Below are 144,179 nucleotides of genomic sequence, written 5' to 3' on the forward strand. Positions count from 1 at the left end.
CAATCATAGATAACATTGTGTCTGATCTCACTCGGTTTTATACCATGGACACAGAGATCCCCGAAGGCCCTGGCCCAGGCCTGCCCAAAGAGAAGCCTGGGATGCTCGGCTGCCAGGGGACAGCGCCACCACATCGCCCTGACGGTCTGTCCCCAGAGCACTGGCTGGGAGGACTGGTTTTGTGCTGCTGGAGACAGGCCAGAGAAAGCAATAATATGCTGCCACTTTGATTCTCAGGCTTTGACTCTCCCTGGCAGCCAGGTCCAGATGGGGATGGGCGCTGCACCTCCCAAGGGCAGGAGCGTGCAGTGGGCGGCTCTGAGGACTCAGTGTCTGCTTTTTTCCTTTGAAAGGATGCAGACTACAACCGAGGTTTGGGATCAGTGGAAGAAAATCAAAGAATGGATGGGATTGTGCCCCAGGGGATTTTTTTAAAGGCAAGATTTAGAGAAAGCATGACTCAATTAACAGAGGAAATTTTATTTTGTTTCATTGAAGATATTACAAAGCTAAAATAAAAACATAATAATAATTGGTGTTGGACATATAGCATACATACATGCAAAAAAGTTAATCTAGACCACCAACTTACACCATACACAAGTATAAACTGGAAATGAATAAAAGACTTAAACATAAGTGGGTAACCATGAAAATCTTAGAAGAATCCATAGGCAGCAAAATAGCAGGCATCTGTCTCAGCAATACCTTTACTGATACAGCTCCTAGGGCAATGGAAACTGAGGAGAAAAGAAACAAATGGGATGAAGTCAAATTAAAACACTTCTGCAGAGAAGAAGAAGCCAACAAATACAAGAACAACAACAACAACAAAACAAGGAAGTCCACTGCCTGGGAGAAGATATTTGCCAATGTTATATCCGATGAGGACCTATTCTCCAAAATTCATACTGAACTCATCCAATTAAACAAAAGCAAGATCAACATCCCAGTAAAAAAATGGGCACCACCAGCACGAAGGCCCCCTCTGACTTATGGTGGTCCAGTCCCTGTGATGATTATTACAGCCACACAAGAGATGGATATGATGGGGGCACGGCAATTACTCCAGCAGCTGACGAGACACTCCTGTAAGAGGTTCTGAGTGTGGTGCTGGCGGCGATCACAGGATACACCATGTACGCAAGAGAGAGTGATTCATGCAGTACAGTAGCTCACCTGATTGGGCACTTGGGGAGCCAGGGGGGAAGCCCCTGTGACAGAAGAATTAGAGACTGAAATTAAAAATGATAAGGTACCGACAAAATTTTATTGTAAAGAATGTGGCTTCTGTTATTTAAGGTGACTAAAAGGAAATGGTAGGTTTGGGGGAAGCATCAAGAATTCTAGTTACCATTATGAAGTTTCAGGATTGGAGGCAAGTTTTGAATTATACCAGGTTGTTTCATAAGTGCTGATTTAAATTACAATATACTTAAATGTTTAAATTTTACATATTGTATTGTTAAAATATTCAGAATATAAGCACAACCAACAGACCAACAGAGGAAAGACACTGGGAGTGGGTGACGAGAACAAGTGACTAGGAATAGGGGAGGCCAGGGGGAGGTCAGTAGAAAAAAAGAAAGAGACATATATATTACTTTTTGTAAAACCTTAAACACTAACATTACAAAAAATTTTCAGAAGAAAGTGTTCTGCAAATGGGATTTCTTGTCTGATTTTATGACAAACACATAAAAGCAATCTGTTTGGATGGTGAGTTATATTCATGGCCCTAAATTTCCCAGGGTGTCTATGACCATATGTGCATAAAGTCTATGAAGTGAACTGTATACAAAATGAAGCAGTGTGTTATTTCGTCATGGCATGCTGCCCTGTTTTCCAGTTAGGGAGGGTAAACAAATGAGGTATTCTCCTTGGAAAACCTAAATGGATAAAGGGATTGAAGAACCTCTGACAAGGCTGCAAAACAAGGATTCCTCCAGCTCTGTGGCCCACACTTTGCCCCCTAAGATACTGATAAGGAGCAGGCCGATCCCAGTGGCCCCAGGAGGAAGAGGAGACCTTGGGGAAATAGGAGATGGTGGTGAGCAGCAATAGGGCAATGTGGCGTGGCAGCGCAGCAGCCTAGGCCTCAGCATGAGGAAGATTCACAGACACCTGTGGAAAGGAGTATAGGAAGAACATGTCATGGCAGCCCCTGTTGAGGGGCAGGTGGAAAGGCCTGAAGGTGCTGTGGGTGGCCTAGAGGGAGAGTTCAGAGGAGGGGCTGAGGTAATCTGCTTTGACTCTGAGTGACAGTGGACATGCACACTCTCTCCGCCTGCCTAAGCCCCCCTGCCTGAGCTGGAATTGCACTGCCCTTGTTGTACTGGTAGTTCCTGTCACAGGCACACACCCTACAGCCCTGGTGTTACAGGCTGTTTCCCTCCCAGCATCCAGGTGTCCCTGTGAGAGAAAACTAATGGCCCAGGAACCTGGCAGCACACCAGGGGAGAGCCCAGGCAGCCCCTCCTCACCCGCCCTGTCCACTCTGGGGACCATCTTCCTCTCATAGTTCTCCAGGGGATTGAGCCACAGGTCCTTGCTGATGATCTGGTAGGGCAAACAGGAGACCATAGGGACCTGAATAGAATTGCAAGCACCAGGTGGACACAGGAAGCTGCATGCTGGCATGGCCAGTGACATCCCACCTCAGCAATCCTGCCAGATCCTGCCACGCTGTTGTCAGAGAACCAGTAGAAGAAGCTGGCGCTGTTGTCCTGGAGCCTGAGGCTGTAGGCTTCTCATTCACAATGCTGGTACCACTGAATTGGAGTGGCACTGGACACCCTGTATCCTGCAGGAGAGGGGTATGTGAAGCTGGGCACATGGCCTTCCATCCCTGCCCACCACCAGCTGCAGCCCATACAGGGAGTCTCCTGTTACTTGTGAGAGTGATGAGATCCTCCTTCACAATCACATGGTTGTGGAAGTAGGGGTTGCTGCGGAAGTACAGGCTAATGGTGCAGCAACCCCAGGGATGCCTGACTTCCCTCACCTGCAGAAGGAAAGTGGATCCAGGGAGTGAAATCGCTGCCCAGGGCTCCAGCCTGTAGCTGTTTTCAGAGAAAGGCCACTTCCCCACCTGCCCTCCACCACTCCCTGGAGCAGGTGGACTGACCTTCAAATTGATCATGTGACCAAGGATGTTTTCACCTTGGACCCTGATCATTGCCGACAACTCTGGGTGGTTGACAAACTGCTGTGGGTCAAGCAACCTGCACCTTGGGAGCTGGGCATGGACCAGCTAGAAAGAGCAGCCTGGCCTGGCCTCTCCTTCCCTTAAGGCCACTCCTTCTCCATCAAGGGCAGAAAGGGGCACAGCACCACTCTGTTTCCTGACAGACCCTGATGCCCACCAGACTGTGTTGTGCTGAGGGTTTGACAGGTTACACATCACACATTCATGCTTCTGACTGAGGAACTGGACATACAGATGGCCTGTAGGGCACTGTTAGTCCCAGAAGAGCCCGTGCAACCCAGCCCTGTCTGTGGGCATCAGCCTCTGGTGTATGCGTGCCTCTGCCTTGGAGCTCTGCCCCTGGACACCCTGGTAATGCTTCTATGGTGCCTGTATAAGACAGAGGGTGTCTCCAGGATCCTGGGCCAGACCGGGGCGCACTGCCCCTAGCTTGTCCTCAATGTTCTTTTCTAGGGGAACCATCCCCGCTTACACGGTTCTCCTGCACTGTCCCATGTTCCTTGTGATCCTGCTCCTCTACCCTCAAGGATACAGCTGTGAGCCAGAACCCAGGGATGCGCCGGATATTGAGGCTTCTCCGTTTGAAATAGGGCTTGAGCCTCTGCCGAGTCCTGCACCTGAGCCGAGAGAAGGCCCTGCTGGCTTGCTCGTTCATGGGCTCCATCTCCAATTGAAGGGCCTGGAGCACCTCCAGAGGGGACCAGGTTAACTTGGCCCTGGGCCCTGACTGGGCCTGCTCCTGCTGCACTGGCTGCTCTTCTTCTGGCTTTGCTTTGGGCTTGGACTGAGGCTCCACCTCTCCCACCTGTTCCACTCCCTTCATGGTGCCCTCCACTCCCCCTGCAGGAAAAACTGCTCTCCTGCAATTAATTGCTCCTCCATCCACCCGTCCTCCAGGTGGTCACTCCCTTGCGGGTCACCTGGAACCTGTGCCTCCAGCCTCAGCTCTTCACTCACCACCTCCTCCTGCCTCCCCCCGCTGCAGATCTGGGAAATCCTCCTTCCCTGCCCACTTGGCCTGCCATGGCACCACCTGCAAAAGGCCCTCTGTCCACAGGATAAACTGAGCCTGTGCCTGGAACACCTCCCCCAGGCCCTCCTTGTCTTCCCCTTGCTCCTCACTCTGGGTTCCCTGCTGCACCTCACTCTCCTCTCCCTGCACACACTGCTCTTCAGACACCCAGTCCTCCTCTTTCCTGCACTGAAGATCAAGCCCAACATCCTGGCCTGTGTCCAACCTCCGCTCCAGGGTCTCAGCCTCCCCCACCTGCATGAAGTCCTCCCACTACAGCCCCAAAGCTGTCCTCTGAACCTCCTGTGCCCTTGTGTCCTGGGTATCAACACTTTCCTGCACCGAGGTGAAGCTAAAAGCCTCCTGGATCATCCTCCTTGCCCTGTCCTTCCTGGTGCAAAGGCCCTGGGGAGCCCTGTGAATCTTCAGGCGCCCTGCAGCTGAAGGCCCCCTAGTGGAACTGAGAGGAAGCGCGCTGCCCCCAGGAGCCCCTCAGTCTCCCAACACAGCCTGACTCTGGATGCCCCCTGGCTCTGAGACTGGTGCTGTGAAGGAGCAGGTGGTGCAGAGCCTGCTGAGTCCAGGCAAGGTGCTTGCTCACTGGTGCATGCAACCAGGCCCTGGTGTGCTGAGTGGGGGCACAGTGGGCTCATGCACAGGCGCTGGTCATGTGAGCATGTGGTACAGAAGGCACCTAGCCAGGCCCAGCCTGCTGTTTCTGGGTGGGCTCCACAAAAGCCTCCTCTAATCACAGATGGGGCAGTGGGCGTCACCCTGCGAAGCCCTGCCACTTACTCAAAGCTCTGGTGTAGATAGTTGGTAGACTCAGAGGTATCCTATTATTAGCCTGAAAGCTGAGATTTTGCAAGCTTAGAAACTTGACCTGACTGAAAAGAAGGAAGAAATGGTGGAACTTGAAAATGACTTCAGGTTTTCTCACTGTGCAGAATAAAGTCAAACATTGCTTCAGTTAAATATTTTAGCCGTTGTTCTCCCCACATGAACTACAATAATAATGTGCTTTGTGTTGATATTTACTGCTGTGTTGCTGACAATTACCTGGAGGAGAAGTTAAGGTGATTCAATGGCTTGAAAAAAGTTTAGCTAAATCTGATTGCAGGTCTAATTAAGCAAGTTTATTCCATATATATATATATATATATATATATATATATATATATATATGGCTAAGTTGACTCGTGCATGTGTGATACATATGAAGCTCTTACTGGCGCCAATTGCATGAGTGTGTTTCAATTTGTCATTGTCAATCTGCATTTGATTGACACTGCTATTATAGAGAAAGGGCAAATAGCAGTATTAAGGTATTTCTTCTAATTAATTTCCTTTCAACATGCACGAATCCATGCACCTGGCTACTGGTATTCTAATAGTGGCAAGATATCATCCGTGAATGGTAATATTCTATTGGGCAGGACATGCCAAATTGGTTGCACATATCTATCCTATCTAATAAAAGAGAAATATGGTAATTGGCGTACGACCGCTACCCTTCCCATTGGCTAATCAGGGCGATATGCAAATTAACTGCCAGCCAAGTTGGAGGTTAACTGCCAACAAAGATGGCAGTTAATTTGCATACATATGTGCAATGCTAGGAGGCGAAAGGGGAAGGAGGGAAGAAGCCGCCTGCCCTGACTGCAATTGGAAACCCAGTGGCAGCCAAGAGCCAGAGAACCGAGCTGCTTTTGCTCAGAGAAGCCAGGCTGCCTTTGCTGGCTTCTGTGATAGGAGGACCTGGCCACCTTTGCTGGCCCTGGGCCAGTAATCGGAGAAGCTGGATGGGGCAGGGAAGAGGCAGATGTCTGCCTCTTCCCTGCCCAGCGTGGCTTCTCAGATCACTGATCACCAGTGATGGGAGAACACCCAGAGGCGGGGCCAGAGGCCAGGCTGCATAGCTGCCTGGGGACACCATTTGGACCCCAGGGGCGAAGCAGCCAGGCCCCAGCAAGAGACCCAGAAGGCGACCCGGGTGCTGGGGCTACATCGCTGCTGGGTCAGAAATCCGGTGCCCAGGCTGAGGAGACCCAGGACCCAGAGCTGCGTTGCAGCTGGGGCACAGGATCCGGTGCCCAGGCTGAGGAGACCCAGGGCCCGGGGCTGTGTAGCAGCTGGGGCACGCCATCCGGTTCGGGGGCGATGCAGCCAGGCCCGAGAAGGAGACCCAGAAGGAGACCCAGGGGCCTCCCAAGAGGAGAGTCTCCATGGCCAGATGGCGTGGTGTCGGGGCAGGAATAAAGACCCGAGGTGACTCAGATGCCTGGCCACAGGGTTAGTCCAGCCAGCAGGGCCTTTCAGTTGGGACTGGGGTGGGGGTGGGGCAGGGAGGCAAGCTGGAAATAGAGAACTACAACTCACAGGAGGCTTAGCAGCCGGGCCTGGGTGCCTGGCTGTGAAATCCAATGGGCTGTAGTTTTGCAAGCCACTTTAAACTAGAGGCTTGCAAGGTTGGAAGTTCTGCGCCTGGAGCCAGGGAGAAACGGAGCTGGAGCAGAGAGAGGGGTCCATGGCAGCCGTGGGCTTTGAGGAGTTCTCAGCACCTCCTGGCTGGGAGCTGGCGCTGCCTCCGCTGAAGGTGGTCACATCCTGGAGAGCGAGCTTGAGACCGAAGTGGAGTTCCTGTCTGGGGGTCTGGGCAGCTCCAGCCTCCAGGAGCTAGAGGAAGAGGAGGAGGCAGCCTGAGGCTGGCAACAGCGGCGCCAAAGGGAACTTAATCGCAGGAAGTACCAGGCGCTGCAGGGAGACTGAGCAGGCGAAGGAGTGGGTCCTGAACAGGCTCCATCAGATATAGAGGATAACATGGAGACTCCAGCAGGAGAGGAGGTTCCTCATGAAGGTGCTGGACTCCTACGGTGACAACTACTGGGCCAGCCAGTTCACCATCTTACTGGAGGATGAGGGCAGCCAGGGCACAGATGCCCCCACCCCAGGCAACGCTGAGAACCAGCCTCCAGAGAAAGAGGGGCTGTCCCCGCCCAGGAGGACGCCAGCGCCTGCAGAAGCCAGCAGCCTGGCCCCTGGCGAGGGGCCCAGGGGTTGGAAGAGGCGGCGAGTGCCACCGGAAGGGGGCCAGGCGTGAGTCCCGCTGACTCTGGAGCTGGCCCCCATGCAGATAAAGGTGGAGGAAGACTTTGGCTTCAAAGCGGTCGAGGCTTTGGACTCAAGTTGGGTTTCTGGGGGCCAGACAAGTAGCTGCCCTACCCCACCCTAGCCAGCTCCCCCTTTGACTGACCCCCCAATAAACAGACCCCATGCTCTCCTTGGCAAAAAAAAAAGCTTATAGAGGCATGCTTTTAGGATCAAATAGTATAAATATAGATGTAACAGGACAATAAAAAGAGAACCTGGATATGATGATCACCTGAATGCTGCCTCTGTGTCATTCCTTCGTTGCCGACTCCATCCACACCTTTGGGAACCCCCGGACCTACTGAGGCAGGGCCCCAACATTCCTCTTCTTATAAGGACTTCAGTGAGATGGGCTAAGGGTCCCACTAGAACTGCCTCAATTTAATCTAATCCCCTCTTTAAAGATCTTATCTCTATACACAGGTACATTCTGAGGTTCTGGAGATTAGGATTCTAACATACATTTTGTTGATTACCCAAATCAGCCCTTAACAACCAACATGTTTCAGAAAGGAGATTCCTACAGGGTTATTTACCAAACATTCAGAAGTATTTTTAAAAGAGCTAAGTCCCTAGCCCACTGTGCACGCCCCTCCTGGCGAAGAGGGAAGGCCTGGGTTCCAGGCGCCGGAAGAAAACTGGTGCCAGCAGCCAGGGGAAGGGGCCCTCAAGGGGCCCCAGATTGCGAGAGGGCACAGGGCAGGCTGAGGGACCCACCCGAGTGCACAAATTTTTGTGCACCGGGCCTCTAGTGTGTATATATATATATATATATATATATATATATATATATAAGCATAAGCAACATTATGAGTGGTTGGTACGATGCACACCGACCACCAGGACGCAGACGCTCAACACAGGAGCTTCCCCCTGGTGGTCAAGACTCTCCCACAGCGAGAGCATCACTCAGCCAGAAGCCGGGCTAAAGGCTGGAAAGTGCAGCTGTGACAGCCTGAGCCTCTGCTGCCTATGTGACAAGGCTACGAACCAGTGGTGGCAGGTGGAGTGGGGCCTGGATGAGCGGGAACACAGCACCTGGCTCCAGCTTGGGCTCCTGCCCGGCTGCCTGCCGTTTTGTGCACCGCTACATCCCTCAGGAGGTGTCAGACCTAACCTGGCAGTCCCACATCTCCCAAGGGGTCCCAGATTGCGTGAGGGCGCAGGCCAGGCTGTGGGACGCCACCAGCGCTTGAATTTCGTTCACCGGGCCTCTAGTCATTTTATTATTTATCACCGATTTAGCATGGTTCTCTTCTAATGCTGAATAATTTAAAGGTATAACCTGAATTTTGGTAATGATGGCCATATAGATTTTACTGCTCTTTAGTGGTATTATTTAATGGCTTATATGAAGGGCACTAATCTCCTTCAAAATATGAGAAATATTACATCTCCCACAAACAGTACTATGTTTCAGTGCTAATTCTTTCCACTAATGCCACTAAATGAGCCTTTCACTAATTTTCTTTGCTCACTAGCTCATCCAAAATTGAAATGGGCAGGCTGCTTGTCTATATTCAAGTGCAGAGGCATATTCTTCTTAACTACACTGATGCTATCAATACTTTCAATTTTCCAACATAAATTATAGTGAGGGTCTCAGTGTTAGATTTTAAAACATCTCTTTACTAATATGAATAAGTCACTTTTACCTTATTTCTTCACAACGATGTGCACGCTCTGATTTGGAACTTGCAATGCCTGACTCTTTGAAGTGTGCCTTCCCAACCTTGTTTTCATTAAAAACAGACCATCTGAATCCACATTGGTCACTTTTCAGCCTGTTGAGATAATGTAGACATTGCTTGGGTTATGTTGGACTCAAAGTACATAGGTTCTGGATACGTCTCCATACCCCATTTATTTATTTTTTAAAAAAGTTTGATCATTTCTACGTATGTACATATATGCTTCATGGTTTTTTTTATTATTATTATTATTCTTCATTTACCACAAGTAAAGGTCAGGAATTGTTATCTTTCTTTTAATTTTTTTTTTTTTTTTTTTTTTTTTTTTACTGTTTCACGCCATTACTGCTGTGTATGTGTACTCCATGTGAGTGACATACGTGCTTATGTAGGTGGGTTCTGACTTACGCGAATATTGCATTACATCCCACTTCAGGAACGTGTCAACAATGTAATGTGAGGAACTACAGTAATTGCATCCTATTGATTCAGTTGTAGTTATTTGGTCTCCACATTTCCTCAATACGTATATGATTGTTGGAAGCACAAAGTATATCTTTATATACTTATTAGAGGCCCGGTGCACAAAAATTTGTGCACTCAGGCCGGGGGGGGGGGGCCTCAGCCTGGCCTGTGCCCTCTCACAGTCTGGGACCCCTTGGGAGATAACGACCTGCTGGCTTAGGCCTGCTCCCGGGTGGCAGAGGGCAGGCCCAATCTCTCGGTGCAGCCCCTGGTTGGGCTCAGAGCAGGGCCCACTGGGATTTGGGGCACCACCCCCTGTCATGCACAGAGCAGGGCGGACTGGGAGGTTGCGATGCCACCCTCAGTCATGCTCAGAGTAGGGCCAATTGGGGGGTTGGGGCACCGTCCCCTGTCACACTCAAGGCAGGGTCGATGGGGAGGTGGTGGCACCAACCCTTGTCATGCACAGAGCAGGGCCGATCAGAGGGTTGGGGCACTGTCCCCTGTCACGCACAGAGCAGGGCTGATCAGGGGGTTGGGGAGCTCGCCCCCCCCCCCACCTGTCATGCACAGAGCAGGGCCCATCAGGGGGTTGGGGAGCATCACCCTGTCACTAAAAGAGTAGGGCCGATAGGGGAGTTGGCACAACACCCCCTGTCACACACAGAGCAGGGCGGATCAGGGGATTGGGGCGCCACTCTCTATCACCCACAGAGCAGGGCCGATCAGGGGGGTTGGGGCGCCACCACTGTCACACTCAGGGCAGGGCCGATGGGGAGGTTATGACTCTACCCCATCACACACAGAGCAGGGCCCAGTGGGGTTGGGGCGCCGCCCTCTATCACCCACAGAGAAGGGCAATCAGGGGGTTTGGGCGCTGCCCCCTGTCATGCTGATCCTGGTGCTGGGAGGCATATTATCCTTTTACTATATAGAATAGAGAACTGGTTCATGGGTGGGGCTGGCTGGTTTGCCCTGAAGAGTGTTCTGGATCAGGGTGGGGGTCTCCACTGGGGTGCCTGGCCAGCCTGGATGAGGGGATGTTTGCAGCTGGTCACACACCCATCAGGGTGGGGGTCCCCACTGGGGTGCCTGGCCAGTCTGGGTGAGGGGCTGAGGGCTGTTTTCAGGCTGGGACTGAAGCTCCCAACTGCTCCTTTTTTCTTTTCCTAATTCTGGGCCAGCTTTAGCTCTGAGGCTCCAGCTCTTAGGCCTCTGCTCCTGAAAGCAGGTATCTGGTTTGTTTTAGTTCTCAAAACTCTGTATCAACCCCAGCTCTGAGATCCCAGCTGGCTGAGGTTTTGTTTAGCGTCTATATTTGTTACAATGTTTGAAACTGCAGGCTCAGAGGCCTGCAGCAGCCGGCGGGGAACGTTGGAGTCCTCCGTCACTGAAGCAAGCAAGCCTCATGTTAGGTTCAAGCTGCCTGGCTGCCGGCCGCCATCTTGGCTGATAGTTAATTTGCATATTGCCCTGATTAGCCAATGGGAAGGGTAGCGGTCGTACGCCAATTACCATGTTTATCTTTTATTAGATTAGATGTGTTTCTTAGAATTATCATTCAATAAAAATAAATGCCTTGTCCTTATAAAAAGATCTGGCCTTATAATTGAATGGCCTAATACATTTTAGAATAGGGCACCATTACCAAAGTTTCTCAGAAGAACACGTGTTGAAATGAAGAGTATATCCTGCCAAACCCTACTTGAAACAAGAGCCTTAGTTGGGATCCATCATGATCCAAACAGAGACAGAAACAGTAAGAGACATGGCAGGTTTATGTTACTATATGCCTACTGAGCATGCCTCAATGCACATTTCCTGATGGTGCTATTGATCAGAATGTGCACTCACAGGACATTAGGGCCTTCATGCACAACTCCATCCTGAAACCACATGAAAGAGAAGCCTATTGGACAAGAATGTTAGCAGGGACTTTACAATGCAGAGGGATTCTGAAGAAGATTGAAAAAGGTGGCAGAACCCTAGCGAATTTGGAACAGTGGACAGATCACTGGCCTTCAGACTGAAGGGCCCAGATTTGATTCAGGTCAAGGGCACTTACCTGGGAGTGGAATAAATCACCAGTCTGGGGCATGCAAGAGGAAGCTGATCAATGAATCTCTCTCATCACTGATGTTTCTAACTCTCACTTGCTCTCCGTTTCTCTCTGAGATAAATAAAAATATTTTTAAAAAGAATGGTGGCAGAATAAGTGTATGCTGCAAGGACATGCTCCCAGGAACAAACTGATATTCCAACTAAAATACAGAACAACTTCCTGAATAATCAATGGAAAACTCACAGGAGAGAACCCTGACACCCGAGGACCGAAGGTGGAGGCCACTTAGACACTGGTAGGAGGAGAGGAGGCTGGAAGGGGGCGGGCCTGACACCCACAGACAGCAACTGAAGTCTCGGAGAGATATCTCAGCTGTGGAGGACTGCCACTGAGAACTCTGGGTCTAATCCCCAAGCTGCGCCTCCTAGCAGAGAGCACCAGAACTGAGGAGGGTACACATATAACCTGTGGATGTGAATAGCAGCAGGGCACTGTCTGCCAGGGAGAGACAACTGGAAATTCAGGCATCCTCTTAAAGGGCCAACACACAAACTTCCCTGTGGAGCCACACACCTTGTGCCCTGGCAAAGGGAGGGTGAAGCGGACTGGAGCTGTGAGGGAAAAAGCCAGAACTGGGAGTCAAGGTTACCAGCTCAGAAGACAAACACTTCAAGTTCCTGGGAGAAGTCATTTCCTCATGCAGCAGAGAAAATCTCTCCCATGCAGACATTTGCTTTTCCTGGAGGGGACACAATTAACACACACTACTGGTAAACACCGTGCCCTGAGGGCAGTTAAGAGATTATAAATAACAATTAACCTCCAGGCAGAGGCAACTGCCCCACCCTGTTGAAACAAACTCTTGTCACAGCTGATGACCATTGCCTTGGAGGCAAGTGAAGTTGGAATCCTATCAGTCTATAGACAGAGGAGATCTCTGGAGTCTTTGAGTCTTTGCCTGACCGAATTAGTCAGAAACATACTTTAACAATGTCCTGCACTAGAGACTGAGAGGCATATAGGATCCACCTAGCTCCTCACCACAAACCCAGACAGAAAGACAGAAAGAGGAAACAAAGAAACAACCCCCAATAACAGAACTAGAGAATTCTTCAGATATAGAGATAGATGAAGCACAGAGCAGACATTTATCTGAATCTGACTTCAGAGTTATGAGGGTAAAAGAGCTCAAGAGCATGAAAAAAGATATAGTGACTATGAAAAGAACAGTCCTTGATATAAAATGACATAACACAAATAAAGAACACATTGGAAGGAATAGGCAGATATTAGGGAAAGCTGAGGATCAATCACTGAATTAGAACAAAGTTAAAAATATCACCCAATAAAAAAAAAGACAGAAAAAATAAGATTTAAAAAAAAAAAACAAACAGGAGGACCACTTACCTAACAGTATTAGAATAGCGAGAGTGACAAAAGAGGCAGAGGAGAGAAAGGCATAGAGGTCTTTGAAGAAACAATGGCAGAACACTTACCTAACCTGATAAAGGAAAATCCCACACAAGATCAAGAGCCAAAGAGAACCCCAAAGAAGAAGTACCCAAACAAACCCGTGCCCAGACACATCATAATTTAAATGCCAAAAATTAAAGACAAAGAGAGAATCTTCAAGGCAGCAAGACAAAACTGTTAGCTATGAAGGAGTTCCCATAAGGCTGACTCCTGATCTCTCATCAGAAACTCTACAGGCCAGAAGAAGATGGCATGAAGTACTCAAGTTAATGGAAAGTAAGGATCTGAGGCCAAGATTACTATATCCAGCAATTCTTTCAATCAAAATAGACGGTCAAATACAGAGCTTCCTAGACCGAAAAAGGCTGAAGGAGTACATCATCTCCAAGCCAGCTTTACAAGAAATGCTAAAGAGATTGCTGTAATGAGAAGGAGAAACAGAGTCAGAAAGTTAGCCACACAGAAATGAAATGGAAAGAAATAAATACCTATCAATAATAACCCTAAATGTAAATAGGTCAATGCTCCAATCTAAAGGTGTATTGGAGCAAAATGGATACAAAAACATGATGCAAGTATATGCTTTCTACAGGAACACCACCTCAAAATAAAAGACACACACAGGATGAGAGTGAAGGAATGGGAAACATTTCCATGCAAATGGAAATGAAAAAAATAAACAAGGCTGAAGTAACAATATGGGTATCAGACAAAATAGACTTTAAAATAAAGGCCATCACAAGAGACAGAAAGGTCACTGCATGATACTAAAGGGACCAACCAACAAGACAATATAACCCTAGTAAACATATATTCACCCAACAGAGGAGCACCTCAATATATATATCTCAAACAAACAAACAAAAAATCAAAACTAACAAAAATTCTAGAAGACTTTTACAGAGAGTGTGACAACAGGACAGTCACAGTAAGGACTTTTATCACCCCTCTGACTTCTCTGGATAGATCTTCCATATGGAAAAATAACAAGGATGCAGAGCCTCTAAAGGACACACTGGATCCATTAGATTTAATTGACATTTTAGAATAGCGGTTCTCAACCCGTGGGTTGCGACCCCTTTGTGGGTCAAATGGCCCTTTCACCGGAGTCACCTAAGTAAAGGGTGTCCTAAAATTCACGCGTGAAGTAATTTTGATAGAAAACAAGGTTTATAATTAAAAACTGTACATTTTTATTGACTCATAAAGAAAGTAAAAGAACTGCACTTGGAAAACTACAGGCCATTGAAATGGAGATAAACATATCAACCAATGGACTAATATACCATGTTGATGGGTTGGTAGAATTAACATCATTAACATGTCCATACTCCCGAAAGCAATCTATAGATTAATTGTAATCTCCATTAATATAGCAACAAAATATATCACAGACACAGAAAAAAATCCTCCAAAAATTGAAATGGAGTAAAAATAGCCTGAGCAATCTGAGGAAGAAGAAAAAAGTTGGCGGGCACACAATACCAGATATTAAGCTATAATATAAAGCCACCATTCTCAAAACTGCCTGCTACTGCCACTAGAAAAGACATATACTCCACTGAAACAGAACAGAGTACCCCGAAGTGGACCCAAGTCATTATGCTCTATTATTAATTTACAAAGGAGGCAAGACCATACAATGGAGTCAAGATATTCTCTTCAATAAATGTTAGGAAAATTAGAAAGATACATGCAGAATAATGAAACTGGACCACCAACTTACACCATCCACAAAAATAAACTCAAAGTGGATAAAGGACTTAAACATCAGATGAGAATCTATAAAAAATCTTACAAGATTGCATATGTAGCAAAATATCAGATATGTCTCCGCAATATCTTTACCGATACAGCTTCAAAGGCAATGCACACAAAGGGGAAAATAAACAAATTGACTACATCAAAATAAAAATCTTTTGCACAGCAAACAAAATCCTGAACAAAACAATAAGAAAGCCCACAGCATAGGAGAACATATTTCCCAATGGTATCTCGGATAAGTGTTGAATATCCAAAGATTTCAGGGAACTCACACAAATTAACAATAGGAAGATAAACAATCCAATCAAAACAAAGGACCTAAATTAACACTTTTCAAAAGGGGACCTACAAAAGGCCAAGAGACATACAAAAAAAATGCTCAAAGGCACGAACAGTTCAAGAGATGCAAATCAAAACGACAATGAGTTACCAATCCACACCTGTCAGAATAGCTGTCAGAAAAAAATCAACAAACCACAAGTGCTGGTGAGGATGCAGAGAAAAAGCAACAATACCCACATCAGACAAAATAGACTTTAAAATAAAGGCATGCTTAATGCAGTAACAATAAACAACAAAGACAGGTATAATAATAAAATATAATATTAAAAAATAATAAAAATATCAAAAGGTACTCTCTGAACTCAGGCTCAAGGAAAACAAGTGACCTTGTCATCTTGAACTATGTGTGCTCTTATTCGAACTGCATTATGCCTAATTCGTATTGGGGATCAAATGTCTGTAATACCTAAGGCCCTGGATCCAAGAAAACAGCCACACAAAAAAGAATCCATGTGCACTGCTAGTGGGAATGCAGACTGATGCAAGCACTGTGGAAAACCGTGTAGAGTTTTCTCAAAAAATTAAAAATGGAGCTCCCATTTGACCCAGTATTCTCTCTTCTAGGCATATATATCCCAAGAAATGAGATAGACCAATCAGGAAAGATATATGCAACTGTATGTTCATACCAGCCCAATTTACAATAGCTAAGATTTGGAAACTGTCTCAGTGCCCATTAGCAGATGCACGGATGAATAAACTGTGATACATCTATACAATGGAATACTCTACTGCTGTAACAAAGAATGAACTCTTATAATTTGAAAGAGCATGGATGGACTTGGAGAGCATTACACTAAGCAAATTAAGCCACTCAGAGAATGATAAATATCACATTCTCACTCATTTGTGGAATATAATGAACAACATTAACTGATGAACAACAAGACATCTAGACACAAAGAAGCACTGATCACACTGTCAAACCTCAGAGTTAAGTGCTGGAGATAAAGACCAACAGTAGTATGTGTCTGTGTGTATGTGTGTGTGTGTGTGTGTGTGTATAGATGTATGTGTGTGTGTGTGTGTGTGTGTGTATATATATATATATATATATATATATATATATATATATATACCTATATATGTATATATATATACTATCTAATAATAGATAAACATGGGAATTAACCATAACTTCACTACCCTTCCCATTGGCTAATCAGCGAGATATGCAAATTAACTCCCAATCAAGATGCCTGCCGGAAGCCACGCAGCTGAAGTGAACATGAGGCTTGGTTGCTCCAGTGACGGAGGAAGCCAAGTTTCCCCACCTGCGGCAGCCCTGCTCTGAGCTCCAGATGCAACAATGTTGCAATTATAGAAGCTAAACAAACCCAGATACCTGCTTTCAGCCAGCCATAGCCTCAAGCTGCAGCCGGCTCTCAGCTCCAGTGACAGCAATAGAAGGTAAATAAATCCCAGAATAAAAAATAAAAAGAAGAGGCTGGGAGCTTCAGTCGCCTGCCATCCTGAAAACGGCCCTTAGCCCCTCACCCAGACTGGTCAGGAACCCCAGTGGGGACCCCTACTCTGAAGAGTGTGTGACCAGCTGCAAACAGCCATCAGCCCCTCACCCAGGCTGGCCAGGAACCACAGTGGGGACCCCACCCTGATCTGGAACACACTTCAGGGAAAACCAGCCGGCCCCCTCCAATGCACCAGGCTTCTATCCTATATAGTAAAAGAGTAATATGCAAACTGACCCTAACAGCAGAAAGACTGAGGATGACTGGTCACTATGACACACACTGACCACCAGGGGGCAGACGCTCAATGCAGGTGCTGCCCTCTGGTAGTCAGGTCGCTCTCACATGGGAGGAGCTCTGCTCAGCCACAAGCCAGGCTGATGGCTGCCATTACAGCAGTGGTGGAGGGAGGCTCTCCAGACTCGTCAGCAGTGCTAAGGATGTCTGACTGAAGCTTAGGTCTTCTCCCCGCTGGCAAGTGGTCATCTCCCGAGGGCTGCCAGGCTGCCAGAGGAATGTCTGATTGCCATCTTCGGCCCAATTCCCCAGGGAGCAGGCCTAAGCCAGAAGGTGGTCATCCCCTGAGGGGTCCCAGACTGCGAGAGGGCACAGGCTGGGCTGAGGGACCCCCTCTCCCCTGAGTGCACAAATTTTTGTGCACTGGGCCTGTAAAATATACATATATATATATATATATATATATATATATATATATATATTTTATTTTTTTTTGATACAGGGCTAATGAACTTTGATAAACAGCAGGGCTGAAAATCCGCATTATATTACCCTGCTGTTGGCAAAATGGCTGAAGGCAATCTGCTAACCTGATAATTAAAGTAACTAATCATCGGAGAGATGCAAATCAAAATAACAATGAGGTACCATCTCACACCTGTCAGACTGGCTATCTTCAACAAATCAACGAACGACAAGTGCTGGAGAGGATGTGGAGAGAAAGGAACACTCGTGCACTGCTGGTGGGAATGCAGACTGGTGCAGCCACGATGGAAGACAGTCTGGACCTTCCTCAAAAAACTAAAAATGGAACTCCCATTTGATGCTATGGTCTCACTTCTAGGAATATATCTCAAGAAATCAGAAACACCAATCAGAAAGGATATATGCACCCATATGTTCATAGCAGCACAATTCAACATAGCTAAGATCTGGAAACAGTCCAAGTGTCCATTAGTAGATGAATGGATTAGAGAACTGTGGTACATCACATGATGGAATACTATGCTGCTGTAAAAAAGAAGGAACTCTTACCATTTGCAATGGCATGGATGGAACTGGAGAGCATTATGCTAAGTGAAATAAGCCAGTCAATGAAGAAAAAACAGCACATGATCTCACTCACTCATGGATAATAAAGACTATTATAAACTTAAAAAAAATAAGAAGACTATTGGCTCATGAAAGAGTGCACTCATTCATTCTTTAAAAAACATACTTAGATCTTAATGTTTCCAAATAATACATATATTTATTAAAAAAGAAAGAGAACTGTGCTCGTTTCGGCACCACATGTACTAAAATTGGAACGATATAGAGAAGATTAGCATGGCCCCTGCACAAGGATGACATGCAAATTCGTGAAGCATTCCATATTATTTTATATGAAATGCCGAAAGGTATTCTTTAAGAAGAGGAAGAAGTAAAGGTAAAGATAAAAATTATGAACAACAAATACATGTCTATCAACAAGTGAATCTAAAAATCAAGTGAGTAAAAAATCTGATCAGAGTAAACTGGTGAATATAATATAAAATTGGGCATAGAGAGGGGGTGGACTGAAAATTCTTGCGGGGGAAAGGGATGTGGGGGGTGTGGGGAGCGTGGGAGGAGACTGGACAAAAATCATACACCTATGGATGAGGACAGTGTCGGGGTAAGGGCAGAAGGTGGGGTGGGAACTGGGTGGAGGGGAGCTATGGAGGAAAAAGAGGAACAACTGTAATAATCTGAACAATAATGATAAAAAAAAATAAATGAAGCAGCGTGTTACTTCTTCATGGCATGCTGCCCTGTTTCCAGTTAGGGAGGGTAAACAATTTACATATTTTCCTTGGAAAACCTAAATGGAAAAAAGGATTGGGGAACCTCCACCAAGGCTGCAAAACAATTCTTGACCTCCTTCCTGTGACATTTTGTATGTCCTCAACCTTGAAAGGAATAGTAGAAATAGGGAAATATTGCATACGGAATGATATACAAGTTTGAAGAAGTCTAAATGTGGGCATCCTTTTGCTTACTTAAGTGACATCAGCACTTTCTGAAGTGGTTATACTAAGATTGAAACAGAGATTACCACTTAAATGGAACCAGTTAGCTTCCTGACTATACTTCTGAACGGAGTGAACAAAAGTGCCCCTAGATTGTGATATGTATTTTATTGGAGAACTATTCAGGCACTTTCTCTGCAACTATTTGACATTTAATGTACCACAAAGGGTATGATCACTCAAACTCTGAGTTATCTTGAATCCTCAGTATTTTTATTAGTGAATATAAACAAACATCATGAATGGGAAAGGTTTTTAAAAACTCACCTCTTGGACTGTTGAGTGTATAGTTATCAACAAGCCTTCCAACTTCAATTTTAAAAATTACCCCAATAATGTGTGGTTTTTTTAACATTATTTTATTGAAATAGTGTATGTGAAATTAGTTGAAAATTTTGGAAGCTGGGACCTCAACTTTTTAAGGATTTTAAAATCTAGCCTGTCAGATCGCACGTTGTGGGGTGGAACAAACCATGAATGGCATGGCTCAGTGAGCCCATTTTTCATTGCCAGCTGGCATGCACCTGGATTGGTGAAATACTTAGTAAAGCCATTTGGATGCCAAATTTACTCAGCCTAATTTTTCCACTGTAGGTTTGTATTAATAACGTATTATGGTACAGAGAAATACAACAAGACAAACAATACAAAACGTCCCAGCATGAAATAGATCACTTTATATACTATCCCATGGGGAAGTGGACTAGAAAGGAACATTAAAGGGGAAGAAGGAACAGCATATAAATCCTGACCATGACAAAAGGCTCTCTTGTATTTCTAAATGGATATTCAGGGTATCAAAACCCTAAACTATGTACATACTTTAAGATATATATATTTTTTTTTATTGATTTCACAGAGGAAGGGAGAGGGAGAAAGAGTTAGAACCATCAATGGTGAGAGAGAATCATTTATTGGCTGCCTCCTACAAGACATCAACTGGGCTAAGAGCCCACGACATGGGCATGTCCCGGCCTGGGAATTGAACCCTGACCTCCTGGTTCACAGGTCAAAACTCATCCAATGAGCCAAGCATGTCAGGCTTTGGCTCTTCTTTATTCAGAGTCTTCCCTTTGACATTCGTGTGCTCCAGCTGCCCTGTATCCAGCCTGCCTGACTGCGGTGCAGATTGGTGGACTCTAGGGTACATTCTAGTAGTAAGGAACCTATTATGTGTGCCTTACTCTCCCTGCTTGCTTTCTGATGCGCTAGAGACCCTGCCCAAGGGCCTTCATGTACAAGATGCCTGTGCACCAGCAGTAACCTCCTATCCAGGCCCCTTCTATGCCCAACTTCACAGATGTAGTCTCTATCTAAGCTTTCTCAGCCTCATTGCCTTAATACTATGCTTTTCTGAATATTTTATAGAATAATCCGGATTCCAATAAAGAATTTTGCTAGATTTCTCACTGTGGTCTCCAGAACAAATAAAGAGTCAAGTGCAGGACACTTGGTTTTAGAGGCAACATGCAGCAATGAGTTTTCTTTTGTTGTGTTTTAATATGGTGGGATTTTAAAATTAATTCTTTAGAGAGAGGTAAATGGAGACAGACAGACACAGAAGCATGCATTCCTGTGAGAGAGAAACAATGTTGGATGCCTGGGGACTGAATCTGCAACCTGGACATGTGCCCTGGCCAGAAATCAAATCAGTAAACTTTCTGGTGCACAGGAAAATGCCCAGACACACTGGCCAGTGTGCACTGTCTTTCATTTTCTTCCTTATCTTGCATCTGGTGGATAATAAATACCATCAATGCTAATAACAGTGGGCAATTCTAGAGGAGGACATGCTGACAAGAGCTTTACATAAGTTGGCCCCACAGGTGAATCTCCACACAAGGTAATGGGCACGATCTCTTTGTGCAGAGGAATTAACACCCAGACCACAGGATGTTTTGCCTATGTCCTTCCTCCCTAAGAACCTGCCCATTTGTATACTTTTCCCCAAATTCCAGAGGTTCTGATTCCCATTATGGACACTATTTCCTGTTAAGGTGGGGATGGGAAGACAAGGTGCATGTCAGACAGAGGGACAGGGAGAGGGAGATGGAATAGGAGAGGGAGAGGAAGAGAAAGAGAGCGTTTGCTGTAAGAGATACACATTTTCTGAGCCTTGTTCTCTTATCCTCTTTTTGGGGGGAGTGGGGAGCTCACAGACTGTTACAGAGACTTCAGCATTTTCTCTTCCCACTAGAAGAAGCAGAGTGTGATGGCCAGTGTGGCTCAGTAGGCCTATGAACCAAGAGGACATGGTTCAATTATCAATTGGAGGAGGGGCCGGAGTTTATGTTTGGATCCCCAGGTGGATGTGCAGGAGAAAGCCAACCAATGATTTTGTCTCATTATTGGTGTTTTATCCATCTCTCCTTCTCCCTTCCTCTCTGAAATCAATAAAAAATGTACTTAAGAAACGGGAAAATGAGCTCCTACGCTGATGGGCCCAAGCTAGAAGACTGGAAGGTAGAAGACAAAGACAGGAAGAGCAATAAAAAGAGAACGAAGGGCCAGGTGCTGTATGTGACAAGCTATGAACTGCTGAAACCCAGCAGAGAGCAGCAAGCACATGAGTGCCTGGCACTGAATGAGGAGCAGAAGTAGAAAACGCAGGACTGACTTCCTCACAATTAGGGAGACATACAGGCAAATGGAGTCCTGCCCCTGGGCCTGGATGTGTGGCCTTCTCCCTAGGTGCTCCTCTGGCAGGCCACACAGTGAGCAAACTGAGACAGCCTAGGGCCAGAATGCAGTGGCAGGTGGGCAGGGAGCCTGTTCCTTGCTGGCCAGCTAACTGTCCATTGACTGTGGGATCCAACAGCACACTAGGACATCTCCCTTTCACTTGGTTGTATTGACCCTCAGGGTGGCCCTCCATACCCCTATCTCCCCGGTGTGACCTTCACCTGTGTCCACTTAAATGCTCTCTGGGAACTGGCTTGGGGTTGTCCACTCTTCAGACCCAGGGCCTGTCACTGGCTGAGAGTTGCTTTACCACCTCCTTGATTGATGGGAAGGAGGATCATGAGGGATAGTCTTCGAACATTAGACCATCCTCTACAAAAGGATGTCCTATTCTAGGGCAGGACACAGAACAAAGCAGAGGTTTATGCCAGCTTAATATTTTGCTGAAAAGAATGTAAATGTGTTTCCAGGCCACAGGAACTTGAGTTCAAGTAGGGCCTTGATCCAGGGGAATAACAGGCATGGACTGGTGAGGCCAGGGCTCTGGGTTCCTGACAGGCTTATGTCCCTTTCAGTATTGGGGGCCTGACTTGTGTACAGGGAAGCCCTACCATGGAGCCACCACAGGCAATTGGGGAGGAGTGTTGGAGACCAGGGCCTGGACTAGTTACCGGTGACAGCCCCAGAGAAGTTGTACCTCGGTGGTGCTCACTGGAAACCACTTGTTCCAGTCCCTATGGATGCGCGTTGTGTGTGCTGACCCAGTACAAAGAGACAGAGAGGCCCAGATTTTCTGTAGGCTCTTCTGTACCCCCTGCATTGTGATGCCCCAACAACTCTCATATTCCAGGCAGAGGGACCACATGACAGATTAGCACAGTGGTGTTGACCAGAAAATTTCAGACTGGCTGTTTAGGTTTCTGGAAGAGGTGCAAACTGTAATGAGTTCAGCAGTTGAGCCTAGACTTGGTATCATGGGATTTTAGCCTGAGGGTGCCACCTGGAGGCTGAGATTTTCTCTTTAACACAGACATTACATGCACCAGGCAGAAACTGGAAAATTATAGGAGCCCAAGCTCAGGCTGCCTCTATGAGATCCCAGTGTCCAGGAGATACAGGGAGGCAGGATGGACCACTTAGAATGACCTAGAAACAAAATCTGAGCACAACATGCCTTCTTCATGAGCAAGAAACACTCCTCTATCCACGCCCCCCATGCGGAGCCAGCTTTACCCAGGGCATGTGCTATGGCACTGTGGGCAGGAGAACTTCCTGCCCAGTAATGGACAGGCCCTGCCGACTCCCAGCACCCACACATGAATTTGGGGGATGTTTTCACCACATCCTGGTCACCTGCCACCTGCTCTCATCATAGCCCTCACTTACGTACAGAACACAGTAGCCTCTGAGCCCACGAATAGGGCCGTCCTTTGCAACCTGCTCCAGTCACAAAATTCCTACTGCGATCCCAGGTCATCTGCCCTTGTGACCTTTTTTGGAAGAAAGGGGGTCCTTAGAATGTGCTCCAAGTCTGGGACCCTCTTTATGCATCCCTGGAATGTCAGTCAGCCCATCAGGAATCTCATGCTGGGGACACCCACTGATAACAGAAATCAGGAGTTCTCCCCAATTCTTCTGAGCTGTTTTGGAGAACGTGACAAGCTACAGTGTACAGAGGAAAATCAACATCCCAACTGCCTTTCTGGATCCAAAGAGGCACCAAAGAGGCAGGAGGATGCCCTTCCTGGGTTCCACAGCAAGCCCTGCCTCTATGGGCCTTCAGAGGCCCTGGGGACCAGTCCCCATGCATGGGCTTTCCCATCGTCCGCTCTCTTAACCCAGCCTTCGAGCAGACAGCCTTCCACCTGGCTTCTTTCCCTCTGCAGTCAGACCTCTTCCTACCCTGACATATTTTGTCCTCTGTGCCTTTTTCAGACTCACAAGTCTCTGCTGGCACTACCTGCCCTGCCCGTGCCCAACAAGACCTGGTTCCAATGACATCTAGACCTAAACAAGGGATTGCCCCTCTTTTTTGCTCCCCAAGGAGAACATGCCTCATATCCAAGACATGCCTGGCTCTAGCCATTTAATGCCAAGGGCAGTGCTTCTAGAGGCACAAGGGAGGTGCATGAGGAAGAGCACTCACTCTGGGCTAGAGGGACAGGGCAGAAAATGGCCCAGAGAATCCCATAAGGAACCCAGCATGAGGCACAAAAGTGAAATGGCAGCAGAGCATGGGCCAGTCTTGCTGAATCTGTGATCTGCATCCCTTAAATATCAGAGACATAATCTACCAGATTATGCAGACAGCGGTGGTGTTGGGGAGGGGTTGGGGTGCAGGGTTGGCCTGGCGTAGATGAAGTGCCAGTGACATTCCCAGATCCCAACCCCAAAGGCACTGGGTCATTCCAATAGAGAGTGCAGGGCAAGGTGGGGAGAATGGCACACACCGATCCTGGACACAAAGAAGACGAGAGGTCGAGAGGGAAAGGGAGGGCCCAACCATGGCATTCAGGCCTGCAGAGGGATGCTTCTGGTGAAGATTGCACTTCTGCCTCATCAGATGGTAAGAATTATGCTTCTGACCAGAGAAGGAGAGAATGGTTCCTGCTACTGCATCCCTGTCATCCACTGACCCTAAATCTCCAACGCGAAGCCAGAGGAAGACTATTGTGGCTGAGAGGAAAACCAGATGCTATAGGCTGTACAGCCCGTTCTACTGCTGATTGTTCCCCTGGAGACGGTTCCATAAGACTCATGGCCACAAAAGTTCTGTATCCATACTTGACAGGAAATCCCTCTATGCCCTATGTGAGGGCTGGCAGGAGGCACTGGCACAGAGTGGACATCTTCTCAGGGATGTCCACGGGTCAGCTGATCCTCACCTGCCAAAGCCAGACACCTCTCCTCGCTCTTCAATCCTTGATTTACTCCAAAAAATTTACTGAGTGCCTAAGGGTACATCCACTGCTATTCTGGGTGATCAGCTCGGACACCTCATGAGACGTTCATGATCTTCCTCAGGGTATCTCTGAGCCATCAACCCTCACTAGATTGAGGAGACCAACAAACAAACAAAACAAATGAAATGCAAAATGAGTAAATCACAGACTAGTCTTGCTTTGCACTGTAGAGCAACCCACATAGAATAGTACCTCCAGCTAATACCCTGCCCAGCAATCCTAATAACCATAGGAAAAGTTGTTATTTTTCAATGGCTATTACAGAGTTATGTCACAACATTAAAAAACTGTTATAAACATACCATACATGTAAATAAATAAAGTAGTAAAATCACTAGTTAGCACCCTGTGATTTTAAATATTTGAGAATTAAACACTGACATGCGCCTTTGCAAACTATTTCAAGAGTAGTTTAAACATGGCTTGAGGGTCTTCTGCTCATACAATTTTCCACACAGAGTGAGAGTCTTTTCCATGCCCTGGTGAACTGTCACATTGCTTACTAGTTTTGGATAAGCTTCCAAGGTCCCATCCTTCCTGCTGCCTACGTGGGCACCTGTATCTGGGAGAGATCCTTTAGTGTGAAGCTCTTTGGCCTCATGGCTTTCCCTGGGACCTCTCCATCCTTTTTTTGGTCACAACCATGTTGCTCATTTACACTTGTCTGATAGCTGGCCATTGTGAACCTGAAGCTGGATTCTGAGTCAAGATGATGAGTAAAAGTAATTCCTCATGTTCGGCAGAATTTAAGAAATTACAGAAGCATTCCACTTTCCAAGTCTCATTACTTCTCTCTCCAGACAAGAGACCTTGGAAGGGGCCATCAATTGACTTCCTTCTCCATGTTCAGTATCTGAGGCCTGAATCAGTCGCCTGCACTCGTATCTCTGAGTGGGTCATGGGACGGTGACACAAGAACAAGGCACTGGTTCCTGATGTAAGGCTCCCATGTCCATCACCTGGGCCAGCCTGATGGGAGTGTGCCTAGAGAAGTCACCGGAGAATGGGAACATGCCACTCTATGTGTGGCAGCGGTGGACATGATCAGGGTCATGGGCAAACATCAGGAGTGTACATTTAGGTGACAATCACTCACCGCAATCCAGGTTCTAAGCAGGTCTGTGCTCAGTCTTGGTCTATAGACCCAGCCAGTTCTTCCAGTCAGATGGGGGAGGGGAAAACATGTTGGAAGAAATAACGACAGAAAACTTCCCTGATACAGGCCAGAAAATAACTATGCAAGTCCAAGAACCACACAGAGTCACAAATAAGATGAACCCAAAAAGACCAACACCAAGCCACATCATAATTAAACATCAATGCAAAAGTAAGAATCATAAAGGTTGACAGACAGAGACAGAAAGTTACCTACAAGGCATCTCCCATTAGAATATCAACAGATTTCTCAACAGAAACACACCAGGCCTGAAGGGAATGGAATGAAATATACAAAGTGATGTAAAACAAGGGGCTGAATCCATACCCAGCAAGGCTATAATTCAAAATTGAAGAACTAATAAGGAAATTTACAGACAAAAAAGGGCTATGAGTGTTTATTACCACCAAGTCAGCAATGCAAGAAATGCTAGAGGGATGGAAGTAAAAAGAAGAAACAGAAAGGCAAGGAGAAGCACACACATGAAGAATAAATATGACAAACAAGTACTTACAATAATAACATTAAAGGTAAATGGATTCAGTGCTCCAATCAAGACATGAGGCAGCTGAATGGATAAGGAAACAAAACCCATATTTTGCAGTCTGCAAGAGACTCACCTCAGAGCAAAGGATTCACACAGATAGTGAAAGAGGGAAAAATAAATTTTCAACAAATGGAAATGAGAAAAAAGCTGGGGTGGCAATGCTTATATCTGAACAAAATAGAACTCTAATGAAGGTCATAGCAAGGGATAAGGAAGGCCACTACACAATACTAAAAGGAGCAAATCAACAAGAGGATATAACTATGGTAAACATATATGCACCCAGTACAGGAGTGCCCAAATACAAAAAACAACTTCTGGAAGGTATCAAGGGATAGATAGATAGCAATAGTATCAATGTAGGGTACTTCAATACCTCACTGACACCACTGGATAAATCCTCTAAACAAAAAACCTCCAAACAAACAGCAATCCTAAATGACTCTCCAGTTCAGATGGACTTGACATCTCCAGAACATTTCATCCGAAAGCTACCAAATATACATTCTTCTCCAGTGCACACGGGACATTTTCAAAGATAGGCCACATATTAGGACACAGGCAAAGTCTCTTCAAATTCAGGAGGATAGAAAACGTAATAAGCATCTTCTCAGGTCACAATGGCATAAAACTAGAAATCAAGTGCAATAAAAACAATGAAAAAAATCAAACACTTGGAGGCTAAATAGCATGCTATTAAACTATGGTTGGGTTACCAAAGAGATCAGAGAAGAAATGAAAAGCATCCTGGAAACAAATGACAATGAAAACACACAATCCTAAAATCTATGGGACACAATGAAAGCAGTCCTGCAAGGGAAGGTCACAACTATACAGGCCTACCTTAGAAAACAGGAAAAGAATGGTAATAAATTAAGTAATCTTCAACTTAAATAATTAGAAAGAGTGCAACAATAAAAGCCCATATTACCAAAAAAGAAAGAGATAATAAAGATCAGAGCAGAAATAAAAGCCATAGAGACCAAAAAAATAATACAAAAGATCATGAAAGCAAGAGCTGGTTCTTTGAAAAAAAGAAAAAAAAATTGATGAACCTCTAGGGAGGCTCACCAAGAAACTAAGAAAGGGGACCCAAATAAACAAAATCAGAAATGGAAGAGTTGAAGTAACAAATAACCCGGCAGATATACAAAGGATTGTAAAAACTATAAGAACTCTACTCCAACAAATGGAAAACCTGGACAAAATGGACACATTTCTAGACAAATACAAGCTTCCAATACTCAATCAGAAAGAAGCAAAAACCTGAACAGGCCGATAACTACTGATAAAATTGAAACAGTAATCAAAAAGCTTCCGAAAACAAAATCCCTGGACCAGATGACTTCACAAGGGAGTTTTTCCAAACATTCAAAGAAGAACTAAAACCAATCTTTTTCACACTATTTCAAATAATTCAAGAGGACGGCATACTTCCAAGCTCTTTTCATGAAGCCAGCATTACCATAATCCCAAAACCAGAAAAAGACACCACAAAGAAAGTGATTTACAGGCCAATATTCCAGATGAACATTGATGCTGCAATCCTCACCTAAATTCTACAACCCGGATACAACATTACATTAGAAAGATCATACACCATGACCAAGTGGATTTATTACAGGGATTCAAGGATGGTACAATATCCACAAATCAATGCACATGAAACATCACATAAACAAATTGAGAGAGAAAAACCACACAATCATATCATCTGGTGCAGAAAAAGCATTTGACCAAGTGCAACAGCCTTTTCTGATAAAAACACTCAGCAAAGTAGGAATAGAAGGATCATCCTTCCACATAATAAAAGCCTTATATGACAAACCTACAGCCAACATCATACTCAATGGGCAAAAACTAAAACCATTTCCCTCTAGAACAGGAACAAGAGAGGGACACCCACTTTCACCACTCCTGTTCAACACAGTACTGGAAGTCCTAGTCACAGTGATCACACAAGAAAAGTAAATAAATGGTTCCCAAATTGGAAAAGAAGAAGTAAATTGTCATTATTTGAAGATGACATGATACTGTACATAGAAAACCACAAACAGTCCTTCAAAAATTTAGTAAACTTAATAAATGAATTCGGCAATTTAGCAGACTACAAAATTAACGCCAAGAAATATATGGCATTTTTATACACCAATAGTGAACTTACAGAAAAGGAGATTAAAAAAAGAATCCCATTCATCATCCCACCAGAAAAAATAAGATAACTGGGAATAAACTTAGCTAAGGAGGTAAAAGACCTCCAATCAGAACACTAGAAGATGTTGAAAAAAGAGATAGAGGAAGACATAAACAGATGGAAGAACATACCTTGTTCATGGATTGGTAGAAACAACATCATTAAAATGGCTATACTACCCAAAGCAATCTATACATTCAATGCACTCCGCATTAAAATACCAACAGCATATTTCACAGACCTAGAATGAACTCTCCAAAAATCCATCTGGAATAAAAAAAAAAGATCACGAATAGTGGCAGCAATCTTGAGTAAGAAGAACAAAGTAGGAGGGATCTCAATACCAGATATCAAGCTGTATTACAAAGCTACTGTGTACAAAACTGCTTGACACTGGCACAAGAATAGACATATAGGCCAATGGAATTGAATAGAGAACCCAGAAACCAATTCAAACAACCAAGCTCAATTAATATTTGACAAAGGAAGCAAAAACATACAATGGGGATAAGACAGTCTCTTCAATAAATGGTGCTGGGAAATTTGGTCAGACAAATGCAAAAATGAAACTAGGCCACAAACTGACACCATGCATATAAATAAGCTCAAAATGGATAAATAACTTGAACATAAAGCTGGAAACCATAAAAATAATAGAGGTATCCATAGGCAGCAGAGTCTCAGATATATACGGAAGCAATCTCTTCACAGACACAGCTCCTGGGGCAATAGAAAATAAACTTAAAATAAACAAATGGGAAGACATCAAAATAAAAAGCTTCTTCAGAGCAAAAGAAACCATCAACAAGGCAACAACAAAGCCCATTGCATGGGAGAACATATTTGCCAATGTTCTCTCTGATAAGGGTTTCATCTCCAACATTTATAGGGAACACATACTACTTAACAAAAGGAAGATAAACAACCCAATCACAAAAATGGGCAATGGACCTAAATAGATACTTTTCCAGAGAGGACAAAAGGAAGGCCAAGGGACACATGAAAACATGCTCAGAGTCACTAATCATCTGACAGATACAAATCAAAAGGACAATGAGATACCACCTAACAGCTGTCAGAATGGCTATCATCAACAAAGGGCAAGTGCTGGTGAGGATGGGGAGAAAAAGGAACCCTCCTTCACTGGTGGTGGGAATGCAGACTGGTGCAGCCACTATGGAGAAGAGTATGGAGTTTCCTCAAAAAACTAAAAACGGAACTCCCATTTGACGCACTGATCCCACTTCTAGGAATATATCCCAGGAACCTAGAATTACCAATCTGAAAGGATGCATGCACCTCTATGTTCACTGCAGCACAATTTACAATAGCTAAGATTTGGAAACAGCCTAAGTGCTGGTCAGCAGATGAGTGGGTTAAAAAGCTCTGGTATATCTACATAGTGGAATAGTATGCTACATCAGAGCAAAAGCTGGCCCAGTATAAAACAAAAAGGAGCGGTTGGGAGCTTCAGTCACCCGCCAGCCTGAACACAACCCTCAGCCCCTCACCCAGACTGGCCAGGAACCCCAGTGGGGACCCCCACCCTGAAGGGTGTGTGACCAGCTGCAAACAGCCATCATCCCTTCACCCAGGCTGGCCAGGCACCCCAGTGGGGATCCCCACCCTGATCCAGGACAGCCTTCAGGGAAAACCAGCCGGCCCCCACCCGGGCACCAGGCCGCTATCCTATATAGCAAAAGGGTAATATGCCTCCCAGCACTGGGATCAGCGTGACAGGGCAGAGCGCCCAAACCCCCTGATCACCCAGCAGCTCTTTGTGTGACAGGGGGCGTGGCCACAACCTCCCTATCTGCCCTGCTCTGTTCATGACAGTGGAAGGCGCCCCAACCCCCTGATCAACCCTGCTCTGTGCCTGATAGGGGGGAGCTCCCCAACCCCCTGATCGCCCTGCGGCTCTGTGTGTGACAGGGTGCGGCGCCCCAACCCCCTGATTGGCCCTGCTCTGTGTGTGACAGGGTATGGAGCCCCATATGGAGCCCCTCTGTGTGGGGTGCAGCACTCCAACCCCCCTTCTCTGTGTGTGATGGGGTAGAGCCATAACTTCCTATTGACTCTGCCATGAGTGTGACAGGATGTGGTGCCCCAACCCCCTAATCCGCCCTGCTCTGTGTGTGACAGGGGGCGGTGCCCCAACTCCCCTATCTGCCCTACTCTGTGAGTGACAGCGGGGAGCTCCTCAAACCCCTGATTGGCCCTGTTCTGTGCATGACAGGGGGGAGCTTTCCAAACCCCTGATGGGCCCTGCTCTGTGCGTGACATGGGGTGACTCCGCAACCTCCCCATCGACGCTGCCTTGAGTGTGACAGGGGGCGGTGCCCCAACCCCCCAATCGGCCATACGCTGAGCATGACTGAGGGTGGTATCGCAACCTCGCAATCCACCCTGCTCTGTGCATGACAGGGTGCGGCGCCCCAACTCCCCAATCAGCCTTGCTCTGAGCCCGACCAGGGGCTGCACCTAGCTAGGGATTGGGCCTGCCCTCTGCCACCCGGGAGCAGGCCTAAGCCTGAAGGTCATTATCTCCCAAGGGGTCCCAGACAGTGAGAGGTCACAAGCCAGGCTGAGGGACCAGCCACCCCCCCCCCAGTGCACAAATTTTTGTGCACTGGGCCTCTAGTTCAAGTATAAGGGGCTTTCAAAGTTGCGGAGGGAGGTATGAGAGGAAATCAGGGGGAGATGTGACTTCAGTAGAGTCACAAGATGCAATATTCCTGGCTTTTAATGATGAAGGAAGCGGTCACCAGTCACAGAATATGGGTGGTCTCCAGAAGCTGGAAAGAAAGTCTCCCCAAGAGCCTCCAGAAGAGAATGCAGCCTCCTGATACCTGGATTGCAGCCTGGTGAGCCCCACACCAGACTTCTGTGCTAATAACTGTAACACATTTGCATTGTTTCAGGCCACTAAATTTGTGATAATTTTTTACGGCAGCAGTAGATAACTAACACACATGTCAAAGCTTAAAAAAACCTTGCAGGCATGAGGAAAAAATATTTAAAGAAGTGTCAGCAAAAAGGTAAAAGAAAGTGAGGATAGAGGGAGTTCATTTACTATGGCACATGGATTGTAACACTTTGTCAGAAAGGTTGGTCTGAGCACAATGCTGCATCAAGGTGGAGCTACTTACAGCAATATGGAGAAAGAGTATGGAAAAGAACAGCGTTGTGTTTTTTTTCCAGCCTGATTCCCTAACACTGAGACCAGGATATAATAAGTGCTCAATGTTTGCAGAATGCAGCTGCAAGGAGGGGACTGTAATTTAGACAGTATAAGATGACCCTGAGATTAGGGCAGAGGTAATGCTGGCATGAAAGGCAGGGTGGGATTGACTAGCTCAGTTGAGGACCTTTGAGGGCATGGAGGAAAGGGGTGGTCTCAGGCCTGAGAGCTGAAGTCTGTGTTTGAACAATTATCACCACCTTTTTGAGAACCGGCTGAAGTTGTTAAGGTCCTTACATAAAGCAATCCTCATTACAAGGGACAGGGCCTGTTGCCTAAAGGTAGGGGAGCCCTGACTGGCTCCTGTGGGGAAGATAGCATCTGTCTCGAGTAGCTAGGGTGACTTTGTTAGGGGCAGAAATAGAACATTCAAGACTAGCTATCCTATATAATAAAAGGTTAATATGCAAATCAACGAAAAGGTGGAACAACAAGTTGCTATGACATGCACTGACCCCAGGGAGCAAATGCTCAATGCAGGAGCTGCTCTCTGGGGGTCAGTGCACTCCCACAGAGGGAGCACTGCTTGGCCAGAAGCCGGGCTCATGGCTGGCAAGTGCAGTGGCAGTGGCGGGAGCCTCTCCTGACTCCATGGCAGTGCTAAGGATGTCTGACTGATGGTTTAGGTCCACTCCCCAAGGGCTCCCGGACTGTGAGCGGGTGCAGGCCAGGCTGAGGGACCCCTCACCCCTGAGTGCCCAAATTTCGTGCACCAGACCTCTAGTTAATTATAAAAAACATTAGTCATGTTCTGCTCACTGTGATTGTTTTGTCCTGATTAAAGAAGGCACATTCTAACCTGGCTGGGAGTTGCAAGCAGGACCTAGGACCTCCCTTGGAAAGACGGCCCATCCTCCACATCCAGTGATGCCTTCCCCAGGATATAAGTGACACATTTTCCCATGGAACTCTGAATTAGTACCTTTCCCTCTAACTTTCTTCAAATTAAGAGAATCTATGGAGTTCCCTATACTGAACAGTTTTAATGAAAGAAAATAAGACTTTCTAAGAGCATCAAATACATGTTTTTTTTTTATTTATAAACATATATACTCCTCTCCCTCTCTCTCTCTCTCTCTCTCTCTCTCTCTCTCTCTCTCACTATCTCTCTCTCTCTCTCTCTCTCTCTCTCTCTCTCTCTCTCTCTCTCTCTCTTTCTCTTTAAAATATATTCTTACTGATTCAGAGAGGAAGGGAGAGGGAGGGAGATAAAAACATCAATGATGAGAGAGAATCGTTGGTCGGCTGCCTCCTACACACCCCGTACTAGGGATCAGGCCAAAACCTAGACATGTGGCCTGACCTGGAAACAAACTGTGACTTCCTGGTTCATAGGTTGATGTTAACCCACTGAGTCACACTGGCCGGGCTCAATTCTTATTTATAAATTCATTCCAAGGACATATACAGCTTGAAAAGCTTTGAAAGCAGTTTAAAAAAAACAACAACTAGCTTTTAAGTAGCAAGAAAACAGTTATAGAAGAAAGTTTAAATTAAAAGAAAAAATAATTGTTTTACTTTATTCAAGAGTGGGAACATCCTCCATGAAAATGTGTACCTTGACTGAGGATGGCTGGGTGGCCTTATCACACCTTAGGAAATCAAATGCTTTTTACAATGACAAGAAAGAGAGTTTCATCTAATTTCTCTCCCAGGGTAGATGTCTGTCAACAGAAGGTGGACATGAATAAAAGGAGGGGCTTGCACAATCAATCCAGAAAATCAGCAATCTATGAGTAATCCAGAACCCAGTATTTATCTCCTCTGCCACACACCCTCCCTCCCAGCCAGTGAGCAAGACAATTACTCTCAAGTCAAGCTAAGTGACCCCCCACTCACAGTGGCCCAATGCTGACATACAAAGCATACAAATAATTCTCACTCTGGCATAAAAGTGACAACTTTCTTGGAAGAAAAGCAGATACTGTAAATTTCTCAAAGTCTTCCTGAAACATTTTCTAAAGTAATTTTTACTTCTTTAGAAAAAATGCATACCTGGCAAACCATCTGTAATAAAAGGCCCATTCTATAAAACCTTACCTGGTCCTACTCATATCTGCAATCATAATCATATTTACAGACAAATATATCTATACTAAGAAAAGAGCAATATGCTAATTAGACTGGGAGACCTTCCAGGAGACCTTCCAGATGTTCTTCTGGACAAAGCCATGGTGGTGGGGCTAAGGTAGAGGCGGTTAGAGGCCAAGAGGGGAGGGCAGTTGTGGGTGATCAGGCTGGTGGGGGGCGGGGCTGTTGGGGTAAGCAGATCAGCAGGGGGGCCAGTTGGGGGCAAGCAGGCCATCAGTGGGGGTCAGTTGGAGGTGATCAGGATAGCGGGGGTGGGGGGCAGTTTGGAGTGAGCAGGCCAGCAGGGGGACGTTGGGGATGAGCAGGCCAGTGGGGAGGGAAGGGAGGGACAAGCAGGCCAGCAGGGGTGGAAGTTTGTGGTGATCAGGCTCGTGGGGGGTTGGGGGGGCATGTGGGTGCAAGCAGGCCAGCAGCGGGGGGGGGGTGTCAGCTGGGGTCGAGCAGGCCGGCAGGCAGTGTGGTTAGAGGCAATGAGGCAGGCAGGCAGGCAGGTGAGCGGTTAGGAGCCAGCAGTCCCAGATTGCGAGAGGGATGTGTGACTGCTGTAAACTGGCAGTAGGACATCCTTCGAGGGGTCCCAAATTGGAGAGGGTGCAGGCCAGGCTGAGGAACACACTGTCCCCCGTGCATGAATTTCATGCACCGGGCCACTAGTAAAAATATAAACAAACAGAAAAAAACAAAGATAACATGCTAAAGACCACAAATTTATTATATGGCAAAAGTCAAGATTCAAAAATATCTCCCCTACTAGCAGAATTAGGTGGGGAATTAACAAAGTAGAATTTAATAGGATGCAAAATAAAGTCTCGTACTAGGGCTTAAAAAAAAAAAAACCTGCACAACAGGATAACCTAGTTTAAGACCAGTGCATCTACAAAAACACATTTTCGTTTATTGCAAGCTCAACAAGAGGCAGCAGTCTGAAACAGTGGTCCCAAAAAGCTAATGCAATTAGCTTTAATGCAATTCTAAGTTGCATTAACAGAAGATAATGTCCTCTTCACAAATAATATCATCCTGGGGACCATACTCAGTTCTGGGAATCACATTTTAAAAGAATCAATAACTGAACTGTGTGATGGGAGAAGGGTGGGATCTAGCCTAGGGAATATTCTGCACTAAAGCTAGTGAAGGAACTGGGGATGTTTAAACTGTTTTATTTTGTTTTTCATCTCATCTGTAAAGAGGATATGCTGCATAATGGAAAAGGGAGTGGACTAGGAATGGCAAATGGGTTTCCTTTCCTGAGCCAGTTCTAATCAACTGGTAGTGACTCCCAGGACCTGGTGCTGAGAAAGATTCTGAGAGTAGAAAGGAGGGAGTGAGGGCAGAGAGAGAGAGACATCAACTGGTTGCCTCCCACATTATCCCAATCTGGGGATTAGGGGAGTAGAGGAGCAAACTGCAACCAAAGTAGGTACCTCTGACTGGGAATTGAACCCAGGACCCTTGGGTATGCTGCAATTCTCTAACCACTGAACAACACCCGCAAGGCTTCAGTGCATCTTAGTTCTTATACCATTCTCTGGCTATGTTTTTATTACCATGTTAACATAAGAAACATTCAAACCTGTAAAGAATTTTGTGTTTATTTGAGCAAACTGTCGACAAGTGCCTGGAAGCAGTACCTCAATGGATTGGGAAAGTGCTCTGGAGAGTGGCGGGTTTTCTTCTATTTTTATACATTACAACCAAAGGAGGAGACATAGGTAGGTTACAAGAAATTCATTGGTGATAGATTAGAGAGGCGAGAGAAACCAAAGGGGGCTTGGGGGTGAGGGAGAGAACCTGTGGGACTGGATAAAAAATAAAATGATAGACACATACTTAGAAGGGTGTAGGATAGCCAACAGTCAACAATTAACATGAGAACAATGAAGGAATTAGTGGTAACTGTCCGGGAGCCCAAGCACATTAGGTTGTGCCACAAGGGGCCCAGAAAAAGGGAAGTTACAAGTTACCCAGATATTTCAAGGTTATCCTAGCTAATAAAAGACAAAAGGGTAATTAACCGTACCTCCGCTATGCTTCCCATTGGCTAATCAGGGCGATATGCAAATTAACTGCCAACAAAGATGGCGGTTAATTTGCATACATAGGCACAATGATGGGAGGCGAAAGGGGAAGGACAGAGGAAGCTGCCTGACACTGACAGTGATCGGAAACCCAGGCAGCAGGCAAGAGCCGGGTGGCAGGGCAAAGGTGGAGAACCTGGGCCGCCTTTGCCCTGCATGAACTATGCAGCTGGGAGAGGGGTTTGCGGCCGCTGGGAGCAGGGCGGGAACTTCCCGGGGTTTGCATCAGGCAGCAGGGAGAGGGGCGAGAACTATGCAGCCAGGACAGGGGCACCAGGTAGCTGGGAGCAGGGCGGGAACTTCCCTGGGTTTGCAGCAGGCAGCTGGGAGCGGGGCGGGAACTTCTGCCGCATTGTCATGGCAATGTGCTAGAAGTTCCCGCCTCGTAGCTGCTTGCTCATTCACTTACTCGCTCATTCATTCACTCATTCACTCACCCATTATTCACTCACTCACTCACTCACTCAGCAAACCCTCTCAGGTCCCTGGCACCAGGCCAGGCACTGAAGTTGAAGCAGGATAAGACAGAGCAATGTCCTCAAGATGTTAGTAATTCAGTAGGGCGAAGCAGGCACATGAACAAGGCAGTTGTACGCACAGATGCAGTGTACTGGGTTCAGTGAGAGCAGTAACTAATGCCGACTTTGTTCTCTTAATACAATGGGGCCTCGGGAGCCAGGCCGCCCCAAGCCTGTAGGCCTGTGCCTAGGCCAGGAGTGGCTGGGGTCCAGGAACATGACAGAAGGCGCAGGTCGGGCTGAGGGGTCTGACCCCACCCCTCACCCTCACCCCCGAGTGCACAAATTTTTGTGCACCGGGCTACTAGTCTATCTATATAAAAGACTAATATGCTAAGTGTCCTGCTGTCAGGGTAATACGTTATGTCGCAATGCCCAGCTTCCTCTCCCTAGCGACTAGCCTCCTAGAAGTTTCTTCAGCCCAGGAACACAAGTTGCTTTATAGCCAGGTAGAAACATTCACAGTTAACCAAATGTCTGTGAAGTATTTTCCTGTGCCTCATCTCATTTGATCCTCACACAAGTCGTGGAGTAGGTAGATCGGAGACTTGGTAGAATCCTATTTTCTTTTCATTAAACAGAAAATGAAGATTTAGAAAGTTTAGAAACTCGACCCAACTGAAAAGAATTGAGAAATGGTGGGCCCCCACCCCCCCCTTCCCCCGCTCAAAAAGAAATAAAGAAAAGAAATGGTGGACCTTAAAAATGACTTCAGGTTTTTTCACTGCACAAAATATAGTCAAACACTGCTGCAAATTAAATATTTTACCCTTTGTTCTCCCTGCGTGATCTACAATAATGATGTGCTTCTTCGTGTTGATATTTACTTCTGTGTTGCTGACAATTACCTGAAAAGAAGTTGGAGTGCTTCACTGGGCTGAAAAAAGTTTAGCTAAATCAGAAAGCAGCTCTAATTAACAAGTTTGTTTTATATCTATAAAAGGCTAAGTTGACTCGCACATGGGTGATACATATAAAGCTCTCATTGGCAGCAATCACATGCATTTCAATCTGTCATTGTCGATCATGAATTTGGTTGACACTTCTATTATTGAGAAAGGGTGAACAGGGATATTAAAATATTTCCTCTAATTAATTTCCTTTCAATGTGCACAAATTCATGCACTAGGCCTCTAGTGTTATTATAGATGCAAAAAGACAGATAGGCTCAGTGAAGATACTGTCCTAGAATGTAACTACCCACTATTACTGCTTTTGGTTAAAGTTTAATTTCAGATTGTCCTTTGTGGTTACTTCAGGTCTTTGAGTTTGCAAGACCATCATACAGGCCTTCCCTGAGCTTGTCAGGTTACCATGTGGCCCCTTTCACCCACAGCATCTTGGTAAGCCAGCTTACCTTTATCTTCCTCGGTATGCACAAGAGTGGGTACTTGCCATGGCCTGTGTTGCTCGGTGGTTAGAGCATCAACCTGAGCAGCAGAGTCACCTATTGGATTCCTGGCCAAGGGCACATACCTGGGTTGCAAGTCCAAGCCCACAGTGGAGTGGAATGGGGTGCTGCAGGAGGCAACCTATAGATGTCTCTTTCACATTGGTGTTTTTCTGACTCCCCCCCCCTCTGCTACCCCCCCTTCCTTCCAGTCTCTAAAATCAATGGAAAATATGTCCTTACTCCTTGGGAGAGGTACAAAGAAAACCAAAAACCAAAAAACGATAAAAAGGTAGATACTTAAAGTTTAGCTCACTGATTTTCAACCAGTGACTTTTGCCTCTCCAAGAACATCAGGCAATGTCTGAGACATTCAGTAAGGTCAGAACTGGTAAGAGGCGCTGCATTTAGTGGGCAGAGAGGCCAGGGATGCTGCTAATCACCCGGCGGTGCACAAGACGGAGCCCCCTAGAAAGGGTTTTCGGGTCCCAAAAGGCAACAGTGCCGCGGTTACTGAGTGACTTAATGAAAGGCAAAATAAGCAAAGCCCGAGCTGGGGGAGCTCGCTGGGTGCAATGCCTGGGCTGTGATGGGACCAGCTGGCCAGGGGATAGCCAGGTTGGGTCCAGCGCCCTAGGCCGCAACAGGAGGAAGACACAGGGTTAACACCCAGATCCCGCAGGCCCCGGATGTGGTGCAGAGCACATGGCTTCTCCTCCAATCCCCGCTCTAGCCCAGGGGTCCTCGTGGGACTCGGAGGCCAAGCTCTCGCGAGAAGTGGGCGGAGCTTCCGGCGGTTGTTGGCATTGACTTGGCTGTAAAGCTCTGGGTTCCCGGATTCCCGGATTCCCGTGCTGGGCTGGCTGGGTCTCGGGGAGAGGGCGGGATCGGCTGTGAGGCCCCCACCCGCCGCGAGGTGCCTCCACTTCCAGGGCCGCGGGTTTCACAGCCTCGCTCCGTATCTCTACTCTCCAGCCGCTGGTGAGAGTCGCGCCCGGTACACAACCCGCTCACCGTGGCAAGCCGAGGGGAGGAAATGTGTTTATCCGCCATTTCCTAGTTCGAGTGGGCGGGAGAGCCTTGAGGTATACCCGTTCCTCTTGATTCCCGGCCCGCGGTTGGGCTCTGAGGACAGGTGAGGAAAAAGTACCGGGAGCACACGTGAGGAGATGTAGCATCTTGTTTGTTTCCGTTAAAGCACCAACCCGGTGCGCGGGTGAGGAGGCGAACCTTCTTGCTTGTTGTCGTGCAAGCGCCGTCCCCGCTGGGCTTTCGTGCTTTCCCGCTTTCCCGCAGGTCAGCCACTGTTCCGTCTTCAGAAATTCCCGTGCCCGCTGCCTGCCTGGTAACCGTTGGCATCTTCTCTTCCAGCTCACCGTGCCCCCCAAATATGACGTGTTGAGTCAAGACGAACTACGCACAAAGCTGTCCCAGACCTTCAAGCGCCGAGGTATCCTGGACTCCCTCAAGGTGTCGGCTTGAGGCATATCTGTTCTGTAACTTTTACAAGTGGAAGCGGTGACAGGGAGTCCGCATTTAAACCCACTGGGTCTTGGTTTTAAAAATAATATGATATGCAGGTGGTATTGGGGAGTGACGCTTTTATGTTTTGTAGAACTCGTTATCCTGGAAAGCATTCTCAAACGGTTGAGAGTTTGCCCGGTCTTCATATTCAAATAGATTTATTGACTGACATTCAGGTAGGAGCGAGTAGCTGTATAAAATGAAAACATTTTAGCAACAAGGCAAGTTTTGTGAAACTGGTTTGTAGGTTCTTGAATTAATACGTGGTTTTGTAATAGTCATGTTTGGATGAAGGATATTGAGACAATATAATAAGCATTGTGTGCTGCTTACAGTACAATAGTCTGGAGAATGACAGCTTTTTTCTTTAAAATATAATGAAAGCTCTGAAGGTTTCACTTGGGCAGCACATACGTATTAGTATGAATTAACAGCAAGGAGTAGGGTTACCTCAAGTGTGTTTTCATTACTATATACAGTTAGATGTGTATTTTACACTTATCAGGGGAAATACTGAGTTTTTCCTTCTCCCCCATTGTTTTCGTAACTTAAAAAACAAAACAGAACACTTTATACCTATCTGAAAAACCCATAAAAACATAGAGGAAGAGAGTCTTTTCTGATTCAGCTATTATTGGCACAGTGGTGTGTGTGTGTATTCTTAGTTCACTGTTGTATAGTGAGCATTTTCCTGTGACCCGAAAAGTTCCTTGAAACCCTCCATTTAAGTGTCCCATGATTGGATGTATGGGTAATTTATGTAGAAGTCCCTGGTGAATGTTTAATCTTGGCAGAGAATAATTTACTAATACACTTTACATGTAAAGTAACATCAGGAATAGAATTGGTTTAAATGTGTTTTCATTACTACATATATTTCAGAAGTATATCTGAAATATAAATGCTGAATAGGTTATAACCAGGTCTGTGCATCCTTCAGTTGCATTTCTCATTTTTGCCTAGGTTACGTGGCATTCTTACATTCTTGTATGACTTTGTCTATATAGAAAAGGCTAATATGCAAAGTGTTTCCTTGGAGGTTAGCCCGGGAGACCGGGAATTCGATTGCTCACTATGATGTGGGCTGACCATCGGGGGGTCGCACAGAAAATTGCAGGCAGCGAGCTGGTGTTGGCGGGGTACTGAGGGAGCAAGGAAAGGGGGAAGCAGGAACAGGGGAGGGGGGAACCGCGTGGTGGTGGTGCATGAGGGAGCAGGAAAGCAGGGAACCTGATCAGCCGTGATTGCCAGCCAGGCCTAGGGACCCTACCTATGCACTAATTTCTTGCATCAGGCCTTTAGTCCTGGAAAATAAAAGGCCATAAGCATTTTTTTAAAAATACATTTTATTGATTTTTTAAAGAGAGGAAGGAAGAAGGGTAGAGAGTCAGAAACATCGATAAGAGAGAAACATCGATAAGAGAGAAACATCGACCAGCTGCCTTCCGCACACCCCCTACCCAGGTACATGCCCTTGACCAGAATCGAACCTGGGACCTTTCAGTTCTCAGGCTGATGCTCTATCCACTGAGCCAAACCGGTTAGGGCCGTGGTCGCCAAACTGTGGCTCGCGAGCCACATGCGGCTCTTTGGCCCCTTGAGTGTGGCTCTTCCTAAGCCTTAGGAGTATCCTAATCTACACTAATAAAAGAGAACAATGGTAATTGGCATACGGCGATACCGTTTTTATTGGCTAATCAGGGCCATATGCAAATTAACTGTCAACAAGATGGCGGCTAACTTGCATATGTAGGCACAATGCAGGGAGGCGAAAGGGAAAGCAGGAAGAAGCCCCCTGCCACTGACAGTGATCGGAAACCCACGGGGGAACTAAGAGCTGAGGGGCAGCCCTTTGCCCTGCCTCCCAGCCATGATCGGAGAATCAGGCGCCTTTGCCGCCCTGGCCAGTGATAGCAGGAAGTAGGGGTGGAGCCAGCGATGGGAGCTGGGCATGGTCAAAGCTGGTAGTCCCGGGAGCTAGGGGTCCCTTGCTTGGGCCTAAAGCGAAGCCCATGATCGCGGCGCCCCCCGCTGCCACTGCAGGTCCCCGCTGCCCGGGACAGACACCTAGGCCAGAGGCATTAGGCCTGGGCAGGGGCGGAGCCTGCAACCGTGGGGTGCTGGGGTTCCCCTTCCGAGGCCTGACACCTCTGCCGGAGGCCTCAGGCCTGGTCAAGGGGCCGATCCGGTGATTTGTGATCGGAGGGTGATGAGGGTCAACTCCTCTGGCTGAGGTGTCAGGCCTGGGCGGGGGGTGGAGCAAGCGATCAGAGGGAGATGGGGGTCCCCTGTCCAGGCATGATTCCTGGGCCAGAGGCCTCAGGCCTGGGCAGGGGCCAGAGCCAGTGATCGGGGGGCAATAGGGGTCAACGCCTGAGGGCTCCCAGTATGTGAGAGGGAGCTGGCTGGGCTGAGGGACACTCTCCCCCCACACACACACACCCAGAGCACGAATTTCGTGCACCGGGCCCCTAGTTACGTTAATAACAATGTACCTACCTATATAGTTTAAGTTTAAAAAGTTTGGCTCTCAAAAGAAACTTCAATCGTTGTACTGTTGATATTTGGCTCTGTTGACTAATGAGTTTGCTGACCACTGGGTTAGGGCAAAGCACTTTTTTTTAAGGCTCTTTGGCAGAGCATGTGTATTCTTCTCAGTATAAATGTCTTTTGTACTATAGGATTTTTGATGTATAAGTACTGTTCTGAACTTGTAGTTATATACTCTTGTTCTTTTCAGGTGTAGGATAGAAGATAGAGGTATAGCAACTCTATTTGTTTCCTGCTTGTATAGTATTGATATGAATACGTTGCGTGGATATAGGCAACATAGTCTTGAGCTCTGCTCAGTTAATATGTTTCCAGATTATATGCAAAGTAGATTAGGACAATATTCAGTAGTTCAGTTAATTTAGAGGTTTTCTTAAAACTCAAAGGAAAACTAACACATTATAACCTTGAAGAAAATTACCCACTTTGAACCTAAGTTTTCATATTTGTAAAATGTGGGAAAATTACTGTATTTCACAGTGTCTTGAGATGTAAATAATATATATGGAAGTGCATTTTTAAAAATATATTTTTATTGATTTCAGAGAGGAAGGGAGAGGGAGAGAGAGATAGAAAAATGAATGATGAGAGAGAATCATTGATCAGCTGCCTCCTGCACACCCTCAACTGGAGGTGGAGTCCTGCAACCTGGACATGTGCCCTTGACCAGAATTGAAACCAGCACCCAATATTTCTTCCAATATTATTTTCATATTCTTCATCAATCCACAGAGAGTTGAGGAAGCAACAGAATTTTCTCTTACACATGCTATCTGAATCAAAGACTGCTGAAATGGACTCATGGGGAAGATAGTTAGAGTCTTCATGTGTTCTGACTAACCAGCAATTCACTTGGAAGCAGGTGAGAACAGCTTCTCTGGCCAGAATCCATGGGCTGCTTATCTCATAGAGTAAGACAAAGTGTGCAGCAGAGTAGTACTAACTTTTGGCCATGGATCTAAAACAACTCCCCCATCAGACCTGCCTTGAGTGTGACGGGGGGCGGTGCCCCAACCCCCCAATCAGCCCTACCCTGAGCGTGACTGAGGGTGGCATCACAACCTCCCAATCCACCCTGCTTTGTGCATGACAGGGGGCGGCACCCCAACTCCCAAATCAGCCCTGCTCTTAGCCGGACCAGGGACTGCACCTAGGGATTGGGCCTGCCCTCTGCCACCGGGGAGCAGGCCTAAATAAAACAATTCTAATAAAACGATTCTAATTTGTGTGGCAAATCTGTGTATTCCTAGTGCAGCAAACCTGAAAGTTTGTTCCCATTTGTTGTTTTTTTTTTCTTTTTTGTCATTGAGCTAGACACAACTGAGAAAGCAGGTCATTCACGAATTGATGCACCCTGTATTGAGTGGAAGTCCTCCACCATTTCAGTGGAAGGGAGTGCCCTCTTCTTTTTAAAACATATTTTTATTGATTTCAGAGAGGAAGGGAGAGGGAGAGAGAGAGAGAAATATCAATGATGAGAGAGAATCATTGATTGGCTGCTTCCCGCATGCCCCCCCACTGTGGATTGAGCCCACAACTTGGGCATGTGCCCTTGACTGGAATCGAACCCGGACCCGTCAGTCCCCAGGCCAACGCTCTATTCACTGAGCCAAGCCAGCCAGGGCAGGAGCGCCCTCTTAATAGGCAGGTATACCTGTGTCCCACATGAGAAACCAGAGTCTGCAGAAGTGGGTAATTTGCTTAATGTCACAGGATTTCAAGATGGCAACACAGGGCAGTAAATCTAGATCTCTAAAATGTGCTCTTTAGATAAGAGAAATAAAGAATACATTAATTTTTTTGAAACCTGTTTTAATCCTCAAGTATTAAAACATATGTTTACCACTTCTTAATTATTTTAACTATATTCCTACACCATTGCCTTTGAACATATTAGTTACATTTTATCTTAAAGGCAGATATAGCAAACTTTCCATATATTTTTTAAATTGACTTAATATTTTAGAGCAGCTTCATAGCAAAATTGAACAGAACGGAGAGTTTCTGTATGTCTCCTCCTCCTTCATGCACAGCCTTCCCCATGATCAACATTTTTACAGTCAATGAGCCTACATGGTGTCATCATTGTCACCTAAAATCCATAATTAACATTAGGGTGCACTCTTTATGTTGTCCCTATGTTTTAATTCTCTTTCTATTAGCTGTAGTTGTCCAAAAGTTTCTTATTCAGAAGTTTTAAGAAATCTTGAACAGTGTTAGTATTTGAAAAACTTGAAACTTAAATATGCTGTATTTAAGTTTGCCTGAGCAATAGTCAATTACATAGTTACTAGAGGCCGGATGCACAAAAATTTGTGCACTGGCGGGGGTGGGGGGTGCCCCTCAGCCCCACTTGTGTCCTCTCACAGTCTGGGACCCCTCGGGAGATTACGACCTGCTGGCTTAGGCCCACTCCCGGGTGGCAGAGGGCAGGCCCAATCCCTAGATGCCTTCACCGCAGCTCCTGGTCGGGCTCAGAGCAGGGCAGACAGGGGAGTTGGGGTGCCGCCCCCTGTCATGCACAGAGCAGGGCAGATCAGAAAGTTGTGATGCCACCTCCAGTCACGCTCAGGGTAGGGCCGATTGGGGGGTTGGGGCACTGCCCCCTGTCACGCTCAGAGCAGGGCCCATCAGGGGGGTTGGGGCTCCGTACCCTGTCAACACACAGAGCAGGGCCCATCAGGGGGTTAGGGAGCTCCCCCCTGTCATGCACAGAGCAGGGCCGATCGGGGGGTTGGGGAGCTCCCCCCATCATACACAGAGCAGGGCCGATCAGGGGGTTGTGATGCCACCCTAAGTAACGCTCAGGGTAGGGCCGATTGGGGGGTTGGGGTGCTGCCCCCTGTCACACTCAGGGCAGGGCTGATGGAGAGGTTGCGGCTCCACCCCGTCACACACAGAGCAGGGCCCATGTGGGGGTTGGGGCGCTGCCACTGTCACACTCAGGGCAGGGCCAATGGGGAGGTTATGGCTCTACCCTGTCACACACAGATTAGGGCCCTGCTCTGTGCGTGACAGTGGGCAGCGCCCAAACCCCCTGATTGTCCCGGCTCTGTGTGTGACGGGGTGGCGCCGCAACTTCCCCATCAGACCTGCCTTGAGTGTGACGGGGGGCGGTGCCCCAACCCCCCAATCGGCCCTGCTCTGAGCAGGACCAGGGACTGCACCTAGGGATTGGGCCTGCCCTCTGCCACCCGGGAGCAGGCCTAAGCCAGCAGGTTGTTATTTCCCGAGGGGTCCCAGACTGCGAGAGGGCACAGGCTGGGCTGAGGCATCCCCTCTTCCCCCCCTCCCCCGAGTGCAGAAATTTTTGTGCACCGGGCCTCTAGTACTAATATAAGGGTAATACTCTAATCAGACTGGATGTCTTCCAGACATCCTTCTGGACAAAGCCATGTTGGTGAGGGCCGAGGCAGAGGCAATTAGGGGCAATCAGGCAAGCAGGGGAGAGCAGTTGGGGCAATCAGGCAGGCAGGTGAGCGGATAGGAGCCAGCGGTTCCAGATTGGGAGATGGATATTGGACTGCCGGTTTAGACCCATTCCTGGCAGTTGGACATTCCCCGAGGGGTCCTGATTTGGAGAGGGTGCAGGCCAGGCTGAGGGATCCTCCCTCCCCACTCCCTTACCCCACTCTTTCCCCCTACCCCGTGCATGAATTTTGTGCACCGGGCCTCTAGTATTATATATTTAAATGAATTAATCGTGAAGAACATAGTTAATTAAGCACCTGTTGATTGAGATTTTGTTGTTTTATTGTTTGGGTTTTGCCATTAGAAGCGGTGTGCAGTGTACACTCTTTGTTTCCCTGTGAAAGTGTAGCTGTGTGAATTCCTAGAGGTGAAAAGACTAGGTTAAAGAACACATGTCTTTTTGAATACACAAACACTAACAAATTTCCCTCCTGAGTGATTGAACCTGCCGACTTCCCTGCTTTCTTGCCAGCACTTCACGTATGATCAGAGTTTTAATCTTAGCAGTCTTATTGGGAAAATAGGACCCCTTTGTTTTAGTATTAACTTGCATTTTCTTAGGATTTTGTTTATCGACATTAAATTGTCTTACTGATTTATTAGATCTCTTTAATATTATGAAAGTTAGTGTGCTTTCTCCTCATTATAGCAAATATTTTCTTCCAGTGTGTCATTTGTCTTTTGACTTTATTTCATGCCATATATAAGTTCTTAATTTTTATGTTATTAAATATTTCTCTTTATCACTTCTAGATTTTTGTATCATGCTTGGGAAGGACTTCCTTCAGAAATTATTCTTAAGAGATACATAACGTACAACAGGATAATGTCATAAATCCAAAATTTATAAAGTGACTGAGTAATGGTTGAATGAAAGTTGTGAGACAAAACTGTACATTGTGTTCTTTAGGTTTTCTCGTGGAGTTTTTAAAAGAAATGGCAGAATATCATCAGGCTAAAGAGACTTGTGACATGGACCCTCAGACAAGTGCAATTTTGCCTAGCAAAGACTCTCTTGGTAATTTCAGGCTTTTTTCCTGATTCCAGGTTTCTATTTTCTTTTTGAATGAAGAAAAAGATCTGCTTTCCTATGTTGTGTGTGTTCCTAAACTGTGTGCAGGTGGAGTGCTCATTTCCCATTGTGTCAGCACAGTCCTATCTTCAGTGCTGCCCCTCCCTCTGTGATCACCAGGTGGATGCAAAGGCCCATGTTCTTGTTTGTTGGGTCAACCCCTCAACTGGGAGGCTCTTCCCTGTGACTCATCTAACTTTATCGTATAGCCATTAACGTGAGAAGATCCTAGACTATTTGCATTGCGGAAAACTAGAGAAGTCAGTGGCCCGTCACTTCATGTTATAGTTGAGGAAACCAAGGTCACCAGATGAAGGAAAAGTGATACTGGAGTCCAAGTTTTCTGGTCCATGATCCAGATCCTTTTCCATGGGACAGCCTTTCTACATACAGTACCATCCTGCCTTTAGGCGTATGCTCAGAAGGGAAACAGGTGGCTAAAATGCTGTGATTAATCCTGGCTCCTCCTTACTCATTAAAAGCAATAACTTGTTAGACAATAAATTCAAATATCTTAATCTGATTCTGCCAGTCTTTTTTTCCTGTGCATACTTTTTAGTGGGCACTGGTGTTTACATGATTGAGATTGCACTCTCGTGTGGGTTTTGCACTCTGTTAATGTTTGATTCTAATCCACATTTGGTTTGAGGGCTTCGGGTCTGCTGCAGAGAGCACTGGAATGAGAGAAATAGCAGACCTGGCTTTTGTCCCAGTTATGCCATTGTGTAGTTGCTAAGCCCTCTGGGAGTCACCTACACTGTGTGGGCACCTGTGTCTCTGTAAAATGGAAGACTTAAAACTAATAATCTCTGATTCATTTTAAGATCAGTGTTTTGAACATGTGACTCAGCTTTCACCAAAGACCATAAAAGAACTCTTTGGCACTTGGAGACTGGAAAAAGATGCCATTGTTTTCTGACCTACCTTTTGCTTTCTTTTCCCCTGACTTTTATGATGGAAATTTTCCAGCATTCAAAAAAGTTGAAAGTTTTACAGTTCACCAGTAAGTTTGTATTATGTTTGCTTGATCACTTTCTGTTCATCCAGTAATCTATCTCAATTTTTTGAATTGGTTCAGAGTAAATTGCAGATGCCCCCTGTCCGTATCCCTGTACTCTTTGCTTTTGAACAGACTTCTTGCTCACCTACCCTGAGTCCTCTGCCCTGTTTGTGTTTTTTTAATAGCTGAGAAGCTTCAACATATTGATGATCAGTTTTCAGGTGCTTACCCTCAGCATCCAACATTAGGAACTTTAGAAATAAAGTTAAATGAATATAAGAGAGAACTAGAACAGCAGCTTCAGGCAGAAATGCATGAAAGTGTAAGTTTATCTTGTTGCTGTTAACAAAAGTGGTATTTTTGCTTATCTTTTCATTCTTAATCTTAGGTATATAGGAAAATATCTAGAATCTTTAATAAACTAGAGGCCCAGTGCATGTGTAGGTTCCCTAGTAGCTACCTGCTGGTGGGGCCTCCCTTTCCCTGGCCACCTGCTGCCAGGTGGGGCTGGTCTCAGGGGACAGGCTGCAGGTGGTTGGCCAGCCCCGCCCCTGCTTGAACTCCCGGTGAAGGGGACAATTTGCATATATGGCTTTTATTATATAGTTAATATGATATATACTCTTGTGCATGTTATGATTTTTCTTTCCACTTGCTGTTGTTTCTTTTTGCCTTTTGAATGAGTTTTACAGAAACAGTTAATGAGACCAAAGATGAATTAAACTATAAATATAGGGTGTCCCAAAAATATATAAACACACCTTGAATAATTATAAAGGCAGTGTATATTAAACAACATTTTCACAATTGAGCTATCGGCTGTTAGAGTGTGTATACATTTTGGGGGGGATACCCTGTATAATTAATGAATATTGAACTTAAACATGGAGAATTTGTTACTAATTGTTTAGTATTATTATTTACAATGATTTGTAGTCAATTTGCAGTTGAAGCATTTTAAAAATACTGAAGTAGTACAAATTAAAATGGAAGAGAAAGGAAAGTCTGAGGAGTTAGTGGTTTGGGAATGTTGTTGGAGAGCTTGTCAAGCAAGATCGGAAGCCTTCTTGGGAAAAGATGTTCCTTGAGAGAATTCAAAAGCACCAGAAGGCAATATTTTAAAATCATTTACTGGATGGCTCCTTCCTGCAGCTGCTTGTAGATTTGCTAAAAGTCCAGGGGTGAGATGAGACATTTGCTGGAACAGTTGAGGACCTAGAGCAGTGATGGTGAACGTTTTGAGCTTGGCGTGTCAAAAATTTTGAAAAACCCTAACTTAACTCTGGTGCCATGTCACATATAGAAATATTCATATATTTTTTTTGATATTTGCAACCATAATAAAAAAAGATTTATATTTTTGATATTTATTTTATATATTTAAATGCCATTTAACAAAGAAAAATCAACCAAAAAATATGTATAAAATGAACAAAAACAGAAAAACAATGTACATTTAAGAAAAAATAATAATAAAAACAATGATAATCATTACCATTTGCAACGTCATGGATGGAACTGGAGAGCATTATGCTAAGTGAAATAAGCCAGTCAATATAGGAAAAATACCACATGATCTCACTCATTCATGGATAATAGAGACCATTATAAACTTTTGAACAATAATAGATACAGAGGCAGGCCTGCCTCAAACAGATTGTCAAACTGCAGCGGGAAGGCCGGGGAGGGTTGGGGGGCAGGAGGTAGGGGGGTAAGAGATCAACTAAAGGACTTGTATGCATGCATATAAGCATAACCAGTGGACATAAGACATTGGGGGATAGGGGAGGCTAGGGGACTATCTAGGGCGGGGGAATAAAGTGGACACATATGTAATACCCTTTGTAATACTTTAAGCAATAAATTAAAATAAATAAATTAAAATAAATAAATAAATAAATAAATAAAAAATTAAAAATAAAACAATGATAATCAAATGGTACGAAAACTAGAAATTAGTGACTTTTTTGGTGCTGAAGTTTGTCTGCTATTTCTTCGATTGCAGGTTCATACTTGGTGCACTTCAAAGCCAAGCAAGCCCCACTAACATCATGTTAGCCGGTTCCTTTTGTTCATTTTAATATTATTTAATGCTGAGAACAAAGTCTCACAAAAATATGTTGATGAAAAAATTGTTAGCAAAGCCATCGCTAGGTTTTTTATATTGCTAAAAGTGTCAGGAACTCTGTTCCAAGCACTCAAAATTTCTTCTTCATAGTTGCACTCTTCATGTTTCAAACGATTTCGTTCCAGATTTTCAAGTTTCGACCTTAAGTCAGCAAACACGAGTCCAAATGCTACCTTGAAAATCTGCAAGTTGCATCTCTAAATCATCAATTTGCATCCATTGGAAATTATTCAATTCCAAAGTACTGTAAACTACATCCAGATACTTAATTATTTTAATGGTCTGTTCTAGGCTTCTAAATTGGTTGAATCTTTCACTGAACTGTTCAAAGAAAGTGTTTACTATATTCTGGTACATAAGTATAGACTCCATTACACTTGTAGTAGCCTTCTCGAAATACTTTTTCATCTGAGGAAAATACGAGTTTTAGTTTCAATATCTCGCTTGAAAATTTTAAGTTTACTTTCAAAAGATTTGATGTATCCAAACATAACGTCAATATTTTTGCCAAAACCTTGTAATTTTAAGTTCAGTTCATTCATATTAACAGAGAGATCTGTAAAAAACATCAAATTGCTGACCCACTTATGATCATTGATCTGAGGAAAGTTTGCCAGATCCTTATTCTCAATAAATACCATAATTTCTTGAAAGCACTCTACAAATCGCTCAAGTAGTTTTCCTCGACTTAGCCATCTCACACGATTGAACATCAGTAGTCCACTGTAGGTTGAATCAACTTCCTGTAAAAGTACAGAAAATTCTCGCTTGTGAAGGGGTCGAGAAGCTATAAAATTCACAATTTTTGTTACAGCTGACATTAAATCATTCAATTCAGAGAATCCCGATTTGGCACACAACACCTCCTGATGGATAATGCAATGAAAAGGTGCAAGTGGATGTCTAATAGCTTCCATAAACAATTTCAGGAATCCCACTTTTTTCCCACCATCTTTGGTGCCCCGTCTGTCGTGACTGACACAATTTTAGAGATATCAATGTTTAGGACACTGAATGTTTTTATAACAACTTTACCTATTTGGTTTCCTGATGTACTCATTGGCTCTTATTCTAACTTTATCAACTCTTCTCTCATAGTGAGACCATCAGAATATCTAGCAATAATGGCTAACTGAGCATATGATGTGACATCAGTAGTTTCATCAAGAGAAATCAAAAAATATTTACAACTATTTAAGTCTTTTTTTAATTGACTTTGTACGTTTTTGTCAAGATCTGTTATTCTACCTTTTTTTTTTAAATTAAATCTTTATTGTTCAGATTATTACAGTTGTTCCCCTATTTTCCCCCCATAGCTCCCTCCACCCAGTTCCCACCCCACCCTCTGCCCTTACCCCCACCCCCTACTGTCCTCACCCATAGGTGTATGATTTTTTTTCTATGTCCCTGAGTCTATTATGATCACCAGATTATTTATTCACTTGATTCTTAGATTCACTTGTTGATAGATGCATGTTTGTTGTTCATAATTTGTATCTTTACCTTTTTCTTCTTCTTCCTCTTCTTAAAGGATACCTTTCAGCATTTCATATAATCCTGATTTGGTGGTGATGAACTCCTTTAGCTTTTCCTTATCTGTGAAGCTCTTTATCTGACCTTCAGTTCTGAATGATAGCTTTGCTGGATAAAGTAATCTTGGTTGTAGGTTCTTGGTATTCATCACTTTGAGTATTTCTTGCCACTCCCTTCTGGCCTGCAAAGTTTCTGTTGAGAAATGAGCTGACAGTCGTATGGGTATTCCCTTGTAGGTAACTGAGTTTCTTTCTCTTGCTGCTTTTAAGATTCTCTCTTTGTCTTTTGCTCTTGGGATTTTAATTATGATGTGTGTTGGTGTGGTCCCCTTTGGATTCCTTTTGTTTGGGGTTCTCTGCGCTTCCTGGACCTGTAAGATTATTTCTTTCACCAGGTGGGGGAAGTTTTCTGTCATTATTTCTTCAAATAGGTTTTCAATATCTTGCGCTCTCTCATCTTCTGGCACCCCTATAATTCTGATGTTGGTACACTTGAAGCTGTCCCAGAGGCTCCTTACACTATCTTCGTATTTTCGGATTCTTTTTTCTTTTTGCTTTTCCAGTTGGGTGTTCTTTGCTTCTTCGCATTTCGAATCTTTGACTTGATTCTTGCGCTCCTCTGGTCTGCTGTTGGGTGTCTGTATAGTATTCTTTATTTCAGTCAGTGTATGCTTAATTTCTAGTTGGTTCTTTATCACAACATCGAGGGTCTCATTAGATTTCTTTAGGATCTCACTACATTTATCGGCGGTCTCACCAGTCTTTCCGAGGGCCTTACTAAGTTTATCGGCAGCTTCTAGACAGTTCTTGAGAGACCTTAAAAGTGTGGTTTTGAGCTCTATATCTTCCATTTCTGACATTTGCGTCCTATTTCTTTGTCTCCGCATTTTTTTATCTTTTCTTGGTGCATCCCCTAGTGGTCTTTGTGTGCAGTCTTGTTGTAGTTACGCCTTGATTGTTGTCGGCAATACTGGGGGTGATTTGGCCTCCAGGCTAACTGGCTATGAGAGCTATTCTGCCTTTGATAGTATTTCTACTGAGTGGTAACTTAGAAATTCTTTTAATAACATCATCTTTTTTTTCATATCGTGAAATAGAGCTGGTGCACCTCTTAGAAATGTTTCCTTACTAAATTCTCCGTCACTGAGGGCTTTTTCCATGCTGAGCTATGGAGAGAGCAATATAGTAACTTGCTGATATTAAATTTGTAGAGCATCTTACAAATTTAATGATGGAATTTGATTGACTTTTATAGAGGTGTAGCTGCCTAGAAATGCATTCCTTCCTCTCATCAATACTTTTTTTCAAGAACTGACAATGATTAGTTTCAAAATGTCTCTTTACATTCCACGTTCTGCTTACTACTGTTTCATTAAACAGTATGCACAATGAATTGTTGTTTCTGTTGACAATCCCGTACATCTCGGTGCATATGTCTTGAAAGGGTCGGCTACTGCTACTTCCACTTCCCTTATCATTCAATCTTGCTTTTTTATTTTTTTGATTCTCCATCACAAGGCTGCAAAAATGAATATAAATGACGGCATTTTTTACAAAAGGTTGATAGTTTTCTTACCTGTTAACTTTTTGCAGTGTTGTTGCACTGACTCCTGGTGCAAAACAATTCAAAAATAGTATGTATAACCAACAAATATATGGTGCTGTAATCAATTATCTGACACGCAGAATGTCTCGTCGAGCACTGTTGCACTGTATATCTTTTTCTTTTCTTTTTCTTTTTTTTATTAGTTAAGGTATTACAAATGTGTCCTCTTCCCCCCCATTAACCCCCAACCTCCCCAACCTCCCTGCACACTCGTGCTCCCATCCCCCTGTTGTCCATGTCCATTGGTTTGGCTTATATACATGTATACAAGTCCTTCGGTTGATCTCTTCACCTTACCCCCGCCCTCCCCTACTTTCCTTCTGGGGATTGATAGCCTGATTGCTGTTTCTCAGTCTTTGGATCTGTCCCTTTTCATCAGTCTATGTTGTTCTCTATAATCCACAAATGAGTGAGATCATGTGGTATTTATCTTTCTCTGACTGACTTATTTCACTTAGCATAATGCTCTCCAGTTCCACCCATGCTGTTGCAAAAGGCAAGAGTTCCTTCTTTTTTACCGCAGCATAGTTTTCCATTGTATATATGTACCACAGTTTTCTAATCCACTCATCTGCTGATGGGCTCTTAGGCTGTTTCCAAATCTTAGCTATGGTGAATTGTGCTGCTATGAACATAGGGGTGCATATATCCTTTCTGATTGGTGTTTCTGGTTTCTTGGGATATATTCCTACTAGTGGGATCACTGGGTCAAATGGGAGTTCCATTTTTAGTTTTTTGAGGTGGCTACATACTGTTCTCCACAGTGGCTGCACCAGTCTGTATTCCCACCAGCAGTGCAGAAGGGTTCCTTTTTCTCCACATCCTCTCCAACACTTGTTTGTTGATTTTTTGATGATAGCCATTCTGACAGGTGTGAGATGATAACGCGTTGTCGTTTTGATTTGTATCTCTCCTATAATTAGTGACTTTGAGCATGTTTTCATATGTCTTTCGGCCTTCTGTATGTCCTCTTTCGAAAAGTGTCTATCTAGGTCCGTTGCCCATTTTTTTATTGGATTGTTTATCTTCCTTTTGTTAAGTTTCATGAGACCCCTGTAAATGTTGGAAATTAAACCCCTGTCGGTGGTATCATTGGCAAATATGTTCTCCCATACAGTGGGTCTTCTTGTTGTTTTGTTGATGGTTTCCGTTGCTGTGCAAAAGCTTTTTATTTTGATGTAGTCCCATTTGTTTATTTCCTCTTTAGTTTCCATTGCCCTAGGAGCATTATCAGAGAGGAAATTCCTTGGGCATATGTTTGCAATTTCGCTGCCTGTGGATTCCTCTAGTATTTTTATGGTTTCCCATCTTACATTGAAGTTTTTATCCATTTTGAGTTTAATTTTGTGTATGGTGTGAGTTGGTGGTCTAGTTTCATCTTTTTGCATGTATCTGTCTAATTTTCCCAACAGCATTTATTGAAGAGACTGTCTTGACTCCATTGTATGCTCTTGCCTCCTTTGTCGAATATTAATTGGGCATAGTGGTTTGTGTCGATTTCTGGGGTCTCTATTCTATTCCATTGACCTATATGTCTGTTCTTGTGCCAGTACCAAGCTGTTTTAAGAACAGTGGCTTTAGCCGAAACCGGTTTGGCTCAGTGGATAGAGCGGCGGCCTGCGGACTGAAGGGTCCCAGGTTCGATTCCGGTCAAGGGCATGTACCTGGGTTGCGGGCACATCCCCAGTGGGAAATGTGCAGGAGGCAGCTGATCGATGTTTCTCTCTCATCGATGTTTCTAACTCTCTATCTCTCTCCCTTCCTCTCTGTAAAAAATCAATAAAATATATTTAAAAAAAAAAAAAGGAACAGTGGCTTTGTAATGCAGTTTGATATCTGGTATTGAGATCCCACCTACTTTGTTCTCCTTTTTTTAAAAAATATATTTTATTGATTTTTTTACAGAGAGTAAGGGAGAGAGATAGAGAGTTAGAAACATCCATTAGAGAGAAACATCGATCAGCTGCCTCCTGCACATCTCCTACTGGGGATATGCCCGCAACCCAGGTACATGCCCTTGACCGGAATCGAACCTGGGACCTTTCAGTCCGCAGGCCGACGCTCTGTCCACTGAGCCATACCGGTTTTGGCTACTTTGTTCTTCTTTATCGGGATTGCTGCAGCTATTCGGGATCTTTTTTTTTTTTTTTTATTCCAGATGAATTTTTGGAACGTTCGTTCTAGATTTGTGAAATATGCCATTGGTAATTTAATGGGGATTGCATTGAATATATAGATTTCTTTGGGTAGTATGGACATTTTGATGATGTTGATTCTACCAATCCATGAACACGGTATGTTCTTCCATCTGTTTCTGTCTTCCTCTACCTCTGTTTTCAGTGTCCTGTAGTTTTTTTGCATATAAGTCTTTTACCTCCTTAGTTAAGTTTATTCCTAGGAATTTTAATTTTTTTGGTTCAATGGTAAATGGGATTGCTTTTGTAGTTTCACTCTCAGTAAGTTCACTTTTGGTGTAAAGAAATGCCATGGATTTCTTAGCATTAATTTTGTATCCTGCTACATTGCTGAATTCATTTATTAAGTCTAATAATTTTTTGATGGAGTCTTTTGGGTTCTGTATGTACAGTATCATGTCATCTGCAAATAAGGACAGTTTTACTTCTTCTTTTCCAATCTGGATGCCTCTTATTTCATCTTGTCTGATCGCAATGGCTAGTACTTCCAGTACTGTATTGAACTGGAGTGGTGAGAGGGGGCATCCCTGTCTTGTTCCTGATTTTAAGGGGAATGATTTTAGTTCTTGCCCATTGATTATGATGTTGGCTATTGGTTTGTCATATATGGCTTTTATTATGTTGAGGTATGATCCCTCAATTCCTATCTTGCTGAGAGTTTTTATCAAGAAAGAGTGTTGGATTTAGTCAAATGCTTTTTCCGCATCAATTGATATGATTATACGTTTTTTTTCTCTCAATTTGTTTACGTGATGTATCACATTTATTGATTTGCGGATATTGTACCATCCTTGCATCCCTGGGATAAATCCTACTTAGTCATGGTGTATGATCTTTTTGATGTACTGCTGGATCTGATTTGCTAGGATTTTGTTGAGGATCTTGGCATCTATGTTCATGAGGGATATTGGCCTATAATTCTCTTTCATTGTGTTGTCTTTATCTGGTTTTGGTGTTAGGGTGATGCTGGCTTCATAGAATGAGATGGGAAGTGTTCCTTCCTCTTGGATCTTTTGACATAGTCTGAGGAGGATAGGTTTTAGGTCTTCCTTGAATGCTTGGTAAAACTCCCCTGTGAAGCCGTCTGTCCCCGGGCTTTTGTTTGCTGGAAGCTTTTTGATTACTGCTTCGATTTCCTCCATAGTTATTGGCCTATTGAAATTTTTAGATTCTTCCTGATTAAGTTTTGGAATGTTGTATTTTTCTAGGAATATGTCCATTTCCTCCAGGTTGTCTAGTGTGTTGGAGTAGAGTTCATAGTATTTTCTAACAATCCTTTGTATTTCTATGGGGTCTGTTGTTATTTCTCCTATTTCATTCCTGATTTTGTTTACTTGGGTCCTCTCTCTTTGTTTCTTGGTGAGCCTGGCTAGAGGTGTATCAATCTTGTTTATCCTTTCAAAGAACCAGATCTTGGTTTTGTTGATCTTTTGTATTGTTTTTTTGGTCTCTGTGTTGTTTATCTCCGCTCTGATCTTTGTTATTTCCTTCCTTCTGCTTAGAGTGGGCTTTTTTTGTTGCTCTCTTTCTAACTCTTTGCGTTGTAGAGTTAGGTCATTTATTCTCATTGTTTCTTGTTTCTTGCAGTAGGCTTGTAGAGCTGTGAACTTCCCTCTCAAGAGTGCTTTCACTGTGTCCCATAGGTTTTGGATTGTTGTGTTTTCATTTTTGTTTGTTGCCATGATGTTTTTTATTTCTTCTTTGATCTCTCTGGTAACCCAGTCGTTGCTTAATAGCATGCTATTTAGTCTCCATGTGTTTGATTTTCTTGGATTGTTTTTGTTGTAGTTGATTTCCAGTTTTATGCCTTTGTGGTCTGAGAAGATGCTGGATATGATTTCAATTTTCTTGAATTTGAAGAGACTTCATCTGTGACCCAGTACATGCTCTATCTTTGAAGATGACAAATGTGCAGTTGAGGAGAATGTATATTCTGTGGCTTTGGGGTGAAATGTTCTGAAGATGTCAATTAATTCCATCTGATCTAGTGAGTCATTTAGGATTGATGTTTCTTTGCTGAGTTTTTGTTTAGAGGATTTGTCCAATGGTGATAATGGGGTGTTAAGGTCCCCTACTATGATTGTATTGCTGTCAATCTCTCCCTTGATCTCCTCCAGAAGTTTTCTTACGTATTTGGGTGTTCCTATATTGGATGCATATGTATTTACCAGAGTTATTTCTTCTTGTTGGACTCCTCCGTTTAGTATTATGAAGTGGCCTTCTTTATCTCTTTTTATGTCCTTCACTTTGAGATCTAATTTGTTAGATATAAGTATTGCTACCCCGGCTTTTTTTTCACTTCCATTGGCCTAAAAAACCTTTTTCCATTACTTCACCATCAGTCTGTGGGCGTCTTTTTTTCTGAGGTGGGTTTCCTGTAGACAGCAGATATATGGGTCATGTTTTCTTATCCACTCATTTACCCTATGCATTTTTACTGGGGCATTTAATCCATTTACATTTAAAGTTATTATTTATAGAAACTTGTTAGTCACCATTTTTGATCATTACCGCTGCATTCCTTCTTTGTTTCCTATTTTTTCTTTTTTCAGCAGACCCTTTAGCATTTCTTGCATTGCTGGTTCGGTTGTAATAAACTCCCGTAGACCGTTTTTGTCTGTGAAGCTCCTGATTTGACCCTCAATTTTGATTGATAGCCTCGCTGGGTACAGTATTCTTGGATTCAGACCCTTCCTTTGCATGACTTTGTATATTTCATTCCATTCCTTTCTTGCCTGATGTGTTTCTGTTGAGAAATCGGTCTCTAGTCTGATGGAGGATCCTTTGTAGGTAACTTTCTATCTCTCTCTGGCTGCTTTTAATATTCTTGCTTTGTCGGTGTTTGCCAATTTAATTATTATGTGCCTTGGTGTCGGTCTTTTTGGGTTCATTTTGTTTGGGACTCTGTGAGCTTCTTGGATTTGTGTGAGTTTTTTCCTTCCCTATCTCAGGGAAATTTTCCCTTATTATTTTTTCAAACAGGTTTTCTATTCCTTGCTCAGTTTCCTCTCCTTCTGGGACCCCTGTTATTCGGATGTTGTTTCGTTTAGTGTTGTCCCAGAGTTCTCTTAGGCTCTCCTCATGCTTTTTAATTATTTTTTCTAGAAGCTGTTCTGTTTTGGTATTTTTTCCTACCTTGTCTTCTAGCTCACTGATGTGGTCCTCTGCTTCTTCTAGTCTACTGTTGATGCTTTCTATTGAGTTCTTTATAGCAGTGATGTCATTTTTCATTTCTTCTTGGTTTTTCTTCATTTCCTCTTGGTTCCTACACATATTGGTGAATTTGTCTTCCATTCTTTTCATCCACCTTATGGCCATTTCTCTGAATTCTTTCTTTGACAGGTTGCTTTCCTCCATTGCCTCCATTTCGTTTACTTCCTTTTCTGATGATGCCTGTTTTTCTTTCATATGTGGGTTGGTTCTTTTTTCACCATGATCTCTCTTCTCCAGGTGTTTGGTTATGTAGTTCTCTTTCTGATGCGTTGATTTAAAGGCACAAAATACAACACAAAAAGGCACAACATACAAGGCACTGAAAACAAATGTATTTACGATATTAATAACCCCAAATAAAGGTGACCACTGAGTGAAGAGAATTAGGGGATAAAGAAGAAAAAAGAGAAAAAGATTAAAGAGAAAAAGAAAAAAACAAAAAGGAATGCCGAAATGAGATTGGGAAAAGGGAGAGAAGAAAGAAGAAAAAAAAGTGAGAGAATGAATTAGAGGTGGGGAAGAGGCTATTTGTATTGGGAGAAAACTCTAATAGAACCACAAATAATCCCAATGAATTCCAGCAGCAGATCCCTGGAGATTAATGCAAACTACAATCAACCACTAATATCAAGCGAGGCAAGGGAAAACAGAAGCACAAAAATAACCAGAGAAAGAAAAAGCAAAACAGAAAAATAAAAATGTAAAACAAAACAATCTCCCAAACAAGCATAAAAAAAAATATACTCAAAATCAAGCAAACACTAGCAAAACGACAGAGAAAAAAAATTGGATAGTGAAGAACGATAAGAGAGAGGTGTATATGGATTTAGAGCAAGGGATTGGAAATTAGGTATATCAGTAGGGTGAAATTTAGACAGTGGGTAAAAAGAATGAATAGGGAAAATCTAAAGCAGGAATAGGGTAATAGAAACAGGACAACAAAAGGGGAAAAGTGAGGAAGAGTTATGGCTTAAGGGTAAAGGTGAGTTAGAGAGAAATGATGCTAAAGGAACGATGAAAATAGAGTGTAGAACACTAATTCCAAAATAAAATAATGAAAAAAAAAATAAAATGACACTTGAAAAAATGGTAAAATGATAGCAATAATACTGGTTAAAAAATGTAATTACAAAGGTAAAATCAGGTGATGAAAAAAAATAATAATAGGTTCTTTATGAAATGGTGAAAAAAGAATTAAAAAGAAAAAAAGTTAAAAATGTACAGTAGTGAAGGTGCTTCAGATCTTCTACTCTTCTTTTTTTCACGCCTTAGTCCTGCCAGGCATTTAGGAGAGTGTTGAATTTCCCTGCGATACACTGTTCCTCTGTGCTGTAAACCACAGTCCTGATTTTAAGGCAGGTTGTATTTGTTTACCAGACTGCCTTTATTTGTATTTACAGAAGAGACAGTTCGTGGCTCTGCCTCTGGGTGGCAGTGTGTCTGGATTGACCTCCGAGGCTATAAGTCCTCTCTATCCAGTAGTTAGGGTTTATTTTCTCTATGTTACTTGAAACTGGTTTGGGAAAGTCCACTGCCCAGAGCTGGTTCTTTAATCATTACTCCCCGCTCTCTTTCCCAGGCTCCCCAAAAAGATCTTTCCCCTACAGGCTCTGTGAATGACCCCACCTGGGGAATCCCATCCACTGGGTTTAATAATCAAACACACGGATCTAAGGGGAACTGTAACAACAAGAGCCTGAGAAGTTGTGTGAATTTGCAAGCCTCCACCTTCCAGATCTGCGCACAGTCTCCACACACCCACTCGCCCCTGGCACCAAGCACCCGGCAGACTGGGAGAATCCGAGGCTGATTTTTTGCATCCAGTCTAGCTATGTGCTTATTTTTATCGTTCCCTTCTGCCAGCTGCTCTGTGGGGCCCCTTCGCCACTTGAGGGTCACGCTGGTCCCAAGGGCCACGGACTCTGTGGGGCGCAGATTTCGCCCCTCGCGGTTCTCTCTCCAACCTGAATTGCAAACCGCACCTTTAGGGGAAGTCTAACCTTTCTGTGAGAAGAAGCAGTGCTCGTCTGAGTTCACGCAGTCACGCTGCTTGAGATCCCTTGTTTCCATGTTAGTAGCTGATCTCTGGTTGTCTGTAACAGCCACTCAAGATGGCACAGTCTCCGCTGCTGAGCCGGCACACAGGGAGATGTTTCAGCCGCAGTCTCCAACCGTCCTTTTTTTTCTGGGAGTTCTCTGTCTTTCCCAGCTGCAGACTGACTCTCAGCTGAATATCCTCTGCCTATTCGGGCTGTATGTTACCCGTTTCAGCTGCTCACCCTTATCTGCTCCAGGACAAGGCACAGGACACGTCCGTTTATACCTCCGCCATTTTTCTCCCCTTATATCTTTTTCTTCTAACCCTCCCACTCCTGTCCCCTAATGAACATGGCGATCAAGTGCGTCCGTTTGCCGAATGCACCCAAACGCACAGGAAGCTTACCCGAGGCACATGTTGACAATAATGAGGCCGTTTCCAGAATTGGGCGTTTTGTCACTCGAGTAAAAATAAAGTGTCTTGAGTAAAGATTAATCTCTTTATAGTGCAATTCTTAACCTTTTTATATTAATGCCAATATTGGAACAGTGTATCTTGGATGTTTTCACAATGTATCTTTGCTACGCAACACTGATGTACATGCTTACATCTGGTTTTAGAATTGTGTAATTGATCATGAGTAACATGAGTAATAATATTACTCGAGTGATGCCCAGCTCTGGCCATTGCGAGAGACAAATATATGAATACGCAATTTTTTGTCTCTGTCGATGCGTGTCACCCAAAATGGTACGCGTGTCATAGGTTCGCCATCACTGGCCTAGAGGACTAGTAGGGACTGCGGTCAAGAATACACCTGGAAGAATCAGCTTTGAAAAGGATACTAAGACTTCTTTTTTCGAGATTACTGGAAGGAAGAGTGGAAGTGAATGTCCGAGTCAGGGGCATGAGACAACCTCACTAAAATTGCAGCAGATGTGAGAATTAAGTGATAAGTGACCTTTGAGGAGAGGACCAGAGGTAAGGAATGGCCACTGGGTGGCGGGGGGTTGCAGAAGGAGCAGAGCAGCTCTCTGAAGCTGACAGGATTCTCGAGCTGTTTTGAGGGTACTGCTGAAGTGGGCAACCTGGAATTGAAGTAGACCAGACCAAGTGCATGTAGGTCAAGAATTTCAAACACTAACACGAACCAAGTTTATGTGGGCTGCAAAACAAAAGCTTCAATTTTCATAGAAAGGTTTATTTCGATAAAGACATGTTGAATACAAAGGGCTGAAATAAATGAGTAATCGTTAACAAAAAATAATAGAACGTTTTAATAAAAATCAGTATTTTGCATTGAACATTAACTTCCCAGACACTGAATAACTGGACAGATTAATAAGCACAATGCAAATAAACCTACTTTTCTCATTCTCCAAAAGCAAAGTATTTCCTGTTGCACATACCAAACAAGTCAGTACAAGACTAATGATGTGGCCATCGGGTGCTAAAATATTGTCTGCTAGTATTAATGGAGAGAAATGGCACGCCTGCGCATAAGGCACATAAGGGAAATGAATGCAACACAATTATAATCAGTCATTAGCAAATGTAGTTAGTAATTAATAATTATGTAAAACAGGTTATTGTAAAAATCAGGTTATGAAATTTTTATTAAAACGCTACATACTGTTATATTCGCTGAGCCACAAAAATATTCATTGTGGGCCACGTGCGGCCTGTGGGCCATGCGTTTGACATGCTTGTTGTAGGTGATTGTTCTGTTGCAGCTCTTGGGAGGATTTGGAAGGTCAATGAGGGCAGAAAAATGGTCGTAGTTGAGTGTAGCTTTATAGAGCTGAATTTATTTCATTTGAGAAAGGCAGCCTGTTTAGTTGAAGACATTGGGGTTCAGCATGATGGTGAGCGGAACCAGAGCAGAGTGTGGATGACTAATAATCCAGGAGAGAAGGGAGAGCTACGTGGCAGTCTCAGACATCAAGGAGTAAGTCTGGGGATACAGACAGATGGAAGAATAAGGGTGGACCAACAGGACAGAGTTGCAGGTTGGGGTTCTAGGTGAAGTTGGAAACCAAATGCAATGTGCTTCCATCTGAGCAAAGGCAAAGGTCCCTGCAGTAGAAGGGTCTGGGGCTTATAAGTGTCATCCAGTGGCCATTTGATCTTGTCACCCAGAAAATGACTTTACAGGACATGAAGAGGTTGAGGAATGGTGGGGAGTGCATGCCAGCAAAAGAGATTGGATTGTTTCTTTTGGAAAAACAGTTCCTTTCCCAAGGGTTGTCAGACCTAACTAGGTTGGGGTCATGGTTTCCTCAGCCAGGACTACTGATACCAGGAGATGGTTGAAGTTAAAAGGCTTCCTCCCAGTGTCAACCTTTCTTGGAGCTTCTCAGTAAAACCCAGTTATTAATGATGACCACACCCCCTCTCCAATTTTTTCTGGCATTTCTGGGAATTGGGTTAATTTTAGCTATAAAAATAAATGGAAGCACTGGTCTTTGAGATGATGGGTTGTGTTCAGACTAACACTTTGAACCTTAAAATGAGTGAGTGACTAGATCAGATCAACCAGTTGACAGCCTGTCTCCATTCAGTCAGATTCTCTGAAGGCACTGGAGAAGCTTGGCATCCTCATAAAAGGCACCATACTTTTACTCTGCCACCCGACTGTTCACCCCCTTCTCTCCCTGATAAAACTGTCCTGTCCTTCAAACTTTAGCTTCAATGATGCTTCCTGGTGACGCCTTCCCTGAATCCCATTGATAGACTCATTTAGGCATCATTCCTGCCGTGGAGACTGGACTCTGGTTGTGAAATTATCACATTGTAGTATTATTTCTCTCTCCCTCAGTAAATTGTGAATTTTTTAAAAGATGGGGACTGTAGCTGTTCATCTTTTCATATCCAGCTCACTGTGCTTTTTGACATGATATTCAGTAAATCCTTGCTCAGTGAACACACAAATGTAAGTGTGATCTATTTTTCACAGTTTCATTCCAGCTTGTTCATTCTGAGTCAGAACCGCCCATGAATTGAAACTTTCAGACGACTATTGAACCATGGGGATTCTACTTTGTTAAGTTCCCCCATTTTGTTTTTTGTGTTTTTTTTTCTGGAGAACTTACAAAAATGTTAAGGAAGTGTCAGGATATTCTGCACAAGGGATATTAGGGTAATATAGCGTAACAGTCATTGGGCTAGGGAAGCCATGGGCAAACTACGGCCCGCGGGCCGGATCCGGCCCGTTTGAAATGAATAAAACTAAAAGAAAAAAAGACCGTACGCTTTTATGTAATAATGTTTACTTTGAATTTATATTAGTTCACACACACACTCCATCCATGCTTTTGTTCCGGCCCTCCGGACCAGTTTAAGAACCCATTGTGGCCCTCGCGTCCAAAAGTTTGCCCACCCCTGGACTAGGAGGTAAGTTCTTGTGTAACTAGAATAGGCAAAATGCATACCTTGAGATGGAATGTTTTAAAAGTGAAATTGTTCCTCTAAATGTCTGTACTTTGTTCTCTGGAATGTAGGAAGCAGTCCATTAGTTCAAACCTGTCTTATTTTCCTCAGCTTGCTTGCTACAATTAATGCTTTCCTCTACAGATGGAAACAAAAGAACTTTATGCTCAAATACAGCTTCTACTGAAAGATACCGATTTCCTAAGAGGCAGAGAAGCAGAACTGAAGCAAAGAATTGAAGCTTTTGATTTGTAAGTAATGTTTTCATTTTGACTATTGAGAGACTGTGAGTTTAAAACAAATACTACTAATTATTCTAATGCTAATTGCCAAGTAGAGTTCTTGCTTGTAAAGGTACATTCGGCTAGTTTTAAAAGGCATAAGTTGAGAGAAACAAAGACTAGGATTTTGCTTTTGAAATATTAGTTATTGGGATGAAAAGCAGTGAGACACCATCATCAGGCTACATTAAAACCAGACCAGTACTTTGAAGAAGCTCACAACTGTTAACAAATTATGTTCAGTCACACACTTATGTTTAGTCATTGAGATCTAACGGTTCCATGTGCATGTAGTAACTCAATGCAGTGGCTCTGACTTGATTTGTACTGGGTGATGGATGTGTGTGTACTAAGTGCTCACCACTATTTCATTCTTCACATTGTACCTGCCATTAATGGCAAGCTCACCAGTCTAGTTTATGAAACAGGTTTCATTTCCATTAGGTTCTACTGTTAGTTGACTCTTACTTCCTTAGTGGATTTGCCCTGGTCTTCATTAATGTGGTTAGATCATTTATATAGGCTTTAATTCATTTTATTTTTCATCTCTGCTACATTACTCTGTTCTAAGCAGTACTGAAGTGGTAAATTGATCATGACAGAAAAGGAAAGTGACAAATAAGCCATCGATTTTCAACTGGTGTGCTGCAAGAATATATAAAACATGACATACCTGACTGTAGTCAAGGGCATTAACCTCTTTTTCCTTAGATTTTCAAATAAAAAAAAAAAAGACAACAGTCAACACAAAATAGCGGTTCATTGTGAACGATTCAAAAATATACCTGTTGTGTTTTTTATAAATGGGCAAATATATTTTTGGCATGCTGCAGAATTTTAGTAGTTTATGTGTGTCAGAGATAAATAAGGTTGAAAATCGCTGATATCTTACGTAATAAAAGCCTAATATGCAAATTATTCCCTCTACTGGAGTTCCACTGTGAGTTTGACCACTGGATCAGTCGATCAGTCACTATGACGTGCACTGACCACCAGGGGGCAGACGCTCGGACCAGTAGGTTAGCTTGCTGTGGGCACTGGTGGGCTGGACTGGAAAGTGAGATGTGAGGTGAGAGCTGTCAGGAAGTTCCTGGGGTTTGTCTTGAGCCCTGGGCAGAGGCAGGTGGGGGCGGGAGCCAGCAGGGACCGGGTGGCTGGGGAGGCTTCTATGCTGAGAGCCTGGACTATGCAGCCCTCCGCAGCCTGTGGCCTTCTCAGTGCTCAATTTATAATCTTCAGAGCTGCTTATATTTATTTAAGTTTCACTAACTACTCCAGGAGAGTGGGTAACACCATTATAGGGGGCAGGCCAGGCATAGCTGCCCAAAGCCAACGTGCAGCCTCAGGCTCCTGGAACGCAGCTGAGACGGGGGTGGGGCTGAGTCAAAGAAACTGAGTCCAAAACTTGAGGCGGAGGCAGCAAGAGGTGGAGGATGATAGCTGTGCAGGGGCCTAGAAAAGCTGCTGTGTGGGGACAGCCCAGGAACCCAGTGCCTCTCCCACGGGACAAGGTCTACATCCCTCCCTCCTCCTCCTGGTGACCTGTCACCCCAGCTCTTCTCCAAAGGTTGGACTTGGCCCACAGAGCTCTCCACCACTGCACACCCTGTACTGCCTTGTCTGCCCCACCCCACTCTGCACAGCCCACTCCATTCCCACACAGCCTTTGGAGAGCTCTGCCCCCAGAGGAGAAAGTGGGAGGCTGCGGACAGGAGGTCACATGAGGAGTGGGCAGAGCAGGGCCCACCAAGTTAGATGGAGGGGAAGGAGGGAGAAACCACACAGGACTGGGGGCAAAGACAGTCGGGGAAGGAGGTCCATGTGGAAGCTTTGCCCTTGGTTGAAGTAGAAATCCTGACCCCATTTTACAGACCGCAGCAGAGTGTGTGTGTGGGGAGGGTCAAAGACAAAAGAGGGTTTGAGGGGACTGGATGGAGAGCAGCAACGTTTGATTAATGGCCTACTTACTATTTTTATTGATTTCAGAGAGGAAGGCAGAGTGAAAGAGAGAGAGAGAAACATCAATGATGAGAGAGAATCCATCGCCTCCTGCATGTGCTCCATACTGGGGATTAAGCCCGCAATCCAGGAATGTGTCTTTGACCGGAACCAAACCTAGGACCCTTTAGTTCGCAGGCTGCGGCTGTACCTACTCTACCAAACCATCTGGGGCGACCCATGGCCTGTTTAAAAACCACTGCAGTAGGCTGAGCAGGGGTCTTACCATGATGGTGTTACCTGATAATGAGGGTGTCTGTCTTTATGTTGGAGTAATTGGAACTGCAACGAAGTAAAGACACAGCAATGGAGCCTACAAAGGGTTTCCACGCACACAATGCAATTTACTTCATGTGGCAGCTGAATTTGGTGAGCAGAGCCTTAGAAGAACATGCGGTCTCCAAGACCAGGGGCAGGGGAAAGTTCATGCTGAACATTCTGTGCTGTGAGTTACAACCTATATATATAAAGGCATGATATGCTAAGTGTCTGACCGAGTGGTCAACTGACTGGTCGCTACGACTTGCACTGACCACCCGGGGGCAGATGTTCCAACCAGTAAGTTGCTTGCTGCTGGGGTGGGGCCCATCAGGACCAGGCAAGACAGGACCAGACTTGCCCTGGAGCCCTCCTGTGATCCCACCCCAGCCCCAATTGGGACTGGGTGAGAAGATCAGGACTGTGTGAGACCACCGTGATCAGCCAGGTGGAGGGACCCCTGCCATTCATGAATTTGTGCACCAGGCATCTAGTAAGCTAATAAGTATTGTTTACTGCTCCTTTGCTTTACATGTTAGTCAGCAGAGGGTGCTAACACATAGAGCTTTTATCCTTTGCTTGGAATGGTCAGCATTCCCTAGCACTTACCTGGCTCGATCCAAGGGAAGACCATTCCATTCTTCAGTATTTGGAAGTTCTGATTGACCTATCTATCTTTTTCTATTGTTCAGCACTCTTCAGTATTCAATCACTAGATTATTAAATATCAGAAACAAATCTTTTGTCTTTCATACCTATGGGCTGATCAGTTAAACCTCACAGAAATAATCTTACTGAAGAAATAAGTACTAAAGCAAAAGTACACTAACTTAAGTTTGGTATGTAGCTTTTCTCTGAATTTATTATGGCCATTTATTACCTGCAATCATTTTTTAAGTGTTCATCATCTTCTATGAAAAGCACTTTGGTCTTGAAACTTGCACACTCCCTGCAGCCTGGTGCACCATGCTGCTCCATCTGCTACTTCAGATCCCACATAACTTGGTCAGTTCATAAAATAGATGGAGAACTCCAGCTCTTTCCAGTTACTTCCCAGCAGTGACAGTCACATAACAGTTTTAGCTTGTGGAGCTAAAATTATGTTATTTTTTTCTCCTAAAGTCTTTACTTCAGCAATTACAGTTTTATTTTTTTTTGCTTTTTATATTTTTGCTAATATCAGAGGCTACAGAAGAAAATCATAAAAGTGTGGCTGATGCACTTAGGAGACAGGATCCTGAATATAAAGAGCATGGAGGAGACCTGTGACCAAAAGCTCAAGAATGAAATTCTAAAGAAATTGTTTGGTGTTCTTAAACAAGTAATAGATTTGGAATAAGTTGATGGAAACACAGCAATACTAGTGAAGTAGATAAGACTTAACATTTTGTGGTGATAGTGTTTAAAAAAAAATACGGGTTTTTTATTGACAGTCAAGCCTTTCCCATGAATATTTAAGATAATTTTACAGAGTTACAGTATAGGGAATAGCATCCTCTGCTCTTTCTTACTCATAGCTTTTCTAACATGTATTGAGGGTCTGTGATTTGCTTTCATTTTATGGCACATTGTGAGTTGCTCAGCTCACATTGTAGATAAACTATAAAAGTGGTTGATCTAAGGCAGTTGTTCTCAACCTTCTGACCTTTTAAATACGGTTTCTCATGTTGTGACCCAACCATAAAATTATGTTCGTTGCTACTGCATAACTGTAATGTTGCTACTGTTATGAATCGTAATGTAAATAGCTGTTATGCAGGATGGTCTTAGGCGACCCCTGTGAAAGGGTCGTTCAACCACCAAAGGGGTCGCGACCCACAGGTTGATCAACTTTTTAAAAATTCACTTTTTTAAAAAAAAAAATAATTTTAGGGAGGAAAGGAGAGAGACAGGTAAAAATCAGCATGAGAGAGAAATATTGATCTGTTGCCTCCTGTATGTGCCCTGATCAGGAATTGATCCCATGACCTTCCAATGCACTGGACAGTGCTTCAACCATCTGAATCAGGCTGACCAGGGCGGGAATTATAATCCCTTTTAGTTCTCTTTTCCTCTCCCGCCTCATACTTGCCACTACGATGGAGGTATCTATCAATTTATAAATTATTCTGCCTAGTGGTTTTAGTGCTTATCAGGTAACATGTGCCCTGTATTCCTTCAAGATTCTGCAAAGCCAGAATCAAAAGAAATAAATGGAAATTAACAATGGAGCAAAAAAATTATACAGGAAAAGGAAAATATGATAACTATGGTTACTATGACTTCCCTATAATCTGAGTTTTAATGTGTTGCAGTGATTAACTACTCAGTGCAGACATCAAGCCCATATGGTAACTTTTCTCTACAGTGCTCAGTGTAGTGTCTAGCACACAGGTGTTCATATAATATTCATTGAGTAAATGAATTTGTGGTGAAGAGATGACTCAACTAACTTTTGGTATGTCTTAATAAGTGGTCTCTTTTTACTGCCTTGCCCGTAATTTGTCATGAGATTACATTACATAGTACTTACATTACATAGTACTGAGCTTATTCTTTAAAAGAATTCTAATTAAAATATAGTACCTTTCCATGTATAGATTTTGAAATGATGACATACATATAGTATGTCAGCTTCTCGAGTGTAATAGCAAGTGCTGACATGTCTGTAGTTGTTAAACCCTTAGGAATAAATGAATGAGTAAATGTGTATGTTAATTTTCCCACTGCTTCGCAGATCATGTACTGTTTGATGTTGTCTGGTTTGGGTATCCTCTATGACTTGAGCAAGGGTGGGAATTCACAGGATACTCACCATCTCTCTCAACTGAAACGTCTGCTAGTGGCAGTTGGTGGAGATAAGTAAAACTTGAAAGTGTGCTTTTGGTATTGCTAACCCAGATATGAGGGTGGTCGAAGTTGGCCCCGAACCCTATGCCCAGCCCTTGAGGGCAAAAGTTCTTTGGGGTGGGGATGGGGTGCAAGGCAAGGCAGGTGGATGTGACTGACTTCTTGTTCTTGGGATTTAGAGTCAGTTGTACCAGTGTAAATTGAACTTAATTTACTTTTGTGTGCCAATCCAGACCACCATGGAATAATTGTTCTCAATAACCTCACGATAACGAGTTTTGGGGACCAAATTAAAGGATTGTAGCAGGTTTTATATTCAGAATTTGCATCTCTGGGCTTTGGTACTGATAGTCCTTGAAGTTATGCATGGCCATGTTCATGCCCTTAGGTGCCCGGGTGCCACAGAAACCCATACATTGATAGGAATCTGTTCTGGAAAGTGACAAGAAAATCATTTTGGTCATTCTAATTCTCAGGTATCAACTTGAGCTAAAGGATGACTACATCGATAGATCTAACAGACTGGGTGAAGAGGACAGGAAGAATAAAGGTGATTCTTGTGGAGAAGAAAGCTGCATTTGTAAATTTCTGGTATAGGTTATTAGCTTCCTAAATTGGGCCTGTTCTAAATTTATATGTGTGTGTGTAGCTTACATTTTACTTTTACTACAAAATTAATCATTATTTTGTTCTTTTAATTTTACGTATCAAAAATGACCTTAACCTGAGAGAGGTAGGGTATTCAGGAGGTTATTCTTCCCCCATCTACTTTCCTCCCTCCCCTTTGACCACCACTTGCTTGTTATCAATATTTATGGGCCTGTCTGTTTTGTTTTGTTTATTTTTATTTCTTAAGATTCCACATGTAAGTTAAATCATAAGGTATTTGTTTTTCTCTGTAACTTATTTCATCATAATATCCTTTAGATTCATCCATGTTGTCACAGGTGGCAAGATTTTATTCATTTCAGTGGCTGAGTAATATATCACATCTTCTGTATCCACACATTCATTTATTGATGGTAGTCTAGGTTGCTTCCAAATCTTGTCTGTTACTAGTAATGCTGCAGTGAACATGTGGGTGCACATGTATGTCTTTTCAAATTGGCATGTTGTTGTTTTTTACATATACTGAGAAGTAGAATTATTAGAACATATGGCCGTTCTTATTATTATTTTTTTGGGGGGGGTGGGGGTGGGGAGAGTGACTTCACACCGTTTTTCCATAGTGGCTGCACCAATCTGCATTCCCACCAACAGTGTATGAGGGTTCTCTTTTTTCCACATCTTGGCCAGCACTTGTTATTTATTCATTTATTGATGATAGCTGTTCTAACAGGTGGGAGGTGATATCTCATTGTGGTTTTAAGCATGAGAGACTTCATTTTTTACTTATGGAAAATTTTAACTTCTCCATTCCCTGTGACCTGTTTCCTTATTTCTTTTACTTGTAACATATGTTTATGCCTCATGATATTTTTACCTGACATATAACTTCCTAAACTGTTTTATAACTAACCCAGGAGTAGGAAAGTTGAATAATTTTTCAATCTCTTGATATTTTATGTCTCAGTATATTTGTAGAAACTTGTCTATGAAAAGAAGTGAACTTAAGTAGAAATTTCAAAGGAACGAGAGCTGCGTACTTGATAAGGACCCATAAGGTCACCCAGTGTGTGGCTGCTCCTCTGTGACTATCTTGTGAAAACTAGACTAATACTTCTTAGGAATTAGTACCATCATGTAGTCAGCTAATTTTTTTTTAATGATATATCTGCATAGACTCATATTGAATGAAGTGAAAATGATGAAATAGACACTAAAATCATAAGACAAATCTTTGTATTTAAGGAAATTCAGATCTTTGGGTATGAGGGCTCTGAGCAGCTGGTGCAACTGGTTGGTATGTGTAGTGGAAGAAAGTTCACAATATATGTGACCATTAAGACTTCCCATCACCTGTTGGGTAATAGGACTTATTTCTTACTTTCCCTACTGATTTTTGACTCTGACACCTGCTATTTTAGATGATGAAATAATCGTCATTAGGTCTGACATTGTACATAAATTATTAAATGAGTTTTTATTCACTAGAAAAACATCTTTAATTGGTTGGCTTTCTCTTTCAGTAAAACCTATTCTTTTGCAAGAGCAGTCCATGGCTACCAATTCAAACAGGAAGAAGAATGCAATCATTCTGCAACTCGTGTGAAAGAACTTGAGGTAATTGCTAAGCCTATTGTTTTTTGAAGTCGATAAAACTTCAAGGCAGTAGATGAAATTTTAGTTTCAGCCATACATTATTTAGCTTGATGTGTTTAGACTGTTTATTTTATGACTAAGAAGGCCCAACTTAAGTTAATTTAGTAGTTCTTCCTTTTAGTCCTTCCTGCTTGTTGCCTGGAACAAGTTCCTTAATCATTGGGGTGGTTGAGGTTCCGTGGTGAGCTGACCTATGTGCCTAGCCCATAGCAGGTGGCCAGTGCTTTTAGTTTCTGCCTTAGCCTCTCCTTCCTTCCCATCAGCAGAAGGTGAACATTCCTGTCATTACATTGGGATCTTACAGGATAAAACAGAATGAGATGTGTTTTTCACATGCCATTTATTTTCTTGCTGTTCATCACGTGTGCTCTCTGAAGGACAGAGCTGGAACTTGATGTACCTGGATATATCCTGCACATAAAATGTATTTTTGCAGCTGTAATGATCTATTTATTTGAGAACATTGTAGACTTTTGTATGTAAACATGAAATGTATAAAAAAAGGAAAGCACCACAGCATGTTTGTGATAGCTCAGCTTTTCATTTTTATAAACATTGCTGCAGTCTGTGATTGCTATTGGGACCTTAGTTGTATCTGGAAAATGGGCAACAAACTTAATCTGAAGCACTTGCTTTGTAGGCCAGGGTTCTGCATAAGTATAAGGTTGGATGAACTTCCCCCGCCCCTTCTAGGGAAAAGATGAGCTTCCATGTTGGAATCAGGTTCTTCTTACTGCAGAGAATGAGTCCTCTGTCCAGTGACCTTACTTACTATGACACCCAGTTTATAGCAGCCTGCCAGTTTTTGCATAAGAAGTACTGCAGTAACTGTTCAAATGCAAGTTTTTTTTCAATTCCAGCTTGAACTCGAATCTCTCAAGGCCCAGTTCTTGGCAATAACCAAGCAAAACCACCTGCTGAATGAAGAGATGAAAGAGATGAGTGGCTATTCGCTTCTAAAAGAAGAGAAATTAGAGCTTCAGGCTCAAAATAAATTACTTAAACAACAACTGGAAGAGAGCAGAAATGAAAACTTGCATCTTTTTAACCGTATGTCTTTTTCCTGATTTGCATGTCTTTGTAATTCATATTAGCTTAATATTATGACACTATGCTTTGTATCTGTAAGGAAGGCTTCAATCAGGAAAATTTTTGTAAAATTAAGATTCTCAATTTGAAGTTACTTCCTTTTTTGCTTGCTATTACTATAGTATATTATTAGTGTCACTAAGAAGTATCTTTAAACTACAAATCTGCCTTCTGGGTTGTACAAATCTCCCCTCACTTTCTGCTGCTCAGATTTGGCCATTGAGAAGGAGGAATGAGAGTGAGGTTGAGGTTATTATTCCCTCTCCACCATTGCATCCTCACCCCCACTGTATATATTGGCTGTGGGCTGGCCCTGTGCCTCTCAGCAAGGCAAGATCCAGTGCTTACAGGATGACCTCTCACCATTGCTCTGTGCCTGTGCCAGATCTTTCTCTCCCAATTCTGGGAATTCTTCCCTCCCTGATGGTTTAGGCCAAGTGTGGAGACTGTCCTGCCCACAGGCTATAGAAGACCCATAAAATCTTTTGATCTGGCCCTGCCAAGGCATTAGGGGTGAGTTAATTAAATGTTTGACCAAATATAGGAGGCTAATTAAGTTGATAATTTTGTATGACCTGCAAATGATGTTATAAATATCCATGTCAAAACCGGTTTGGCTCAGTGGATGGAGCGTCGGCCTGCAGACTGAAGGGTCCCAGGTTCGATTCCGGTCAAGGGCATGTGCCTGGGTTGCGGGCATATCCCCAATGGGGGATGTGCAGGAGGCAGCTGATCGATGTTTCTCTCTCATCGATGTTTCTGGCTCTCTATCTCTCTCCCTTCCCCTCTGTAAAAAATCAATAAAATATATTTAAAAATAAATAACTAACTAAAAATAAATATCCCAATGGCCCTTGGCAGAAGAAAGTTTCCCCACTCCTACTTTGGGCCCACGGAGTTAACAGCATGGCCCGATTACTAGGCCAGAGAACAATACCACCCTTAGTGGCTAACCTACATGAATCACCCTTTAGTGGTTCTTCAGTGACTGAAATGGTGGAACTCCATCTGATGTCTGCTTGAACCCTGAGTGTTGCTGACTGGTGCACAGATCAGATTAGACCTAGGGGTACTTAACAGGTTTTGATGGAGAACTCCTTTTATGCCTCCTGTGTGTGATAGAGGAAAGAGGTGGGCTTTCAGGTTAGTTAAAGGATTTGAAAGAATTTCTTTCATTTGCATTAGAAAAGAGTAGTGAAGTTTGCCTCTGCATGCATTAAACTCTTCTGAAATTTGTGCTCTTAGTCCATTCCATAGAATTAATATGGTATTAACTACATGTGTACAAAGAAAAGAAAGAACAATTTAAAATATCTTTAGCTGCTTTTGCTAAGTGAGATGGGAAAACTTACTGTTGATAATCACCAGGCTTTTTTACCTTCTTAGTTATAGCTCAACCACCTCCTGAACTGGTAAATTTGCAGAAACAGTTGAAGGAAGCAGGAGCTGCTTTCGTGTTAAGGCATAAGAAGTTTGAAACTCACAAGGAGGCTCTGCAGAGACAGCTGCAAAGTGAAGTGAGTACTGATCTTTATTTGGTCGGGTGTTAGTCTGATCCACTGTGTACACATGTAAGCTTGGTGTGTGTCACACCAGTGTAAATCAGATTGGTTTTAACATCAAAAATTATCCCCCACTATTCTAAGGTAACCTTCTCACCTGAGAAATTCTTGGGTGATGATATAACTATATTTATAACAGTAATAAAATCCCAAGGAAAGCGCACTCATAAACAGAAATTGTCCCAGTCTCGGTTGTGCCCTCTAGTAATGTCTCTTGATTCTTGCCCTGTGACTTAGAATTGTTGACACTCTGGTGTCTGCCTCCTACCTTATAGAACTGTTCTTAGAGATGAGTGCAAATGGAGGTGGCAAACTTGTTTGTGTGCTCTATTGTTTTCTAGGGACCTGTGGACCACAGGCATGAAGCTGCTCAGAATGGGCAAAATGGAAAAGAGAATAAGCCCTATAAAAGACTTGTTCCTTTTGAAGTGAACTGGGATTTCTTTTACATTGATTTCTTCCCTTCTTTAAATCTTTTCAGACTGAGCATTCTGCAAAGCTGAAGGCCCGGATATTAAATTATGATGCTTCTGTAAGGAGGTTAACTATGCAGGTGGCTGATTTAAAATTGCAACTGAAGCAGATTGAGACAGGTTAGAGAGATTTTTAACTTACAAATGTGTATGTGTAAAACTTCCAGTATATATGGAAATGTAATGATCACTACTGAAGTTTCAGTAATTCTCATAGTAGGGGAAAAGCCATAGAAATATGTCATCTTAGAAGTAAAAACTCTGTCCATTTCAGGAATACCAACCAGTCAGTCATCAGCTAACGTGACTTGCTTTTATAGGTTCCTTTGGCTTGGAAGAGCCTTGTACCCCAAATAAGAAAGGTGTAATGGCACAGAGGTTCCCAAATTCATGGACCTTGGTTTTTCTTTTATATTTGTTACCTTGATAATAAGATCAATCTGACCCTTCAGGGTTTTTACGTGTTCCTTGAGAGATGAGTAAAATATGTGAGAAGCAGGGTGACTTATGTCACTCTAGAGGCCTGGTGCATGAATTTGTGCATGGGTGGGGTCCCTCAGTGTGGCCTGTGGGGATTGTGCTGAAACTGGCAGTCCAGCGCCACCTGCTGCTACTGCCTACCACTCTCGCTCATCCTGATCCTGCTGCACCTGCTGCAGGCTCACGCCCAGTCAGTCCTGATCAGGAGAAGCTCGTCTGCTGCAGTGGCGCTTGCCTGCATCTGGCGCCTGTCCCAAAGGGTATGGGATGGAGGGGCGGTGGGGGGAGAACGCAATCTGCCCTTTGGGCAGGTGGTGGGATGCCCTTGCCTGCCCAGGATCCAGATCTGTCCCTGACGTTCGCAGGGATTGTCAAGATTTCTTCCTTGCAGAGTGTCTAGGGAGGGGAAGCAGCTGCGGTGCCTGAGGCCAACTTTCAGGAGGCTAGTGGCCCTGTGCTAGTGGTACTGGTCTGTTGGTGCCTGGCCTGTTCTCTAGAGATTGGACCTGCAGGACTACTGAGGGAGTGAGTGGCTACTGCTGCTGGCTGGTGGGCCTCCAGGAACAGGTCAGTCAGCAGAGCGGCACTCCCCCTGTGGGAGCGCACTCACCACCAGGGGGCAGCTCCTGCGTTGAGTGTCTGCCCCCTGGTATGAGTACATGTCAGAGTGACTGGTGGACCTGTCATTCAGTTGCTTTAGATAGAGGTTAGTATATATCACATTGATTATATACAGTGTTTATGTTTTTGCACCTCAATTTTGAAGTTACTGATTAACCTTGGTTGGACACATTTAACTTCTTTGCGATAACCATTATAATAACCTGGTTATTAACAGGGAAGGAGTAAAAGGAAGATTAGGTAATAGAGACATGCCATTTATACAGCTTTGCCAGGGAATTGCAGTTAATAGTCTCCAAGTTTATTACCTAAAGATCACTGTGGGAAGGCACTAGACAATGGACCCATGCCCAGTGAGGTCTGCATGACGTGGGATGTTGCTTATCTGTTAGTCAGTCACACCAGGGAATAAGTCAGTAGCCAGAAATAGGCATGCCACCGCAAGTACAGGAATATTTAATTTTTAAGCTCCTGAACAAAGAAGCCCCTCTCTCTCGCTGCTCACCTCAGATTCCCAGCTTATGGTGTTCTTACCTCCCTCTACTCATCCTGTGACCCACAGCCATGTAGACTTCACACAGTGTACTGATGTACTAAATGTAGCCTGACACTAAATCATGCCCTGCTCCACCATGGAATGGACACTCTGGATACTGGCCCTACTCTTTGATTCTGCTGGAGCCCCGTCTGCACTCTTTTCAGGACTAGGCTAAGGGACATTGAACCCTGCAGACCAGAAAATATAATTACACACCAATAAAATACATTCATTCTCCCATGGGAGTCTTAGAAAAGTCTTTTTCTAAAGATACTGCAAGAGCCACCCACTACCACTAAAGTCGGAAAAATTTGACCCAGTGATTTCTCCAGCTACAGTTGGACCTCAGTTTCCTCATTTGCAATGGGGATATGAATATCTACTTTGCCATGGTGAAGAAGGCAAAATGAGATGGCTCTCAGTTGAGTGCCTGCAACACATCAGATACTCAGAAGGATTACTGCTATCATGTTACTGCATGTTTGCCCTGAGGATGCATACTGCCTGCCTCTTCTTCATAACAGGTGTACTGAAGCTGAGATACAAAGCTCAAAAAGAAAGTTTCTGTGTGTTAGCAGTTGAACTGGTTTCCACATTTCCTGGCCTGGAGCCTTCCTCAGTTCCTATTTGTACTCACTCCTCCTCAGTTCCTTTTCCCATCTTCCACGCTAGTTTCATTTTTATCTCGACTCCTTCCCTGTTCCTTATTTTCTCTCAAGCCTATTTGCTAAACTGCCCACAGCTGAAATCACAGTGATCTCGAAAGATGAATAGTTTGAGGATGGAACCTTTTCAAACACATGCATTGCCCTGGAGGCATTGCTGGAGAGTAGCGGCCACAAGACTGGCTATGCATGTTCAGGTTTTGCTTAGGGAGTCCCAGCATCTGTACACCTCCCTACCTGTATGACCTAGCCTTAGCTCCCCAGGTGTAATGTGGGAGGAGCAGAGTTGTTAGTCTTGTTGTGGCTGCAGGTCCTCATATCCTTATCTGAAAACTAGAGGCCTGATGCATGAAATTTGTGCACTCACCTTCGGTGGCTCGCCTCGGACCTCGCAGCTGTGGCTTTGTCTGGAAGGTTGTCCAGAAGGATGTCTGGAAGGTCATTCGGCTGTCCGGTCTAATTAGCACATTATGTTTTTATTATCGACTAGAGGCCTGGTGCACAAAATTCCTGCAGTCAGGCGGAAGGGGCCCCCCAGCCTGGCCTGTGCCCTCTCAGTTCTGGAGCCCCACGATAGATCGCCCCAAAGATGTAGGCTCTTGGATGAATTGCCCCAAAGAGGTAGGCTGGAGTAGGGTCCCTGCCTGCAGGCATGTAAAGCCTCGGGACCCCCAGTGCTAGAAGCTAAGACCAGCAGGTCATAATAAATGCGAGAAATTCACCAGAAGGCTGATGGGCTTCGATATTCAGCAGGGCTGAAAATCTGCAAATTATTACCTGCTGCTAGAGGAAAGGCCAAAAGCAGTTCCTCTAACCTGATAATTTTTTCCTGTTTATCAAACCTGACCTTTGATATGTGTGTTTATTTTGCTAAAGGGCAAAATGTGTAAATAAAAAGCCATGGGTCCAGAAATTCGGCAAGCCACTCCACTAGAGAGCTGGTTTCCGCCTGGCTTTCCCCCATGCCTTCCAAATTTATACTTCTTGTCCAGTGTATCCATTTATGTGTCAGCCCCTTCTCCAAATTCCTGAACCCTTGATGCAAAAAGACTGCGGCACCCCAGGCCACGCCATGTGGAGCTAGCTGCCAGGCCCCACCTCCGTGCACACAGCATCAAGTCTGCGCCCACCTGTGCACGCAGCCTCCTGATGATGGATGTGATGGGCATGAGGGCATTGCGGCGTGAGGGCTTAACAACCACATAAACTTATATTAGCATAGATAGATTGGGCCCTATAGTGGTTTTGCCATAGCCCTGGGAGTTCTGGGGCAGCATCCTTTAGTGAACCATGTTTGCAGTCAAATATGTGACTATCCATGCTGGGTAGAATAAATAAAGGTAATGAATGGATTTGCATCAGTTCAGGTAAAGTTTATCAACAGTGAATTCAGGTCTGCTTAGGCTTTGTTACCAAATTTATGAATATGATTGTGGATCGTGGGTTGTGAGATAATATCATGCATTAAGAAGGAAGGCCTAGCTCTGGCTAATTTTGTTCAGTGGTTAGAGCGATGGCTTGCAGACCAAAAGATGGTGGGTTCCATTCCTGTCAACCACATATACCTCAGTTGTGGGTTTTCTCACCATCTTTGGTTGGGGGTGCATGTGGGAGGCCAAGTTGAGGTGTCTCTCACATCAGTGTTTCTCTTCTCTCTCCCTATTCCTCTACTCTTCCCTTTCACTCTTCAATGGAAAATACATCTTTAAATGAGGACTAAAAAAAAGGCCTAAAAACAAGGTCTGTGAAGTTATAACTGGTACATAAAGCTCTCAAAAAATGCTAATAAATAAGAATTGGCTTCAGAAATTGTTTAGTGTGCATATTTGTTCTTATTAATACCTCTCTCTTCATTTAAAAAAAAATATCAAGCATATTTGAATTTTTTTTCCTGCTCATTGGTCACATTATTTTCATTTAGCCCCCAGCCAAAGCCATCTCTGTTTCATCATTCTGCCAGCAGATTTATGGTGTCTCCTACTGGTGAAACAAGCAGGGATTTCTTGAAAAAAAAAATCATCTCAAACAGGAAAAGCTGATGGGAGAGACAGTTACACCAAGGATCATAAATCATCCAAATACAAGCACAGTTGTTTGCTCCCACATTTCTGATCTTTAGTTTGTAATCACACCAAGGCAAGAATGAAAGAGCTAGAGCAAGAGATTGATTGCTTAGAAAAAGCTTTCTTCGGTATTCTGTTGCTAGAAGCCCACTAGCATCTAAGAGTCTGCCTCCACTCATTTAGGTAAGCTTCTGCAGAAAGGGTTTCAGGACTTTCATGGTCCTTTTATCTGAGTACGAGTGAGTGAGCTGTAGAGAGCAAGAAGGAGGAGAAGTCTATGCTTGCTGTACCTGGGAAATCTTTAGCCTGAGTAGCTTCATCCTCACTGCACCTATGGTTGCCTGCTTACCAGAGACTTCTCCCCTGTGACATAACATTGTGGGAGGCAACGGGTTAGAGCAAGTTCAGCATTTTGCTTGACATGCAGACGTGTTCAGAGAATGGTAATCAATGGCTTTTCCCTTACTGCTGATTAGTTTTATTATTAATACTGAATCCTTAATAATGTGGGTCAGTTATACGTCATACTCAACTATTTGCAAGGATAATAGAATTTCTTTTCAAATTAAACTCCTTGGGAACCATGTTGCTGTTTTCACTGTGTAATTTGTAATACTCTTGTCCTGATACCTTTTGCCCTTTAGGTCTGGACCAATCCCAGTCCTTTGCTTTTCCCAGTCCTTGTCCTGAAAGAATGCTCCCGCCTTCAGCAACTGAATCTAGGCACAGCCTTTCCATCCATTCACTCTCAAGCCTTCTGGAGCAGAAAGCCAAGTAAGTTCCACATTCTGATTGGCCCAGCCAAGTCTGGTTAGCTGAATGGCCCTGACTTTGCGTTGTTTTAAAGTGACGCTCAAGACCATGTGGAGTGTAGAATCAGATTGTAAGATGATGTGTAATCTTCAAGAATCATCTGAATTATTTGGGGAAAATTCCTTTTAGCAAATAATTAATTTTTCCTTGTTTGCTAAACCTGATGTGTACACAGTGCACTATGGTAGCAGTAAGCATTTTCATAGTTCTATGAATAGACTTGGTTTATAGAAATAAAAAAGCAACATACAAAATCTACAGAAGCAAATTCAGTTTATTTTTAAACTTGAAGTAGTTTCACACATTTTAATTTTAAAGTCCTTCAAAAAAAATAAGTCAGTTAAAAAATATTTGGGCATTTAGTCCAAACAAAAGTCTAATTTGTCTATTGAGATAAATACTGAATTGGTAGTGGGTTGTAGGGTCTGATTGCTGAAGTAGAATGGCGTATGTAGAAGTTGGGTGGCGGGTCACCCAGGCTGGGATTGAGGCGCATAGGAGACTCCTGTCTGTGCTTGATCCATATGGACGGCACTCTGACTCCTTAGTTCTGGGCTCCAGGCTGGACATCTGTCTGCATATTTTGATTCACTCCCAGTGTACAGAGTTGAAAACTGCCACATGTGTCCATCATGGTCCTAATGCGTGTAATGTGCATTTATTTATATTGCTTTCTCATGATAAAGCCAAGAGGAGAAACAGCACACCCATGTGGGAGTTAGGGCACTTGGATGCACATGGGGCTTGTAGTTTTGCATCTTCAGCTGACTCATACTGATGCTGTGCAGAATTTGTTCTTTTCAAAAACGTTTTGTGGTTCTTGAAAATATAAAAGCATTGAGAGTGCCACATTATTTCTTGTCAGCAATATAATACCTGCCTCACAGTGTAAGGTGGTTCTGCAGAGTGCCCAAGCTAATGTCTTGATTACTTGGAATGATGCCAGTTGCATGGAGCGTGCCCAGTGCAGGACAGCTTTCATTTTCACAGAGCACAGTTCATTCTCTAGAGCAGCGGTTCTCAACCTGTGGGTCGAGACCCCTTGGGGGTCAAATGACCCTTTCACAGGGGTCGCCTAAGACCATCGGAAAACATATATATAATTACATATTGTTTTTGTGATTAATCACTATGCTTTAATTATGTTCAATTTGTAACAATGAAAATACATCCTGCATATCAGATATTTACATGACGATTCTCAACAGTAGCAAAATTACAGTTATGAAGTAGCAACGAAAATAATTTTATGGTTGGGGGTCACCACAACATGAGGAACTGTATTAAAGGGTCGCGGCATTAGGAAGGTTGAGAACCACTGCTCTAGAGCCTTTTCCAGAGTCACAAAGGCTTTTCTTAGCCCTGTGCTCTTGGTTTTACCTTATTACAACTTCACACTCATGAATTTTATTCTTTCAACCCAGTCTTTATCAAAGACAAACTGGAGTTCAAGACAGACATGAATTTTCAAATGTGGATGAACTATCTTTTGAGGATAATGAGGAATTTGGATCATCTTTTGAACGTAAGTTTAAATGTAAGTACCAGTTTTTAACAGTTGAAAATGTAGAAAGCTAAGTCTTGGTGAAATATATCCATTGTTAAGTCAAAGGCCTTAAAAATTACAACATTTGTATTTTGTGATAAAAACATGGATACAGATATATTACCTTTTTTATATCACAGATTTTGATGGGTCTATTTGAGTGTTACTTTTTTTAATTTTCAAGATAACCAATAATTTCAAAGTTGGAGCTAAGCTCACAAGTGAACCCTTAACTTAATTTACCAAGTTTGGGATTGCCTCAGATTAAAATACCTGATTTTTAATTTTTTTTCTTTTTATGGAATATGAAGATGCTAAGTTATTTAAGTTATACAGATTCAGATGACTGCATCAGATGTAGAAACCTCATTCTTAGTGAATGAATGGAGGTGAAAGTATATTAGCTTCCTTATCTGAAAACTGGAGGCCTGGCTCTGGCTCTGCCTTAGATTGTTCTCTGGGAGAATACTGCTTATGTATAAAATTAGGATATAGAATCAGTCAGCTCTCAGGTTCTCTCTAGCCTAGGAAATCTTTATATTTGCATATAATCTGTAGTTTTGCATTGTGAGCTTCATTGTCAAATCTGAAAGTACTCTACTTTGAACAGTTAAATGAAAGAGCTTAGTAAAATTGGTAAATTCTTTGCAACTAACTTTTTAACAATTTTGTTAAGGCTTTACTATCTAAATGGAGTTCATATAATGATCAGCAAGTCAGGTGAATTCTGTCACTTTCCTGTTGGGTTATAAATCTAGTTTTGGAAACAAATCTAATTCTTTTAAGTGTAATAACACTTTGAGAAGCAAATAGATTGTCAAGTGGTATGCTGAAAGTCTTAGGATTAATTCTGTAGGAAAAGATCTGGCTTGGTTGCTTTGGCTGAGACTTGAGCGCAGCCAAAGTTACCCCCATACTGCCCTGCCTTCTTTTGCTGTTGTTAAGGACTCCTGGGACACTCATTTGTACCTATTATAGATGCAGCAGACATGCCGATACAGTTTGAAGTGAATGGCCTCCATCCTGCTGGTGACATGCCTCCCTTGGGAACTGCCTTGGGTGCTCCTCCTGCCAGACCTATCTCCTCTCATTACCCAAGTAAGTTTTCCTTGGTTGTAACTACAGATAGTATGATAGCTACTAAATGCCAGCCTGTTCCTAGTGAGTTATTTCATTTATTGAGGGAGGACCTTTATAAGCATAAATTATTCAAAGTCTTAGAGTTGAGTATTGCCATTGTTAATACATTTCTGAAATAAATTTGAACATGTAAAGAGGAGAAAATTAAAGGAGTTGCTTCTCATTAATCTTCCCCAACAGTGGCTTTTTTAAAAAAAAATCTTTATTGTTGAAACTATTACAGAAGTCCCCTTCTTTCCCCCATTGACCTCTTCCAGCCTGCTCCTGGCACACGCCCGCCCCCCCCTCCCACACACACACACAGGCCCTCACCATCCCATTATTTGTGTTCACTCATTATGCATATATGCATACAAGTTCAATGATTGAGCTCTTCCTACCCACCTCCCCTCCCCTGACTTCCCTCTGAGGTTTCACAGTCTGTTCCATGCTTTTATGTCTCTGGGTCTATTTTTGTTCATCAGTTTATTTTGTTCATTAGATTCTACACATGAGGGAGATCATGTGATACTTATCTTTCTTTGACTGGCTTACTTCACTTAGCATAATGTTCTCCAGGTCCATCCATGCTGTTGCAAATGGTAAGAGTTCTTTCTTTTTTACTGCCACACAGTATTCCATTGTGTAAGTGTACTATAGTTTTTTTTTTATCTACTCATCTGCTGATGAGCACTTAAGGCTCATTCCAAATCTCAGCTACTGTAAATTGTGCTGCTGTGAACATAGGGGTGCAATTATTCTTTCTAATGAGTGCATTTGGTTTCTTAGAATATATTTCTAGAAGTGGGATCACTGGGTCAAATGGGAGTTCCATTTTGAATTTTTTGAGGAAACTATACTGTTTTCCACAGTAGCTACACCAGTCTGCATTCCCACCAGCAGTGTACTTTTCTCCACATCCTCGCCAACAGCTGTCATTTGATTTCTTGATGATAGCCACTCTGACAGGTGTGAGCTGGTACCTTATTGTTGTTTTGATTTGCATTTCCCAGATGATTAGTTACTCTGAGAATTTTTTCATATGTCTCTTGGCTTTCTGTATGTCCTCTTTGGAGAAGTGTCTATTTATGTCCTTTGCCCATTTTTTAATTGGACTGTTTACCTTGTTTTTGTTAAATTGTATGAGTTCTCAATATATTTTGGAAACTGACTCCTTATTGGATGTATCATTGGCAAATATGTTCTCCCATGCAGGAGACTCTCTTGTTATTTTCTTTTTAAAAAAATACTTTTATTGATTTTTTACAGAGAGGAAGGGAGAGGGATAGAGAGTTAGAAACATCGATGAGAGAGAAACACCGATCAGCTGCCTCCTGCACACCCCGCACTGGGGATGTGCCTGTAACCAAGGTACATGCCCTTGACCAGAATCGAACCTAGGACCCTTCAGTCCACATGTCAACGCTCTATCCACTGAGCCAAACCAGTCAGGGCTCTTGTTATTTTCTTGATGGTTTCTTTTGCTGTGCAGCTGCTTTTTATTTTGATGTAGCCCCATTTTTCTATTTTCTTCTTAGTTTCCTTTGCCCTAGGCATTGTATCCATAAACATGTTGCTGTGTAAGATGGCTGAGATTTTGGTGCCCGTGATTTCTTCTAGGATTTTTATGGTTTCCCAACTTAAATTTAAGTCTTTTATCCATTTTGAGTTTATTTTGTGTATGGTGTAAGTTGGTCTTATTTCATGTTTTTGCATATATCTGTCTAATTATCCCAACACCATTTCTTGAAGAGACTGCCTCTGCTCCATTGTATGCTCTTGCCTCCTTTGTCAAATACTAGTTTAGTATAGTGGTGTGGGTCAATTTCTGGGTTCTTAGTTCTGTTCCATTGCTCTGTATGCGATACTTGTACCAGTACCAGGCTATTTTGATTACAGTGGCTTTCTAGTATAACTTGATATCTAGTATTGTTATTCCTCCAACTTTTCTCTTTCTCAAGCTTGCTGCAGCTTTTGAGGTCTTTTTTGGTATAATTTTTAGAGTATTTTTCTAAGTCTGTGAAATATGCCATTGGTATTTTAATAGGTATGCATTGAACCTAAAGATTGCTTTGGGTAGTATGGACATTTTGATGATATTTATTTCTGCCAATCTATGAACATGGTATATTCTTCCTCTGGTTTATATCTTCTTCTACCTCTTTTTTCAATGTGCTATGGTTTTCTGAGTATAGGTATTTTACCACTTTGGTTAAGTTTATTCATAAGTCTCAATTTGTTGTTGTTGTTGCAGTGCTAATTGGGATTGTTCTTTTATTTCTCTTTCTGAGCGTTCAATATTGGTATATAAAAATGCCATAGTTTACTGGGTGTTAATTTTATATCCTGTTATGTTGCATCCCTGGCTTCCTATTCTTAGGGAAAATGGTTTTAGTTTTTAGCCATTGAGTATGATATTGGCTGTAGGTTTGTAATATATGGCTTTTTAATATGTTGAGGTATGATCTATTTCTACTTTACTGAAAGTTTTTATCAAAAAAGGGTGTTGGATTTTGTCATGCTTTTTCTGCATTGATTGAAATGATCATGTGATTTTTGAGTGTTACAGTCTGTTAATGTGATATATCACATTTATTGATTTGTGGATATTGTACCAGCCTTGCATTCCTAGAATAAATGCCATTTGGTCATGATGTATGGTCTTTTTAATGTATTGCTGGATCTCATTTGCTAAAATTATGTTGAAGATTTTAGGGTCTGTATTCATCGGGGATAATTCTCTTTCTTTGTAGTGGCTTTATCTGGATTTGGGATTAGGGTAATGCTGTCCTCATAGAAAGTGTTCCTTTCCCTTGGATATTTGGAATAGTTGAGGAGATTAGGTATTAGTTTTTCTTTGAATGTTTGATAAAACTTCCCTATGAAGCCATCTGGACCAGGACTTCTGTTTGCTGGAAGTTATCTAATTACTGCTTCAATTCCATCAGTACTTACTGGCTTATTCAGGTTTTCTGATTTTTCCTGATTGAGTTTTGGAAGATTGTATTTTTCTTATTTGTCCATAGTCTGACAAAGCAGTTACCTTTTTGCTTAAGACAGTTCTTCAGAAACCATTCCATTTTGGGAAATCATAGTATAAAATTGAAATGGCGGTTAATACCCATATACATCTTCAATGTGATTGTAGTATGTTAATAATTCTTTGTTTCCTTCATGTCTTTAAAAAAAAAATAAGGACAGAAGAACCTTTATATTTCAGTTTTCAGAAGAGCTGATGACATTGGAGGAAAACTCGTCATCAAACTTGTCTGGCCCACTTTCTCTTTCTTCTTACTGTCTCTAATTTACACACTTCCCTCCCCTGTGTGGAATCAGGGAGGAAAGCTTTAGGGGGAGATTAGAGCTTTGTCTCATACTCCAGCCAGATCTTTTTCTCCTTGAACTAAAGAGTTTAAGCCGCAAGCTTGAAAGGAGATTTCTTAAGTAAAACCACCTCTTGTTTTTCCAGTGTTTGGATGGGACTATCATGTTCAACGCCTCTTGTAAGTAGTTTCTTGGTTTAAGTCAGCATACTCAGGGAGATGAGGAATTGCCAAACGAAACAAGAGACTTTGAAAGGATTGTTCTCACTGATTCCAGGGTACACCATCCTGTAAAGCACTCATTCAGCGAGACTTCATTGAGAACCTTCACTTCATATATGAAAACTCTATCACCCAATATCACCTCATTGATTTAATTGTGAAAAAAGAAAAACAAACACCTCCTGTGTACTGGGTGCTGGGCATACTGCAGTGGGACAACCCAAGCCCTTTCTTCATGGAGCTTCTAGTGGGAAAGTCAGCAGTCAGCTAGCCATCACCAAGACCTCTGATGGGATAGGTACTGAGTAGGGGCAGTGGCCACCCAAGAGTGGCTGTGATAGGTTGTTTCGCAGAGACCTGGGTGAGTAGGAAATAAAAATAATACAATAAAGGAAACCAACTGAGTTCATAGGTGTTCTATCTCAGAGATAGAATGAAAATTATAACAATGGCTTTTAAAATTATTCTTAAGTAATGTTTACATTGATCATTGAAAAATTCTCATATAATCATCATTTCCCCTCTTCGTTTGGATTCAAAGGGAAGTGAAAAAATCCAAAACTTGTTATCTTTGAGATGTCCAGTGGAAATACTAATTAGGTAGCTACAAAGTACAGTCATGCACCATTTTACAGCAGGTATATATTCTAAGAAACGTGTCCTTCGGGAATTCATTGTTGTGTGAACATCAGAGTGCACTTTTGTAAATCTAGGTGGTACAGCCTCCTGTACATCCAGGTAGCCTATTGCCCCTCCGGTACAAGCACATACAGCATGTTACTGTACAAAACAAGATTAAATCAAGCACAGGAGAAAATGACGCCATCGAGAGATGTAATAAACATGAGGTATATGAAGTTGCTGCCCATATAACATGGGATGCTGTTTCACAGCACACTTTTCTTTATCATTCGAAAAAAAAAAACAACCACTATCAAACAGTGATTAAAAGGGTAGTGTAGTAAATACATAAACCAGTGACATGGTCCTTTATTATATTTATTAAGTATTAGGTACTAGACGTAGTTGTATGTGCTGTACTTTTATATGACTGGCAGCACAGTGGGTTGGTTTACATTAGCATCTCCATAGACACAGGAGTAATGCATTGTATTACATTACCATGTGGTGATAGCCACACCACTTAGACAGTAGTGATTTTTCAGCTCCATTATAATCTTACCAGAGGCCTGGTGCATGATTTTGGGGGGTCCCTTGGCCTGGCTGGTGAACAGGGCCATCTTGTCCACTCCTGATCGGGGCCTACTGGCAGGGGTGGGGTCGCGGGAGCAACCATGGGAAGTTGTCTGGTCATGGGAGCTTGGCTGTGGGAGCACACTGACCACCAGGGAGCAGATTCTGCCTTGAGCATCTGCCCTCTGGTGGTCAGTGCACATCATAGCTACCGGCCAGTCTTAACCGTTGCTTGGACTTTTATATAGAGAGAAGATGGGACCACTGTCATATATGTGGTCTCTTGAATGAAATGTTGTTATGCAATGCACAGCAAAGATATAGTCCTTTTTTCTTCTTTATTGTTTAAAGTCAGCAACCAAACAGCATTTCTATTTTGAGATTGCTATTCCATGTGATAAAGTGATGGCATTTAGGTCTGCAAGCAAGAAGAAGATCGCATTTCTGCCTGTGAAAATGATCAACTGCCTCCTCTGGTATTTGAATTTCATGACCAGGAGTATGAGTCCGAAATGACTGTGCTGTTTCTGTCCTGTTAGCAAAGACCTTCAAAATCCTTTGGTGAACCTATGAATTTGTCTCTTAGCATTGCTGGGGGGAAAGTGTAGCCTACAAAAGTTTAGGCTCTTCCAGAGCCAGAGGAGAAAGGCAAGCATAGCCATCTGTGGGATTGACATTGAGTTAAACCTGTGACAGGTGAGGACTTTTGCTTTGAGCTACAGGGAATAGACAAATAAAGCCTGGAACAATAGATGTAGAACAAACAGATTCATGTGGTTGTGAGAAGGCAGGTACAAAATACTGTGTAAATGTGGTGGTGGAGAGGTGTCACTTTAGGAATACTGTTTTTCTTAGTGGCTGTATCTTGTATTCCTTAGCCAGAAGTGTGCTAAGGTTCCTTCTTATCCACAACCTCACCAGCACTTATTGTATGACTTATTAATGGTTGCTATTCTGGCTGTTTTGCAGTGGCACCTCATTGTCATTTTAATTTGCATCTCTCTAATAATTAGTGACATTGAGCCTATCTTCATGTCTCTTGCCATTTGTATGTTGTCTTTGGAGAAGTATCTATTTAGATTTTCTGTCCACATTTAATGGGGTTGTTTTTCTTTTGGTGGATTATAGGAGTACTTTATGTGTTTTGGAAATTAACCCCTTACCATATGTATTATTGGCAAATATGTGCTCCAATACAGTGGATTCCCTTTTCATTTTGATGCTGATTTTTTTTTTGCTTTGCAGAAGTTTTTTTTAGTTCAATGTAGTCTCATTTGTTCCTGTTTCTCAAGAATGTTGTGGCTAGGGGACCCTACCCCCCTCCCTATGTGGGAGTCTGTTCTGTGGTACTCTTTCCCCCTCCCCACTTTGGAGTCTGTACTTGTTCTTTAACAAATCTCCGCCTTTGCTATACCAAAAAAAAAAAAAAAAAAAAAAAAAAAAGAATGTTGTGGCTATTTTGGGTTCTTTTTCAGTGTTCTGTATCTCATTTGAATGTTCAGAACATTCAAATTCATATGCAAATATAAATTTTTTGCATATTTCTAGATTTGTGAAATATGCACTTGGCATTTTAATAGGGATTGCATTGAATCTAAGGATTGCTTTGGATAGTAGGCACATTTTAATGATATTAATTCTACCAGTCCATGAACATGGTATATTCTTCTGTTCGTTTATCTCTTTTTTCAGGGTCCTGGGCGCTTGCTCAGTGGTGGGGTTGTGTGGGAGAGGTGGGAGGAAGTGAGTATTAGGTTAGGGAGAGATTGAAAGCAAAGCACAGAGCAAGGGAGGCACAAATATACCCAGGTAGCATGAGTCTGCTGCTGGAGGTGCAGTGTTCCCAGTGCAGAAGTAGTGTACTATTTCAGGTCAGTCCGGAAAGAAGGTGTGGACACCACCAGAGCAGAGACAGCAACAGAAATCCAGGTCTTATTTTCAGGAAATGAAGGGTGCTGCTGATGGTGGTTGCTTGAAGGCAGAGAGACTGATGTCAGGGTGAGCACATTGATTAGGTTATTTCAGCTCAGCTGTCCAGGTAAAAGGTGAGAGGTAGTCTTATTGCAGTATCTGGGGGAGTTAGAGCCTGTAAGCCCTGGTGGATGAGTGAATGTAGTGTAGAAAGGCATGATAAAAAGGGACAGGAATGATAACTTCAGGTCTGAAGCTGATGCTGTGGGATTTCCAAGTGTTGATGGTAGGGAACTGGCCAGAAATGCGGATGAGACTCGGGGAGAGATCTGTGCTAGAGAAAAAGATGTGGGAATGATCAGGGCAGAGCTAATAGCTAAAACTCCAGGAAGGGATCGGCCCAGGGCAAGTGGGAAATGTTGGTAAGATGACTAGGGGGGTTCAGGGGCGGGGTGCTGGTTTTGTACTAATTTTGTACTGTTCTGGGCGGTAGAGGCTCGATTGCTTTTGTGGGAGTTAGGGGAAGAGTTATACAACTGCTGTATAAATACAGACTAATGTTTAAGTTAGAATCCTAAATAGAGAGTTACAACTGAGGATAGAGGCAGAAATGCAAGGCTTGCGAAGGGCAGAGTACAGAAGAAGGGGTGAGGAAGATAAGGAAATGTGTTGTGGCGGGAGGACAGTTGAAGTTGTTCATGGCAAGGGTGACTTGTTTTCATCGAAGTAAAGTAAAAGGCAGATGCTGTGCCAGGTGTGGGGCTGGAGGCTGCGAGACCATGAAGATGGATCAGCAGGCCAACACAATCAACTGAGAGTCGAGCAGTCTCCCTGGGCCTCTGCTCTTTATTTTCTGTCTCTTTAGGTGCAGATGAGAAAGAAGTTAGAGAAGAGAGTGAAGAAGCAAGAATATGGAACCTGCTGAAAGAACAGAAGCTGAGAGAAGAAAGAAGGCAGAATGAACAGAAAGCTTTGGAAAGAGAACGGAGAAAACTAGAAAAACTGGATCGAGAAAAGGTATAATAAGCATAGCTCAGTTCTCCATGCTAGTAGGTAACTTTTAAAAAGCTTGCTGCAGGCATCCCAATCCTCTCCTGTGCTTAAGCCCACTGAAAAGGGCTGTACATGGGCATAATAGGAGTCTCATAGGAAAAGGGAGCTTTGCAAGTCTGTGAGCATGCATTCTCATGTTCCTGAAAACACACTCGGAAAGGAGATGGACTCTGCTTTGCTGTAGAACTTCCCTGTGTAAGGGATTTCAAGGTCAGCTGGCTAGGACCAGAAGAAACTGGGGGAGGTGGCTGCCAATCTGGTGGCTTCCTCAGGCTGCCCTGCCCTCCTCCCTCCTCATTGTCTTTGACTTCCTATGTCCTGATTCTGGTCCCAGGCAGATGGATTACCATGCTACTTCTCATGCCTGCTGGACCTTACGTAGATTAATCTTCTGTATCATGTTCCTTGAATTCCTGGCTCATTTGATCTGGAACACAGACACTTTAGGCACAGTAATTCCTATTCTTCATTACATGATATATTTGTGCCACTTTGATAGTCGCAACGAATGAAACAGTTTTCTGTCATGCACATGTCACATAAAGAAAGTTATAGTACTATGTGTTTTTAAAATGTATATGTGTATCTCCTATTTTGCTGGTCATCTATTTACAGCAGATTATTGAAGAGTCTTTCAAGACGGAAATGGAGAAAGAATTAGAAGTGAGTGCTCAGGAAATGAAAGACAAATCTGTTTGTGGTGAATATGCTTTAAAGAAATACATGCATATCACCCAAAAGGACCAAGACCTGAAGAAGGTGGATAAGGTACTGATGCTATGGACCAGTGGTCTGTATGTGAGGATGTGAGGGCTTCTGTGGTTTGTTAGAAAACCTTGGGACAGGAGTTGGAGACAAAAGGTAACAGCAGAGGAAATCCAAAATTCAAATGGAGCCTCAAGTCGTATGTATATTACACTTCTGACAAAATTTTGTCTCCTTTGCTTGGGCCAAAGAGTGAACAGATCTTGATTGGTAAGTTTTGTAAAATTGGAGCTATCTCATTATTTTCAGAACAAGAATGAAAGTGCTATCAATGAAAAACAAATGGATTGGTACTATCTGAGACATGAATTCTATATAATAAAATCCTAATATGCAAATGGTTGAACCGCAGAATGACCAGTCATTATGATGGGCACTGACCACCAGGGACAGATGCTCAATACAGAAGCTGCACCCTGGTGATCAGTACGCTCCCATAGGGCTCATGGCTGGCGAGCGCAGCGGTGGTGGTGGGAGCCTCTCCCACCTCTGTGGCAGCGCGAAGGCCATCAGTGGGACATCCCCCGAGGGCTCCCAGAATGTGAGAGGGTTCTGGCCGGGCTGAGGGACCCCCTGAGTGCACGAACTTCATGCACTGGGCCTCTAATATATTACATAAGTCTAGAATACTATGGCTATTGAGAATGCGCACAGGACAGTTAGAGTGCTTGCTAAATTTCACATCTAAAAGTCAGCGTTTTGGACTCAAATTATATTTAGGCCGTCCTCGGGTTACGTTGAACTCGATGTATGTTGTTTTGTGGTTACATCACTATCTCCCATTTACAGTATTAATAAAAAAAGTTCCATCATTTCAACATATGTACATATGTGCTTTGTTTTTTATTATCTGCCACAAGTAAAGGTCAGGAATTGTTATCTTGCTTTATTTTTTTTTTTTACTCTTTCACTTCATTACTGCTGTGTATGTGCTCCATGTGAGTGTTGTAGGTGCTTCTATAAGTGGGTTCCAACTAAACGGGGAAAATCGCATTATGTCGCGATATAACCTGAGGACCTACTGTATATTTCAAAAAGTTTTCAGCCCAACCAGCATGGCTCAGTGATTGAGTGTTGACCTATGAATCAGAAGGTCACAGTTTGATTCCTGGTCTGGACACATAACCCAGGTTGCTGGCTCGATCCCCAGTGAGGGATGTACAGGAGGCAGCCAATCAATCATTCTCATTGTTGATGTTTCTATCTCTCCCTCTCCATTCCTCTCTGATATTTTATTTTATTTTATTTTTTATTTCAGTATTTTTTATTGTTTTATTGCTTAAAGTATTATAAAGAGTATTACATATGTCTCCTTTTTTTCCCCGCCCTTGACAATCCCCTGGCCTCGCTTACCCCCAGTGTCTTATGTCCATTGGTTATGCTTATATGCATGCATACAAATCCTTCAGTTGATCTCTTATCACCCCCCTCCAGCCACCCAGCCCTCCCCGGCTTTCCCGCTGTAGTTTGACAGTTTGTTTGAGGCAGCTCTGCCTCTGTATCTATTTTTGTTCATAAGTTTATAATGGTCTTTATTATCCACAAATGAGTGAGATCATGTGGTATTTTTCCTTCATTGACCGGCTTATTTCACTTAGCATAATGCTCTCCAGTTCCATCCATTCTGTTGCAAATGGTAAGAGTTCCTTCTTTTTTACAGCAGCATAGTATTCCATCATGTAGATGTACCACAGTTTTTTAACCCATTCATCTACTGATGGGCACTTAGGCTGTTTCCAGATCTTACCTATGGTGAATTGTGCTGCTGTGAACATAGGAGTGCATATATCCTTTCTGATTGGTGTTTCTGGTTTCTTGGGATATATTCCTAGAAGTGGGATCACAGGGTCAAATGGGAGTTCCATTTGTAGTTTTTTGAGAAACTCCATACTGTCTTCCATAGTGGCTACCCCAGTCTGCATTCTCACCAGCAGTGCACGAGTGATCCTTTTTCTCCACATCCACTCCAGCACTTGTGTTTTGTGGATTTGTTGATGATAGCCATTCTGACAGGTGTGAGATGGTACCTCATTGTTGTTTTGATTGGCATCACTCGGATGATTTTAGTGACTTTGAGCATGTTTTCATATGTCTCTTGGCTTTCTGAATGTCCTCTTTTGAAAGGTGTCTATTTAGGTCCTTTGCCAATTTTTTGATTGGATTATCTCCCTTTTATTAAGTTGTATGAGTTCCCTAGTTGGAGATTAAACCCTTATCGGTGATAACATTGGCAAATATGTTCTCCCATGCAGTGGGTTTTCTTGTTGTTTTGTTGATAGTTTCTTTGCTGTGCAGAAGCTTTTTATTTTGATGTAGTCCCATTTGTTTATTTTCTGTTTAGTTTCCAATGCCATAGGAACTGTATCGGTGAAGAAATTGCTTTGGCATATGTCTGAGATTTTGTTGCCTTTGGATTCTTCTAATATTCTAATGGTTTCTGGTCGTATATTTAAGTCCTTTATCCATGTTGAGTTTATTTTTGTGTATGGTGTAAGTTGGCGGTCTAGTTTCATTTTCTTGCATGTATCTGTCCAATTGTCCAACACCATTTATTGAAGGGATTATCTTGACTCCATTGTATGTTCTTGCCTCCTTTGTCAAATATTAATTGAGAATATTGGTTTGGGCCCGTTTCTGGGCTTTCTGTTCTATTCCATTAATCTATATGTCTGTTCTTGTGCCAGTACCAGGCAGTTTTGAGAACAGTGGCTTTGTAATACAGCTTGATACCTGGTATTGAGATCCCACCTACATTGTTCTTTCTCAGGATCGCTGGAGCTATTTGGGGTCTTTTTTTATTCCAGATGAATTTTTTGAGAGTTCGTTCTAGGTCTGTGAAATATGCCATTGGTATTTTAATGGAAAGTGCCTTGAATTTATACATTTCCTTGGGTATTATGGACATTTTAATGATGTTGATTCTACCAATCCAAGAACATGAATATTTTCTGAATAGAGGTCTTTTACCTCTTTAGTTAATTTTATTTCTAGGTAGCTTAGTATTTTTTGGTGCGATGGTAAATGGGATTGCTTTTTTAGTCTCTCTTTCGGTAAGTTCACTATTGGTGCATAGAAATGCCATAGACTTCTTGGCAGTAATTTTGTATCCTGCTACATTGCCAGATTCATTTATTAAGTCTAATAGTTTTTTGATGGAGTATTTAGGTTTTTTTATGTATAATATCATATCATCTGCAAATAAAGACAGTTTCACTTCTTCTTTTCCAATTTGGATGCCTTTTATTTCTTCTTCTTGTCTAATTGCAATGGCTAATACTTCCAGTACACTGTCAAACAGGAGTGGTGAGAGTGGGCATCCCTGTCTTGTTCCTGTTCTTAGGGGAAATGGTTTTAGTTTTTGCCCATTGAGTATGCTGTTGGCTGTGGGTTTGTCATATATGGCTTCTATTATGTTGAGGTATGATCCTTCTATTCCTACCTTGCTGAGAGGTTTTATCAAAAATGGGTGTTGAATTTTGTCAAATGCTTTTTCTGAAGAAATATTAAATGAATGGTAAACCAGTGAACTGGGACTTGTCACTGATGGTGGATTGTGAAAAGGGCTGGACGTGGCCTAACTTCTCTTTCCTTGGTACCCCTGAAATGTCTGAGGGTACTTCTGGCCTTGGTTTTCCAATGTGTTAAATCTGTTGATTTTTTTGTTTCGCCGAAATCCTCTTGAAGGACATTGAATGGTTCTTTCCTTCCTCTTTAACTTTTGGGGGATTGTGTGAATGGATTACTGATGTAGATTATCAAGAATCTCTAAGGTACTTGTCATGTATCTGGAGGAATGGCTTCTAGATGGTATTCACCGTCTCTGGGACTTCCGGAGGGAAGTCAAAGCTCGGACTGGCTAAGGGTTCGAATCTTTTAAAAAGGTAGAAAAGAAGCATTCCTAGGCAGTTTTCTACTGCCCCTGTTCTGTATCTCGACACAACTGAAACTGATTTGTTGGTATTTTGGGGTATAAATGTGGCATGCACCTCGAAGTTCGTAATGGGGAATGTATCTAGTTATCGTGTCTATTTAGTCTTGATTTCCTTGTTCAATATGAGTACCGTTTCTATCTGGATGAGACATAGGTCAAGAATCCTGTCCTGGGATGTGGGAAAGGGAGGCCCCCACATCTGTTCCTGTCAGGCCCCCATCAGGGGACTTGGGCGGTGTTCCTGTTATCTGCTCAAGATCCCAAGACTGTAAAGGTACTTGTTCACTGAAAGGGTATAAGTGTAAATGTTTATTTGATGTTTGTATGTCTACTTGGGTATAATTATTTGTTCATGTAAGTGTGGAAGTATATTCTGTGCTAGGTTGGGATTTTGGAATTCTGGGGTAGATTTAAAAGGTATTTGTGGCTTTTCTAGTCTGATTGGGACATTTAAGGGTGGGGCTCACAGTTCCTCAGGGCATAGATTCCATGGGCCCTTCCCCCTGCCTGTGCTGAATTAAATAATACAGGCCAGTGTCATTTGGCTTGCTGGTTAAAGGAAGACAATGGGCCTTAGAATCTGTAAAGGTGAGCGGGAATGAAGCTGGTCAAATGTACTGAAAGGGTTTGGTACCTGTTGCTGCTGTAACTGATAAACAGGGTTACCTAGAAGCCATCAGGACTTTGAAGTTCTCCAAGAGAGGAGGAATCTGTCTGACTCGGAGACTGGCGAGGACTGGGTGGCTTTTCTTTAACAATCTCTTTCCTTGAGAGGGCTCCAGAGGGCGCACAAGGACATTTGGCCGCGCCTCCGCGCCATCTATGAGACCAGCCCAACCCCACCTCCTCATCAGCACAGACCAGGAGATTGGGTCTACATCAAAAGGCACCGCCGGGAGACCCTAGGGCCACTTTGGAAGGGTCCCTACATTGTGGTGCTGACGACCCCCACCGCTCTCAAGGTAGACGGCGTCGCGACCTGGGTCCATCCGGAAAGACTTCATCACCAAATGGAGCATCGATCCAGATCAACGCACCCCGCTCAAGCTCAAGCTACGGCGTGCTCGACCTGCCTGATGCCGGTAACATAACTTGCGATCACTCCTGTCACCAGGAGCCCCCACAATACTATGTAATACATTTAGATAATGCCGGCATCTTCATGGACATGGCTCCAAAGAGACAAGGACAATTTATAGGATCACATGTTTGGTAGCAGAAGATTTGGCTGCCTGAAGCGGCCATGATGCCAATATTATGTTTCATTGTATTGATATGTTATATTAACCTTTGATTCTTTTGCAGGTTTGAATGTATGTTGGCTGTCCTGGAAGGCAGCTGTGTGGGGTGACCCCCAAAAGTAAAGGGTGCCTAGCTGCCAAGAGGGCAGGTGCCCAGCTGGGCAGGGAAGGGTGCCCATCAGGTTTTGGTCTCTTTTGAGAGACAGCTAACAGTTGGCAGCCTGTAATACTGTCTTGCAGGCCTGAGTCACCATGCCATGTCAGGGGTAGTAAAGCTGGAAAAAGCCTGTTTAGAATAGAAGGTATGCCAACAGTTACTGTTTTGTTTTAAATCCATGAAAAGGAATTAGCAAGGAAAGTCAGAAAATCTTAGAGTAGATCAGTATGTTTTTCTCCTTATGTAATTCCTCCGAAATCTGGCAATGCTAAATAAGTACGTTTCTTTGCATAGATTCAGTAAGACTGGTTCCTAATAGTGGTTTTATTAACGGAAAACTTTGACTGGAGTATCATGTTTTAAAGAGCCCTGTCCGAGCTCTAAAGACTTGAAGCCACTAAGAATGCCACGAAGAAAGCCTGGTATCCTGCTTGAGAGCCCTGAAGATGGCTGGCGCTGGAGTGTCAGGCCCATGCCCTACCATCACTGGCGGTTGGTAAGAGTAGAAGGGGAGCAGTAAAGATGCCTCTGCATCCCTGCGGAACCCCCACACACTCTGGGCCGCAACGAGTAGGAGGGCTACTGAGATGGGCCTTAAAGCCTGGAGTGTGGGCTCAGGTGGAGTTGCTACAGGTGAGGGATTCACCTAACTCAGCAGATACTGCAGGCAGGCCTGATGGCAGCTGGATGGCTTGGCTTCCTGGCCCTACGGGGCACATTAAGGTTCAACCATGAAATTCCAGCAAAGGTAGTCAGTTACCATTCTTGTTGTGTTTATGCAAACATCAGGAATCTTGATTTGGCTTTTTGATAGCCATGGAGGAATTTTAAGAAGAAAAATCCTGTTTCAATAGAAGTTGTTGTTTCCCTTCCACCGGGCCATTTGTTAAGCTTATAGGGATAGTTCAGTTGATAGTTCTGTGTGCCCAGTATGGGCCTCTAGCAATGGTGGAATAGAAATGCAGTTCGTCTCATGATTGAGCCGGAAGTTCCAAGACAAGGGGGGAATGAAAGGGCGAGGACTACGCCCTCCACCTTGCCCCAGGGTAAGGGCTACGCCCTCCACCTTACCCCAGGGTAAGAGCTACGTCCTCCACCTTGCCCCAGGGTAAGGGCTATGCCCTTCATCTTAACTTGGCCATGTGCTCAGCAAGCTTCTTCCCGGAAGATAGTCAAGGGAAGTGCACGCCATCACTATGACCACATCCTGTGTAATGAGACACCGACTAGTGCCTGGCCAATCGGCAGGGCCCACAGTCCTTTCTCCTCCCCTTACCCCAACCCCCTATAAAACCTCTCTCCGCACAGAGTTCTCTCTCTCTCGGCCACTGGAGCTTACCGTTGCATCGGTGAGTGTGGCAGGGGAGCCAAACCTAGGTTTGAAATGAATGACTCTTTGCTTTTGCATCGGACTCGCTGGCTCCCTGTGGGGGTTCTTGGGAATCTTGAAATCTGGGCACAACAGTGGCAAGATGGCTAATCAGATGCAGCTTGGTTCCTCTTAGACTCTGGCTCCTTGGTATATTCCAGTCATTCCAAAACAGGAGCTGAATGCCTTGGCCATGTCATCGAGCTCAGGAACACCAACATTCTTTCTGTAGCTCCAGGACAGGCTCTCCCTGTTCTCCCATTTCCAGAGACCAGGGATGCATTCACTATTTCACTGGACAAGTTATTTTTGGAAAGCAAGACTTATTAAAGGTTCTTTCTGGTACCCTAAACAAACAAAAACAAAAAAACAAAAAAAAATGCTTTTTCTGTATCAATTGATATGACTGTGTGGTTTTTTTCTTTCAATTTGTTTATGTGGTATATCATGTTTACTGATTTGCGGATATTTTACCATCCTTGCATCCCTGGGTTACATCCTACTTGGTCATGGTGTATGATCTCTCTTATGTACTGCTGGATCTGATTTGCCAAGATTTTGTTGAGGATTTTGGCATCTATGTTCATGAGGGATATTGGCCTGTAATTCTCTTTCATTGTGTTGTCTTTACCTGGTTTTGGAATTAGGGTGATGTTGCCTTCATAAAATGAGCTTGGAAGTGTTCCTTCCTCTTTAATTTTTTGTAGTAGTCTGAGGAGGATAGGTTTTAGTTCTTCCTTGAATGTTTGGTAAAACTCCCCTGTGAAGCCGTGTGGTCCTGGGCTTTTGTTTGCTGGAAGCTTTTTGATGACCTCTTCAATTTCTTCCATAGTTATTGGCCTGTTGAGATTTTTAGATTCTTCCTGATTGAGTTTTGGAATGTTGTATGTTTCTAGGAATATGTCCTTTTCCTCCAGGTTGTCTAGTTTGTTGGAGTGGAGTTGTCCATAGTATTTTTTAACAATCATTTGTATTTCTCTGGGGTCTGTTGTTATTTCGCCATTATCATTTCTGATTTTGTTTATTTGGGTCCTCTCTCTTTATTTCTTGGTGAGCCTGACTAGAGGTTCAACAATCTTGTTTATCCTTTCAAAGAACCAGCTCTTGGTTTCATTGATTTTCTGTATTGTTTTTTTTGTCTCTATGTCATGTATTTCTGCTCTAATCTTTATTATCTCCTTCCTTTTGCTCCTTCTGGGCTTTCCTTGTTGCTCTCTTTCTTATTCTTTGAGAGGTAGTTTTAGATGATTTACTACCATTTTTTCTTGTTTGTTGAGATAGACCTGTAGAGCTATAAAGTTCCCTCTCAGGACTGCTTTCATTGTGTGCCATAGGTTTTGGATTGTTGTGTTTTCATTGTCAGTAGTTTCCAGGATGTTTTTAATTTCTTCTTTGATCTCATTGGTAACCCAATCAATATTTAATAACATGCTATTCAGCTCCTAAGTGTTTTTATTTCTAAGTGTTTGAAAATGTTGAGTTGTTTTTATTCTAGTTTATTTCTAATATTATGCCCTTGTGGTCTGAGGAAATGCTTGGTATGATTTCAATCTTCTTGATTTTGGGGAGACTTTGGTTGTGACCCAATATGTGGTCTGTTTTTGAATATGTCCGATGAGCACTTGAGAAGAATGTATATTCGGTGGCTTTGGGGTGAAATGTTCTGAAGATGTCAATTAAGTCCATCTGATCTAGTGAGTCATTTAGGATTGCTGTTTCTTTACCATTTTTTTTTTGTGTGTGTAGAGGATTTATCCAGTGATGTCAGTGGTGTATTAAATTCCCCTACTATGATTGTATTGTTGTCAGTCTCTCCCTTGATATCTTCCAGGAGTTTTTTTATGTATTTGGGTGCTTCTGTATTGAGTGCATATATGTTTATCAGGGTTAAATCCTCTGTATATTGAATCCTTTAGTATTATGAAGTGGCCTCCCTTATCTCTTATTATGGCCTTCACTTTGAGGTCTATTTTGTCAGATGTAAGTATTGCTACCCCAGCTATATTTTCATTTCCAGTTGCCTGAAAGATATTTTTCCATCCCTTCACTTTCAGTCTGTGTGAGTCCCTGATTCTGAGGTCAGTCTCTTGTGGACAGCAAATGTATGGGTCATTTTTTTTTTTTTTTTTTTTTTTTTTTTATCCATTCAGCCACTCGATGTCTTTTGGTTGGAGCATTTAGTCCATTTACCTTTGAAGTTATTATTGAAAGGTACTTGTTTGTAGCCATTTCTATTTTTTCTGTGTGTTTTCTTTCTGAGCTTTTTATTTCTTCTTTTTACACTGGTCCCTTTAGCATTTCTTGCATTGCTGGCTTGGTATTGATAAACTCCCTTAGCCTTATTTTGTCTGTGAACCTTCTTATTTCCCCTTCAATTTTGAATGATAGTCTTGCTGGATAGAGTATTCTTGGATTCATTGCTTTGCTTTGCATCACTGTGTAAATTTCCGTCCATTCTTTTCTGGCCTGATGTGTTTGGTTGAGAAATCATATGATAATCTAATGGGAGATCCCTTGTATGTAATTTTCCGTCTCTCTCTTGCAGCCTTTAAGATTCTCTCTTTGTCCTGAACATTTGCCATGGTAATTATGATGTGTGTTGATGTGGGTCTTTTAAGGTCACCTTGTTTGGGACTCTCTGTGCTTGTGTGCCTTTTTTTTCTTCCCCACCTCAGGGAAGTTTTCTGATATTATTTCTTCCAATAGGTTTTCTAAGTCTTGTTCCTCTTTCTGTTGTTCTGGCACCCCTATTATTCGCATGTTGTTTCGTTTCATGTTGTTCCATAGCTCCCTTAGTCTCTCCTCCTGTCTTTTAATTTTTTTTTTGCCAATTGCAATTCAGTTTGGGAGTTTTGCTTCCCTGTCTTCTAATTCGCTAATTTGGTCCTCTGCTTCTCCTAGTCTACTGTTGAAACTTTCAATGGTGTTTTTTATTGCAGCTATATCACTCTTCATTTCTTCTTGGTTCTTACATAATTTATTGATTTTTTCTCATCTGTTTCTTCTTGCTTCTTGCATAAGTTGTTGAGTTTTTCCTTCATCCGGTTTATGCACTCTAGGACCCTTAATCTGAATTCTTTTTCTGTCATGCATGCCTCGGTTTCACTTAGCTGCTTTTCTGGCGAGTCCTCCTTCTCTTTCCTTTGGGGGTTTCTTTGTGTACCCATGTTTGATCTCACCGACATATCTAGATGTTGAGTCATTCAGCGACTGCTCCTTGGGTGGCAGTGGCTCCTCACGCTGTGGTTGCTCCTCTGGCGGTTATTGTAGCAGCTGCTCCTTAGTTGGCAGGAGCTCCCTTGATGGGTGCTGGTCACCGCTGTGGTGGCTTCTCTGGCTGGTGGGGGGAGGCTTCACACACACAATCTGTTCCTGAGACAGAGGATGTGCTGATCACGAAGCTGCTGTTCCTTGGTTGGGGCTGGTTACACACGCAGCTGCTACTCCTTGACCTGGGGTGGACTGCTCACGTGGCTGCTGAACCTTGACTGGGGGCTGGCTGCATGCTGCTGTTGTTCCTCTGTGGTGGGCTGCTTGTGGGGCTACTGCTCCTAGTATCGGCTGATGCTCATCGGACAGGTGCAGGCTGTTGTGGCTCTGCTCCTCCGGTGCATGCTGTGTAGAGCTGCCACTCACCAGATGTGGCCGGTCTGCTCATGCGGTTGCTGTTTCTTGGACCGGGTTGGGCTGCCGCTGCTCCTCGAATGGGGCCGGGCCACTTGCAGAACTGCTGCTCCTCGGATGGGCACACAGCTGCTGTTCCTTGGATTGGGCAGGCTGCTTGTGCGGCTGCTGCTGCTTGGACAAGGGCAAGATGCTTGTTCAGCTGCTGCTCCTCAGACAGGTCAGACTGCTCATGTGGTTGCTGCTCTTCGGACAGGGAAGTGGGCTGCTCACACAGCTGCTGCTCCTTGGATAGGGGCAGGCCACATGAGGCTGCCTCTCTTTGGCTCGACGCAGGCTGTTCACGGGGCTAAAGCTCCCTGGACAAGAGTGCACCGCTCACATGTCTTTTGCTCACGTGGTTGAAAAAATAATGTGTACAGAAGTAGGAAATAAAGGAACAAACAAAAAAAAAAGAAGAACAAAGAAAGAAGAAAAAATAAAAGGAACAAACAAAAAAAGGGGGGGAGGAACAAAAAAGAAAAACAAAAGCTAACAAAATAATAAAATTGAAAAATTGAAATGTCATTCCTTTGGCTGGCTTAAGATCCCAGTTTTCTGGAATGTCTGTGATCTTCTGATATTTTCAAAATCATTTTTTGAAGAGTTTCAGAGAATTCAAAATCTACACTAATAAAAGAGAAAAATGGTAATTGGCGTACGGCGCTACCCTTTTCATTGGCTAATCAGGGCTATATGCAAATTAACTGCCAACTGAGATTGCAGTTAACTGCCAACAAATATGGCGGCTAATTTGCATATGTAGGCACAATGCAGGGAGGCGAAAGGGGAAGCAGGAAGAAGCCCACTGACAGTGATCGGAAACCCAGGGGGGAGCTAAGAGCTGGGGGACAGGGCAAAGGTGCCCCCCAGCCATGATCTGAAAATCAGGCGCCTTTGCCACCCTGGCCAGTGATAGCAGGAAGTAGGGGTGGAGCCAGGGATGGGAGCTGGGCACGGTCGAAGATGGCAGTCCCGAGAGCTAGGGGTCCCTTGCCTGTGCCTAAAGCGGAGCCCACGATCGCGGGGCCACTGCAGCTGCGGGTCCCCGCTACCCGAGCCGGATGCCTCTGCCAGAGGCGTCCTGCAGGGGCAGGGGCGGAGCCCGCGCGAAGGCGGCGCCCCCCACTGCCACTGTGGGTCCCCACTGCCGGGGCCGGACGCCTAGGCCAGGGGCGTTAGGCCTGGGCAGGGGCGGAGCCTGCAACCACTGGGAGCTGGGGGTCCCCTGCCCAGGCCTAATGCTTCGGCCGGAGTTGTTAGGCCTGGGCAGGGGCAGAGCGAGAGATCACGGCGCTGCTGCCGCTGCAGGTCCCCGCTGCCCAGGCCGGACGCCTCGGCTAGAGGCATCAGGCCTGGGTGGGGGGCGGAGCCAGGGATTTGGGGGATATGATGGTCCCCTTGCCCAGGACTGAAGCCTGGGCAGAGGCGTCAGGCTTGGGCGGGGGGTGGAGCAAGCGATCAGAGTGAGATGGGGGTCCCCTGCCCAGGCATGATTCCTGGGTCAGAGGCCTCAGGCCTGGGCGGGGGTCAGAGCCAGTGATCGGGGGGAGATGGGGGTCCCTTGTCCAAGTCTGACATCTCTGGCGGAGGCTTCAGGCCTGGGAAAGAGGCTGATCAGGCGATCGGAGGGTGATGGGAGTCTACATCTCTGGCCGAGGCATCAGGACTGGGCAAGGGGCAGAGCCAGCAATCGGAGGGGTCTGGGGGTCCCCTGCCCAGGACTGACGCCTGGGCCAGAGGCATCAGGCCTGGGCTGGGGGCAGAACCAGTGATGGGGGGAAATGTGGGTCCCTTGCCCAGGACTGACGCCTCTGACAGAGGCGTCAGTCCTGGGCAAGGGGCCGATCCTGTGATTGGAGGGTGTTGGGTTTCAACGCCTGAGGGCTCCCAGTATGTGAGAGGGGGCAGGCTGGGCTGAGCGTCACTCCCCCCCACACACACACCCGGTGCACGAATTTCGTGCACCGGGCCCCTAGTTGTTTAATAAAATTAGTACATTAATACACCTCTAATTTCAAAATTATTCTTTCTTCTCTTTTCAGAGCTCAATAAAGAGTGTCAAAGAAGACTCACAAGTGGACAAGCTGCTCCCTAGTGATAAAGATTAAAGGTATGCTTTCCCCAACATTGTGTTCTTATGCAAATCATTTATCATATTGCTGACTTTGTTAGCATAAGGGCACTGTTCATATGTTGAGGTCTGCCTCTAAGAAACTATTGAATTAATCAAAATTACTGACTGCCAAAAGAATCTTTTACCTTTTGAAGTTATGATATGGCTACTGATTAGGAAAGGAATGAGAACATTAGAAAGGTCCCCTAATGAACTGACAAGAATTTAACAAATTTTTAAAATTTTGTCTTTCTCTAATTTAGTTTCACAGGGCTGTCTCATGAAACCAGATGACTTCTGGTAACCACCTGTGTTGCCCAGCTTTTTTCTCATGTAACACAATGTAATAAATACAGTTCTCAATAAAAAAATGTTTGTTTAATACAGGGTGGTTTCTTTTTCATCATTTCATTTGGTACTCTAGTGTATAAAATTAAAAATAATCAGAATTTCTCATACTTAGACCTTTCATTACACTAGAATGAGCTGTTACGTGTTTTTTTCCTCCATTTTTGTGTTAGATATTTCTTTGAAAATCATGTTATTGGTCAAATTTCCGGACTGCATTTTGGTCGTTTCTTCAGTGTTCCTTGCTCTCCAGAGTTGGGCTATTGCCTGTCAAACCAGAGGCCATCTTCCCCAGCACCATCCTTCTGATTTGTCCCTCAAAATAAAGACAAAGGTTTTTCATTCTAGGTGCCAGAAACAGCATAGTACACTGGGCTTTATTTCTGACATCTTTGTCTTGAGAATGAACCCAAACCCTGAGAAGAAAAGGTAACAGTTACTGAGCACATACTGTGTGTCAGGTATTCTTTAAACCTGTACCTGTATTAACTCACTTAATGCTCATATCAGCCACATGAAGTGTGACTGCCTGCATTTTATAGATTAGGGAACGTGGGACACAGAGGTTAGAGACTTGACCAAGGTCTTGTGACCATCCAGTTGTGCAGCCAGGACCCAGGTGTCTAGACCAGCATCGCTGCCTCTAGCCTGGGCTGTGCTGGAGCTGTTTCTATGGAATACATCCCAGGACTGAAATGCTCAGCCCCTAGAAGCTCTTCCAGAATGGCCTTTAGAAAATGCACTTCACCCAAATCCAGCCTAACACAGGAAGGATTTATCTGGTCAGTCCTTCCATGAAAATCCTGGAGTGGATCATCTTCCTTTACAAATACAAGCTAAGCTGAATTGTTTTTGCCATTAATACTTGTCTAGCCCTTGAGTTCTACAACAAAATGATAAGGCTTTTTAGTGTTATTCTTTAGGCTTTAAGAAATTTATCTTTGAAGTATTTTTAATCCTTGACAATATGTTTTTCATTTCTTAGTTTTTTAATTTTACAGACGGGGACAGAGAGAGACATCAATTTGGTTGCCTCCCCTACGTGCCTGACCAGGGATCAAATCTGCAACCTGGGTATGTGCCCTGACAAGAAATCAAACCTGTGACCTTTTGGTGCACTCCAACCAAGTGAGCCACACCAGCCAGGGCTATTGAAGAATATTTTGGAAAGTAATTGAAAGAATTTAAGCACTATTTTTTCTTTTTGTCACACAGCATAAGCAAAACATTTACTCATGTTGCCACCAAGAATTTGACATCTCTTGCAACAGCTCTTAGATAACATTATTTTTCTTCCAGCTTTATTGAGATAAAATTGACAGAAGATTGTGAGTTTAAGGTAAGGTATATAATGTGTTCATTTGGCACACTACTGCAGAATGTTTGCCACCATGGCATTCAATGACACCTGCATCATGTCATATAATTATCAAATATTTGTGGTGAGAACATTTAAGACCTACTCTCATCAATATTCAGTTATACAACATAGCATTATAACTATAGTTACTATAACACATAATAGATTTCCCAATCTTACTCATTCCCTAACAGGGAGTATATGCTTTTTGGCCAACATCTCTTTTTGCCCACTACTCAGCCTCTGGTAAACCCTTACTTTAGTCTCTGTTTATATGAGTTCTTTTTAAGATTCCACATATAGAGATTTAGCATTTGTCTCTGTAATTTATTCACTTATCATACGAATCATCCATGTTGTTGCATATGCGAGGATTTCCATGTCTTCTCATGGCTGTGTTTCTAGGAATTTATCCAGGATGTTCAATTGTTGGCCTGTAATTGTTCATAGTAGTCTCTTACACACACCCACACATATTTTTCTCCATTCATCCCTTATAGACACTAGGCACTTAGGTTGTTTCTATATCTTGGCTATTGTGATTAATGCTGCATTATATCTGCTAACATTGGAGTGCAGAGTCTTCAGTATTCTGTTCTCATTTTCTTTTGATAATACCCAGAGGTGGAATTGCTGATCATATGGTAGTTCTATTTTAAATATTTTGAGGGACCTCCATATTGTTTTTCATAGTGGTTGGACCAATTTACATTCTTACCAAGAGTGCACAAGGGTTCCCCTTTTCTCCATATTATCACCAACATTTGTCTTCTTTATGATAGCCAACCTAAATGTGTGAGGTTATAGCTCATTGTGGTTTTGATTTTGCATTTCCCTGATTAGTGATTTTGAACACATTTTCATGTACCTGTTAGCGATTTGTATGTTTTCATTGGAAAAACGTCTTCAATTCTGCCTATTTTTTGGATTAATTGTTTTTTGTTTGTTTTGGCTTAGGTGCATTTTATTGGTTTTCTGTCAGAATCCTTCTACAAAAGGGCAAAGTTAAAATCCAAGTCCCTAGTAAGGCAGTGAGAACCCTCCCCTTTACCCAGAGCCCTCCACCCTTCTCATGTTCATGGAGGTGGAGAGGGGGCTAATTCCATCCCACTTAGTGGGCTCCGTTAACGTCATAGGTACCATACAAGTTTTACATTTGTCACAGACGTGTTAGAAACCCCAAAAGGGGAAAGACCTTCCCCCTAACTCACCCTGCCCCTCAACCCCACCCCTCACACGTTGGTCCTGGCTGCAGGAGCCTGTGGTTAAGAACTGGTGCCATCCAGCAGGAGTTCTAACCCCAAGAAGGCCGCGGCCAGGTTATAATCCAGGAACATCCGTCCTCCAGCAGCACTGCGGAGCCCAGCACCATCTCACTCCCGGAGGCCGGCTATGTGCAATCTGGGCCAGGGAGAAGCCGAGGATGGGCAGGGAGAAGCCGAGGATGGGGCCGTGTCCGGGAGCTGGTGCAGGTAAATGCAGTCAGACTTGAAGGGGCAGCGGTCATTCCCCCGCGCAAAGTACCAGCATCGGATCTGGCTGGTCCGAGCCTTGAAGTTCCTGATGATTTGCACCTTCTCTGCCCCCCTCACTCACCCAGAATTTGTGGGGGATGATGTAGCTGGAATAGACACGGCACTGGGGACAGGCCTTGATGACATTCAGCGGGAAGTGCTGGCGGCTCATCCGCCAGGTGCTCAGGCAGCCCAGGCAGTGGGCTTGTGTGCAGTTGGGCAGGATGCCGAAGATCCGCTTGCCCTCCGGCTTGTCCCACACCTTGTCCATGCAGATGCCACACACGACATCGCGGCTGTCTTGCTCCCTCGCAAGGTCCGTGCTCTGAAGTGGGGCCCAGAGCCCCTGGGCAGGGTCTGACTTAGGCCGAGACTTCTGGGAGTAGCCGTGATCTCCATCAAGTGATGTCAGCCACCAAGCTCCTCATTCCGGCTGGCCAGCCCCTCGAGGCCAGGCTCCGTGTCCCAGATGGCCTCAGCCTCGGCCTCAGCCCCTCCCCAACCCACAGCCACTGTGGGCAAGTAGGTGGGCTCGGAGCCCCTGCGGGTCAGCCCCAGCGGGGGTCCTGGCTGGGTGACAAGCGGCTAGGAATGGCGGCGGCCCCCACTGCAAGTGGCCCGGGGGCTGCGGGTGCTGATAGCTGCAGCAGTCTCCATGGAAGCAGAATCCTCGCTGAAGTACCTGCAGTCCTGGGACGCCTTCCTGTCTTGAGCAAAATGGCAGCTGGATCCCGAGTGATGGGCCCGTCAGGTAAAGGTCCTGAATGGCCACTGGGAGTGGGGTCTGTCCTCCTCACCATGGCTGCCGCCACCGCCACCGCCATCCAGCCCTGCAGGGTCCATGCCAGCTGTAGCTCCTAGTGCCTGGATTAATTGTTTTTAAAGTGTTTTGCTGTTGAGTTGTATGAAAGGGACAGAATATATACTTTGGATATTAACCTCTTATCATATAATAGTAGATGAATTGTGAATACTTCCTCCCATCCTATCTAGTTTGCCTTTTTATTTTGTTGATGATTTTCTTTGCTGTGCAGAAGCTTACTTTGATATAGTCCCACTTATCTGTTTTGGCTTTGTTAGCTTTGCTTTTGGTCTTAAACCCCCCCCCCCCCCGCCCCAAAATAATTGCCAAATCTGTTAAGGAGCTTGCTTATGTTTTGTTCTAGGAATGTTACTGTTTCAGGTCTTACATTCAAGTCTGTATTCCATTTGGAGTTGATTTCTGTATAGGGTGTAAGATAGGGGTCCAATTTTTATTCTTTTGCATGTGCCTACCCAACTTTCCCGATAAAATTTGTTGAAGAGACTTCTTTCCTTATTGTACATTGTTGGCTGCTTTGTCATAACTTAATTGACCATATAAGCGTGGATTTATTTCTAGGATCTCCATTTTGTTTCATTGATCTATGTATATTTTTATGCCAATACCATACTATTGATTACTATATCTTTGTAACATATTTTGAAATCAGAAGTGTGATGCTTCCAATTATGTTCTTAACATCATTTTAGCTATTCAGATTTTTGTTGTTTTGTGATTTTATACAAATTTTAGGATTTTTTTTTATTGCTATGAAAAAAAATGACTTTGTAATTTTGATAAGTGTTACATTGAATTTTTAGATCTCTTTGGGTAATATGAACATCTTACCAGCATTCTTCCAGTTGAGCATGGAATATTTTCCATGTATTTGTGTCTATAATTTCTTTTATCAGTGTCTTACAGTTTTCAATGTATAGATGTTTTATCTTTGTTAAATATACTCCTAAGTATTTTCTTATTTTTACTAGAGGCCCAGTGCACGAAATTCTTGCACTGAGCGTCGGGGGTCCCACAGCCCAGCCTGCCCCTTCTTATAGTCCGGGAGCCCTAGTGGATGTCCTACTGACAGGGAGTGGGCCTAAGCCACAGTCTGGCAGCAGAGGCTCAGAGCAGGCCCTCTGTGTGTGTGTGTGTTTGTGTGTGTGTGTGTGTGTGTGTGTACGCTGGGGGCCTTCCCCCAGCCGCGTCGGAGGCTTGGCGAGCAGGCACCCCGTGTGTGTGTGTGTGTGTGTGTGTGTGTGTGTGTGTGTGTCCGTGTCCACTGGGGGCCTGCCCCCAGCCACACTGCTGAGGATTGGAGCAGGCACCCTTCTGTGTTGATCTCTCAGGCTCCTGGCCGCGGCTGCGTGTTGTTTCCTCCCTTGAGCGTGGCCAGGGTAGGGGGGAAGCTTGGCTTCCTCCATCACCGGGGGCAACTCAAGCCTCCTGCTCCATGGCTGCTGGCATCTTTGTTGGGTTAATTTGCATACTCTCCTTGATTGGCTGGTAGGTGTAGCTTAGTGACACCAATTTGCATGTTTCTCTTTTATTGGTGTAGATACTGTTGTAAATGATAGTTTTCTTAATTTTTCTTTCTGATTTTTCATTGTTAGTGCTTTGATTTTTATATATTGGTTTTTCATCGTTTACAGATTTTTCTTATTGGTTCCAACAGTAGTAGGGTACTTAGGGATTTCTATATATGATACCATGTCATTTGCAAATAGAGACACTTTTACTTCTTTCTGATTTGGATAGGTGGGTTATTTATTTCCTAATTGTTTTGGCTGGGTCTTTCATCCTGTGTTGCATAAAAGTTACAAGAGTACACATCCTTCTGATTTTAGAGGAAAAGCTTCCGGCTTTTCACTGTTGAGTATGATGTTAGTTGTGGATTTGTCATATATAGCCATTGTTGTGTCTCAACAAACTGGTATTGGCACAAAAACAGGCATAGATCAGTGGAATAGAATAGAGAGCCCAGAATTCAATCCACGCCTTTATAGCCAATAAATATTTGACAAAGGGGGCAAGAGCATAGAAGGGAGTAAAGACAGTCTCTTCAGTAAATATTGGGAAAACTGGACAGATACATGCAAAAAAAAAAAATGAAAATAGACCACCATCTTAAGCCAATCACAAGAATAAACTCAAAATGGATTAAAGACAAATATAAGTTGTAAAATAATAAAAATCTTAAAAGATTACAAGTAGTAAAATTTCAGACATCTCTTGAAGCAATATATTTTCTTATTTGTCTCCAAGGAAAGAGAAACAAAGGAAAAAGAGACAAATGAGACTACCTAAGAGCAAAAAGCTTCTGTACAGCAAAAATGTGGCAGAAATCATGGGAGAACAATCAGTTAACTCTCTGAGGGAGGAAAGTTTAACCTTTATTTCACAGATCTGCTAGTCCAAGGAATTCCAGATTCAAAGCCAGAACTGAACTAGTGGGGAGGCTCTGACCTATATATCTCCTCCTGTGATGGGCCCCAGAGTCCCAGCAGCTCTGCCTGTCAGTCTTGGCTCCGCCCAAGTGGGCTGTGGCAGGGACCTGGGATTAGGCTCTGCTGCTCCACCCAAGTTCAATACTCATTCTGCAATCAGAGGCATCAGATACTGAAAGCATGTTCTAGTAGAGTCAATATTAAAAGGCAGAAGAAAAGTTATTCAGATATAATGCACTTGGAAAAATGGCCAAAGTTATTAAGAAAAGGCAAATATAAAACAAGAGGGTGCTTTTACCATAGAGTAATTTCATAAACTAATGCAGAAATTAAGAAACATTGTGGTTATTTTCAAGTAACTGTAGAGCAAATATCTTTCCTATGAAAGGTCTTTTACACAATAAAAATCAATTACACGAAAGACCTAAAAAATGTAAACAATGTTTATTTTGGGTAAATAATAACTACATAATTAACATAAAATAATTAAGTGAATTTCAAAATCAAACTTAAAAATTACAAGCAAAGCATGCAGTCTGTGCTAACTAATTTCTAGTAGTAAAAATACATTTTTCATTTTATAACTATTTCATTCCAAAAAAGTAAAAATTCTGATTGGGAATTTTTACAGTTGATGTGGCAACACTTTTTCACATTTATTTCCCTCATCTTTCCTACAAAATCTACATTTCAAGTTCCTTATATTTCAACATATTTAACACTTTCAGATCCAGGAACAGTTTTTCTTCCCATAAAAATCTTACATGTAATTTGAGAACTGGCTTTGATAAATCAGCTACTACTCAAAAAGAATTTACAGTTACCAATTTTGTGGGCTCTGCAAGGAAAGACTGTGTTGGGGGAAAAACAGGCCCGCCCATAAAAGTCCTTTATCACAGAAAATAAATGGGTGGTCTTTATTTTACTTCAAATCTTTATCTGATTTATTCAAGGGGCATTTATTTGGTAGTGATCCATGTAATCAAAGAGCTAAGTAATATTGAGGCAAACAACTTATCTGACAGTTCAGGAAAAGGTTATAAGGATGCTCAAAGAACTTAGAACCACAAGGTACTTAATGAAAACTACAACCACATGAAAGAGAATATAGAAACCATAAGAAATAACCAGTCAGAAATAAAGGATACAATATCTGAACCTGGCCAGTGGCTAAATTAGTTGGAATGTTGTCTCATAAACTAAAAGTGGGTTCAATCTCCAGTCGGTACATTTGAAGGAAATCAATTATTTTTCTTTCACACTGACATTTCTCTCTCCTGAAAATACATTTAAAAATACCTCACTTTTAACTGCTCATTAAAAAAAAAGAATACTAGTATGATATTTGAAATGAGGAATACACTGAAAGGAATAAATGGTAGGTTAAATGAAGCATAGGTTTGATTCACCAATTTGGAAGATGGGGTATAAAAAAACACAATCAGATGAACAGAAAAAATGATAATTAGCCCTGGCTGGTTATCTCATTGGTTAGAGCATCAACCTGCACACCATGTTCCTGGTTGAGGACATGGGCCTCGGTTGAGGGTTTGTCCCTGCCCCTGTTTAGAATGCATGCAGGAGCAATCAGTTGATATGTCTGACATTGATCTCTCTCTTTTCCATGCTCTGAAAAGCAATGGGAAGAATACTATTAGGTGAGGATTAACACAGAGAGAAAGGGAGGGAGGGAGGGACGGAGGGAGGGAGGGAGGGAGGGAGGGAGGAAGAGAGGGAGGGAGGAAGAGGATAATTCAAGGGAACTTAGGGACAATATAAAATGTACCAACATCTGCATCACAGGGGAACCAGAAAGAGAAGGGATTGAGTAAGGAAATGAGAACCTATTTTCAGAAATAATGAACAAAAACTATACTAGCCTGGTGAAGAAAAACAGCACCGTCATGAAGCACAGTCCCAAACAAGAGGAACTAAAGAAGCCCACACCAAGACATATAGTAATTAAAACTGCAAAGGTTAAGGACAAATAGAATATCTTAAAAGCTCCAAGATAAAGATAGTTACCTAAAAGGAGGGTCCCGTAGGACTATCAGCTGAAACACCAGGTCAGATGGGATTGGCATGAAATAGTCAAAGAGATGAAGATAAAGGACCTACAAACAAGGCTACATTATCAAGAAATGCAATTATTTAAAACTAGTGGCCTGGTGCACGAAATTCATGCAATGAGTAGGGGGTGTTCCTCATCCCAGGCTGCACCCTCTCCAATCTGGGACCGCTCGAAGGGATTGGGCCTAAAATGGCAGTCGGACATCCTTCTCACAATCCAGGACTGCTGACCCCTAACTGCTCACCTGCCTGCCTGCCTGATTGCCCCCAACTGCCCCCTCTGCCAGCCTAGTCACCCCCAACTACCCTCTGTGCCAGTGTGCTTGCCCCCAACTTCCTGCCCTGCCAGCCTGCTAACTCTCAACTTCCCCCTCTGCGGGCCTGCTTGTCCCCAACTTCCCTCCCCACTAGCATGCTTGCCCCCAACTGTGCCCCTGCTGGTCTGCTCACACAAAACTGCCATCCCTCCCCCCCACACTGTCCTGATCACCTCCAACTGACCCCCAGTGATGGCCTGCTTGCCACAACTGGTCCCCCTGCTGGTCTGTTACTCCCAATAGCCCTGCCCCCCACCAGCCTGATCACCCACAAATGCCCTCCCCTCTTGGCCTCTAACCACCTCTACCTCAGCCTTGCCACCATGGCTTTGTCCGGAAGAATGTCCAGAGGTCTCCTGGAAGGTCTCCCAGTCTAATTAGCATAGTACCCTTTTATTAGTATAGACTAGAGGCCCGGTGACAAAAATTTGTGACCTTGTTGGGGGAGGTCCCTCAGCCTGGCCTGTGCCCTCTTGTAGTCTGGAACCCCTTGGGGGATGTCCACCTGCTGGCTTAGGCCCGATCCCCAGAGAATCAGGCCTAAGCTGGCAGTCAGACATCCCGCTGGCAACCCGGGAGCCCTAAGGGGATGTCCATTTGCCAGTGGGGAGCAGGCCTAAACTGCAGTTGGACATCCTTAGCGCTGTTGAAGAGGTGGGAGAGGCTCCCACCACCACCGCTGTACTGGCAGCCATCAGCCTGGCTTGTGGCTGAACAGAGCTCCCCCTGTGGGAGTGCACTGACCACCAGGGGACAGCTCCTGCATTGAGCATCTGCCTCCTGGTGGTCAGTGTGTTTCATAGTGACCAGTCATTCCCAGTCATTCTGCTGTTAGGGTCAATTTGCATATTACCCCTTTATTATATAGGATAGAGGCCTGGTGCATGGGTAGGGGTTGTCTGGTTTGCTCTAAAGGGTGTCCTAGGTCAGGGTGGGGGTCCCTATGGGATGCCTGCCAGCCTGGGTCAGGGGCTGAGAGCTGTTTTTAGGCTAGCCACACCCCCTTCAGGGTGGGGGTCCCCACTGGGATGCCTGGGCAGCCTGGGTGAGGGGCTGATGGCTGTTTGCAGGCTAGTCAAGCCCCCCAGTGGGGACCTTCACCCCATGGGGGTTTGGCCAGCCTGGGTGAGGGACTGATGGCTGTTTCCAGGCTGGCCATGGCCATGGCTGGAAGCAGGTATCTGGGATTTATTTATCTTCTAGAATGGAAACTTTGTAGGCTTGAGCAGAGCTCAGGGCCGGCAGGGCAGGCTGGAAGCTTGGCTTCCTCCATTGCCGGGGCCAACCCAAGTCACCTGCTTGCCCCAGCTCCGTGGCCGCTGCCATCTGAGTCGGGTTAACTTGCATATTTGCTCCTGATTGGCTGATGGGCGTGGCTTGTGGGTGTAGCAGAGGTACAGTCAATTTGCATGTTTCTCTTTTATTAGATTAGCTAGAGCCCTGGTGCATGGGTGGGGGCCTTCTGGTTTGCCCTGAAGGGTGCCCTGGATCAGGGTAGGGGTTTTCTTCATGCATGGGGCAGCCTAGGTAAGTGGCCTGTGGTGGTTTGCAGGCCGGTCATGCCCTCATGGAGTGAGGATCCCTGCTGGGGGAGTGTGGCCAGCCTGGGTGAGGGGCTGAAGGCTTTTTTAAAGCTGGCCACATCCCCTTCAGGGTGGGCGTCCTCACTGGGGTGCCTGGCCAGCCTGGGTGAGGGCCTGATGGCTGTTTGCAGGATGGCCATGGCCCCAGTGACCCAAACTCCTAGCCCCTTCTTGCCGGCTGGAAGCAGGTATCTGGGATTTATTTATCTTCTATAATTGAAACTTTGTAGCCTTGAGGGAGGCCAGGGACTGTCAGGGCAGGCCAGAAGTTTGGCTTCCTCCATCACCAGGGGTAACCCAAGCCTCCTGCTCATTCCAGCTCCATGGCTGCCACCATCTTGGTTGGGTTAATTTGCATACTTGCTCTTGATTGGCTGCTAGGCGTGGCTTGTGGGTGGAATGGAGTGATGGTTAATTTGCATGTTTCTCTTTTATTAGATAGGATTAAAGGAAAAAGAGCTTCCAAGGCAAGGAAAATCAAAAGGAGTTTGTTACCACTAAGTATTACAAGAAATGTTAAAGGGGCTGCGTTAAGAAGGAGGGGAGAAAGGGAAGAGGAAGAGGTAAAGAAGAAAAACAAAGGAGCATAGTTAAAAGACTAAAATGGCAATATATATGAAACATAATAATTACTTTAAATGTAAATAGCTTAAATGTTTCAAACATAAGACATAAGATAGCTGAATAGATAAGAACACAAAAATTATACATATGTTGTCTACAAAAGATACATACACTAAAAGCAAAAAAAAAAAAATTTAAGGTATTTCACACAAATAGAAAAAATTGCTGGGTGGCAAAACTTATATCTGATAAAATATATTTTAAAGCAAAAGTTATAGTTAATACAACTAAAACACTATAAAATGATAACAATAACAATCCAACAAGAGGATATAATCCTTGTAAATATTTATGTACCAAACATAGGAGCACTAAAATATGTAAAGCAAATCTTGATGGACATAAGGCAGGAGGTTACCAGCAATACAGTCACAGTAGGGGATTTAAACACCTCATAGATATCAATGGATAGATATTCCAATCAGAAAATCAGTAAGGATATGGTGGCTTTAAATGACACACCAGATCAGATGGATTTAATTGATATCTTCAGAAAATTTCACCCAAAGCAGTACAATATACATTATTTTCAAGTGCACTTGAAATATTTTATAGGTCAGACACATGTTAGGACACAAAATAAGCCTCAATAAATTTAAGAAGATTGAAGCATATCAAGCATCTTCTCTGACCGTAATGCTATGAAACTTGACATTAATCACAACATGAAAACTAAAAAACACAAAAAGATAGATGCTATAGGCCTACCTCAAGAAACAAGAAAAAACACTAATAAACTCTTTAACCCGCAATACATAATTAGAAAGAGAACAGCAAGAAAACCCAGTGCCCTGACCGGTTTGGCTCAGTGGATAGAGTGTCGGCCTGCAGACTGAAGGGTTCCAGGTTTGAATCCTGTCAAGGGCATGTACTTTGGTTGCAGGCACATCCCCATTTTGAGGTGTGCAGGAGGCAGCTGACTGATGTTTCTCTCTCAACAATGTTTCTAACTCTCTATCCCTCTCTCTTCCTCTCTGTAAAATATCAATAAAATATGTTTGAAAAAGAAAAGCCCAGTGGAAGTAGAAGGAAGGAAATAATAAAGACCAGAATGGAACTAAATTATGTAGAGAATAAAAAAAAACAGTACAAAAGATTAATGAATATAAGAGCTGGGTGGTTGGGTTTTTTTTTTTACAAGATAAACAAAGTTGATGAATCCTTAGTCAAACTCATCAAGAATCAAAGAGAGAGGATCCAAATAAATAAAATCAGAAATGAAAGTGGTGGTATAATAACAGACACCACAGATATACAATGAATGGTAAACAAATACTACGAACAATTATATGCCAACAAAATGGACAAATCCCTAGAAACATACAGTCTTATAAAATTCAATCAAGAAGAGCCAGAAAAGCTGAGTAGGCCAACAACTATTGATGAAATAGAAGCAGTAATAATAGTAAAAACACTTCCAGCAAACAAAAGTCCTAGGCCAGATGGATTTACAGAAGAATTTTCCCAAATGTGCAAAGAACAAACACATATCCTCCTCAAACTATTCAAAAAATTTCAAGAAGAAGGAACACTTCTAAGCTCTTTTTACAAAGCCAGCATTATATTAATTCCAAAACCAGAAACTACAAAAAAAGAGAATTATAGGACAATAACCCTAATGAACACGGATGCTAATATCCTCAGCAAGAGGAGAATAAAGATGGCAGGTTAGGTAAATGCCTGTACTTGCTGCCTCCCACAACCAAATCAAAATTACAGCTAAAATACAGAACAACCATCCTCCAGACCATGAGAAAACTGGCTGAGTGGAAATACTACAACTAGAGAGGTAAAGAAGAAAGTGCATGGAACGGGCTGGTCAGGCACCTAAGTGTGCCACTTTGTTAATCAGGAGGGAGATTGCCTCTGCAGAGGCCACCTGAAGGAGCAAGAGGTCCCAGCCCCATATCAGACACCCAGCCCAGGGTTCCAGAGCTGGGGAAAGAGGTCCCTACAGGAAGTAAGAAATATGGGCTGTAAAAACCAGTGTGGATTGGGGCTGAGTAACATACAGGTTGCTGGAGACATAGCTGCTCCTCTTAAAAGGCTGACACCACAAACTGAATTTATAAGCTCTGAGCTCCTCTGCTGGATGAGGCTCTCGGGGTCCCAGACATATACAGAGAGAAATGGGACTGTTTAGCAGCAGGGCAGGAACTTGGAGGTGGCTTTCTTCCAGATGGAGGAGCTCTCAGTGGTCATTGTTCCCAAGCTGAGACCTCCCTGGTGCAGAGCTGACCGGCAGCCATTTCTCTTTGCTCCACCAAGGTGCATACCTAAGACCCCACCCCACCCAATTTATAACACCACCCAAGCTCTCTGCAGCAGCTTTTGCATATGAATGGCCTGTTCTTTCTCAGGCTAAAACCTGTCAAACAAGCTGCAGCTGGGTCAGGGAGTCCGAAATTTATAAATAAAAGGCATCAAAACTGGCATCAGAACCAGCCTGCCTTGCTTCACAGCTGGGCCTCCTCTGGACACTTCCAAACCTGATTCAAAGAGGAGGAATCTGCAGATGTCTCTGTAGCTCCTGCTGGATGGCTCCAGGCAGAGGCTGTCTTTGCACCGCCCTGGAGACCCAAGAACCAGTGTACCCAGTAGTCAGTGTGAGACCATACCAGATTACAACGTTGCACATCCATAAGAGATACACTCAAGGGGCAGAGTCAGTGAGCACCAAAGTCCCACTAAAGCAAGTCCTGCTCCATAAGGGTGTCTCCTGCACACCAGCTCTCCCACTCTAGTCACAGCTGGTCCCTACAGCCAATTGGCCTGGAGGTCAATTCCTCTAAATAACACCAACAGCAATTAAGGCTTAACTGCAACAAAACTGTGCACACAGCCTACAAAGGGTGTCCATATCAGGTGATTGGGGAGGCTGAGCCACTGGGCCCTATAGGACACCTACTACACAAGGCCCACTCTACTAACTCAAGGAGACTTAGCAGCAACCTAATACATAGAAACAAACACAGGAAAGCAGCCAAAATGCGGAGACAAGGAAACATGTCACACATGAAAGAAATGGAAGAAAACAAACTACTAGATATAGAGTTCAAAACCACAGTTACAAGATGACTCAAGAATCTTCTAGAAACCTCTGAGGAACTTTGCCAGAAGCCGGTCCATCCTTGCTGCTTCACACAGTCGCTGCAGGATAGAAACATCTGCACAGCATATGTTTCAAGGGACCTGGCGTACATAGCATCCTGTTCTTAATATGTTTGCTCCCCTTAGCGCTGTGTGTTTTAACCAAGGTCACCTCTCCGAGAAAGGTTGTTTCCCCAGGTAGGGATTTTTCCCTGAAGTTAGGGAGGGGATGAAAATCCTTAACTAAGTGCCAGGCGGGTAGTTAATCACTTTAACTACAAACAATCATGCTTAAGCTACATAATCTTTACTCCCTGGAATGGAGATAAGAAACACCCTAACCTTTGTAATAGAAATTGACAGGATTAAAATCAACTGGTATAAATACGGATGTAACAAGACAATAAACAGCAGAACCTCTCTGGAGATCCAGACCAGAAGTTGGCTGGAGATCCTGGCTGGAGATCCTGGCTGGAGATCATGGCTAGGCTGCTGATCAACTGAATACCGTCGCTGTGTCCTTCCGTCTTCGCCGACTCCGTCTTCGCCGACTCCGTCTATGCCTTTGGGAACCCCTGGACCTGCTGGGGTTGGACCGCGGCATCCTGCGCCCCCGAACAGGAACCCTTAGGTAATTCCCCCTGTACTTGGGACGGATAGGACTGCACCTTAGGGTGCTGCAGACCCCCCTTGCCCCCCAGAGGATAAGTAGGGTAAGTGGGTAGTTAGTACAGAACTTAGATTGACAGGATGGGTCATACTGAGTCTAAAGAAAAAAGACTCTGTATTAATCTTATAACGCATATGCTTGCTAGCAGAGGAGTTAAGGTTACTCCCAGTCAGACAGAAAGTTTTATAGAAGACCTATGTCAATGGCTTCCTGAGGATGGAACTGTTAATTTAGAAACTTGGACTAAAGTAGGAAAGCAATTAAAGAACTATTACAGCTACCATGGATCTGAGAAAGTCCTGCCAAATGTCTTTTCCCTCTGGAATTCAATCTGTGACACCTTGGCACCAGAGGCAAAAACGGTTGAACTTTCTCAAATTTTAAATAGTCCCTCGGCTCCACCCAGAGAGGATACATCATTATTGTCTTCAGCTCAATCTAAAAGCAATTTAGCTATGCCTACTGATCGGGAGGAGAATAAACATCATAAACATGACCATTGGTCCTTTCCAGTCAGTAGAGAGGAGAGAGGCCCTCCCATTCAAAACAGGCTCCCCAAATTAGAAAGGAAGACTGTGGCTCCTAGGAGCTCCATGTCTAAATTTCAAAGGGCGATAAGAGAAGCTGAAGCTAATGGAGATCTTGAATTCTCACTCTGCTTCCCAGTTGCATATGAGAATGAGTCTGGTGGGAACGGAAACCCCACCTGGGAGCCTATACCTTACAAAGTACTTAAAGAATTAAAATTGGCCTGCTCTGAATATGGACCTCTAGCTCCTTACACACAAACCTTGGTAGAAACCCTAGCCAGTAAATGGATGACTCCTTATGATTGGTCACAGGTTTGTAAAGCCTGTCTCTCAGGAGGTGAATACTTATTATGGAAAACTGAATATGATGACCTTTCTAAGAAAGCTGTAGCCACTAGGAAAAAAAACCAGAAAAAGAATAACCCTAGACATGATATTAGGAGAAGGTGATTTTAACATGGCTCAGGAGCGAATGAATATGCCCACAGGGGCACTTACCAAAGTAACCAGTTGTGCAGGAAATGCCTGGAAATCCCTACCTTATACAGTAGGAAAAACAACCACCCTTACAGAGGTTAAACAGAAGGTCGAGGAACCATATCAGGATTTCCTTTCTCACCTCATACAGGCAGTTAAGAGAGTAATCAATAACAAAGAGGCAGCCGATATCCTAATCAAACAACTGGCTTTTGAAAATGCTAATAATACCTGTCAGGCTTTATTAAGGCCGATTCGCAGAACAGGAACTATAAATGATTTTATAAAACAGTGTGCTGATGTAAGTCCAGCATTTATACAGGGTGTAGCTATAGCTGCAGCTCTCAAAGGGGAGACATACCCTCAATATGTACAGGGTATAGGACAAGCCAGCAATACTACAGGTAATAAAAGAAATATGAACTGCTACTCTTGTGGCTTATCTGGGCACTTTAGCAGAGAATGCCCAAATAAAAATAATAATACTCAGGCCAGATGGCAAGCTCCTCGACAGCCTGGAAATACATTAGGGAATAATATTAACCCTCCAAAAACCGTTTGTCCCCGATGTCAGAAAGGATTCCATTGGGCAAAGGAATGTAGATCAAAATACCATAAAAATGGTCGGCCAGCAGAAACCGGTTTGGCTCAGTGGATAGAGCGTCGGCCTGCGGACTGAAAGGTCCCAGGTTCGATTCCGGTCAAGGGCATGTACCTGGGTTGCGAGCACATCCCCAGTGGGAGATGTGCAGGAGGCAGCTGATCGATGTTTCTCTCTCATCGATGTTTCTAACTCTTTATCTCTTTCCCTTCCTCTCTGTAAAAAAATCAATAAAATATATTTTTTTGAAAAAAATGGTCGGCCTTTAAACTCTACAAATAGCTCCCAAGGAGGTTATATGCCATCACCTCAATTGGGAAACTTGAGAAGGGGCCAGCCCCAGGCCCCTGCAATAAAAGGGGGATCAACCTTCAACCCCTCTGCAAATTTCGATCAGTCAGTGACCTCTTCAGGGCAACCCCACGCAGTGCAGGATTGGACCTCCACTCAACCACCCATGCAATACTAACCCCAGACTCACCAGTAGCAGCCATTCCTACAGGAGTGTCTGGGCCACTGCCTGAGGGAACTGTAGGTTTAATATTAGGACGGAGCTCCACCTCGTTATAGGGGAATCTTAGTCATCCCAGGAGTTGTTGATGCAGACTACACAGGAGAAATACAGATTTTACTTTCCCCACCCACCACAGCTATACAGATTCAGCCCAACCAGAGAATTGCCCAATTACTCCTGTTACCAATACATAAAATAGGGACAGCTGTTACCCAGAAAGCTAGAGGGGCCAGAGGCTTTGGATCTAGTGATGCAGCATTTTGGATACAAGAAATCCATGCTACTAGACCTACAAAAATTTTACAAATTCAGGGAAAACCAATTGAAGGTCTACTGGATACAGGAGAAGATGTTTCCTGCATAGCAGGGAAGGATTGGCCCTCTTCATGGCCCACGCACACCACCTCCACTTCCCTAGTAGGCCTAGGCAAGGCATCTAATGTAAAAAAGAGTTCTCAGATTTTAACTTGGGCTGATGAAGATCAACATTCAGGAACATTCTCTCCCTATGTAATTACGACTATCCCGTTTACATTATGGGGAAGAGATATCTTATCTCAAATGGGAGTTCTATTATATAGCCCCAGCGGTGTTTGATTTACTCCTGTTACAAAATATTACAAGAAAATGAGTTTAAATATTCCTCTCCTCATCATGTTCTACAACATACTCTATTTGTAATTAATATACTAAATGTAGATTCTGAGGGAAATTCCCCGATGTACAGGCATTGGAACCCTGATTTAACTAAACCTAAAGCCCTCGTCAAATGGAGAGACTTGCTTACAGGAACCTGGAAGGGACCTGATGTACTTTTAACCTGGGGGAGAGGATATGCTTATATATTTCCACAGGATGCAGACTCACCTGTGTGGATTCCAGACCGTCTAGTCCAACCTTATGTCTCACCGCCCTCCATCTCTACCTCACCATAGCACACCTGACCAGTGCCCGTCTGCAGCAGATGTGCAGCCCTGAGCTGGAACAATCTGTCCGTTGGGAGGATCACATGTGCCTCCTTTTTGTCTTTCCACATGTCCCAGCTTTGCCCCACATCTCCTTTCCTTTTTTCCTTTTTTTAAAATCTAACTACTTGTTTGCTGCTTCTTTGGCCTTTCTCCTTCTTTCCTGAACACAGCCTTTTCTAGAATCTCCCTACCCTACTGTTCCAGGAAGGGCACCTCTCTTTTACGCCGTGACGAGGGGTGTTTGGTATATGTCCCATACATGGAGTTGCCTTGTGCCAAGAGCCTGACATCCTGGGCTGAGAAAGCCCTGTTCCTGGACTCTCCTTTGTCCTGTATTGGCCTCTCTTACCCTTGTGCCAAGAGGGACCCTCTTCTTACAATCCAATTGCCCATAGCTATTGCCTGAGCTCTCTGTTCATGCTGAGGTTGAAGCCTCATGGTGGCTGGTACCGTGGATCTGTCTCTCACCCAATAGCGTGAGCTGGGCCCTCCCTGGAGAAGAAACCCGGGTTCCCCAAGATATGTGATCAATGTCGGGGCCCCGCCAGCAGGCAAGGGGATCCCAAGGCAGTTGCTGGGCATGGAGGCCAGAGGGACATAGGCTACCAAGGAGACAGAACTGAACCTCACATCACCCTACTTGGCCCAGAGATGGCTGGTAGTCAAAGACGGGTAAGACCCCAAGGGGTGGGGCAACCTAAGACAGGCACAGTTCGGAGGGCCAGTAGGAGAGAACTTGGGGTTCAACAGAGGTGGGGCACAGATCCTCACCCCCCCCCCAATGGTTCAGGGGCTTGAACACTCGCCCCTTCTGAGGAAGGTCTCCTGTCGCCATGGCTGCTTCCTGCTTCCCACACCCAGCTCAGATCGGGACCCAGGTAAAGACAGAGACTGGCTGACAGCAGCTGCCCTCTCACTGCAACAGGACTTGTTTCCCATTTCTACCTTGGACCACGGGGAAAGGGTCAGCTGAAGGTAAGGGCTGTGTCAGGATGCTGCCTTCTTCCCTGTCTTCTCCCTCTTTTTTCTAAACACTTCCATGCCTTGTAGTTCTTTTGCTTTCTCTTCTTTTTCTCTCTATTGCCCTCCATCTTCCATATCAGCTGACCCAGAGGGCACAGCTTACTCCTCCTCGGACACCGACACCACCATCAACCACGGCCCTGATGGACGCTTTGATGCAGCCCTTCAACTCGCTGATGCTTCGGGAAGCCCGTCGCCAGTGACGCCGCCCGCTAGCCAGACCAACAAAGACAATCAAAACAACAACTTGAAGACAGCTGAAATCCCTTGACTGAAGAGGCCAGCAACCTTCTACAGGAATGGGGCTCCTTGTGCACTCCATCCACTATGTTTATAGTTATGCTCACTGTCATTGCTTGCCAGTCTTCTTCCGAGTTTTAAACGGCCCAATCTGAGAGGTGGACACTGATTTGCATGTGCTGTCATTTAAAAAATAAAAAAAATGGGGGAATTTGCCAGAAGCTGGTCCATCCTTGCTGCTTCACACAGTCGCTGCAGGATAGAAACATCTGCACAGCATATGTTTCAAGGGACCTGGCGTACATAGCATCCTGTTCTTAATATGTTTGCTCCCCTTAGCGCTGTGTGTTTTAACCAAGGTCACCTCTCCGAGAAAGGTTGTTTCCCCAGGTAGGGATTTTTCCCTGAAGTTAGGGAGGGGATGAAAATCCTTAACTAAGTGCCAGGCGGGTAGTTAATCACTTTAACTACAAACAATCATGCTTAAGCTACATAATCTTTACTCCCTGGAATGGAGATAAGAAACACCCTAACCTTTGTAATAGAAATTGACAGGATTAAAATCAACTGGGATAAATACGGATGTAACAAGACAATAAACAGCAGAACCTCTCTGGAGATCCAGACCAGAAGTTGGCTGGAGATCCTGGCTGGAGATCATGGCTAGGCTGCTGATCAACTGAACACTGTCTCTGTGTCCTTCCTTCTTCGCCGACTTCGTCTATGCCTTTGAGAACCCCTGGACCTGCTCGGGTTGGATCCCAGCAGAACTTAGTGAAACTTACAGGGATCTTAGGGAGAATGCCAAGAAAATTGAAAAGGACCATACACTGAAATAAAAAATAATATACAGGAATTCAACAGTAGACTAGTAAATCCTAAGAATCAAATCAATGATTTGAAACATGAGGAAACAAAAAACACCCAACCAGAAGAGCAAAAAAAAAAAAAAAAAAAAAAAAGAATTATTTATTTATTTATTTATTTATTTATTAAATCTTTATTGTTCAGATTATTACATTTGTTCCTCTTTTTTCCCCCCATAACCCACCTCCTCCCAGTTCCCGCCCCACCCTCTTCCCTCACTCCCCACCCACTGTCCTCATCCATAGGTGCACGATTTTTGTCCAGTCTCTTCCCGCATCTCCCACACCCCTTTCCCCCCCAAGAATGGTCAGTCCATTCCCTTTCTATGTCCCTGATTCTATTATAATCACCAGTTCATTCTGTTCATCAGATTATTTATTCACTTGATTCTTAGATTCACTTGTTGATAGATGCATATTTGTTGTTCATAATTTGTATCTTTACCTTTTTCTTCCTCTTCCTCTTCTTAAAGGATACCTTTCAGCATTTCATGTAATCCTGGTTTGGTGGTGATGAACTCCTTTAGCTTTTCCTTATCTGTGAAGCTCTTTATCTGACCTTCAGTTCTGAATGATAGCTTTGCTGGATAAAGTATCTTGGTTGTAGGTTCTTGGTATTCATCACTTTGAATATTTCTTGCCACTCCCTTCTGGCCTGCAAAGTTTCTGTTGAGAAATGAGCTGACAGTCGTATGGGTATTCCCTTGTAGGTAACTGAGTTTCTTTCTCTTGCTGCTTTTAAGATTCTCTCTTTGTCTTTTGCTCTTGGCATTTTAATTATGATGTGTCTTGGTGTGGTCCTGTTTGGATTCCTTTTGTTTGGGGTTGTCCGCGCTTCTTGGACCTGTAAGTCCATTTCTTTCACCAGGTGGGGGTGTTTTCTGTCATTATTTCTTCAAATAGGTTTTCAATATCTTGGTCTTTCTGATCTTCTGGCACCCCTATAATTCTGATATTGGTACGCTTGAAGCTGTCCCAGTGGCTCCTTACACTATCCTCGCATTTTTGGATTCTTTTTTCATTCCGCCCCTCCGGTTGGGTGTTTTTTGCTTCCTCGCATTTCAAATCATTGACGTGATTCTTGCGCTCCTCTGGTCTGCTGTCGGGAGTCTGTATAATATTCGTTATTTCAGTCCGTGTATGCTTAATTTCTAGTTGGTTCCCCATCATAACATCGAGGGTCTCATTAGTCTTCTTGTAGATCTCATTGTTTATCGGCGGCATCTAAACAGTTCTTGAGAGACCTTAAAAGTGTGGTTCTGAACTCTATATCTTCCATTGACAATTTTGTCCTGTTTCTTTGTCTCCGCATTTTGTTATGCTTTCTTGGTGCACCCCCTAGTGGTCTTTGTGCGCAGTCTTGTAGTTAAGCCTTGATTGTTGTAGCTAATACCAGGGAGGGTTTGACCTCCAGGCCAAGTGGCTGTAGAAAAAAGAATTAAAAAATATGAAGATAGAGTAAGGAGCCTCTGGGACAACTTTAAGTGCACCAATATCCAAATTATGGGCGTGCCAGAAGATGAAAGAGAGAGCAAGATATTGAAAACTTATTTGAAGAAATGATGGCAGAAAACTTCCACTACCTGGTGAAAGAAGCAGACTTTCAAGTCCAGGAAGCTCAGAGAACCCAAAAGAAGAGGAATCCAAAGAAGACCACATCAAGATACATGATAATTAAAATGCCAAGGCTATAGATAAAGAGATAATCTTAAAAGCAGCAAGTTAGTTACCTACAAGGGGTGCCCATATGACTCAGCTGATTTCTCAACAGAAGCTATGCAGGCCAGAGGGAGAAGCAAGAAATATTTAAAGTGATGAATAGCAAGAACCTATGACCAAGTTTACCCAGCAAAGTTATCATTTCGAATTGAAGGTCAGATAAAGAGCTTCAGTCAAGAATAAGCTAAAAGAGTTTATCACCACCAAACTAGTATTATATGAATTGCTGAAGGGTATTCTTTAAGAAGAGGAAGAAGAAGGAAAGGGTAAAGATAAAAAATATGAGCATCAAAGTGACAACAAAGATATATCTATCAACAATTAAATCTAAAAATCAAATGAATAAAAAATATGCTGAACAAATTAAACTGGTGAATGGCATAGAATTAGAGGCATGGAAATGGGACAGACTGACAATTCTTATAGGCAAGGGGATTTGGAGGGATGGTGGGAAGAGATTAGACAAAGATCTTATATGCATTACCTATGGACACAGACAATAGGATGGCAAGGGCCTGGAGTAGGGTGGGAACTGGGTGGAGGGAAACTATGGGGGGAAAAAAGATGGGCATCTGTAATAATCTCAACAATAAGTATTAATAAATGAAATAAATAAAAAATAAATCCTCAGCAAAATATTAGCATATCAGATCCAGCAATATTTTGAAAAGGCTAGAGACCCAAGCACAAAATTTGTGCAAGGGGCTTGGCCCTTGCAGCTGCCTTGGCTTGCCTAGGCCTCACAGTCCTGGCTTCGTCCACAAGGCCATCTAGAAGGATGCGAGGAAGGTTGTTCAGCTGTCCAGTCCAATTAGCACATTATGCTTTTATTATTAGAGATCATATACCATGATAAAGTGGGATTTATTCCAAGGTTATAAGGCTGGTACAATATTTGCAAATCAATAAGTGTGATACATCACATAAATAAATTGAAAAATAAATACCACATGATCATATCAATAGATGCAGAAAAAGGATTTGATAAAATCAATTGATAAAAACTCTCAAAAGAGTGGAAATAGAGAGATCCTATCTCAACATAATATAGGCCATATATAACAAAACAACATAATACTGAATGGACAAAAACTAAAAGTGTTTCCCTTAACAAGAGGAATAAGAAAAGGATGTCCACTTTCACCACGCTTACTCAACACTGCATGAATCCATGCATGGTTGGGGTCCCTCTGCCTGTCCAATGATTGGGGCTGATCAGGGCTATCTCACCCACTTCTGATTGGGGCCAGTAGCTGGAGAGAGACCAAGGGAGGGCTCCAGGGCCTGTCTGGCCTAATCTCGCCCAGTCCTAATTGGCGGGACTCAAGCTGCAAATTAACCTAGTGGTCCAAGCATCTGCCCCCTGGTGGTCAGCACATGTCATAGTGACTAGTCGGTCAACTGCACAGTCCGACACACAGCATATTAGGCTTTATATATATACTAGAGGCCCTGTGCACAAAAATTTGTGCTCTTGGGGGGAGGGGGGTCCCTCAGCCCGGCCTGTGCCCTCTCGCAATCTGGGACCCCTTGGGAGATAACAACCTGCTGGCTTAGGCCTGCTCCCAGGTGGCAGAGGGCAGGCCCAATCCCTAGGTGCAGCCCCTGGTCAGGCTCAGAGCAGGGCTGATTAGGGAGTTGGGTTGCTGTCCCCTGTCATGCACAGAGCAGGGCGAATCAGGAGATTGCAATGCCACCCTCAGTCACGCTCAGGGTAGGTATGATTGGGGGGTTGGGGCACCGCCCCCTGTCACACTCAAGGCAGGGTCAATGGGGAGGTTGCGGCGCCACCCCCAGTCATGCACAGAGCAGGCCCATCAGGGGGTTGGGGCTCTGTAATCTGTCACGCACAGAGCAGGGTCGATCAGGGGTTTGGAGAGCTCTCTTCTGTCACACACAGAGTAGGGCTGATAGGGGAGTTGGGGCGCCACACTCTGTTACACTCAGGGCAGGACCGATCAGGGGGTTGGGGCGCCACACCCTGTCACACACAGAGCAGGGCGGATCAGAGGGTTGGGGTGCCGCACCCTGTCACACACAGAGCTGCAGGGCGATCAGGGGTTTGGGGAGCTCCCCCAATCAGGCACAGAGCAGGGTTGATCAGGGGGTTGGGGCGCCTTCCCCTGTCACAAACAGAGCAGGGCGGATAGGGAGGTTGTGGTCCTGCCTCCTGTCACACACAGAGCCACACAGCAATCAGGGGGTTTGGGCGCTGCCCCCTGTCACGCTGATCCAGGTGCCAGGAGGCCTCGCGGCTCCGCTGATCCCAGTGCTGGGAGGCATATTACCCTTTTACTATATAGGATAGAGGCCTGGTACATGGGTGGGGGCCAGCTGGTTTGTCCTGAAGGGTGTCCTGGATCAGGGTGAGGGTCCTGCTTGGGTGCCTGGTCAGCCTGGATGAGCAGATGATGGCTGTTTTCAGCTGGTCACACCCTGTTCAGGGTGGGGGTCCCCAATGGGGTGCCTGGCCAGTCTGGGTGAGGGGCTGAGGGCCATTTTCAGACTGGCAGGTGACTGAAGCTCCAAACCTCTCCTTTTTTTCTTTTTTTTTATTAATTCTGGGATTTATTTACCTGCTATGGCTGTCACTGGAGCTGAGAGCCGGCTTTAGCTCGGAGGCTTGGCTCCAGCTCTGAGACCTTGGCTGCTGAAAGCATTTATCTGGGTTTGTTTGGGTTCTATAATTGTAACACTTTTGCGGTCCTGCTCGCTCCAGCTCTGACACCTGAAATCAGGTTTCTGGGGATTTTTTAGCTTCTATAATTGCAACATTGTTTCTTAGAGTGCAAGCTCAGAGGCTGGCAGCAGCAGGCGGGGAACGTTGGCTTCCTCCTTCACTGAAGCAAGCCTCCTGTTTGCTTCAGCTGTCCGGCTGCCGGCTGCCATATTGGTTGGCAGTTAATTTGCATATCTTGCTGATTAGCCAATGGGAAGGGTAGCGAAGTTACTGTTAATTACCATGTTTCTCTATTATTAGATAAGACTAGAATCCCAGTGCACAAAATTCATGCAAGGGAGGGGGGTCCCCTCAGCCCAGCCTGCACCCTCTCCAATCTGGGATCCCTTTCACAATCTTGGACCTCTGGCTCCTAATCGCTCATATGCCTGGTTGCCCCTAAGTGCCTCCTACTGCCGGCCTGGCCGCCCCCAACTGCCCCCATGCTGGCCTGGTTGCCCCCAACTGTGCCCCCTGCCAGCCTGGTCACCACTGATGCCTCCTCCCCCACTGGCCTTGTCGCCCAACGCAGCCTGCTGTTTATTTATTTGGTCATCCCTCACTAACCCCCCTGCCGACCTGGTCACACCATGCGACTGCTTGTTCAGTTGTTTGGTTGTCCCTCACTATCCCCCCTGCTGGCCTGGTCTTGTGAGGGTGTGAGGGTTAATTTGCATATTACATCTTCATTATATAGGAATAGATAGTAACTCATGGTGCGGAATGCCCCGCATGCACTTTCTCCTGCCCCTGGTCTTGGAGACCGCATGTCTTTCCAAGGCTCTGCTCACCATCATCAGCTGCCACATGAAGTAAATTGAATTGTGTGTGTGTAAACCCTTTGCAGGCTCCATGAATGTGTCTTAACTTAGCTGCAGTTCCAATTACTCCAACATAAGGAGAGACACCCTCATTATCAGGTAACACCATCATGGTAAGACTCCTCCTCAGCCTACTTCAGTGGTTTTAAATAGGCCATGAGTTGCCCTAGATGGTTTGCCTCAGCGAATAGAACCACATCCTGTGGACTGAAGGGTCCTGGGTTTGATTCCAGTCAAGGGCACATTCCTGGGTTGCAGGCTTAATCCCCAGGAGGTGGTGTGTGGGAGGCAGATCGATTCTCTCTCATCATTGATGTTTCTATCTCTCTCTCTCTCTCTCTCTCTCTCTCTCTCTCTCTCTCTCTGCCTTCCTCTCTGAAATCAAAAAAATATATTAACAAAAATAATAAATAGGCCATTAATCAAATGTTGCTGCTCTCCATCCAGTCCCCTCAAACCCTCTTTTGTCTTTGACCCTCCCCACACACACACTCTGCTAGGGTCTGTAAAATGGGGTCAGGATTTCTACTTCAACCAAGGGCAAAGCTTCCACATGGCCCTCCTTCCCCGCCTGTCTCTGCCCCCAGTCCTGTGGGGTTTCTCTCCTTCCCCTCCATCTAACTTGGTGGGCCCTGCTCTGACCCCTCCTCATGTGACCTCCTGTCTACAGCCTCCCACTTTCTCCTCTGGGAGTGGAGCTCTCCAAAGGCTGTGTGGGAATTGAGGGGGGTTGTGTAGAGTGGGGTGGGGCAGGCAAAGCAGTGTGGGGTGTGCAGTGGTGGAGAGCTGTGTGGGCAAGCCCAAGCTTTGGAGAAGAGCTGGGGTGACAAGTCACCGGGAGGAGGAGGGAGAGATGTGGTGCTTGTCCCATGAGAGAGGCATTGAGCTCCTCAGCTGCCCCCACCCATTAGCTTTTCTAGACCCCTGCACAACTATCACCCTCCACCCCTTGATGCCTCCACTTCAAGTTTTGGACTCAGTTTCTCTGACAGCCCCACCCCTCTCTCTGTTGCATTCCAGGGGCCCGAAGCTGCACCTTGGCTTTGGGCAGGTATGCCTGGCCTGCCCCCTGTAATGGTGCTACCCACTCTCCTGGAGTAGTTAGTGAAACTTAACAAATAAAAATAAGCATCTCTGAATATTATAAATCGTGCACTGAGAATGCCACAGGCTGCAGAGGGCTCTTGAATCAAGTGTAGCAGCCTCCCCTCCCACTCCATCCCTCCTGGCTCCCACTGCCATCCTCATCCATCCAGCGGCCAAACCCTGGGAGCTTCCTGACAGCTCTCTCCTCACACCTCACTTTCCAGTCCAACCCACCAGCGCCTGCAGCAAGCTAAGTTACTGGTCCGAGCGTCTGCCCATTGGTGGTCAGTGCATGTCATAGAGACTGGTTAAGCTGTCAAACTCCCGGCCAAACTCTAGTCGAGGAAACAATTTGTATATTAGGCTTATATTATATAGGACCAGAGGCCTAGTGCACAAAAATTCATGTATTTGGGTGGGAGGGTTACCTCAGCCCGGCAAATCCTGACCTTTACTTGTGGTAAATAAATAATAAAAAACATAAAGCACATATGTACATACATCGAAATGACGAAACATTTTTTTATAAATAAATGGGAGATGAAGACTAACCACAAAACGGTAAGTCGAGACCTACATAACCCAAGGATTGACTGTATTTAGGTCCGTTCCCCATTTTTTGATTGGATTGTTTATCTTCCTTTTGTTAAGTTGTATGACTTCCTGTAAACTTTGGAGATTAAACCCTTATCTGAAATAACATTGGCAACTATATTCTCCCATGCAGTGGGCATTTTTATTGTTTTGTTGATGGTTTCATTTGATGTGCAGAAGGTTTTTATATTGATGTAGTCCCATTTGTTTATTCCCTTATTAGTTTCCATTGCCCTAGGATCTGTATTGGTGAAGACACTGCTTTGATTATGTTGAGCTATGATTCCTCTATTCCCACTTTGCTGATGGTTTTTATCAAAAATCACGGCATATGTCTGAGATCTTGCTGCCTGTAGATTCCTCTAAGATTTTTATGGTTTCCCATCTTACATTTCAGTCCTTTATCCATTTTCAGTTTATTTTTGGGTACGGTGTACGTTGGTGGTCTAGTTTCATTTTTTTACATGTATCAGTTCAATTTTCCCAACACCATTTATTGAAGAGACTGTATTGATTCCATTGTATGCTCTTGCATCTTTTGTCAAATATTAATTGAGCATACTGGCTTGGGTAGAATTCTGGGTTCTCTATTCTATTCCATTGTTCTATATGTCTGTTCTTGTGCCAGTACTGGGCAGCTCTGAGAACAGTGGCTTTGTAATGTAGCTTGATATCTGGTATTGAGATCCCACCCACTTTGCTCTTCTTTCTCAGGATTGCTGTGGCTATTTGGAGTTTTCTTAATTCTATATGAATTGTTGTTTTCTCTAGGTTGCAAAATATGCTGTTGGTATTTTAATGGGGATTGCATTGAATCTATAGATTGCTTTGAATAGTATGGACATTTTAATGGTGTTGATTCTACCAATCCATGAACAAAGTGTGTTCTTCTATCTATTTATGTCTTTATCTATTTTTTCAATGTTCTATAGTTTTCTGAGTACAGGTCAATTTCCTCCTTAGTTATCAGCCTGTTGAGATTTTTTGATTCTTCTTGGTTGAGTTTTGGAAGGTCTTATTTTTCTAGAAATATGTCCATTTCCTCTAGGTTGTCTAGTTTTTCATAGTATTTTTTTTTAACAATCCTTTGTATTTCTGTGGGGTCTGTTGTTATTTTGCCTCTTTCATTTCTGATTTTGTTTATCTAGGTCCTATGTCTTTGTTCCTTGGTGAGCCGCCTAGATTTTCATCAATTTTGTTTATTCTTTCAAAGAACCAGCTCTTGGTTTCATTGACCATATATATTTGGTCTCTAAGTCATTTATTTTTGTTTTGGTCTTTATTATCTGCTTCCTTCTGTTCACTCTGGGCTTTCCTTGCTACTCTCTAATTCTTTATGTTGTAGAGTTAGATAATTTATTAACATGTTTCCTTGTTTATTTTGAGGTAGGCCTGTAGAGCTATAAACTTCCCTCTCAGAACTGCTTTCACTGTGTCCCATAGATTTTGGATTGTTGTGTTTTCACAACAATGGATTGTCATTTGTTTCAAGGATGTTTTTAACTTCTCTTTGATCTCTTTGGCAACCCAATCATTATTTAATAGCATGCTATTCAGCTTCCAAGTGTTTGAATTTTTTTGATTGTTTTTATTGTAGTTGATTTCTTTTTTTAAAAAATTCTTTATTACTTAAGGTATTACAAATGTGTCTTCGTCCCCCCCATTAAACCCCTTTTCTCCTCCCCCTCCCCCCACTCATGCTCTCATCCCCCTGTTGTCCGTGTCCATTGGTCTGGCTTATATGCATGCATACAAGTCTTGCCCCCTCCCTTGCCTACTTTCCCTCTGGGGATTAATAGCCTGATCGCTGTTTCTCAGTCTTTGGATCTGTCCCTGTTCATCAGTCTCTGTTGTTCTCTATATTCCACAAATGAGTGAAATCATGAGGTATTTATCTTTCTCTGACTGGCTTATTTCACTTAGCATACTGCTCTCCAGTTCCATCCATTCTGTTACAAAAGGCAAGAGTTCCTTCTTTTTTGCCGCAGCATAGTATTCCATTCTGTAAATCGACCACAGTTTTTTGATCCACTCATCTGTTGATGGGCACTTACACTGTTTCCAAATCTTAGCTATAGTAAAATGTGCTGCTATGAAGATAGGAGTGCATATATCCTTTCTGATTGGTGTTTCTGGCTTCTTGGGATATATTCCTAGAAGTGGGATCACGGGGTCAAATGGGAGTTTCATTTTAATTTTTTGGGGAAGCTCCATACTGCTCTCCACAGTGGCTCACCAATCTGCATTCCCACCAGCAGTGCACGAGAGTTCCTTTTTCTCCACATCCTCTCCAGCACTTGTTGTTTGTTGATTTGTTGATGATAGCCATTCTGACAGGTGTGAGATGGTACCACATTGTCGTTTTGATTTGCATCTCTCATATAATTAGCGACTTTGAGCATGTTTTCATATGTCTTTGGCCTTTTGTATGTCCTCTTTCGAAAAGTGTCTCTTTAGGTCTGTTGTCCATTTTTTGATTGGATTGTTTATCTTCCTATTGTTAAGTTTCATGAGTTCTCTGTAAATGTTGGAGATTAAACACTTATCCGTGATATCATTGCCAAATATCTTCTCCCATGCAGTGGGTCTTGTTGTTTCTTTTATTTCTCTGCTTTTCTTTTTTTATTTTTTTAAGTTGTTTTATCGCTTAAAGTATTACAAAGAGTATTACATATGTCTCCTTTTTTCCTGCCCTTAACAATCCCCTGGCCTCCTGTACCCCCCACTGTCTTATGTCCATTGGTTATACTTATATTCAAGTCCTTCGGTTGATCTCTTACTCCAACCCCTTCTGCCCCACAACCCTCCCCGGTCTTCCCACTGTAGTTTGACAATCTGTTCGAGGCTGCTCTGCCTCCATATCTATTTTTGTTCATAAGTTTATAATGGTCTTAATTATCCATAAATGAGTGAGATCATGTGGTATTTTTCCTTCATTGACCGGCTTATTTCACTTAGCATAATATTCTCCAGTTCCATCCATGCTGTTGCAAATGGTAAGAGTTCCTTCTTTTTTACACCAGCATAGTATTCCATCGTGTAGATGTACCACAGTTTTCTAATCCATTTTTCTACTTATGGGCACTTAGGCTGTTTCCAGATCTTAGCTATGGTGAATTGCACTGCTAAGAACATATGGGTGCATATATCCTTTCTGATTGTTGTTTCTGTTTTCTTGGGATATATGCCTAGAAGTGGCATCATGGGGTCAAACGGGAGTTCCACTTTTAGTTTTTTGAGGAAACTCCATACTGTCTTCCATAGTGGCTGCACCAGTCTGCATTCTCACCAGTAGTGCACGAGAGTTCCTTCTTCTCCACATCCTCTACAGCACTTGTCATTTTTTGATTTGTTGATGATAGCCATTCTGACAGGTGTGAGATGGTACATCATTACTGTTTTGATTTGCATTTCTCTGATGATTAGTGACTTTGAGCATGTTTTCATATGTCTCTTGGCTTTCTGAATGTACTCTTTTGAAAGGTGTCTATTTTGATCATTTGCCCATTTTTGATTGAATTGTTTATCTTCCTTTTGTTAATTTGTAGGAGTTCCCTGTAAATGTTGGAGATTAAACCCTTATCGGAGATAACATTGACAAAAATGTTCTCCAATATGGTGGGCTTTCTTGTAGTTTTATTGATGGTTTTCTCTGCTGTGCAAAAGCTTTTTATTTTGATCTAGTCCCATTAGTTTATTTTCTCTTTAGTTTCCAATGCCCTAGGAGCTGTATCAGTGAAGAAATTGTTTCAGCATATGTCTGAGATTTTGTTGCCTTTGAATTCTTCTAGTATTTTTATGGTTTCCCTTCGTACATTTAAGTCCTTTATCCATTTTGAGTTTATTTATGTGCATGGTGTAAGTTGGTCGTCTAGTTTCATTGTTTTGCCTGTATCTGTCCAATTTTCCCAACACCATTTATTGAGGAGACTATCTTGACTTCATTGTATGTTCTTGCCTCCTTTATCAAATATTAATTGTGCATATTGGTTCGGGTCAATTTCTGGGCTCTATATTCTATTCCATTGATTCTTCTTGTTGTTTTGTTGATGGTTTCCTGTGCCATGCAAAAGCTTTTTATTTTGATGTAGTTCCATTTGTTTATTTTCTCTTTAGTTTCCATTGCCCTAGGAGCATTATTAGAGATGAAATTCCTTCAGCATATGTTTGCGATTTTGCTGCCTGTGGATTCCTCTAGTATTTTTATGGTTTCCCATCTTACGTTTAAGTCTTTTATCCATTTTAAGTTTATTTTTGTCTATGATGTGATTTGGTGGTCTAGTTTCATCTTTTTGCATGTATCTGTCCAATTTCCCCAACACCGTCTTGACTCCATTGTATTCTCCTGCCTCCTTTGTCCAATATTAATTGGGCATAGTAGTTTGGGTCGATTTCTGGGTTCTCTAATCTATTCCATTGATCTAGATGTCTGTTCTTGTGCCAGTACCAAGCTGTTTAAGAATGGTGACTTTGTAATACAAGTTATTATCTGGTATTGAGATCCCACCTACTTTGTTCTTCTTTCTCAGGATTGCTGCAGCTATTCGAGGTCTTTTTTTATTCCAGATGAATTTTTGAAACATTTGCTCTAGTTTGTGAAATATGCCATTGGTAATTTAATGGGGATTGCATTGAATGTATAGATTGCCTTGGGTAGTATGGACATTCTGATGATGTTGATTCTACCAATCCATAAAGATGGTATGTTCTTCCTTCTGTTTATGTTTTTCTCTATCTCTATTTTCAGTGCCCCGTATTTTCGCACATAGGTTTTTTACCTCCTTAGTTAAGTTTATTCCTTGGTATCTTAATTTTTTTGGTGCGATGGTAAATGGTATTGCTTTTTTAATCTCACTTTCTATAAGTTCACTATTGGTGTATAGAAATGCCATAGATTTCTTGGTATTAATTTTGTATCCTGCTACATTGCCAATTCATTTATTAAGTCTAATAAATTTTTGATGGAGTCTTTAGAGTTCTCTATGTACAGTATCATGTCATCTGCTAAAATGACAGTCTTACTTCTTTTCCAATTTGGATACCTTTTATTTCTTCTTCTTGTCTGATCGCAAATGCTAGTACTTCCATTACTATGTTGAGCAGAAGTGGTGAGAGGGGCATCCCTGTCTCGTTCCTGTTCTTAGGTGGAATGGTTTTAGTTTTTGTCCATTGATTATGATGTTGGCTTTCGGTTTGTCGTATATGGCTTTTATTATGTTGGGGTGTGATTTTTCTATTCTTACCTTGCTGAGAGTTTTTATCAAGAAAGGGTGTTGGATTTTGTCAAATGCTTTTTCTGCATCAATTGATATGACTGTGGTTTTTTTCTCTCAATTTGTTTATGTGATGTATTACGTTTATTGATTTGCGGAGATTATACCTTCCTTGCATCCCTGGGATAAAACCTACTTGGTCATGGTGTATAATCTTTCTTATGTATTGCTGGACACGATTTGCTAAGATTTTTGTTGAGGATTTTGGCATCTATGTTCATGAGGGATATTGGCCTGCAATTCTCTTTCATTGTGTTGTCTTTATCTGGTTTTGGTATTAGGGTGATGCTGGCTTCATAGAACGAGCATGGAAGTGTTTCTTCCTCTTGAATTTTTTTGAATAGTGTGAGGAGGATAGCTTTTATTTCTTTCTTGAATATTTGGTAAAACTCCTCTGTGAAGCCGTCTGGCCCTGGGCTTTTGCTTGCTGGGAGCTTTTTGATGACTGCTTCAATTTCTTCCATAGTAATTGGCCTGTTGAGATTTTTAGATTCTTCCTGATTGAGTTTTGGAATGTTGTATTTTTCTAGGAATATGTCCATTTTCTCCAGGTTGTCTAGTTTGTTGGAGTAGAGTTGTTCATAGTATTTTCTAACAATCCTTTGTATTTCTGTGAGGTCTGTAGTTATTTCTCCTCTTTCAGTTATGATTTTGTTTATTTGGGTTCTCTCTCTTTGTTTCTTGGTAGCCTGGATAGAGGTGTATCAATCTTGTTTATTCTTTCAAAGAACCAGCTCTTGGTTTTGTTGATCTTTTGTATTGTTTTTTGTTTGGTTTTTTTTGTCTTTTATCTCCGCTCTGATCTTTATTATTTTCTTCCTTCTGCTTACTCTGGGATATTCTTCTTGCTCTCTTTCTAAATCTTTTAGTTGTGGGGTTAAGTAATTTATTCTCATTGTTTCTTGTTTCTTGCAGTAGGCTTGTAGAGCTACGAACTTCCCTCTGAAGACTGCTTTCGCTGTGTCCCATACATTTTGGATTGTTGTGTTTTCATTGTCATTTGTTGCCATGATGTTTTCTATTTCTTCTTTGATCTCACAGGTAACCCAGTCCTTGTTTAATAGGGTGCTATTTATTCTCCATGTGTTGATTTTTTTTGGATTGTTTTTGTTGTAGTTGATTTCTAGTTTTATGCCAGTGTGGTCTGAGAAGATGCTTGATATTATTTCAATCTTCTTGAATTTGAGGAGACTTTGCCTGTTACCCAATATATGGTCTATCTTTGCAAATGACTAATGAGCACTTGAGAAGAATGTATATTCTGTGGCTTTGGGTGAAATGTTTTGAAGATGTCAATTAATTCCATCTGATCTAGTGAGTCATTTAGGATTGATATTTCTTTGCTGATTTTATGTTTAGAGGATTTGTCAAATGGTGATAGTGGGGTGTTAAAGTCCCCTACTATGATCAATCTCTCCCTTGATCTCCTCCAGAAGTTTTCTTACATTTTTGGGTGCTCCTATATTGGGTGTGTATGTGTTTACCAGAGCTATTTCTTCTTGTTGGATTGCTCCCTTTAGTATTATGAAGTGGCCTTCCTTATCTCTTTTTATGTCCTTCACTTTGAGATCTAATTTGTCAGATATAAGTATTGCTACCCCAGCTTTTGGTTTTATTTTCATTTCCATTCACCTGAGAAAACTTTTCCATCCCTTTACCCTCAGTCTGTGTTCATCTTTTTTTTCTGAGGTGGGTTTCCTGTAGACAGCAGATATATGGGTCATGTTTTCTTATCCACTCAGTTACCCTATGTCTTTTGATCGGGGCATTTAATCCATTTACATTTAAAGTTATTATTGATAGACACTTGTTTGTCACCTTTTGTTCTTTACACCTGTGTTCCTTCTTTGTTTCCTATTTTTTCTTTTTACAGCAGACCCTTTAGCATTTCTTGCATTGCTGGTTTGGTGGTGATAAGCTCCCGTAGACCTTTTATGTCTGTGAAGCTCCTGATTTGACTCTCAATTTTTATTGATAGCCTTGCTGGGTACAGTATTCTTGGATTCAGACCCTTCCTTTGCATGACTTTGTATATTTCATTCCATTCCCTTCTTGCCTGATGTGTTTCTGGTGAGAAATCAGTCACTAGTCTGATGGAGGGTCCTTTGTAGTTAACTTTCTGTCTCTGGCTGCTTTTAAGATTCTTGCTTTGTCATTGGTGTTTGCCAATTTAATTATAATGTGCCTAGGAGTCGGTCTTTTGGGGTTCATTTTGTTTCAGACTCTGTGAGCTTCTTGGATTTGTGAGTTTTTTCTTCCCTATGTCAGGGAAGTTTTCTGTCATTATTTTTTCAAACAGGTTTTCTACTCCTTGCTCAGTTTCCCCTCCCTCTGGCACCCTTACTATTCGGATGTTCTTTCGTTTTGTGTGTTCCCAGGGTTCTCTTAGGCTCTCTTCCTTTTTTTTATTTTTTTTTCTAGAAGCTACTCTGCTTGGGTATTTTTTTCTACCTTTTCTTCTAGCTCACTGATGCGGTACTCTGCTTCTTCTAGTCTACTTTTGATGCTTTCTATTGAGTTCCTTATAGCAGTGATGTCATTTTTCAATTCTTCTTGGTTTTCATTCATTTCCTCTTTATTATTACACATATTGTTGAATTTGTCTTCCATTCTTTCATCCACCGTATGGCCATTTCTCTGAATTCTTTCTCTGACAGGTTGCTTGCCTCCATTGCCTCCATTTCGTTTACTTCCTTTTCTGGTGATGCCTGTTTTTCTTTCATATGTGGGCTGCTTCTTTGTTTCACCATGATCCCTCTTCTCCAGATGTTTGGTTATGTAGTTCTCTCTCTGTTGTGTTGAATTAAAGACACAAAATACAACACAACAAGGCACAACATACAAGGAACTGAACACAAATGTATTTACAATATTAATAACCCCTAATAAAGGTGGTCACTGAGCAAAGAGAATTAAGGGATAAGGAAGAAAGAAGAGGAAAAGATAAAAGAGAAAAGGGAAAAAAAGGAGTGCAAAAATGGAATTGGGAAAAGGGAGAAAAAAAAGTAAGAGAGAAAAGACAGAGAATGAAATAGAAGAGGGGAAGAGACTATTTATATAGAGATAAAACTCCAATAGAACCACCACTCATCCCAACCAATTCCAGCAACAGATCCCTGGAGATGAATGCAAACTAAAAACAACCACTAATATCAAGGGAGGCAAGGAAAAACATAAGCAAAAAAATAACCGGAGAAAAAAATACCAACAGGAAAAGAAAAAGCAAAAGCAAAACAATCTCACAAACAAGCATAAAAAACCCCAATATACTCAACAATCAAGCAAACAAAACTAAACAACAGAGAGAAGAAAAAAATTTGGATAGTGAAGAAAGATAAGAGAGAGGTATATATGGATTTAGAGCAGGGGATTGGAAATTAGATATATAAGTAGGGTGAAATTTAGACAGGGGGTAAAAAATGAATAGGGAAAATCTAAAGCAGGAATAGGGTAAGAGTAACAGGACAACAAAGGGGAAAAGTGAGGAAAAGAGTTTTGGCATAACGGTAAAGTTGAGGTAGAGAAAAATGATGCTAAAAGAACGATGAAAATAAAATAAAGAGAAAATAAAATGACACTTTAAAAAATGGTAAAGTGGTAGTAGTAATAATACTGGTTTAAAATAAAAATGTAGTAATTAAAGAGGTAAAATCAGGTGATGAAAAAAGAAAAAAAATAGTTTCTTAATTAAAAGGTGAAAAAAGAATTAAAAATAAAAATGTACAGTAGTGAAGGTGCTTCAGGTCCTCTACTCTTCTTTCTGGCATGCTTTAGTCCTGCCAGGTTTTCAGGAGGGTGCTGAATTTCCCTGCGATACACTGTTCCTCTGTGTTGTAAACCACAGTCCTGATTTTAAGGCAGGCTGTATTTGTTTCCCAGATTGCCTTTATTTGTATTTACAGAAGAGTCAGTTCTGGATCAGCACCTGGGTGGCAGTGTTTCTGGATAGACCTCCGAGGCTATAAGTCCTCTCTGTCCAGCAGTTAGGGTTTATTTTCCCGATCACACTTAAAACTGGTTTGGGAGCGTCGACTGTCCTAGATCCTGTTCTTTAATTGTTACTCCCACTCTGTTTCCCAGGTTCCACAAAAACAACTTTCCCCTGCAGTCTGTGTGAGTGACCCTGACTGGGCAATCCCATGTACTGGGTTTAATAATCAAACGCAAAGATTTAAGGGGAAGAGAGAGAACAAGAGCCTGAGAAGTTGCGCGAATTCACAACCCCCCACCTTTCAGCTCTGTGCGCAGTCCCTTCCGTGCACCCTCTCTTCCCCAGTGCAAAGTAGCCGGCACACTGGCAAAATCCAAGGCTGCTTTTTTGCATCCAGTCCAGCTATGGACTTATTTTTGGCTTTCCCTTCTGCCAGCAGCCCTGCGGGAGCCCTCCCACACTCACAGATCACGCTGGCCCCAACGGCCGTGGACTTTGTGGGGCTCAGATTTCCCCTGCGTGTATGCATGTTCCTCTCTCCAACCTGAATTGCAAACCACACCTTTAGGGGAAATTTGACCTTTCCATAGAGAGAAGCAGGGATCCTCTAAGTTCATGTAGTCTCGATGCTTGGGATCCGTTGTTTCTGGGTTAGTAGCCGATATCTGGATGCTGTGGATGCCTGGTCTTTTGATGGATATGCTTCCAATAACAGCCACTCAAGATGGCATGGTCTCCAGCAGCTGAGCCAGTGCTCCGGGAGAGATTTCAGCCGCAGTCTCCAACTTTCCCCTTTCTCCGGGAGTCCTCCGCCTTTCCCAGCCGCAAACTGTCTCTCAGCTGAATATCTTCTGCTTATTAGGGCTGTATGTTACCCGTTTCAGCTGCTCACCCTTATCTGCTCCGGGACAAGACACAGGACATGTCCGTCTATACCTCTGCCATTTTCTTCTCCCCATAAAATTATTTTCTTTGCTACTTCATAACTGTAATTTTGCTACTGTTATGAATCTTAATGTAAATATCTGATATGCAGGATGTATTTTCATTGTTACAAATTGAACATAATTAAAGCATAGTGATTAATCACAAAAACAATATGTAATTATGTTATGTGTTTTCTGATGGTCTTAGGCGACCCCTGTAAAAGGGTCATTTGACCCCCAAAGTGGTCGTGACCCAAAGGTTGAGAACCACTGGTCTAGAAGATCTATCTAGTGTTGTCAGTGGAGAATTAAAGTCCCCTACTATGATTGTATTGCTGTTGACACTCTCCTTTTAAATCCTTCACAAGTTTTCTTTTCTTTTTTTTTTCATAAATTGGCTGCTCCTATAATGGGTGCTTATATGTTTTCCAGGGTTATATCCTCTTGTTGAATCATTCCTTTTAGTATTAGGAAGTGGCCTTCATTGTCTCTTTTTATGGCCTTTATTTTGAAGTCTATTTTGTCAGACATGGATATTGCTCCCCATCTTTTTTCCCCCCAATTTGATTTGTTTGGAAAATATTTTTTCTATCTCTTCACTTTCATCCTGTGTGAGTCCTTGTTCTGAGGTGGGTCCTTATAGAGAGCATATATATGGGTCATGTTTTCTTATCCATTAATCTACCCTATGTCTTTTGTTTGGAGCACTTACATTTAAGGTTATTATTGATAGGTACTTTTTTGTTGTCATTTATATTTTTACTAGAGGCCTGGTGCATGAAATCCATGCCTGACTGGTGATCAGGCCTATCAATGGAGCGACCAGCAGGGCAATCGGGGGTCGCGGGGCCTGATGGCACCCACCTTGGCTGGCCTGAGGCCTATGGGCTGGTGGCAGCTCCTGTATTGAGTATCTGCACCCTGGTGGTCAATGCATGTCATAGCAACCAGTCATTCTGCCAGTCCTTCGCCATTTGGTCTATTTGCATAATATATGAAGAGAGATTACTTTCCTTCATACTTTCCAATTTGGATGCCTTTTATTTCCCTTTACTGCCTAATTGCTCAAATACTATGTTGAATATAAGTGGTGAGAGAGGGAATCCTTGTCTTACACTTCAACTTTCACCATGGAGTATGATATTACATAAAGGTTTGTCATACGTAGCCTTTATGATGTTGAAATAGTTCTCTTCTATTCCTACTTTTATAATTCTTATGTCATCAGTGTTGACTTTTTAAAAATCCTTTCCTTGTATCATGTCCTTTTAATGATTATATTTATTTCCTCTTTATTATGTCAATGTGGTAGACTACATTGGTAGATTTTCTTACATTGAACCTTATTTTCATTCAAGGAATCAATCCCACTTGATCATGGTGAAAAACATTAAAATATGTTGCTGAATTCAGTTTGCTAGAATTTTGTTAAGAATTTTGTATCATTGTAAATATTGGCTATTGGTCTGTGATTTTACTTGTTGTGGTTTTGTCTGCCTTTGGTGTCAGGGTGATGTAAGATTCATAGAATGAATTAGGAAGTGTTAGGAAGTGATTTTCCTAATCAAGTTTTAAAAACATTTAAGAAGGACTGGTGTTAGTTTTTGAAATTGGTGTTAGACTTTGTAGAATTCTCTGGTGAAGCCATCAGATTCAGAGCTTTGATTTATTGGGAGATATATTCTTATTACTGATTGAAAAGTCTTACTATTTATAGGTCTATTCAGATCTTCTATTTCTTTGTGGTATAATCTTGGTAATTTTTCTGATTATAGGAATTTGTCCATTTTACCTAAGTTACCCAGTTTGTCAGCGCATATTTGCTCATACAGAGGCAGGAAAATCCCCAGGCAGGTGGAATAGAAAAACTGAGATAAGAAGATTAAATGGGCCAAACACTTTGAACAACTTAAAGCCAGCTAGTAAATCCTAAGACCATATTTTCCCCAACCAAGGACACTTGAGAACCAGTGGTTTATACCTCTCCTAAAAATAGGTAATACATAGCTTAAATCACTCTGGTCAGGAAAATAGAGAATAGAAAGTCAATTAATGACTTTGTTCTATCTAAACTTAAGGACAAATAAAGTCATGGGGACAATAACAAAATCCCAATTAGATCCAGGTAGACCCAAGATAAAAGTAAAATAGTAAAGCAGACGAAAGAATAATCCATATAGGGTCATTTTAATGCACTAGCATATTTGTAAAGCACCTGAAAAGCTAATGAATATTTTGATGAAATCCCCCCTAAGATTCTCACCCCCAAAGGAAAATTAAACAATCAATCCAATGATATGTGTGGGTTCGCTCTAGACTAGAAAAAGCCCATGCTGTTGTCTGCCAAAAACTTTTTCCTTCCTCCTAAACTCTAAGTGTCCTCATGAGACCTGCAATGGAGAGATCAGTGGGCAGTGGCAGCTCATCCTTGGCTTAGCCACTGATCGTGTCTCCAAGGCCCCTTCTTTTCTGACTTCTCAGTGGGATAAAAGCAGCCCCGCCTTGGCTCACTTCTTTCCTATAACATTTCTAGAGAGCTAAGAAAAGAATTGCCTGGGCTCTCTCCTGTTGCTTCTTTTACCCAGAGTCCTTCCTTCATTTCAATATTTACAGCTTTAATAAATGTAATCTCAAAATCACCTGAACTTATTTTGTGAAATCTTTCCTGCATGGCTGGTCTGATGCAAACCTGCTCTGGGCCAGTCCATGTCCAGCAATAACTCTTCTTTTTTTCATTTAAATTCTTTATTGTTTAAACTATTACATAAGTCTCCCTTTTCCCCCATTGACCTCTCCTTAGCTGCCCTCAACGCCACCCCGTCTGTGTCCATTGGTTATGTTCATATACATGTATGCAAGTCCTTTGGTTGATCTCTTACCTCCTCACCTTCTGCATTCCCTTATAGGTTGGACAGTCTGTTCGATGCTTCTATGACTCTGGCTCTATTTTTGTTCATTAGTATATGTTGTTCATTATATTCCACACATGAGTGAGGTCATGTGATATTTATCTTTCTCTGACTGGCTTATTTCATTTAGCATAATGCTCTCTAGTTCCATTCATGCTGTTGCAAATGGTAAGTATTCCTTTTTTTTTTTTTTTTTTTTACAGCAGTGTAGTATTCCATTGTGTAGATGTACTACAGTTTTCTAATACACTCATCTGGGCACTTAGTCTGTTTCCAAAACTTAGCTATTGTAAATTGTGTGGCTATGAACACAGGGGTGTATATATCCTTTCTAATTGGTGTTTCAGATTTATTGGGATATGTTCCTAGAAGTGGGATTACTGGGTCAAATGGGAGTTCCATTTTTAATTTTTTGAGAAAATGCCATACTGGTTTCGACTGGTTGCATCAATCTGCATTCCCAGCAGCAGTGCAAGTGGGTTCCTTTTTCTCCGTATCCTCTCCAGCACTTGTCACTTATTGATTTGTTGATGATAGCCATTCTGACTTGTGTGAGGTTGTACCTCAGTATTGTTTTGATTTGTATCTCTCAGATGATTAGTAACTTTGAGCATGTTTTCATATGTCTCTTGGCCTTCTGTACGTCTTCTTTTGAAAAGTGTCTATTTTGGTCCTTTGCCCATTTTTTTTTAATATATTTTATTGATTTTCCACAGAGAGGAAGGGAGAGAGATAGAGAGTTAGAAATATCGATGAGAGAGAAACATCGACCAGCTGCCTCCTGCACATCCCCCACTGGGGACGTGCCCGCAACCCAGGTACATGCCCTTGACCGGAATCGAACCTGGGACCTTTCAGTCCGCAGGCCAACGCTCCATCCACTGAGCCAAACCAGTTTCGGCTCTTTGCCCATTTTTTAAATTGGATTATTTATCTTTCCTTTGATAAATTGTATAAATTCCCTGTAAATGTTGGAGATTAAACCCTTATCAGAGGTAACATTGGCAAATACGTAGGTTCTCCCATGCAGTGGTCTTTCTCGTTGTTTTGTTGATGGTTTCTTTTGCTGTGCA

General features: G+C 43.3%; 1 pseudogene across 1 annotated transcript; it reads left to right on the plus strand.

Moving 5' to 3' along the window:
• The first annotated feature begins 6,747 nt into the window (after positions 1 to 6,747).
• On the plus strand, positions 6,748 to 103,079 carry LOC308512413 (centriole and centriolar satellite protein OFD1-like; annotated as a pseudogene). The gene is made up of 17 exons: positions 6,748 to 7,276; positions 46,240 to 46,347; positions 47,587 to 47,723; positions 48,349 to 48,511; positions 63,687 to 63,785; positions 67,286 to 67,381; positions 69,385 to 69,458; positions 71,038 to 71,131; positions 72,031 to 72,220; positions 73,646 to 73,776; positions 74,303 to 74,398; positions 79,311 to 79,435; positions 80,899 to 81,011; positions 82,005 to 82,118; positions 89,655 to 89,806; positions 90,458 to 90,610; positions 103,014 to 103,079. The product of its transcript is annotated as a centriole and centriolar satellite protein OFD1-like (transcript).
• Positions 103,080 to 144,179: the final 41,100 nt, after the last annotated feature.

This window comes from Myotis nattereri, assembly GCF_964212035.1.
Source record: "Myotis nattereri genome assembly, chromosome: Y".
Taxonomy (NCBI): Eukaryota; Metazoa; Chordata; class Mammalia; order Chiroptera; family Vespertilionidae; genus Myotis; species Myotis nattereri.